This window comes from Engystomops pustulosus, chromosome 6 (assembly GCF_040894005.1).
Source record: "Engystomops pustulosus chromosome 6, aEngPut4.maternal, whole genome shotgun sequence".
In the NCBI taxonomy this organism is placed as follows: Eukaryota; Metazoa; Chordata; class Amphibia; order Anura; family Leptodactylidae; genus Engystomops; species Engystomops pustulosus.
The window spans coordinates 26,034,596-26,167,050 of NC_092416.1; the positions used below are offsets into that span (position 1 = coordinate 26,034,596).

The 132,455-nt window shown below is 44.5% G+C and overlaps 2 protein-coding genes and 1 long non-coding RNA gene across 5 annotated transcripts in view; 1 reads left to right on the forward strand and 2 right to left on the reverse strand.

Moving 5' to 3' along the window:
• The window catches only part of LOC140134688 (group IIE secretory phospholipase A2-like), a 15,127-nt gene extending 4,018 nt beyond the window's left edge, over positions 1-11,109 (reverse strand). Inside the window, exons 1-2 of one of the 2 annotated variants that reach the window (XM_072155173.1) lie at positions 10,975-11,109; positions 291-385 (exon numbers count right to left, since the gene is read on the reverse strand). The gene's annotated coding sequence lies outside the window, so the exon portion shown is untranslated. The remainder of the gene's footprint in view (positions 1-290; positions 386-10,974) is intronic. The other variant, XM_072155172.1, reaches the window with a different exon arrangement.
• A 28,210-nt stretch (positions 11,110-39,319) lies between these two features.
• LOC140065612 (group IID secretory phospholipase A2-like) lies at positions 39,320-72,627 on the reverse strand. 2 transcript variants are annotated; one of them, XM_072113196.1, is made up of 6 exons: positions 72,570-72,627; positions 66,746-66,825; positions 45,123-45,202; positions 42,936-43,086; positions 41,359-41,465; positions 39,320-39,991 (listed from the first exon to the last, which is right to left on the reverse strand). In XM_072113196.1, exons 3-6 carry the CDS (start codon positions 45,154-45,156, stop codon positions 39,834-39,836), a joined length of 450 nt encoding a protein of 149 aa, XP_071969297.1. In that variant the 5' UTR covers positions 45,157-45,202; positions 66,746-66,825; positions 72,570-72,627; the 3' UTR covers positions 39,320-39,833. The 2 variants fall into 2 exon arrangements, with proteins under 2 accessions (XP_071969297.1, XP_071969298.1); XM_072113197.1 differs by lacking the exons at positions 66,746-66,825; positions 72,570-72,627 and having other exon boundaries at positions 45,123-45,254.
• A 6,941-nt stretch (positions 72,628-79,568) lies between these two features.
• On the forward strand, positions 79,569-81,263 carry LOC140065613 (uncharacterized). The gene is made up of 5 exons (XR_011847984.1): positions 79,569-79,621; positions 79,822-79,875; positions 80,089-80,124; positions 80,241-80,974; positions 81,085-81,263. It is a non-coding gene; the product is annotated as an uncharacterized lncRNA (long non-coding RNA).
• Positions 81,264-132,455: the final 51,192 nt, after the last annotated feature.

Genomic DNA, 132,455 nt, shown 5'->3' on the forward strand with positions numbered 1-132,455 from the left:
AGGAAGGGGATACATGGTGGCACAATCCCTTAGCATATTCTGTGGTGTTGGTGAGCCATACTATTCAGTTAAGCAGGTAAAGGGTTAAAATGTGTTTTTGTGTGATAACTTTCTGTCAAGTTTTCCCGCTTTTCTCCTGACAGGAATTGTTATGAAAATAATGCAGCGAGCTGATTCGCTGCAGGTAAGGCCAGCTGTTCATTGGTGAACAGCTGGGTCAATGGAATAGTTGTAACCAGGTAAAGAAATGTTGGCGGTCAGCTGATTGGCAGCTGGCCGCATCTACTTACAAATAAAAGGGGGCTGTCAGCAAGGTCCTGGTGTCAGAATTTTCAAGAAGAAGCCGTGTCAGCGCCTCATCAGGATGGATGATCTAATTCGTGACCTGATGATGAAGAAAGCATCTGAAGCCGGCGGAGAAGAATGGCTGCGGAGCTGTCTACAAATGGCGTTACCTGCATCAGGAAGAGAGCTTGAACCGGGGGAGCTGTCGGACCCTGAAGAAATTGAAGTGGAGATGCCGGATGGAAGGCGCCGAGTGGAGGCGCATACTGAGGAGTCAGCCGGGGCATCGCGCGGTGCCCGCACAGCGGAGGAGCTGGTTACCGTGCCGGAACTTCCGGCGAAGAGGAGCAGGAAGACCAGGTGTGCTTATACCCCGCCTCCGGATGTCGGAAGGAAGAGGTCCGCCACCGCAAAAGAGTCCGGGCGGTCTCAGAAGAAGGCAAGTGGCGCACAAGCCGGGAGCCGTTCAGCAGTGGCTGAGGGGGAGGAGCCTGCCGAAAGGAGGGATCTGCTGGCACCGTCAGTGAGTGGTCGGCAGGGGGCGGTCTCTCCCTATGGGATTGAGACGGCACCGCTGTACCACCAACGTAGGGCACAGCATTCTGCTGTGCCGCAGCAGGAGCAGGGGGACGATGTGAGAAGTGTGGATGTCCCGACGAACCAGCAGCCGGTGGTGAGAAGACGGTCCGTTTCCTCCGGTCCTGGCCAGGAGGCTTCATCGGGTGGTGAGATACCTTCAGCAAATGACTTTGAAATGTTTAATTCTTTTTTAAGATTTATGCGTAGTCAGAATTCTTCTGTCTGTAGCTAATGTTTGGGCACAGGGTCAGTCTGTCACTTCTGTATCTGCTGTATTGCCTAACATTGATAATGGTTCTGGTGTGGTGGAAACAGCGCTGAAAGAACCCATCTTATGTGAAATGACTCCTTTAGGTTTCCATTTGCCAGCCTCTGTTAAAGAGCGCATCTGGAAGAAGGAGTTTATCGATATTATGTCGCTGTTGCCATCTGCCAAGGATCATGTTAAGCACGAGAAAAAAGATGATAAACTAGATGATGACAGGAGGCGTACTGTGTCCAAATCGATTTTTAATTGGCTACAGGGTTTTTGCATATACTCAGCCGTGCTCACTGAAAAGTTTCCTGAAGCTGCGATGGGACTATTTCAGCATCAGGAAATTATACTAGATGCGTACCGTAATTTTGGCGGTATGGCATGGTTTAATTATGACGAAACTTTCAGACAAAAGTTGGCTGTGTACCCATCAGTCCGTTGGGGTGTTAAAGATGTGGGTATATGGATTAATTTAATGTTGCCACAGAGAGCGGTTCCTGTAAAGCAGGCGTCATCCAGTCAAACCTCTATGAGAAAGGGTGTCTGCTTTGCTTTTAACCCCTTAACGCTCTGCGCCGTAGCTCTACGGCGCAGAGGTATAAGGGATGTATGAAGAGGGCTCACGGGCTGAGTCCTCTTCATACAGAGGTGGGGGTTTTTGCATTTTGCACAAAACCCCCACCGCTAATAACCGCGGTCGGTGCCTGCACCGATCGCGGCTATTAACCCCCTAAACGCCGCCGGCAAAGTCGCCGGCGGCGTTTAAAAGACGGCGGCGCGCGGGCGCCGCCATCTTTTTTTCGATCGCCACGCCCCCGAACGTCATCGGGGGGCGGCGATCGGTTGCCATGGTAGCCTCGTGTCTTCTTTTGACACGAGGCTATCTGGCAGCTGCATATTCGTTACAATGAGCCAGTGGCTCATTGTAATGAATGTGCTGCAAAAATGCCATATATTGCAATACTGTAGTATTGCAGTATATGGTAGCAGCGATCTGACTATCTAGGGTTAATGTACCCTAGATGGTCTAAAAGATAGTGAAAAAAAAAAGAAAAAAAAAAGTTTAAAAAATAAAAAAAATCAATAAAATATTAAAAGTTCAAATCACCCCCCTTTCCCTAGAACGGATATAAAACATAACAAACAGTAAAAATCACAAACATATTAGGTATCGCCGCGTCCCAAAATGCCCGATCTATCAAAATATAAAAACGGTTACGGCCGGCGGTGACCTCCGAGGCGGGAAATGGCGCCCAAATGTCCGAAATGCGACTTTTACACCTTTTTACATAACATAAAAAATGAAATAAAAAATGATCAAAATGTCGCACAGACCTCAAAATGGTAGCAATGAAAACGTCGCCTCATTTCGCAAAAAATGACCCCTCACACATCTCCGTGCGCCAAAGTATGAAAAAGTTATTAGCGTCAGAAGATGGCAAAAAAAAATTTTTCTTTTTTGTACACATTCGTTTAATTTTTGAAAATGTATTAAAACACAATAAAACCTGTATAAATTTGGTATCACCGCGATCGCACCGAACCAAAGAATAAAGTAGGCATGTTATTTGGAGCGAAGAGTGAAAGTCGTAAAAACTGAGCCCACAAGAACGTGACGCACGTGCGGTTTTTTTTCAATTTTTCCACATTTGGAATTTTTTTTCAGCTTCGCAGTACACGGCATGTTAAAATAAATAACATTGCGGGAAAGTAAAATTCGTTACGCACAAAATAAGCCCTCACACAGGTCTGTACACGGAAAAATGAAAAAGTTAGGGATTTTTGAAGTTGGAGAGCGAGAAATGAGGCGAAAAACCCTCCGTCCTTAAGGGGTTAATGAATCATCTTGTAAGTGGCTGACAAACTGTAGATATAAACACGAGTGCGCATTCTGTGCAGGTACTCATCCTGTCTCTAGATGCTATAAAAGAAATAATCAAACACAGCAACAGCAATTGTCAATCAAGGAACAGCTTTCCAAAAGCATGGACGCCGGTGAATCTGGAAAAAATGCTTCCATGGTTAAAAATGTACCCAAATCAATTGAAAGCTAGTTTTTTGATTGACGGGTTTTCAGAAGGTTTTTATGTTCCTGAATTCACCGGCCAAGGGTGTAGTTTAGTTAAGAATTTGAGATCAATAGATTTGCATAGGGATGTGGTAGCGGAGAAAATTAGGAAAGAACTAGAATTGGGAAGGATTGCAGGACCCTTTAAAGCACCCCCATTTAAAAATTTTAGGTTGTCTCCTTTGGGGATTGTCCCAAAGAAAGAGCCAGGCGATTTTAGAATGATTCACCATTTGTCGTATCCTGAAAAAGGATCATTAAATCATCAGATTGACAAAGATTTGTCATCAGTGGTGTATGCGTCCTTTGAGGATGCTGTAGCTATTTTGAGGAAGCAAGGCCGCGGAGCGCTGCTAGCAAAGGCAGATATTAAATCAGCGTTTAGACTACTGCCTGTTCACCCTTGCGGTTTTAATTCTTTAGGTTTTCAATTTGACAATGAATACTACTTTGACATGTGTCTCCCAATGGGGTTCTCAATGTCCTGCAATTATTTTGAGGACTTCTCATCCTTCCTACAATGGACGGTTGAACAGGAGGTCGGCATGGGTGATGTTTTGCATTATCTAGACGATTTTCTGTTCATCGGTCCCAAAGATTCGTCAGTATGTGCTCATTTACTGAGAAGTTTTCAAGTTTTAATGCGAGAATTTGGTGTGCCAATTGCAGAAGAAAAAACTGTTTGGCCATGTTATGAGTTAGAGTTTTTAGGTATTGTGATTGACACTGTAAATATGGAATTTAGATTGCCAGTTGTTAAGTTAGATAAGATTAGATCTTTGTTGGTTTTGTTTTTGTCTAGGAAGAAAGTTTTGTTGCAAGAATTGCAGTCATTGTTAGGCCTATTGAATTTTGCCACTAGGGTGATTCCTATGGGTAGAGTTTTTAATAGCCGTCTTTACTTTGCTACAAGAGGGGTAAAGTCCCCGAGAGCTCATATTAGGTTAGCACAATCCTTAAAGGAGGATCTGTCTATGTGGTTGGAATTTCTGTCTAAATTTAATGGTAGGAGCTGTTGGCAGGAGGATTTTGAAGTGTCCACAGCTATAAATCTGTTTACAGATGCAGCAGGAGGTGTAGGCTATGGTGCCTTTTGGAATGGTAGGTGGTCTGCTGAGAAATGGCCAGACAGTTGGGTTGAGAATAAGTTGGTTAAAAATATTGTGTTGTTAGAATTGTTTCCAGTGGTTGTATCAATTGTTATATGGGGTGGTTATTTCGCGAATAAGAGAATAATGTTACATACGGATAATCAAGGTGTTGTTTTTGCAATAAATACTCTGTCTTCTAAGTGTGATATGGTGGTCAAGCTGTTGAGGCACTTGGTTCTTTGCTGTTTAAAGCATAATATTTGGCTAAAAGCGAGATATGTTCAAGGTGCTTCTAATGTGATAGCAGATTCTTTATCTCGATTACAGTTTCAGAGATTCCATCAGCTGGTTCCAGAGGCAGAAGCAGAAGGAGTTCCTTGTCCTCCCCACCTTTGGAACATTATTTGGGACTGATGGTTCAAAAAATTAGAAGTTCGTTAGCTCCGAGTACATGGGCTGGTTATTCAGCTGCATGGGGAGAATGGACAGCATTTTGTGATTCTGTTAATGTTGATTGTTTTCAGAATGAGTTGTCATTGGGTCTTTTATTCGTATGTGATTTAATGCAAAATAGTGCAAGCTATGCCTCCATTGTTAAGAAGCTGGCAGGTATTGCTTTTTTCTTCAAGCTAGCGGGTAGGTCGCCCCCTACGGATTATTTTCCGGTTAAGCAGATGCTGAAGGGTCATAGGAAGGTAGGGAGTTTGAGGGATATTAGGCGTCCGATCTCAATTGATTTGCTTTCCAAGATTATTCGGACATTACCTAGTGTTTGCTTTGATGAATTTGAGTCGTGGCTTTTTAGGGTGGGTTTTATTCTAGCTTTCTTTGCAGCCCTGAGGGTTAGCGAGCTGGTATGCAAGAGCAAAAAGGCTTGTTCTGGTATTTTGTTTGAGGACGTGTTCTTGGAGCAGAGTTCTGTGGCCATTTTATTAAGGAGATGTAAGACTGACCAATTGGGGAGGGGAAAATGGATTTATCTATCAAGACTAGGTGATGATTTTTTATGTCCCATTTTTAATTTACGAAGATGGCTCGGCTTGAGGCCAAAGGTAGATGGCCCATTATTGGTACATGGTAATTTATCTCATGTGACGGTTTTTCAATTTAACGCTGTTTTGAAAAAGTGTTTAAGTCAGTTGGGTTTGGATAATTTGAAAATTTCCTCTCACTCTTTTCGGATTGGAGCAGCGACAGAGGCTGCGCGTTTAGGTTTAAGTGATGCTGTAATACGAAGGATTGGCAGATGGGAATCGGGCCGTTTCAAATTGTATGTAAGGCCTAACTTATTGCTTGTGAATTAATTATTTTGTTTTTTAGGTTCCCCTTTAGTGATTTGGATTCTTGGCCACTCGTTTATTTTTTGGGCAAAGAAAAGAGCCGGAAGTCGTTGTTACACCGAGAATTTGAACTTCGATCCGGAGCATGTAAATGTTTTTTGGTTTGGGTTCAGGGGAATGAAATGGAAAAAGGTAATAGAGGAAGTAAAAAGTTTAGTTAGGATTTGGCCTACCCCCAATGCTTTAATTTTGCACGTGGGTGGGAATGATATCGGGAAGGTGAGAACGCTGGAGTTCTTATGGGAATTAAAGAAAGATTTAGCAATTCTCAAATGTATCCTTCCTGACACAGTGCTAATTTTCTCTGAAATCATCCCACGCCTTTTATGGCGGGGGGAATGGGATTTTATGGACAAGATTAGGAAAAGAATTAATAGGAGGATGCAAAAATATTTACCTTGTATAGGGGGGTTTTCTTATAGGCATGTGGACCTAGAAGGTTTTGTTGAAGGTTTGTATAGATCTGATTCGGTGCATTTATCGGAGGTGGGGTTGGATATATTCAATTTAGGTTTGCAGAATGCGTTAGAGCATTGGCTGCGGTGCTATGGGGGGGGCCTTGCCTAGTTCGGCTAGGCCTTGTGGGGGTTTGTCTCCCAGCTCAGGCTGGGGAGAATTAGTTTTACATTTTATATATTTAGTTATGTGTTTGAATTATTCTGTTTTATTATGAATAAAATTTGATGTTTAATTTAAATATTTATCTCATTTTGGTTACCCCATAATAAAGCATTGCGGCCTTTTTATTCCACATAATCATTTGTCTGGTGTCTTTTGTTTACAGTTTTGGTTATTAAGTTTTATTTATTGCGGGAATGGGATTTGTGCTACCATGCAGATCACTGAGGGGCAGAGCAGTGATAGACGTGTCATACAGCAGTGTCACCATTCACAAGTGTCATACAGCAGTGCCACCATACAGTAGTATCATACAGCAGTGTCACCATACAGCAGTATCATACAGCAGTGTCACCATACACTAGTATCATACAGCAGTGTCACCATACACTAGTGTCATACAGCAGTGTCACCATACACTAGTATCATACAGAAGTGTCACCATACAGTAGTATCATACAGCAGTGTCACCATACACTAGTGTCATACAGCAGTGTCACCATACAGTAGTGTCATACAGCAGTGTCACCATACACTAGTATCATACAGCAGTGTCACCATACAGCAGTATCATACAGCAGTGTCACCATACACTAGTATCATACAGCAGTGTCACCATACACTAGTATCATACAGAAGTGTCACCATACAGTAGTATCATACAGCAGTGTCACCATACACTAGTGTCATACAGCAGTGTCACCATACAGTAGTGTCATACAGCAGTGTCACCATACACTAGTATCATACAGCAGTGTCACCATACAGCAGTATCATACAGCAGTGTCACCATACACTAGTATCATACAGCAGTGTCACCATACACTAGTATCATACAGAAGTGTCACCATACAGTAGTATCATACAGCAGTGTCACCATACACTAGTGTCATACAGCAGTGTCACCATACAGTAGTGTCATACAGCAGTGTCACCATACACTAGTATCATACAGCAGTGTCACCATACACTAGTGTCATACAGCAGTGTCACCGTACAGTAGTATCATACAGCAGTGTCACCATACACTAGTGTCATACAGCAGTGTCACCATACAGTAGTGTCATACAGCAGTGTCACCGTACAGTAGTATCATACAGCAGTGTCACCATACACTAGTGTCATACAGCAGTGTCACCATACACTAGTGTCATACAGCAGTGTCACCATACAGTAGTGTCATACAGCAGTGTCATCATACAGTAGTGTCATACAGCAGTGTCACCATACACTAGTATCATACAGCAGTGTCACCATACAGTAGTGTCATACAGCAGTGTCACCATACACTAGTATCATACACCAGTATCACCATACACTAGTGTCATACAGCAGTGTCACCATACAGTAGTATCATACAGCAGTGTCACCATAGAGCAGTATCATACAGCAGTGTCACCATACACTAGTGTCATACAGCAGTGTCACCATACACTAGTATCATACAGCAGTGTCACCGTACACTAGTGTCATACAGCAGTGTCACCATACAGTAGTATCATACAGCAGTGTCACCATACAGTAGTGTCATACAGCAGTGTCACAATACATTAGTGTCATACAGCAGTGTCACCATACACTAGTATCATACAGCAGTGTCACCGTACAGTAGTGTCATACAGCAGTATCACCGTACAGTAGTGTCATACAGCAGTGTCACCATACACTAGTATCATACAGTAGTATCATACAGCAGTGTCACCATACAGCAGTGTCACCATACAGTAGTGTCATACAGCAGTGTCACCATACACTAGTGTCATACAGCAGTGTCACCATACAGTAGTGTCATACAGCAGTGTCACCATACAGTAGTATTAACCAAAGCAGGGCCACCATATAATCAAACATGGCTAAGAGTTTATATTGAAATGTATATGTTTTTGATTATATGTAATTTTTAATGCTTTTCTACTAAACAAAGAAGACACATTTTAATCTATCTTGGATGCTGGAAATGCTTTTTTTCTACAATATAATGGACATTCCCTTAGCCAGCGGGTTAATATCCTCGCATCCACCTGATACGGAACAAGCTCGATTGGACTATTACTCAAGATGAAAAACTGCTATGCGCCCTGGCTGTTTGTCTTGTGTGCATTATAGTAGTTATATTTTGTACACAGGGGGCAGTATTATAGTAGTCATATTCCTGTACATAAGAGGCAGTATTATAGTAGTTATATCCTTGTACATAGGGGGCAGTATTATAGTAGTTATATTCCTGTACATAGGGGGCAGTATTATAGTAGTTATATTTTGTACACAGGGGGCAGTATTATAGTAGTTATATTCTTGTACATAGGGGCAGTATTATAGTAGTTATATTCTTGTACATAGGGGGCAGTATTATAGTAGTTATATTCTTGGCCATAGGGGGCAGTTTTATAGTAGTTATAACCTTGTAGATAGGGGGCAGTATTATACTAGTTATATTCTTGTACATAGGGGACAGTATTATAGTAGTTGTTATATTCTTGTACATAGGGGCCAGTATTATAGTAGTTATATTCTTGTACATAGGGGGCAATATCATAGTAGTTATATTCCTGTACATAGGGGGCAGTATTATAGTAGTTGTATTCCTGTACATAGGGGACAGTATTATAGTAGTTATATTCCTGTACATAGGGGGCAGTATTATAGTAGTTATATTCCTGTACATAGGGGCAGTATTATAGTAGTTATATTCTTGTACATAGGGGGCAGTATTATAGTAGTTATATTCTTGGACATAGGGGGCAGTTTTATAGTAGTTATAGCCTTGTAGATAGGGGGCAGTATTATACTAGTTATATTCTTGTACATAGGGGGCAGTATCATAGTAGTTATATTCCTGTACATAGGGGGCAGTATTATAGTAGTTATATTCTTGTACATAGGGGGCAGTATCATAGTAGTTATATTCCTGTACATAGGGGGCAGTATTATAGTAGTTGTATTCCTGTACATAGGGGACAGTATTATAGTAGTTATATTCTTGTACATAGGGGGCAGTATTATAGTAGTTATATTCTTGTACATAGGGGGCAGTATTATAGTAGTTATATTCCTGTACATAGGTAGCAGTATTATAGTAGTTATATTCCTGTACATAGGGGGCAGTATTATGATAGCTATATTCTTGTACATAGGTAGCAGTATTATAGTAGTTATATTCCTGTACATAGGGCGCAGTAATATAGTAGTTATATTCTTGTACATAGGGGGCAGTATTATAGTAGTTATATTCTTGTACATAGGGGCAGTATTATAGTAGTTATATTCTTGTACATAGGGGCAGTATTATAGTAGTTATAGTCTTGTACATAGGGGGCAGTATTATAGTAGTTATATTCTTGTACATAGGGGGCAGTATTATAGTAGTTATATTCTTGTACATAGGGAGCAGTATTATAGTAGTTATATTCTTTAACATAGGGGGCAGTATTATAGTAGTTATATTCTTGTACATAGGGGGCAGTATTATAGTAGTTATATTCTTGTACATAGGGGGCAGTATTATAGTAGTTATATTCTTGTACATAGGGGCAGTATTATAGTAGTTATAGTCTTGTACATAGGGGGCAGTATTATAGTAGTTATATTCTTGTACATAGGGGGCAGTATTATAGTAGTTATATTCTTGTACATAGGGAGCAGTATTATAGTAGTTATATTCTTTAACATAGGGGGCAGTGTTATAGTAGTTATATTCTTGTACATAGGGGGCAGTATTATAGTAGTTATATTCTTGTACATAGGGGGCAGTATTATAGTAGTTATATTCTTGAACATAGGGGGCAGTATTATAGTAGTTATATTCTTGTACATAGGGGCAGTATTATAGTAGTTATATTCTTGTACATAGGGAGCAGTATTATAGTAGTTATAGTCTTGTACATAGGGGCAGTATTATAGTAGTTATATTCCTGTTCATAGGGGGCAGTATAATAGTAGTTATATTCTTGTACATAGGGGGCAGTATTATAGTAGTTATATTCTTGTACATAGGGGCAGTATTATAGTAGTTATATTCTTGTACATAGGGAGCAGTATTATAGTAGTTATATTCTTGTACATAGGGGGCAGTATTATAGTAGTTATATTCTTGTACATAGGGGGCAGTATTATAGTAGTTATATTCTTGTACATAGGGGCAGTATTATAGTAGTTATATTCTTGTACATAGGGGCAGTATTATAGTAGTTATATTCTTGTACATAGGGAGCAGTATTATAGTAATTATATTCTTGTACATAGTCGGTAGTATTATAGTAATTATATTCTTGTACATAGGGGCAGTATTATAGTAGTTATATTCTTGCACATAGAGGGCAGTATTATAGTAGTTATATTCTTGTACATAGGGGGCAGTATTATAGTAGTTATATTCCTGTACATAGGGGGCAGTATTATAGTAGTTATATTCTTGTACATAGGGAGCAGTATTATAGTAATTATATTCTTGTACATAGGAGGCAGTATTATAGTAGTTATATTCTTGTACATGAGGGGGCAGTATTATAGTAGTTATATTCCTGTACATAGGGGGCAGTATTATAGTAGTTATATTCTTGTACATAGGGAGCAGTATTATAGTAATTATATTCTTGTACATAGGGGCAGTATTATAGTAGTTATATTCTTGTACATAGGGGGCAGTGTTATAGTAGTTATATACTTCTATATAGGAGCAGTACAGCATTATAATATTTATATTTAGTCATCAAGAGATGTATCAGAAAATAAGATTACCAGTGCTGTGAAGTTCTGGCTGTGGAGCAGTAAAGTTGTGAAGTTCTGGCTGTGGTGCTGTAACATATGTCAGGATCCTCTGTCCATTCAGTCTGGAGGAATCTTCTGCCAGTGGGGATTAGATCTACTACTAGATGTATTTGTACCTGTAAAGGGTAAATATTCTCCTCCCTCTGGACTCTGGGCCAAGTTATCAGTTTCCAGGTGGGAGGAGCAGCTCAAAATGTCACAACTTCTTTTTGCAGTTAGAAATCTCAGAATAAACAATATAACATTGTGCTGTTCACCCAAAATACACTACACTACAGTACGTAACGAAGACACAGACAAGTATTCGCCATTTTCATGTACCTTTATTTTATACCCTTTCATGTTACTGGGTGGCACAATCCATAAAATTAGAGGTGACAGATCTGATTTGTACTCATAATAACATATTGATCACATCTTTGACTTATCGTATGAATTTGGTTAAAGTTCCTCTCTTTTTGGAGCTAAACTGGACACAAACACAGACCATCTGGATCCTCATTTACAAGAATAACAGAACCGTTTCCTAGAATCCTTGGGCTACATCTATTCTCAATGTCAACTATTGTATTTCTAATTGAGTATCGGACCCCCATATCCCAGACTTCAGTGGTCCCCATTTGTTACATACAATAATGTGATGTGTGTGGAATGGATTACACAGGCCAGAATACAGGTGGTCCCGTACTTAAGGACACCCAACTTACAGATGACCCCTAGTTAAAGATCCCTCTGCCACCTCTGACCTCTGGTGACCTCTCTGGATGTTACTATAGTCCCAGGCTGCAATGATCAGCTGTAAGGTGTCTGTAATGAAGATTTATTGATAATCCTTGCTCCCATTACAGCAAAAAATGTTTAAACTCCAATTGTCACTGGGGCCAAAATTTTTTTTGTCTGGATCTACAATTATAAAACACACAGTTTCGACTTGCATACAAATTCAAGTTAAGAACAAACCTATGGACCCTATCTTGTACGTAACCCGGGGACTGCCTGTATCCTGAACAATTCTTTTTATTCAGTGGAGAAGATGATAAGTTCATGTAAAGTACAAAAGAGACAAAACGGAGTCTATAGATTAGATTGTGAGCCCCATTGGGTACAGGGACTGATTTCGGAAGCTCTGTGCAGCGCTGTGTAATCTGTGTGCGCTATATACATAATGGAATTATTACTATATCATATTCTAGCTTCTTTTAATGTTACAATCTAATCATTACTCCTCTCTTTTTATCATCTTTCCACAAGCTTTACAGATGTTCCATAACTACCTGCCCTGATTATCCCATCTACACAAAACTACAAGAAAACGAGTTCTTATATATTGTGACATAACCGGTATCCATCCAGATGACCCTTCTTCCCTAATCTTGGTTCCCATCCACACAGCCAAGCGAAAAGCAGTAATCCACAGGAGAGGGTCTAACTTGCTGATCGGTGGGGGTCTCTGTGATGAGATGAGAACGAGGGGTACAATGGGGTCCCAGGTACCTCACTTGGACCCCTCTTCGCTATGGCCGCGCATGACCGTTCTGATCCATTCCTCTCTATGGAGCTGGCGGTGACCGCCGAGTACGGTACTCTGCAATTTCTGTCAGCTCCATCCTGTGGATAAGGCCTAACTTGTTTCATAGGAAAACCCCTTTAAGAAACGTTTGATTTATATAAACACATTCCCTTACATAATATCCTTGGGATAAATCCTTTATCTACAGTGACGTTCCACAGTAAATGCAATCAGTTAAATTCTGCTATCTGCAATTTGTACACCGATACAAGTAATAGGGGGCATGGACACAATGTACCCCCACCTGATCAAACGGATTGGGGCACATTTACTAAGGGTCCGCCGACTGCATTTCCGTCGGGTTTCCCGCCTATTTTCGATTTGCGCCGCATTTAACTTTCATGCGGCACGAATCGGGGGGCGTGGCCGTTGGACAACCCGACTGATTCGGACTGAGCGCGGGATTTAAGATTCAAATTGTGTTGCAAGACAATGCACTCACATACACCGTGAAGAAGATGGTGAACTCCGGGCGGACCTGAGCGGGGAAGCGACACATGCAGGATATCGGGCGCACAATCTTAGTGAATCGCGCCGGGCTTCATCCTCGTCGGACAGTCCAGATCGGGGATCACGACAGGACCGGGTAAGTAAATGTGCCCCATTGTTTCCAAAATCTAAACACCACAAAAAAGAGGAAACAAAAACCAAAATGTAGAATGCATAAAATAATTAAAACAAATCCATTAAAAATAAACCTGTATATACCTGTGTATGTGTCCCTTGTCCTCTCTTATTCCTCTGGGTAATGGGTAATACTTGTTCGGAAGCAAATACGACCATTAGTTGACCTTTTCCATGTATATTTTCTTTTTAAATGGATTTGTTTTAGTTGATCTAATAAATTGTTATTTTATGCTTTCTATATTTTGGTTTTTGTTCCCTCTTTTTTGTGGTGTTATCCACAATATGTTCATTTTAAAAAGAAATGCAAACGCATCGCTTCAGTGTAGCCTTAAAATGTACATTTACTATTCCACAAAATCTATTTCACTGGTGGGCCCAAGGTCCCCTGGTCTGACCCGGCTTCCAAGGAAAAAGGATCTGGAATAGAAGAGGAAACACGGTTATGGATCTGCTGCAGATTCTTATGAAATGCTCTTACATATTGGGGCACATTTACTCACCCGGTCCATTCGCAATCCAGCGGCGGGTTTTCCGATGCTGATTCGGGTCTTCCGGCAATCCACTAAGGTAGTGCGCCCGATGTCCACCAGGTGTCGCTGCTGCGCTGAAGTCTGCCGGAGTTTGCTGGAGTTCACCATCCTATCCTGGGTGCAGGTAAGTGCGTGTCAAGCGACACATTTTTTTAAAAAAAATTCTGCAGTTTTTCAGAATCCGTCCGGTTTTCCGACGGCCACGCACCCCGAATTCCATCGCTTGCATGCCGGCGCCGATGCGCCACAATCTGATCGCGTGCGCCAAAAACCTGGGGCAATTCACCGCAAATCGGTAATTTTCGGAGAAACCCGACGAAAAAAAGCGATTCGGGCCCTTAGTAAATGACCACCATTGGCCCAGACTTTGCCCCTGCCCTGGCAAACTGCACCTAGAAAAGACTTTCTTTGATAAATATAGGGCAGTGTGTCATATTCCAATGCATAGTCTGAAATTGTTGAGGGAATCACTAGCCCCAGATCGTATAGAGAAGCCACTGGGAAAGGCTTTTTTGTCTCAGAAGAAGCTTAGAAGATGCCGTATGGGCATGTTTTTTGTGCAACTGTTTCTTGCACGTTATTCTGTTACTTAATTAAATGTTTTTGCTGTAAAATAAATGCTGTGACCTACCCACATCAAGTACGGTGTAGTGTCCATTAATGGTTGGTTATGGTGGGTTTTTAACAAGTCCCGTGTCAAAGCTTATTTCTGGGTCCCTACAGTCATATAAACCCGTGAGAGGTGCAGGTGCTGCCGTAGCTTTTTGAATAGTTTTTTTTTAGAGTCCCATTTAATCTTTCTACTTCCCACTACTTTGCGGATGTTATGGTGTGTGGGATGCTTGTCCAAAGCCGAAAGCATGAAGTATTTCCTGTAATATTTCGGGAGTAAAATAAGTTCCTTGAGCACTTTCAGTTGTTTCCGGAACTCCAAATCATGAGACTAGCGCTGCCAGGAATTTCTTTGCCACTATTTTTGCATTATCTTTAGGTCAAGACTCTTGACACCCTGAAAGGAGATCTACACACCAGGACAAGCTCATATCTGCCTACCTTTGGATAAAATCAATTTACAGACTCTAAAATGAGTGTAATGGATTAGGATTACACCAGTGGTCACATTAAGTTCTTAAACTGTTATGGCAGGCACAGACAATGCAACCCTGCACATCACTAGCAGCAACATTGTTAAAGGGAACCTGTCATCAGAAGTTGACCTAATAAACCACTACCAGTATGTTGTCAAGCAGTTGAGCAGCTTTTAGATTATGTTTCTTTCATGGACTAGCTTTGAAGTGAGATGTAAGTTAGATGTATAAAGTCAGGGAGGTGGAGAGTTAAACACTGAAGTCAAGCTCTCCCTGCCTCTGAACACCTCTTCCCATGCGATTGACATCATTCACTGGACTTCAATAGATGTGATCAATGATGTCCCTGGACACAGGACCATCAATTACAGTAAAGGGGGCATTCTATGGCAGGGAAAGCTGGGGTTCAGTCTTAAATTCTCTGCCTCCTAAAATTTATAAAACCGATTTACATCTCACTTCAATGTTGATTTTCTGGATGATGCCACCACACCCGGCCATGAAAGAAACACCATCTAGAAGCTGCTCAGCTGCTGGACAACAGACTGGTAGTGGTTTATTAGGCCAATTTCTGATGACGGGTTCCCTTTAAATCCTGGAGCCACTTATCCCCTATTAACCAGACTTACCGTTGGTTCTTTAGATTGATTGGTTGGGCCATGTGATAGGGCACACATCATGTAATACACTACCCCAGGAAAACATAGCTCTGCATCTATGGCATATAAACCTCCCTGATTCTTCCCAGCCTTTCTTCTCTCCCATTCCTCTTCCAACTGTTTAGGAGATTGCTCCTGTAACTTTTCAGCAAGGTCCGAAGCCACCTCCCCTTCATATGGCATGTACGTCCCCACAGATGGCCATGTGAATGAACTCTAAGGTAGTTACAGCGTATCCTGTGTTCGATTTCCCATCGAGGTATTACCTAGATGCATCCACATAGAACATAAGATCAGCTTTAGGTATTGGTATTTCTGTTACATTATCAAGTTGCTTTGTCCCAATTTTCATTAACTCAAAACACTCACGAGCCTCATGTATAATATAATATACCTGTAATTGTATAATATAATAATAACAATGTATAATCTTGCTCAAATGGATCTGATTTTGGGAGCAAGGTAGCTGGATAAAGAATGATAGATCTAACATAAAGGGGTTGTCCAAGAGTAAAAACAATAGCGAGGTGACCAGGGATGGGTTACATAAAAAAATAAAAATGTACTTACCTCATCTGTGCTTATGCTTTTGCAGCTTTCAGAAGCTGTCAGAGCGGTGCTTTAGTTCCCTGTAAACAAACACAGCATGGAGGAAGCGCGGCGTACAACACACCGGGAGCGCCGGATGAGGTAAGTACTAGTTAATTTATCATCCAAAACAGCGCCTTTATGATTATTTTTTGTATACAGCCATCTCATGTTTTTTTATATAAGCCCTCCTCACTCCCTATGGATTCATAAGATACAGCCCCCCTCACTCCCTATGGATTCATTAGATACAGCCCCCCCCCCCCCACCTTAACTCCCTATGGATTCATTAGATACAGCCCCCCTCACTCCCAATGGATTCATTAGATACAGCCCCCTCACTCCCAATGGATTCATTAGATACAGCCCCCCTCACTCCCAATGGATTCATTAGATACAGCCCCCCTCACTCCCAATGGATTCATTAGCTACAGCCTCCCTTACTCCCTATGGATTCATTAGATACAGCCCCCCCCCACCTTAACTCCCTATGGATTCATTAGATACAGCCCCCCTCACTCCCAATGGATTCATTAGATACAGCCCCCTCACTCCCTATGGATTCATTAGATACAGCCCCCCTCACTCCCAATGGATTCATTAGATACAGCCCCCCTCACTCCCAATGGATTCATTAGCTACAGCCTCCCTCACTCCCTATGGATTCATTAGATACAGCCCCCCTCACTCCCAATGGATTTATTAGATACAGCCCCCCTCACTCCCAATGGATTCATTAGATACAGTCCCCCTCACTCCCTATGGATTCATTAGATACAGTCCCCCTCACACTCATGGATTTCTACTGTACAGCCTTATGTGCCCCCCCAGCAGCTCTGGGCTTCGGCACTTGCCCGGTATACCCAGTGCTGGCGCCGGCCCTGCCTGAGGTAATCTGGTCCAGCACAATTGTCTCCCATAGAAGGTAAATTCCTGTAACACCTGGTTTTCCTCATCCACAGTTACTGAAAAGAAAGCATTTGCCAAATGGATGACAGTAAAATACTCCGGAGGTATGTGGAGGAGGTATGTGGGTTTGGCACTATCGGAGTGTCAATAATCATCAACAAGTTGATTTCCCTAATTCATGTACCATCCTACATGGCTCCGTTTTTGTTTCCTTACCAGAAAATGTGGTGTATTATATTGGTCAGTCTCTCATGACCTGAGGTATCCTCTATCTTCTCTGATCTACCATATTGTTTCCTTTTCCCAGGCTCTGCCCCAGGTTTCAATCTAATTTCTGCCGAAGTCCCCTGGAGAAGGCCTACGTCACCTTTTACCCAGAACTCAGGAGGAACTTTTGCAGACACTTGACTCTTGTGGTCACTATCTCCCATCAAACTTCCCTCCACAAGTGGGTGAATCATAACACTTAGTATCTCCAGGGTAGACTCAAGAAGAGGCCCTGTTACCGACATGCCATTTTTCATAAATCTAATAATAATTGACAGACTTTCTAATTTGGATTAAACTACACTCTGTATAGGCTAACGAGCTATAGGCTAATGAGCTAACGGGCTATAGATAACGAGTTGTATCTCAGTTCGAGGATGTTCTCTTGCCTGGTGGTAAATTCTACACCACAAGCATGTGTACACGAAGAACCACAAGAACAAACCAATTACAATTGCACCTTACTCTCCATACATTACACCCCCTTCCTCCTTCACAGTGGCTTGATATTTTTCACGTCCGTGGTTCAGTAATTTTTACGGATGCCTCACAAAACGATTGCTTACTTTTGGTGTTTTCAGCTTTGATAGGTATTTAACAGGGGTTTGCGGCGGGATAGGCGGACCTGAGCGAGAAGCAACGGTGAACTCCGTCGGACAGGTAAGTAAATGAGCCCCATTGGCTTGTATCTTCACTGATCCGTAGTCCGTGGGAAAAAAAATAAGAAACACTTCCTATAATTTTTTTACTGAGGCGGATCTAATAGAAGTCCATGGATCCGCAAAAAAGTAGATGCAACATCCGTTTTCTTTCCACTGATGAGGCTGAAAAACCAGCTGTCATGTTTTCAAAGCAATCTTCACACCGTACACAACCAGCGCTGTGAATAAGCCCCTCTGTGGCCGCTGTCAATACATGCGCTGCTGCCGGCGATTCTCACAGGTCCCTGACTGACAGCGGAGTGAAGGGGGTGTATCGCCCCCCCCCCCCTAATGAATACGGCCGACTGCTAGGGAACTTGTACGACGATCCGACCTCTTATTTGATAAGAGTTCGGATCGTTTAAAACTAAATATAAAAACACAAATTTTTATAAAAATTTAATAAATATAAAGGGGCTGGGGACAGGATGAGGGGGAGCTAATTTGTTGGGGGTGACAGGTCCTCTTTAAATTATATACAGAACCACATATACCGCCCCCCTTTATTTAAAATCTTCCCCCTATAGATAAAACCTCCCACTTTAATTATATACAGTATCCTATAACAGCCCTTCCCATAAATGCCCCCTTTTATTTACCCCCCCCCAATTAAGCTACTGTATATACAGTAATCCATCAGTAATTCATCCCCCCTTAAAAAGTCCCCTCCAATCCCAGTTCAGTTAAATATAGTCCTCATTCTAATACTGTATAGCAATTATAGAATTATACATAGCTATGGGATTTGTAAAGAGGTACTCCTTGAGGTTGTTGATCACCTTTTGCATTGCACAGCAGGTTGCTAGAGCAAGAAGGTTCAACAGTTGATGTGCAATGTACCCCACCAAAGAGCCGACAGTGAATGGGGCAATTAGGTGGTTAATATTGGAGAATCTGTATTTAGGGGGTCAATCCCTGATCGGAGGCAGAAGGTAAGCCCTGGTGTTAACGACAGGCCAGGTATGTGTAATGGCCCGGTGGATGGGTCATTAAAACCCAGCTTAGTTCTAATCGACTTTCTGGCTAACAGAGTGTGCGGCTCTATGTGCTTCTTATGGGAGTCACTGGACACCATCCTTTATTTCTTATCCTATACCACCATCTAGTGTCATTATGTGGTATTGCATCTGCCATATGCTACACCTGACCTATCATTTCCCGGAATACGGTGTTGTGCCCCATGTTTCTCTATCCCCTCCTCCTCGCCCCAGCGCTGACGTATGAACGCCGCGCTATGTTACGGCGGGCCCACATTAGTGTGAATTTAGCCTTAGGGTGGTGCCACAAGTGGCGTTTTGAACCTGTTTTTAGGCTGTTTTTAAGCAGTCCATTTTTTGACCATTTTCCAATTATCTTAATCGTTTTCAAAAAAACGCATGAGTTTTTTAATGGACTGCTTAAAAATGGCCTAAAAACGAGTTCAAAACGCCACGTGTGCCGCCACCCTAAGATATAGGAATATAAAATAGTTTCCCTCTGTCTGGTTTGTTTTCAGCGTCCTTCATTACTTCAACAGTGGTTAAAACTGATTTAAACGTGTTTAAAGTATAATTCTCCTGATATTCTATATCAGAGAAAGAAAGAAGGAGACACATAAAAATCCTGGTTAGAAGCGAAACCTCGCATCTTCTTATGGTGGGAGGATCTGGAAATGTCTCTACTAGCTGAACCTTGAACCACAGCATAAAGGCGCGAGCCTCAGCCCTCCGAGTATTATCCACAGAAGCTGAACAAGAAGCACAAATGTTAGAAACACTTTCATCAGGTAACGGCTGTTCACACTTTCTACATAATCTACAGTATGTCTGCTCTTTAACTTCTTTTCTGCTCTCTGAGAAACATCAGAAGGATGGACAGACGAGGACATCTAGTGGAGACAGAAGACACAATAAAAGTATACATAATAGCCGAAATAAAAGTTACACAGATGGTTCACCAATGAAGAAGAAGCCAACCCCAGACAAGGAGGAGAACAACTGCCTAGCAAGTGGGACAAGCCAAAGAGATTGAAGCTTTCAGTATTATAGTAGCTATATTCTTGTACATAGGGGGCAGTATTATAGTTGTTATATTCTTGTACATAGGGGGCAGTATTATAGTAGTTATATTCCTGTACATAGGGGGCAGTATTATAGTAGTTATATTCTTGTACATAGGAGGCAGTATTATAGTAGTTATATTCTTGTACATTAGGGGGCAGTATTATAGTAGTTATATTCTTGTACATAGGGGGCAGTATTACAGTAGTTATATTCTTGTACATAGGGGCAGTATTATAGTAGTTATATTCCTGTACATAGGGGACGGTATTATAGTAGTTATATTCTTGTACATAGGGGGCAGTATTATAGTAGTTATATTCTTGTACATAGGGGGCAGTATTATAGTAGTTATATTCTTGTACATAGGGGGCAGTATTATAGTAGTTATATTCCTGTACATAGGGGGCAGTATTACAGTAGTTATATTCTTGTACATAGGGGCAGTATTATAGTAGTTATATTCCTGTACATAGGGGACGGTATTATAGTAGTTATATTCTTGTACATAGGGGGCAGTATTATAGTAGTTATATTCTTGTACATAGGGGGCAGTATTATAGTAGTTATATTCTTGTACATAGGGGGCAGTATTATAGTAGTTATATTCTTGTACATAGGGGACAGTATTATAGTAGTTATAATCTTGTACATAGGGGGCAGTATTATACTAGTTATATTCTTGTACATAGGGGGCAGTATTATAGTAGTTATATTCTTGTACATAGGGGGCAGTATTATAGTAGTTATATTCTTGTACATAGGGGCAGTATTATAGTAGTTATATTCTTGTACATAGGGGGCAGTATTATAGTAGTTATATTCCTGTACATAGGGGGCAGTATTATAGTAGTTATATTCCTGTACATAGGGGGCAGTATTATAGTAGTTATATTCTTGTACATAGGGGGCAGTATTATAGTAGTTATATTCTTGTACATAGGGGCAGTATTATGGTAGTTATATTCTTGTACATAGGGGGCAGAATTATACTAGCTATATTCTTGTACATAGGGAGCAGTAGTATAGTAGTTATATTCTTGTACATAGGGGCAGTATTATAGTAGTTATATTCTTGTACATAGGGGCAGTATTATAGTAGTTATATTCTTGTACATAGGGACAGTATTATGGTAGTTATATTCCTGGTTATAGGGGGCAGTATTATAGTAGTTATATTCTTATACATAGGAGGCAGTATTATAGTAGTTATACATAGAAAAAGGAAAAACAAAATTCTGGTAACGGCTCACCCTTTTGTTGTAGTTGGTTGTAGTGGAGATTCAAGGCCAGGTGCACGGTAAAATCCCTTTCACTGTTCCGGTAATCCACAGTGGTGTATCATAGGAATCAAAAAAAGAAGTGGAAAATCGGGAAACCGGCACTCATGAAAAAAGTCCAAGGGTAAGCGACTCTTTAAAAACATGTGGAAGCATTTATTTAGAAAAATATTTTAAAACACTGCTGAATAGCATGGAAAAACATGGACACAGCAATAGACAGTGTGACACGGAAAAAAAGGGGGGGGGATAGCAGAGGTATTCAGCAGTGTTTTAAAATATTTTTCTAAATAAATGCTTCCACATGTTTTTAAAGAGTCGCTTACCCTTGGACTTTTTTCATGAGTGCCGGTTTCCCGATTTTCCTCTTCTTTTTTTGATTATTATAGTAGTTATATTCTTGTACATAGGGGCAGTATTATGGTAGTTATATTCTTGTACATAGGGGCAGTATTATAGTAGTTATATTCTTGTACATAGGGGGCAGTATTATATTAGTTATATTCTTGTACATAGGGGGCAGTATTATAGTATTTACATTCCTGTACATAGGGGGCAGTATTATAGTAGTTATATGCCTGTACATAGGGGGCAGTATTATAGTAGCTATATTCTTGTACATAGGATGCAGTATTATAGTAGTTATATTCTTGTACATAGGGGGCAGTATTATAGTAGTTATATTCTTGTACATAGCGGACAGTATTATAGTAGTTATATTCTTGTACATAGGGGGCAGTTTTATAGTAGTTATATTCTTGCACATAGGGGGCAGTATTATAGTAGTTATATTCTTGTACATAGCGGGCAGCATTATAGTAGTTATATACTTATACATAGGGGGCAGTATTATAGTAGGTATATTCTTGTACATAGGGGGCAGTATTATAGTAGTTATATTCTTGTACATAGGGGGCAGTATTATAGTAGTTATATACTTGTACATAGGGGGCAGTATTATAGTAGTTATATACTTGTACATTGGGGGCATTATTAAAGTAGTTATATTCTTGTACATACGGACAGTGTTATGGTAGTTATATTCCTGGTTATAGGGGGCAGTATTATAGTAGTTATATTCCTGTACATAGGGGGCAGTATTATAGTAGTTATAATTATTATACATAGGAACAGTATTATGGTAGTTATATTCTTGTACATAGGGGGCAGAATTATACTAGCTATATTCTTGTACATAGGGGGCAGTATTATAGTATTTACATTCCTGTACATAGGGGGCAGTGTTATAGTAGTTATATTCTTGTACATAGGGGGCAGTATTATAGTAGTTATATTCTTGTACATAGGGGGCAGTATTATAGTAGTTATATACTTGTACATAGGGGGCAGTATTATAGTAGTTATATACTTGTACATTGGGGGCATTATTAAAGTAGTTATATTCTTGTACATACGGACAGTGTTATGGTAGTTATATTCCTGGTTATAGGGGGCAGTATTATAGTAGTTATATTCCTGTACATAGGGGGCAGTATTATAGTAGTTATATTCTTGTACATAGAAACAGTATTATGGTAGTTATATTCTTGTACATAGGGGGCAGAATTATACTAGCTATATTCTTGTACATAGGGGGCAGTATTATAGTATTTACATTCCTGTACATAGGGGGCAGTGTTATAGTAGTTATATTCTTGTACATAGGGGGCAGTATTATAGTAGTTATATTCTTGTACATAGGGGGCAGTATTATAGTAGTTATATTCTTGTACATAGGGGCAGTATTATAGTAGTTATATTCTTGTACATAGGGGGCAGTATTATAGCAGTTATATTCTTGTACATAGGGGGCAGTATTATAGTAGTTATATTCTTGTACATAGGGGGCAGTCTTATAGTAGTTATATTCTTGTACATAGGGAGCAGTAGTATAGTAGTTATATTCTTGTACATAGGGGGCAGTATTATAGTAGTTATATTCCTGTACATAGGGGCAGTATTATAGTAGTTATATTCTTGTACATAGGGGGCAGTATTATAGTAGGTATATTCTTGTACATAGGGGTAGTATTATAGTAGTTATATTCTTGTACATAGGGGGCAGTATTATAGTAGTTATATTCTTGTACATAGGGGGCAGTGTTATTGTAGTTATATTCTTGTACATAGGGGGCAGTGTTATTGTAGTTATATTCTTGTACATAGGGGGCAGTATTATAGTAGTTATATTCTTGTACATAGGGGGCAGTATTATAGTAGTTATATTCTTGGACATAGGGGGCAGTATTATAGTAGTTATATTCTTGTACATAGGGGGCAGTATTATAGTAGTTATATTCTTGTACATAGGGGGCAGTATTATAGTAGTTATATTCTTGTACATAGGGGGCAGTATTATAGTAGTTATATTCCTGTACATAGGGGACAGTATTATAGTAGTTATATTCCTGTACATAGGGGACAGTATTATAGTAGTTATATTCTTGTACATAGGGGGCAGTATTATAGTAGTTATATTCCTGTACATAGGGGGCAGTATTATAGTAGTTATATTCTTGTACATAGGGGCAGTATTATAGTAGTTATATTCTTGTACATAGGGGGCAGTATTATAGTAGTTATATTCTTGTACATAGGGGGCAGTATTATAGTAGTTATATTCCTGTACATAGGGGCAGTATTATAGTAGTTATAATTTTGTACATAGGGGGCAGTATTATAGTAGTTATATTCTTGTACATAGGGGGCAGTATTATAGTAGTTATATTCTTGTACATAGGGGCAGTATTATAGTAGTTATATTCTTGTACATAGGGGGCAGTATTATAGTAGTTATATTCTTGTACATAGGGGGCAATATTATAGTAGTTATATTCTTGTACATAGGGGACAGTGTTATTGTAGTTATATTCTTGTACATAGGGGGCAGTATTATAGTAGTTATATTCTTGTACATAGGGGGCAGTATTATAGTAGTTATATTCTTGTACATAGGGGCAGTATTATAGTAGTTATATTCTTGTACATAGGGGGCAGTATTATAGTAGTTATATTCTTGTACATAGGGGGCAATATTATAGTAGTTATATTCTTGTACATAGGGGGCAGTATTATAGTAGTTATATTCTTGTACATAGGGGACAGTGTTATTGTAGTTATATTCTTGTACATAGGGGGCAGTATTATAGTAGTTATAATTTTGTACATAGGGGCAGTATTATTGTAGCTATATTCTTGTACATAGGGGCAGTATATTTTTGTAAGGTTTTAGGTTCTAGAATTAGCTTTGGATAGATAATATATTCAGGATGGAAATTGTTGAAGATAAAACATGTTCTGGATTTGGGAGCTTTGTACTTATCAAAACTGCTGTTTCAATCTTACTTGTTAGTCTTATACTCTTAGTCCCCTTTAACACAACTGAATATGGTGGCTGTACAATTGCTGTACGAATGGCAGGTAGCATACAGCTGCCAAAGGAGCATGCTTTATCTTTTGTCTTAAGAATGGCCTAACAGCAAGGGGAAGGGGGGGCTGCACTTACCCAGCCAAAAGTATACCTTGGTCCATGCCCGGAGGTGTAAGGAGCCTTAGGGTACAAGTCTGACTCTCTGATATCACTATTCCAAGGATATAAAACAAAGTTTATTACACATATGCTAGATGCTGGAACTACCAACTCTTTTTCAGAGCAAAATCACCAAAAATAGCTATTCTTAGGAAGACACAAATTGCTAGGATTTGGTAAACTTCAGATAGAGGGAGGGTGGAGTAGGGTGGAATATTTCCTGACTAGGTGCGGGGCAGAGGTGTAACTTAAGACTTTTAGGCCCCAGTGAAAATTTTTGCTTCCCAAAGCAGCTTCTGTCACCGCCTGCGCTGTAATATTTAGCAGCTTATATGACCCATTGATGCGGCTCCAGCTTCCAGGTCACAGGACTATCGGGCCCCTCTACTCCACAACATGAGGAAATTGGTCAGTCTGTTAGTGTGTCCAGTATAAGGCACACACATTGTGTCACTGTGCCCATAAACCACTGCACACAGATGGCAGACCTGTAGCACAGGCACCATTGCTTTAACCACAGCTAAAAATATGATCACCCTGGACACCACTTCCAGATAAGTAATATTTGTGGTTGTCAGCAGTGCAGTAAAAAAATCTGTCCAATCTAAAGTGTGAAGCAATGCTATATGCAGTGTTAGGATCAGAAAAGGGTTGGAGGTGGACTCTCCCATTACACCGACCTTATACTTTCTTCCGAAAGTTCATAAGGACGCCAAAGTACCTCCTGGCCACCCGATAGTATCAGGTTGTGGCGGCCTATGTGAACCCATCTTCCGGTTCATCCATTTCTATTTACGGCCATGCGTAGAGGAACTGCCTTCCTATATCCGCGACTCCACTGACGTACTGAAACGCTTGGAGGGTGTTGTAATGGAATCGGACATGTTTTTAGTGTCCTGTGATGTGGAGGCACTATAGACCTGCATTATTCATGATCTGGACATTGAGTCGGAAAAGTTCTTTTTGGGTACTCATGATCTGGATGAGGATTTAGTAAAATTTCTCCTCACACTGATGAGGTTTATTCTGGATCATAACTTCTTCCTATTCAAGGAGAGATTCTATATACAGACGAGGGGGATGGTCATGGCGGCCGTATGCGAATCTCTTCCTTGGTTTCTGGGAAAGAAATGAGGTCCAGGAAGCCATGGACAGGACGTCCGGACAAGTCATCTCCTGGATGCGTTTTATAGACGATATTCTGTTCATATGGCAAGGATCTTGCCGTAGATCTTGACCAATTTCTGGATGACCTGAATTCCAATAACTTGAATATCAGGTTAACCAACAACATTAGCCAAGAACACTTGGAATTCTTGGACATTCAGATTGATGCTGGACATAATGGCCAATTGAGTACATCCATTTTTCGAAAGGAAACCTCAGTGAATGCTTTATTGCATGCCAGGTCCTTTCATCCGGCTCACACAATACGTTCCATCCCCACAGGTCAGTTCCTGAGAGCAAGACGCATTTGTGATACCCAATCAAATTTTGAAGATGAATCAACGATCCTTAAATCCCGTTTCAAGCAAAGGGGCTACCGTGATTCGGATATACAGAAAGGATATTTACGGGCCAAGTCATCTGATCGTAGATCTTTACTCACCCAAAAACCAAGACGTGGAAAAGAGAATAAGGTAAGAATTATAACACCTTATAATTCCCAATGGAAGGAAATGAGCATGATCTTCGAAAGGTTTTGGCCCATTCTTCAGTAGACCCCGAGATCAGAAAACATATTACCAACACACCTCAGGTGGTTTCGAAACGGGCAGAAACCATTGGTAACATGCTGGTGAGGAGCCATTATGCACCCCCCAAGCCCAAAAATTACATCTTTGGTTCAAAGGGCCCTGATTGGGGTTCCTTTCCCTGTGGACATTGCAAAGTATGCCCTCAGAATGTGAAAACCAAGACATTCCAGGATTCTGAGGGCCGCTGTGATTTTAGTATTGTGCACTTTATAAATTGCAGCTCCACTGGTGTAATTTACATCGCTTGTTGCCCCTGCGGATTGAAGTATGTGGGCATGACTACACAAGAACTAAGGGTTCGCATTCAGGAACATATGAAGGATATAAGAGCGGCAGCGGTTAAAACCGATCCCCAGACACTTTTTGGAAAACCACGACTGCAGGTGGCGTGACCTGCGGGTGTATGGTATTGATAAAATCATTGTTGGAGGACGTGGAGGCAATATCTTCAAGAAACTGGAGAGGATCGAATTAAAATGGATCGTTAAGCTAGCAACAACATCTCCCCAAGGATTAAATGAGAAACTCTCTTTTTCCCCATTCATCTAATTATAGCTCCTGGCCGATTATTTTAAACAAAGGTTAATAATATTTGTTTTTATATTCTGTTCTTGCGGCTTGCGGCTTGGTTTTATCCTGGGGCCATGCTTTGGTGGATGTGTAGTTTTCATTTAGGGCGGTCCATCTGTAGGGGTGGACATAGTTTCCACATATTTGCGATTGGAAGTGGGATTAATTGGAAAAATATTTAATATTGATTGGAATACATTTGGTTTATATGGTTTGAGCGTATTCTCACGTGCATCGCTTTCCTCTCTTGGGGTGTCATCCTCTTTTACATTTCAGATGTTCTTGTTAATATAACATGCACATCATATTATTCATATGCCCTTATGGCATCTGGGCAGCCCTATTTCCTATACAGGTTTACATTTCACATTTTGTGACACGTTTTGGAATTTGTAAAATGTGGTGTTTGCACTTATTTCACTTTCTGTACTGTGTTAGGTCTTAGACTTGCACAATGTGCAGGTCACTAATTTTGGCCATTAGGTCACCATTACAGATGAGCGAGCACTAAAATGCTCGGGTACTCGTTATTCGAGACGAACTTTTCCCGATGCTCGAGTGCTCGTTTCGAGTAACGAGCCCCATTGAAGTCAATGGGAGACTCGAGCATTTTTCAAGGGGACCAAGGCTCTGCACAGGGAAGCTTGGCCAAACACCTGGGAACCTCAGAAAAGGATGGAAACACCACGGAAATGGACAGGAAACAGCAGGGGCAGCATGCATGGATGCCTCTGAGGCTGCTTAATCGCACCATTATGCCAAAATTATGGGCAACAGCATGGCCATGACAGAGTGACAGAATGAAGCTAGATAGCATCTAAAACATCCAATAATTGACCCTGACACTATAGGGGACGGCATGCAGAGGCAGCGGCAGCAGCGGCAGCCTAGAGAGTGGCATGGCGACATACCCTAAATGGACTCAGGCTTCCAACCAATGGGTGGCAGAGAGGAACCAAAGGAGGTGAGCAAGAAGCGCTCAAATAATATCGGTACATGATAAAAGTTTGCCAGTATATTTTGTGGATTACACAGCAGGGTGGCGACAAAGTTAACAAGTTTGATGTGGAAGCCATGAAAACAACCCAAAATTCTGCCTGACACAGCTCGTTTGATAAGGGGACCATGTATGGAGGCAGTGAACTAGTAGTAGATTAAAGGTGCTGCAGTTAAAACTATGTTAGTTGGATCTTGGCATGGAGCTGGCGCTCCGCTGCCAGGCGAGCTTTCGCCAATCCAAGCCCCTGTCTCTAGGCTACTCCCCAAACAGCACTTCTAAGAACCTTTTGTATAAGATCAAGTGTAGTAGCGTTCTTATAAGTTTAGGATATGGCGGGTGAGGGGAATGTAAACAGATGCGCAAGAAGCGCTGAAATAATATCCGTAAATGGTAAAAGTTTGCCAGTGTATTTTGTGGATAACACAGCAGGGTGGCGACAAAGTTAACAACTTTGATGTGGAATCCATGAAAACAACCCAAATTTCGGCCTGACACACCTCGTTTGATAAAGGGACGATGTATGGAGGCAGCTATATGGACGACTTTTGGAGGTAGCAATGGAGACAACGTGTGGAGGCTGCTATGGAGACAATTCAATTTGGATAGTGCCTGTATGTGGCAGTCCAAAAAAGTTTTCAAACCAGAGGAGCAGGTAGGTGGCCCTCCATAAAAATGGAATAGATTGAGTGCCTGTATGTGGCAGTCCAAAAAAGTTTTCAAACCAGAGGAGGAGGTAGGTGGCCCTCCATAAAAATGGAATAGATTGAGTGCCTGTATGTGGCAGTCCAAAAAAGTTTTCAAACCAGAGGAGCAGGTAGGTGGCCCTCCATAAAAATGGAATAGATTGAGTGCCTGTATGTGGCAGTCCAAAAAAGTTTTCAAACCAGAGGAGGAGGTAGGTGGCCCTCCATAAAAATGGAATAGATTGAGTGCCTGTATGTGGCAGTCCAAAAAAGTTTTCAAACCAGAGGAGCAGGTAGGTGGCCCTCCATAAAAATGGAATAGATTGAGTGCCTGTATGTGGCAGTCCAAAAAAGTTTTCAAACCAGAGGAGGAGGTAGGTGGCCCTCCATAAAAATGGAATAGATTGAGTGCCTGTATGTGGCAGTCCAAAAAAGTTTTCAAACCAGAGGAGCAGGTAGGTGGCCCTCCAGAAAAATGGAATAGATTGAGTGCCTGTATGTGGCACTCCCAAAAATTGTTTAAAACAGAGGACCGGGTCGGTGGCCCTCCATAAAAATTAAATGCATAAAGTACTATAGCTAGAGCCAGTGGGCCCTGTCAAAAAATAGCCAGTTTCCTCTGCTTTACTGTACAAAGAGGAGGAGAAGGAGGAAAATGAGGAGGAGGAGGAGTGGATAAATTATTCAGGTTGAGCTTCCTTCACCTGGTGGAGATTGGAAATTAGGAGAAATCCAGGCTTTATTCATCTTGATAAGCGTCAGCCTGTCAGCGCTGTCAGTCGACAGGCGTGTACGCTTATCGGTGATGATGCCACCAGCTGCACTGAAAACCCGCTCGGACAAGACGCTAGCGGCAGGGCAGGCAAGAACCTCCAAGGCGTACAGCACCAGTTCGTGCCACATGTCCAGCTTTGAAACCCAGTAGTTGTAGGGAGCTATGTGATCATTTAGGACGATGGTATGGTCAGCTACGTACTCCCTCACCATCTTTCTGTAAAGATCAGCCCTACTCTGCCGAGACTGGGGACAGGTGACAGTGTCTTGCTGGGGTGACATAAAGCTGGCAAAAGCCTTGTAAAGCGTACCCTTGCCAGTGCTGGACAAGCTGCCTGCTCGCCTACTCTCCCTCGCTACTTGTCCCGCAGAACTACGCACTCTGCCGCTAGCGCTGTCAGAAGGGAAATACTGTTTCAGCTTGTGCACCAGGGCCTGCTGGTATTCATGCATTCTCACACTCCTTTCCTCTCCAGGGATGAGAGTGGAAAGATTTTGCTTGTACCGTGGGTCCAGGAGAGTGAACACCCAGTAATCGGTGCTGGAATAAATTCTTTGAACGCGAGGGTCACGGGATAGGCAGCCTAGCATGAAATCTGCCATATGCGCCAGAGTACCAACGCGTAAGAATTCACTCCCCTCACTGGCCTGACTGTCCATTTCCTCCTCCTCCAACTCCTCCAACTCCTCTTCTTCTGCCCATACACGCTTAACAGTGAAGGACTCAACAATGGTCCCCTCTTGTGTCTCGCCAACATTCTCCTCCTCTTCCTCCTCATCCTCCTCCACCTCCTCCGATATGCGCTGAGAAACAGACCTAAGGGTGCTTTGGCTATCAACAAGGGAATCTTCTTCCCCCGTCTCTTGTGACGAGCGCAAAGCTTCCGACTTCATGCTGACCAGAGAGTTTTTCAACAGGCCAAGCAGCGGGATGGTGAGGCTGATGATGGCGGCATCGCCACTGACCATCTGTGTTGACTCCTCAAAGTTACTCAGCACCTGACAGATATCAGACATCCACGTCCACTCCTCATTGTAGACTTGAGGAAGCTGACTGACCTGACTACCAGTTCTGGTGGAAGTTGACATCTGGCAGTCTACAATCGCTCGGCGCTGCTGGTAAACTCTGGATAACATGGTCAGTGTTGAATTCCACCTCGTGGGCACGTCGCACAACAGTTGGTGAGCGGGCAGTTGGAGGCGGCGCTGCGCTGCCCTGAGAGTGGCAGCATCTGTGCTGGACTTCCTGAAATGCGCACAGATGCGGCGCACCTTCGTGAGCAAATCAGACAGATTGGGGTATGTCTTGAGGAAACGCTGAACTATCAGATTTAACACATGGGCCAGGCATGGCACATGTGTCAGTCTGCCGAGTTGCAGAGCTGCCACCAGGTTACGGCCGTTGTCACACACAACCATGCCTGGCTTCAGGTTCAGCGGTGCCAGCCACAGATCAGTCTGCGCCGTGATGCCCTGTAATAGTTCTTGGGCGGTGTGCCTTTTATCGCCTAGGCTCAGCAGTTTCAGCACCGCCTGCTGTCGCTTAGCGACGGCACTGCTGCTGTGCCTAGAGCTACCGACTGATGGCGCCATGCCCACGGATGGTCGTTCGGAGGAGGAGGTGGAGGAGGGGTGGGAGGAGGAGGAGGCATAGTAGGCCTGAAACACCTGGACCGAGGTAGGCCCCGCAATCCTCGGCGTCGGCAGTATATGACCAGCCGCAGGGTCAGACTCGGTCCCAGCCTCCACCAAGTTAACCCAATGTGCCGTCAGCGATATATAGTGGCCCTGCCCGGCAGCACTCGTCCACGTGTCCGTGGTCAGGTGGACCTTGTCAGAAACGGCGTTGGTCAGGGCACGGATTATGTTGTCTGACACGTGCTGGTGCAGGGCTGGGACGGCACATCGGGAAAAGTAGTGGCGGCTGGGGACCGAATACCGAGGGGCGGCCGCCGCCATGAGGCTGCGAAAGGCCTCGGTCTCTACTAGCCTATAGGGCAGCATCTCCAGGCTTAGCAATCTGGAGATGTGCACATTAAGGGCTTGGGCGTGCGGGTGGGTTGCACTATATTTGCGTTTCCGCTCCAGCGTCTGGGGTATGGAGAGCTGAACGCTGGTGGATGCTGTGGAGGATCGTGGAGGCGACGATGGGGTTTTTGTGGCAGGGTCCTGGGCAGGGGGCTGACTATCAGCTGACACAGGGGAAGGAGCAGTGGTGTGCACGGCCGGAGGTGAACACGCTTGTTGCCACTGAGTGGGGTGTTTAGCACTCATATGCCTGCGCATACTGGTGGTAGTTAAGCTAGTAGTGGTGGAACCCCTGCTGATCCTGGTTTGGCAAATGTGGCACACCACAGTCCGTCGGTCATCCGGTGTTTCCTTAAAGAACCTCCAGACTTCTGAAAATCTAGCCCTCGCCGCAGGAGCCCTCGCCACGGGAGCTTCACTAGTTGACACATTTGGCGCTGATGCACCAGCTCTGGCCCTGCCTCTCCGTCTGGCCCCACCACTGCCTCTTCCAACCTGTTCTGGTCGAGGACTCTCCTCCGTCTCAGAAGCACTGTGTTCACCCGGCCTCTCAACCCAGCTTGGGTCTGTCACCTCATCATCCTCCGATCCCTCAGTCTGCTCCCCCCTCGGACTTCCTGCCCTGACAACAACTTCCCCACTGTCTGACAACCGTGTCTCCTCATCGTCGGACACCTCTTTACACACTTCTTCCAGTACGTCAACAAGGTCATCATCACCCACAGACTGCGACTGGTGGAAAACCTGGGCATCGGAAAATTGCTCATCAGCAACCGGACAAGTGGTTTGTGACTGTGGGAAGGGTCCAGAAAACAGTTCCTCAGAGTATGCCGGTTCAAATGGCAAATTTTGCTGGGAGGGGGCAGACTGGGGGGGAGGAGGCTGAGGTGCAGGAGCTGGAGGAGTGCCGATTTCGGTGACATGGGTGGACTGCGTGGAAGACTGACTGGTGGACAAATTGCTCGAAGCATTGTCGGCAATCCACGACATCACCTGTTCGCACTGTTCTGGCCTCAACAGTGCTCTACCACGAGTCCCAGTAACTTCAGACATGAACCTAGGGAGTGTAGCTCTGCGGCGTTCCCCTGCTCCCTCATAAGCAGGTGGTGTCTCACCCCGCCCAGGACCACGGCCTCTGACCCCTGCAGTAGTTGGACGCCCACGTCCCCGCCCTCGTCCTCTACCCCTAGCCCTCGGGTTAAACATTTTGAAAATGAGAGTTATAACTTTAATTTTTTTTTTAACTTTTTTTTGTGTTTTTTTTTTTGTGTGTGTTTTTTAGTTTTTAAAACCAAACGATGCTATCCTATTGCTATGGCTATTTTCTAGCCAAGTATGAAAGCACACTACTATGCCAGATGAGATGACGCTGAGTTATGAAAAAAATAAACGTAAAATACAAAAGGAAATGGCAGACTGTGCCTAATTGAAATACAACCCCGGGCCCTAATAAATTTTCCCACTTCGGTCTTTGCGATGGATATGTGCGTCACTAAGCGCAAAACACAGTGGTCACAAGTCTCACTACAAATTACTCACAATTTGCTAGTAGATGCACTGCAGCAACTACAGCCACCAGCAGATCAACCAGAAATCAAATATATATAACGCTACTGTAGGCGTAAGTAAGACGTTTGGATTCTCCTATGGCTATTTTCTAGCCAAGTATTAAAGCACACTGCTATGCCAGATGAGATGACGCTGAGTTATGAAAAAAATAAACGTAAAATAAAAAAGGAAATGGCAGACTGTGCCTAATTGAAATACAACCCCGGGCCCTAATAAATTTTCCCACTTCGGTCTTTGCGATGGATATGTGCGTCACTAAGCGCAAAACACAGTGGTCGCAAGTCTCACTACAAATTGCTCACAATTTCCTAGTAGATGCACTGCAGCAACTACAGCCACCAGCAGATCAACCAGAAATCAAATATATATAACGCAACTGTAGGCATAAGTAAGACATTTGGATTCTCCTATGGCTATTTTCTAGCCAAGTATGAAAGCACACTACTATGCAAGATGAGATGACGCTGAGTTATGAAAAAAATAAACGTAAAATACAAAAGGAAATGGCAGACTGTGCCTAATTGAAATCAAACCCCCTAATAAATTGTCCCACTTTGGTGTTTGAGGTGGATATGTGTGTCACTAAAAGCTAAACACAACGGTAGCAAGTCCCCCTGCTAATTCCTCACAATATGGTACTAGCTGCACTACTAGTGCCAGCAAGCCCAGCCACAAGCAAATAAAAAAAAAAAGTATAACGTTATTGTAGCCCTAAGAAGGGCTGTTGGGTTCTTGTAGAATCACTCCTGCCTAACAGTAAGCTAATAGAACACCCTAACGCTTTCCCTGACCAGCAGCAGCTCTCTCCCTAGCGGCATCCAGACAGAGAATGATCCGAGCAGCGCGGGCAGCGGCTAGTCTATCCCAGGGTCACCTGATCTGGCCAGCCAACCACTGCTATCTACGTGTAAGGGTACCACGTCATGCTGGGTGGAGTGCAGAGTCTCCTGGCTTGTGATTGGCTCTGTTTCTGGCCGCCAAAAAGCAAAACGGCAGGAGCTGCCATTTTCTCGAGCGGGCGAAATACTCGTCCGAGCAACGAGCAGTTACGAGTACGCTAATGCTCGATCGAGCATCAAGCTCGGACGAGTATGTTCGCTCATCTCTAGTCACCATCAATCTTGTATCAGCACTTAAGCACTTTTTTTTCCATTTTTTTCCCGAAGGTCTTCCATTCGGGCTATCTGTCTTAATAATATTATAAAACCTCATATCCCCCTTATGCACTATTGCACTTCAAACATACGTATGCCCATTTATAGTGCACAGCCTTTGGTACTTTCTGCACTTTTTGCACTCAGCACTTTTATCCCCTTTGGGAGCTGCATCTTACGAGACCATTTTTTAGTCTCCACATTTAGACCTCTTATCCCTTAATGCACTTTATAAGCATTTACACAAGTGCACTTTATATTTCAAACCATTTTGCACTTTAGGCACTGTAGCACTTCCTTATACCTTTCTATTTAATATATTTCTTCACATCTTTAATGTATAATTATGTATAGTTTAACCTTTTGCATCCTGATTTTTAGGCTACGCTGTTTCAGGCCAAGGGATAACCAACCTATCTCTACTTTTTATTCAGTTCATGATTTGTGTCCTGCTTCTGATACTTACCTGTACTCACCTGTACACTTGTCCATTAATCTTCGGACTTGCCCACACTCTGCCCATACCCAAGATGGCGAGGTGGTGCGCATCGCTCCGGCGCATGCGCCTAGTTCAGAGGCGGCACCGGACTTCCGGTTCACGGTGACGCGCACATGTGCGCGTGTAGCGTCTTCCGGAACCCGGTCCCTCCTCCGTCTGGGTGTGTGCTGACCACGGCGATGCGCCAACATATACACCTGCCGTTCATATTCTAATCAGGTATGTCACAACCCCATTGGTCCCATGTTAACATCTGACCCTCAATGTTGGGTTTATATGCCGGGCAGCTGCCGCTCCACAGCACACCCCCTGGAGGAAGCGACGGCGAAACGTGCGTCGGGGTGCTGTGGCGGTAGTCATTACCTACAGGCTGGCAATTTTGGTACTATGCAACACCCGGGTGGGTAATGTGCTGGATTACAACCAAAATTGAGTATACCGTATCTTTATCTATTTATGTGCATTTGGTAATGCTCGTTATGTATTTGGATATTGCTGACTATCGCCGCGCTCTTGTTCCTGTGGATTTTATTCTATGTTTTTAATGTTTTTTGGATGGCCATTTTGATTAATAAAGTGTGCATTATATATTAATATCTGAAGTGGTTATGTGTATTACTGGTTAGAGTATACTGTGGTCCTATATATCTTTATTGGTATTATATAGTCAATTATAGTCCTTGTTATAAGTCACTAAGTAACGCAGGATTCTTAACAAGGGGTCATCCTGTGCTGTGTTGGAGGATCGTTATTGCAGCTACTTAGACACCATGCTATGAGATATTACAGGTCTAAATGAGTCTTTCCTCCTTGGGCCTCTTGCCCACGGGCGAGTGCTGTGCTGAAAAACACTCTGAAGTGTTGACACTTGACCTGTAAGTATAAATGGTTTAAATTACCACAGCCCAAGTCGTAGTTTTCCTTTAAGGCCATATGTGTATCTGGAAATTTCTGCAGGAAACCTTCGGATGGTGTTACCTCTAGAAATATTCTATGTCCACTTTACAGTTGAGCTGTAATGATCCAGAGTACTATTAATACTGCTACAAATCATTGTGGTTAACCCCTGTGGTGTAAGCGAATAAGGCCTGATCACCCCTCGTTTCCGATTTATAAAAGCAAGGGAACCCAGTGTTTTAAGGTATCAATGCCCTATACGTACAAAGTGGGATTCTACCACCCCCTCATGGCTGCTGTCGGTATTACACAGTATTTTACTGCTTAGACGTTTAATTGTACTATTACTGCTTGACTAGTTAAGGAAGGTGCCCTGGGACTGGAGGTTGGGGTAGTTTCCGGGTAATTAACTTTATATTGGGCTGTTGGCACTTTAATGTTATGGGGGGCGGGCTTGTTTTGGGGCTGGCCGACTTGCTAGCTGGGAGTCCAGCTGGCATACAGCGGCCGAGCACGAGGAGACCAATAAAAAATCAAGTGCCTTAAGCCTTTGGCATTGTTTGTGTGGAGATAATAAAGCTGTGACCTTTTTACACCCAGCAAGAGTTGTGATCTGTTTTATTCATAAGTTGGTTTATAAGGGGGTTTATCTCGGCATTAAGGTGCCCATGTGTTTTGCTTAAAGGTAGTTCATGCCTTCAGTCCATATCATCTGGTTGAAGGAGGGCTTTACTATTGACTGTCCAACCAGAACTCCAGATTTTCTTGGTGAGCTGGATCATTAGGCTCCTGAACATCTAGGTCCCCTTAGATGTAATTTGCTAGTGGTTCATGTGAATTTGGGAGATAAGTCCTGCAAAGGAAAATTTGTTAAATAATTATTAGAAGTCGCTGCTGCTCATGGATTGGCATGGGAGTTGCAAGGCTTTTTTTGTAACCACTTATTTTGGTTTGGCCCATCTTGAATATTTGCTACTGAGGTAGTCTGTTTAACTGCCCCTTAAAAAGATGTGTACAACTGGGTAGGACTATCCTACTTAACTACATGAGGGGTCCATAATGGAGCAAGGTTCTGTCTGTAACCCAAGATTGTTCTAAAGATATGCTCCTTAACATTCAGCTATGCCTCTTATCTCTTTCCTACAGTAAAACAATAGACACTTTTACTATCCTATGTAATGGCCCGCTGGACTGGTCATTACTAAAAGTAAGCTTCTTTTAGCCTCCTGATCGTGGGAGAGGGTCTGGCCGGCCTTTTTATGCTGATCTAATTCTAAAGGGGATCCTTTTACTATGTTGCAGTCGCCTCCTCTTCTTACATCTCCTCGCTGACCCTGACGGGAGTGGATGAGGCCTGTTTACCTGGACCAAGCCACTAGGCCGCTCTACAAACCAGTCACTCCTGGAATCCTGCTGCCCCCATCTGGCATGTGAAGCTCTCTTGTCCAATACAGGGGTCTTTTTTGGGGGATGAAATGTAGTTTGTAATACTGTAGTACATGTTTGGGTTTTATAATGATGTACTTTTATCAACACTTTATATGCAGTATATTTTATGTAGTGCAGGTATATAGGGTGCAGTCACATGTTAGTGCCACAATCAAAGCGCCCCGGGCCGTGCTACGGTAGATCACATATGCGTTTCTATGCAATCGCATGTGATCGATAACCAGCACCTGGTGTCTTGGGAGCCCGGAGCCTGCTACAGGAGGGGAGAGAGCGGGCATGATGGGCTGGACTGGGAGGGGTTTGGAATGAGTTGGGTGGAAATGATTGGTGGGTGGAGAATAACAAGATAGGTGATAGGGGGCTTTGAAGTGTTGGGGGAGGAGCTTATAGTTTATTAATGGCTGTTAGGAAGCCGCATTCTGGCCAAAAATAATAGCTCAGCTATCAGCTATTATACTGTTATTTTTATATTGTCATGTTTCAATAAATTTTTTTCTGTATCTTACAGATTGTATTTCAAGATTTAATAATTTTAAATTATTCACCTTTTCATCGATAATGTCTTTGTGTCTTACATAGTTAGGTGAATGGTCAGGGTATTGGTATTCTGTCTTTTCTCAGGCCCGAACTCATTGATTGCCTGGTCATGGATTTAGACAATACAAGACACTGGGTGCTGGTTGAGGATTGTATATGTCTGCATTTAAAATAATATTCGATAGGCCATGCCGCACCCCCCACGCGCTTTGATTCTTTTTCTAAGCAGAATTAAAGCGATAACGTGTGACAGCACCCTTATACTGACAGGCATCCCATTAGGGGTGTCAATGGGTGACAAAAGGGACTCACTCCCTCTGCACCCACTTAGACAGCACAGAAGTGCCCTGAACCACTGCAAAAGCCTGATATGGCCGTCTTTAACAGCTTAGATAAAAATCTATCTATAAGCGTAAAAGGGTTTACAGGTCTATGTAATACCCCTCTTACAGGAATGGTCACTCTCTTACCTGATGGTTGTTCAGTTCCATACAATGTTTCGCTCCCTATTGTCAGAGAACCACATGATAATGACCATACACAGAACCTTCTAGAAATCATTTCGATCCTGCAGTCACAACTAGAGCTGTGCAACGCCCCTGCCAATGTGGAGTGTTGAGAATGAGGTACTTTATTTGTATCTCCCCAGCAGGTGAGCCTGCGCAACCCGTCTCAGGGAGACTGCAGTCAGTATTAGGCCTCAGTAGTGTTAGACCCTGCCTGTATAGCAAGAGTTAAGGTATGTAATGATTATTATCCAATTGTATTTCAACCTGTGAACTGGAGTGTGATTGGAGAGTGAGCCACCACCTGAACAGGGTCTAATAAAACCCCTGGACAGGAAGGGGCAAGCCCTCTTTCCAGCCAGTTCTCTTACCAGAGAGTGCTCTTAGGTTCCAGATCCTGAGACAGGAGCACATCTCTTTGGCCCAGCTCTCAATATAGAGCACAGACTGTCAGTGACCAGAGAGATAGTGTGACACACCTCCAGTGCCACACACAGAAGACCCAGGACAAAGTTGCAGCTTCCATACCTGGACACAGCTACCTCCCAGCCTACAACTACTACCAGGCTGGTGAATCTACTCCTGGGGATCCCTCTCCATGACCACTCCAGTAATCCAGCATCTGCAACAATCCAGCATCTATAACCAGATTGTTTGGCTTGTTGCCTGCATTTGTTTGAATAAAGAACCGTGAGTTGTTGCCGTCTGTTCCCTGAAAACAGCGGTATTTCCAACACGGGCTTCCCATCCATTACCCAGGGACATATCTTACAGACATTAAAGGGGTTGCCCCAGGGAGAACCAGTACATCAGCCTCTTTCTCTACATTTTTCTTGCACACACCACCTGCTGGAGATCTGCCAGGCTGTATGGTCCCCATACCAAGCACCTTGACATCAGCATGCCCAGGCCACAACCGCCAGCCACTCCGGTATTCTGGGCCCCGGCTGCCTCCAGGCCCCAAGAAAAGGCTAGGCCCCGGTGGGGGATGTTGCAGCTGTAACCACAAATATAGAAGCAAATTATTACTTTTATTTAGAAAAAAAAATTGCACAAATCTATATTGTGGATTCATTTATTTAATATGCGGTGATCATTTCCAGTGATATAAGAAAATACATAGTAGCGTGTGACCCACTAACATCAGAGAGATAAAAGTTTGCACAGGAAAGTGTGATGGAGCACTCAAAGCAGACTTGTCTATTTAAGTAACACGGTAATTTTTTTTAACATGAAACTGCAGAAATAAATGGGATATATATGGAATCAATAATTTTTTTATTCTCGGCCCCAGATGGTGCGAGAAAAGACAGAACTTGTACTTACCTCTCTCCGGGGCTCCAGTCCAGTGCAGCTCCTCCTGTCACCGCTCTCTTCTGTAGGTATACAGAAAGCTTTAAGTGCACCCACTACATCCATATACAGGCCGCAGCCTCAGGGTATATACACACAGAGGGAAGAACTGCCCCGGACCAGAGAGGAGGAGAGAGATAATACAGGCCACATGTCCCTAATGATTAGATATTGATCATATAGGTGTTGCCAAAATCAAAGTCAATAGAATCAATACAATCCATACAATCCTTGTTGTACAGAGTGGGTTGTTAGGATCCATGTTGTCACAGCTCGCATGGTGGCTCGTTCCCCCGACAATTGAGCCTCAAAATATTATAGCTGTTACTTTTGGAAAAATAGTTGTCGAACTGGTCGAAGCAGAGGGAAGCCCTCTGGTCACACAGGCAGGTCAGTCTTGCGCACCCATTCAGATCAGTGTCATCTGTGTCGGAGACAATAGTGATTATTATACAAATATCTCATCACAGTGCTGCAGAGCTGACAATCTATTACACTGCTAATAACATTGAGCGGAGAGAGAGTCAGGATGGTGGTTCAATCACATAAGACCAGTGGCACACGTGGCGTTTTGAACCAGTTTTTCGGACGGTTTTTAAGCAGCCGTTAAAAATTGCATGTGTTAAAAGCCTCATGCGTTTTTGAAAAACGCATCTGTTTTTGACACGTTTTAATTAAGGTAATTGGTAAAACCGGTCAAAAACGGATGTATGCGTTTTTTTATGCATGCGTTTTTTAACGGACTGCTTAAAAATGGCCCAAAAACGGGTTCAAAACGCCACGTGTGCCGCAGGCCTAAGGGTGATGTCAGATGTGGTGCAAACGCAGACAAAGCTGCACTCACCAGGGCGGGCCGCAGCCCTATTGCATCGGCGTTTCTATGGAAACGCCTGCGATCGGGAATGAGCCGCCTGTGTTTTGCGTTAATTTAATGCAAAACACCGGCGGCTCGTTCCCGATCGCAGGCGTTTCCATAGTTCCCGGTGGGTGCGGCTTTGTCAGTGGCACGTGTGGCATCAGCCTAAGGCCCCTTCCACACTAGCGAGTGTGATGCGATGAACTCGCATCACACTCGCAACGCAAGCTGCCGGGAACGCACGGCCCGAACGCTGCACCGCGGGAGTGAACTGACATGCTGAGTTCACTCCCGCGGTGCAGCGTTCGGGCCGTGCGTTCCCGGCAGCTTGCGTTGCGAGTGTGATGCGAGTTCATCGCATCACACTCGCTAGTGTGGAAGGGGCCTTAGGCTGCGTTCACATTGCGTTTTGTAACACAATGCAGAGGCTGCTTTGAGGAGATTTACCTACTTGCATTGCATTAACAGTATGTTAACATAAACACAATGTTAATACACAGCAATTAGGTAAATCAACTCCAAACAGCTTCTGCATTGTATTTTAAAATGTAAATGCCACATGTGAACGCAGCATGAAAATGTAAGAGCTTCCTGGTTCTTGAATAAAATTCTAGACCTTCTGTGAAAACTGAGGCTGGTGGCATATGTGGCGTTTTGAACCCGCTTTTGGGCCGTTTTTAAGCAGTCTGTTAAAAAATGCATCCGTTTTTTGAAAACGCATCCGTTTTTGTCCGGACAAAAAAGGAAAAAACTGATGCGTTTTTTCAACGGACTGCTTATAAACGGGTTCAAAACGCCACGTGTGCCACCACCCTGACACGACCTAGGCAGCATAGTCAGGACTCTCTGATTTGCCTCCTGTATTGTTTACTACGGAGACTGACTGTAAGTTCTGTGCTACAGGTTGTATGTTGGGAGGTAGAGATCAGTATTACCGCATACAACGGTTCCCAAAGATATGGAGAATTTATAAGTCTGCGTAATAGGAAAGCATCCCCTCTGGCGCAATTCTTCGTAACAGCAGTCTTGTCTATGACAGCACCTGTAAGTAACGATAAATATCACTGACACAACCAAATAATGAATCCAGGTCTATCGTGTGTGATACTGTCTACGGAGCTGGAGCATCTAGGCGTAAATAATGCTGAGTCTAATCTGATGTGATAACGTGAACATGTAGGCCCACATTTATTAAAGCGTTTGCGCCAGTCTGACTTTGTAATAAAAAGAATGTGCCAAACGCTTGCGCATATATTAATAAAGTATTTGCACCAGTTTTGCGCCGCGCTTCAAACTTCTGCACATAAAGGGGATGTTCCGGTGCTCAAGCGCCACATTTATTACTGCTAAACGACAAAAGTGTGTTGCACGCTTTGTGGCTCATTTACTAAGGGTCCGTGGAGCGCATTTTCGTCGGGTTTCCCGTCGATTTCCGTATTGCGCCGGGTTTCCCGTCGATTTTGGCGCATCGGTGCCAGCTTGCACGCAACACACATCGTGGAGCGAGCCGTCGGACAACATGACGGATTTAACATTTAGAAATGTGTCGCAAGACACGCACTTACAAGTACCTGGAAGAAGCAGGTGAACTCCGGCGGACCTCAGCGCAGAAGCGAGGGATGCAGGAACTAGGACGCACGAGCTTCGTGAATCGCTGCACAGCCGAAACCTCGTCGAACAACGCACCACGGGATTGCGACACGACCGGGTAAGTAAATCTGCCCCTTTATGTTAAAGGTGCACCAACAAAAAAGTTGGTGCTCACTTCCCGAGCAGTGCAGGGGGCGCCGGATTAATGAAAGGCAAACTGCACATATTACAGTCAGCTGGAAGGTACAAGCAAGTTTTTGGTGGACTAATTTAACTTAAACATCTTTTGGTGTTGAACAAGCTGAGGTTTGGATGTGACTGCCTCAAGGGTGTCATAATGGTAAAGGCAGCCAGGGTTGGGCGCGGTGGTGAAGTGCAGGAGAGAGGATCTTCAGTAGGGTCATTGCTGCTTTTAAAGTCTTCTGGCCCTGCTACAATGGCAAACCAGAGCGTGCTGTTGCGAACCAGTTGCTGTATGTCATGCAGGTGCGGATTGGTGGATATTGGTGAATCCCACCCCTCACTCTTTACCTGACTCCTCTTCTGATAGTACTAAATAGTACGGCGTGGGAGAATAGAAATGCCTCATGAGCTAAGCCCTCTCCGTATTAGTTTGGTGTTTGCTGCATATTGCAGGAAACACCCACCGGTAACACCCGCAATCTTTAACAGCACAATAAATGCAAAAAAAAGTGGTCTGAGCATGCTATTCAGGGCAAGGCAAAAAGTCCTCCAAATTTAGTAAAAAGAAAAGATAGCATCACTACAAGGATATAAAATGATCAAGTGGATTATTCCATGTTAGCAGATACGTTTCGGCTCTAAGGTTGAGCCCTTCTCTTGGAACAAGGCTCAACTATAGAGCCGATACGTTAAGTCTATCTATAGCTATGAAGCGGACCCCATCAGAGATGAGACTCACCTGTCAATAGCGTCTAATGGCACTCCCTTCTTTCCTAACCCACAATGGCAGCCATAGAAGGCATAGGCGACAGCCGATCTCTTCGTCATTTGATTTATCATCTCGGTAAATTGTAGTGTTGTAGCTTGTGCTCCAACCACCATCACTAGACCTGGAAAGAGACATCGGGTCAGACCTACATGAGTCAGGAGGACACATATCACATAAGGAACCCAGGAAAGCTGGGAGACTACTATTGACAAGGCTGCATCAGTAGTGGTTGCCTCCCAAAAATAATTAGTAAACAAAAGACATTAATTTGAGGGCTTCTTTCTTAAAGGAGAAAATTTACTTAGAATTATAATACGCGGGCGGTTCAATAAGGCCCCGTGTTTGACAACAGAGGGTGTTCCTGAGGGAAGTTGGCGTTGTCATTGTGTGCTGCCATATAGCAAACGATGGCAAAACAAAATTGAGACTTATTGATTGGTTAGTTTGGATTTGGCAGCCATTTGAGTAAGACGTGTAAGATGGAAATAGTGCAGAATCGTAATTCGCTTTTTGTTTTTGGATGGGAAAAAATGCGAGGAGATAAAACCAAAGTTGGGTGCTGTTTATGGGGACACTTCGCCATCTATGACCACAGTTAGATATTGGTTCAACTAATTTAAACGTGGGCGAACATCCGTTTTTGATTAGGAGTGGCCAGGAGGCCCGGCAGACGTGGTTACGAGGAAATCATTCAAAAAGTCCACGACATGATACTCGCTGATCAATCAACGAAAGTGCACAAAGTAGCAGAGGCCGTAGGTGTGTCGACCGGAACGGCAATCAATATTTTACATGATAAGTTGGGGACGAAAAAAAATTGTCAGCCCGATGGGTGCCGCGATTACTCACGGTGGACAACAAGCGGATGCGGCTGTTAACTTTGGAGATGTTTGGAGCAATTTAAACGAGATCCGAAGGAGTTTTTGCGTCGAGTTGTCACCGTTGATAAAACCTGGATTCATCATTACACACCAGAAACTAAGCAACAATCAAAACAATGGATTTCTCCTGGTGAATCTGCTCCAAAGAAAGCGAAGATGGCGTCATCCTCATAGATTTTTAGAAAAAGGAAGAATGATCACTGGACAACACTACGGTGGACCGCTAAGACAAAAAATTGAAGGAGACACAGCAGCACCTGGCAAAAAAGTAGGTGCTGCTTCACCAAGATAACGCACCATCACATTCATCCGGAGATGTCGCCGCCAAACTGCATGAATTGCGTTATGAACTGCAATGGCCCCAAACCCCCCAAAAATGATTTACCATATTCTGACTCCCATAACTTTTTCAAATTTAGGAGTACAGAGTTGGCTAAGGTGTCATTTTTTTCTGGGAAGAGCTGACGGTTTATTTTGGGGACTGTGTGACCTTAAGATCACTTTTTATTATATTTTTATGTGTTGTAAAAACGGCAAAAAAGTGTCGATTCGGACATTTGAGCGCATTTTTCCGTTACGGGGTTCACCGCCGGGAATAACCATGTTTCTATCTTTATAGATTGGACATTTTAAGACGTGGTGATTCCTAACATGTTGTGTTTTTTAATTTCACATTTTTAAAAATTATTTATTGTTTTATATGTGTGAGGGGCTTTTGAGATATTTTTATGAATTTTATTTTTAATGATTATACATTTTTTTATTTTTAGTGTTTTTTTTAATTTTTGCTGTTGCATTGTGGGGTGCTGGGAGGAGAGGGAGCCCCGTCACACTGAAGGTACATCGGTCCCACGGTCGCAGCATTGACTGCTGGATGGAAGGGGTTAACAGACGGATCAGAACGGAGTTCCGATCCAGACTGTTAGAGCAAGGTCCCGGCGGTGACAGTTCCTGCCTGCACGGGGGGCTCGTACAGTCCTTAGGTTAATCTGATGATGATAATTATATTCTCCGTATTGGAATGATATGACTTAGGCAAATATACTGACGTGCTGTGCGTCTCTAGAGATCCGATATACTAAGACTATAGGGATGACATGAAAATCTCTCCAGGACATTATAAATAAAGTTTTTTGACATTTTGGGTCAGACACATTTATTGCCCTTAGCAACCAATCCCAATGCAGCTTCCATAACTCATGAGCGCTAACTGCTCACTGTCCGCCAAGTGTTTTATTCAATAAACTTTATTTATAGTGTCCTAGACTGTACTTACAGGTCCCCAGGAGGGTGAGCAGGGAGGACGCCATATTTTATCAATCACAGCAACCAGAAGGAGACTGTAGGATCCGATATCTGGTGTAATAAAGAGAGAAACCCGGAGAATGCAGATCACTGAGGGGCAGAGCAGTGATAGACGTATCATACAATAGTGTCATACAGCAGCGTCACCATACAGTAGTATCATACAGCAGCATCACCATACACTAGTGTCATACAGCAGTGTCACCATACACTAGTGTCATACAGCAGTGCCACCATACACTAGTGTCATACAGCACTGTCACCATACACTAGTATCACCATACAGTAGTGTCATACAGCAGTGTCACCATACACTAGTATCATACAGCAGTGTCACCATACACTAGTATCATACAGCAGTGTCACCATACAATACTGTCATACAGCAGTGTCACCATACACTAGTGTCATACAGCAGTGTCACCATACACTAGTATCATACAGCAGTGTCACCAAACACTAGTGTCACCATACAGTAGTATCATACAGCAGTGTCACCATACAGTAGTGTCATACAGCAGTGTCACCATACACTAGTATCATACAGCAGTGTCACCATACACTAGTGTCATACAGCAGTGTCACCATACAGTAGTGTCATACAGCAGTGTCACCATACACTAGTATCATAGAGCAGTATCACCATACACTAGTGTCATACAGCAGTGTCACCATACACTAGTATCATAGAGCAGTATCACCATACACTAGTGTCATACAGCAGTGTCACCATACAGTAGTATCATACAGCAGTATCACCATACAGTAGTATCATACAGCAGTGTCACCATACAGTAGTATCATACAGCAGTGTCACCATACACTAGTGTCATACAGCACTGTCACCATACACTAGTATCACCATACAGTAGTGTCATACAGCAGTGTCACCATACACTAGTATCATACAGCAGTGTCACCATACACTAGTATCATACAGCAGTGTCACCATACACTAGTGTCATACAGCAGTGTCACCATACACTAGTGTCATACAGCAGTGTCACCATACACTAGTATCATACAGCAGTGTCACCAAACACTAGTGTCACCATACAGTAGTATCATACAGCAGTGTCACCATACAGTAGTGTCATACAGCAGTGTCACCATACACTAGTATCATACAGCAGTGTCACCATACACTAGTGTCATACAGCAGTGTCACCATACAGTAGTGTCATACAGCAGTGTCACCATACACTAGTATCATAGAGCAGTATCACCATACACTAGTGTCATACAGCAGTGTCACCATACAGTAGTATCATACAGCAGTATCACCATACACTAGTGTCATACAGCAGTGTCACCATACACTAGTGTCATACAGCACTGTCACCATACACTAGTATCACCATACAGTAGTGTCATACAGCAGTGTCACCATACACTAGTATCATACAGCAGTGTCACCATACACTAGTATCATACAGCAGTGTCACCATACAATACTGTCATACAGCAGTGTCACCATACACTAGTGTCATACAGCAGTGTCACCATACACTAGTATCATACAGCAGTGTCACCAAACACTAGTGTCACCATAAAGTAGTATCATACAGCAGTGTCACCATACAGTAGTGTCATACAGCAGTGTCACCATACACTAGTATCATACAGCAGTGTCACCATACACTAGTGTCATACAGCAGTGTCACCATACAGTAGTGTCATACAGCAGTGTCACCATACACTAGTATCATAGAGCAGTATCACCATACACTAGTGTCATACAGCAGTGTCACCATACACTAGTATCATAGAGCAGTATCACCATACACTAGTGTCATACAGCAGTGTCACCATACAGTAGTATCATACAGCAGTATCACCATACAGTAGTATCATACAGCAGTGTCACCATACAGTAGTATCATACAGCAGTGTCACCATACACTAGTGTCATACAGCACTGTCACCATACACTAGTATCACCATACAGTAGTGTCATACAGCAGTGTCACCATACACTAGTATCATACAGCAGTGTCACCATACACTAGTGTCATACAGCAGTGTCACCATACACTAGTGTCATACAGCAGTGTCACCATACACTAGTATCATACAGCAGTGTCACCAAACACTAGTGTCACCATACAGTAGTATCATACAGCAGTGTCACCATACAGTAGTGTCATACAGCAGTGTCACCATACACTAGTATCATACAGCAGTGTCACCATACACTAGTGTCATACAGCAGTGTCACCATACAGTAGTGTCATACAGCAGTGTCACCATACACTAGTATCATAGAGCAGTATCACCATACACTAGTGTCATACAGCAGTGTCACCATACAGTAGTATCATACAGCAGTATCACCATACAGTAGTATCATACAGCAGTGTCACCATACACTAGTGTCATACAGCAGTGTCACCATACAGTAGTATCATACAGCAGTGTCACCCTACAGTAGTATCATACAGCAGTGTCACCATACACTAGTGTCATACAGCAGTGTCACCATACACAAGTGTCATACAGCAGTATCACCATACACTAGTGTCATACAGCAGTGTCACCATACAGTAGTATCATACAGCAGTATCACCATACAGTAGTATCATACAGCAGTGTCACCATACACTAGTGTCATACAGCAGTGTCACCATACACAAGTGTCATACAGCAGTATCACCATACACTAGTGTCATACAGCAGTGTCACCATACAGTAGTATCATACAGCAGTATCACCATACAGTAGTATCATACAGCAGTGTCACCATACACTAGTGTCATACAGCAGTGTCACCATTCACTAGTGTCATACAGCAGTGTCACCATACACTAGTGTCATACAGCTGTGCCACCATACACTAGTGTCATACAGCACTGTCACCATACAGTAGTATCATACAGCAGTATCACCATACAGTAGTATCATACAGCAGTGTCACCATACACTAGTGTCATACAGCAGTGTCACCATACACTAGTGTCATACAGCAGTGTCACCATACAATACTATCATACAGCAGTGTCACCATACACTAGTGTCATACAGCAGTGTCACCATACACTAGTATCATACAGCAGTGTTACCATACAGTAGTATCATACAGCAGTGTCACCATACACTAGTGTTATACAGCAGTGTCACCATACAGTAGTATCATACAGCAGTGTCACCATACACTAGTGTCATACAGCAGTATCACCATACACTAGTATCATACAGCAGTATCACCATACACTAGTGTCATACAGCAGTATCACCATACAGTAGTATCATACAGCAGTGCCACCATACACTAGTGTCTTATAGAGCAGTTTCACCATACAATAGTATCATACAGAAGTGTCACCATACACTAGTGTCATACAGCAGTATCACCATACACTAGTATCATACAGCAGTGTCATCATACAATAGTATCATACAGCAGTGTCACCATACACTAGTATCATACACCAGTATCACCATACACTAGTGTCATACAGCAGTATCACCATACACTAGTATCATACAGCAGTGTCACCATACAGTAGTATCATACAGCAGTGTCATCATACAATAGTATCATACAGCAGTGTCACCATACACTAGTATCATACACCAGTATCACCATACACTAGTGTCATACAGCAGTATCACCATACACTAGTGTCATACAGCAGTGTCACCATACAGCAGTGTCACCATACACTAGTGTCATACAGCAGTGTCACCATACACTAGTATCATACAGCAGTGTCACCATACGGTAGTGTCATACGGCAGTGTCACCATACAGTAGTGTCATACAGCAGTGTCACCATACACTAGTATCATACAGCCGGGTCACCATACACTAGTGTCATACAGCAGTGTCACCATACAGCAGTGTCACCATACAGAAGTGTCACCATACAGAAGTGTCATACAGCAGTGTCACCATACACTAGTGTCGTACAGCAGTATCACCATACAATAGTGTCATACAGCAGTGTCACCATACACTAGTATCATACAGCAGTGTCACCATACACTAGTGTCATACAGCAGTGTCACCATACAGTAGTGTCATACAGCAGTATCACCATACACTAGTATCATACAGCAGTGTCACCATACACTAGTGTCATACAGCAGTATCACCATACACTAGGGTCATACAGCAGTATCACCATACACTAGTGTCATACAGCAGTATCACTATGCACTAGTGTCATACAGCAGTATCACCATACAGTAGTGTCATACAGCAGTGTCACCATACACTAGTATCATACAGCAGTGTCACCATACACTAGTGTCATACAGCAGTATCACCATACAGAAGTGTCATACCGCAGTGTCACCATACACTAGTGTCATACAGCAGTGTCACCATACAGTAGAATCATACAGCAGTGTCACCATACAGTAGTATCATACAGCAGTATCACCATACACTAGTGTCATACAGCAGTGTCACCATACAATAGTGTCATACAGCAGTGTCACCATACAGTAGTATCATACGGCAGTGTCACCATACAATAGTGTCATACAGCAGTGTCACCATACAGTAGTGTCATACAGCATTATCACCATAGAGTAGTGTCATACAGCAGTATCACCATACACTAGTGTCATACAGCAGTGTTACCATACACTATTATCATACAGCAGTGTCACCATACAGTAGTATCATACAGCAGGGTCACCATACAGTAGTGTCATACAGCAGTGTCACCCTACACTAGTATCATACAGCAGTGTCATTATACACTAGTGTCATATAGCAGTGTCACCATACAGTAGTGTCATACAGTAGTGTCACCATACAGTGGTGTCATACAGCAGTGTCACCATACAGTAGTATCATACAGCAGCGTCACCATACACTAGTGTCATACAGTAGTGTCATACAGTAGTGTCACCATACACTAGTGTCGTACAGCAGTGTCACCAAACAGTAGTATCATACAGCAGGGTCACCATACAGTAGTGTCATACAGTAGTGTCACTATACACTAGTATCATACAGCAGTGTCACCATACAGTAGTGTCATACAGCAGTGTCACCATACAGTAGTATCATACAGTAGTGTCACCATACACTAGTATCATACAGCAGTGTCACCATACAGTAGTGTCATACAGCAGTGTCACCATACAGTAGTGTCACCATACACTAGTGTCATACAGCAGTGTCACCATACAATAGTATCATACAGCAGTTTTGCCATACAATAGTGTCATACAGCAGTGTCACTATACAGCAGTGTCACCATGCAATAGTATCATACAGCAGCGTCACCATACAGTAGTGTCATACAGCAGCGTCACCATACAGTAGTGTCATACAGCAGTGTCACCATACACTAGTATCATACAGCAGTGTCACCATACAGTAGTGTCATACAGCAGTGTCACCATACAATAGTGTCATACAGCAGTGTCACCATACAATAGTATCATACAGCAGTGTTGCCATACAATAGTGTCATACAGCAGTGTCACTATACAGCAGTGTCATACAGCAGTAACACCATACAATAGTGGCATACAGCAGTGTCACCATACACTAGTATCATACAGCAGTGTCACCATACACTAGTGTCATACAGCAGTGTCACCATACAATAGTGTCATACAGCAGTGTCACCATACAATAGTGTCATACAGCAGTGTCACCATACAGCGGTGTTACCATACACTATTGTCATACAGCAGTGTCACCATACAGCAGTGTTACTATACAATAGTATCATACAGCAGTGTCACCATACAGCAGTGTCACCATACAGCAGTGTTACCATACACTATTGTCATACAGCAGTGTCACCATACAGCAGTGTTACCATACACTATTGTCATACAGCAGTGTCACCATACAGCAGTGTTACCATACACTATTGTCATACAGCAGTGTCACCATACAGCAGTGTTACCATACAATAGTGTCATACAGCAGTGTCACCATACAGCAGTGTTACTATACAATAGTGTCATACAGCAGTGTCACCATACAGCAGTGTCACCATACAGCAGTGTTACCGTACACTATTGTCATACAGCAGTGTCACCATACAGCAGTGTTACCATACATTATTGTCATACAGCAGTGTCACCATACAGCAGTGTTACCATACACTATTGTCATACAGCAGTGTCACCATACAGCAGTGTCACCATACACTAGTGTCATACAGCAGTGTCACCATACAGTATTATCATACAGCAGTGTCACCATACAGTAGTATCATACAGCAGTGTCACCATACACTAGTGTCACACAGCAGTGTCACCATACACTAGTGTCATACAACAGTATCACCATACAGTAGTGTCATACAGCAGTATCACCATACAGTAGTATCATACAGCAGTGTCACCATACACTAGTGTCATACAGCATTATCACCATACACTAGTGTCATACAGCAGTGTCACCATACAGTAGTATCATACAGCAGTATCACCATACAGTAGTATCATACAGCAGTGTCACCATACACTAGTGTCATACAGCAGTGTCACCATTCACTAGTGTCATACAGCAGTGTCACCATACAGCAGTATCATACAGCAGTGTCACCATTCACTAGTATCATACAGCAGTGTCACCATAGAGCAGTATCATACAGCAGTATCACCATACAGTAGTATCATACAGCAGTGTCACCATACAGTAGTATCATACAGCAGTGTCACCATACACTAGTATCATACAGCAGTGTCACCATACACTAGTGTTATACAGCAGTGTCACCATACAGTAGTATCATACAGCAGTGTCACCATACAGTAGTGTCATACAGCAGTGTCACCATACACTAGTGTCATACAGCAGTGTCACCATACAGTAGTATCATACAGCAGTGTCACCATACACTAGTATCATACAGCAGTGTCACCATACAGCAGTGTCACCATACCTCCCAACTTCTTTGCTGGAGAATGAGAGACAAAAGGTGCAGTGTGCTGTGAAATAATTTTGTTCCCCTTGCACCATCCCTTATCACACCCCTTTGTATTCCACACAGTATTTATTGGCCTCTGTGGCACACCCACACTTTCATATGCCACCGTACCACTTTAAAATATTAGAGCAGTTATGCTTTAGTATATTTTGGGTAATATTATGGAAATTAAATTCTTGTACATAGTGTGCAGTATTATAGCAGTTACAGGCAGTCCCCGGGTTACATACAAGATAGGGTCTGTAGGTTTGTGCTTAAGTTGAGTTTGTTTGTAAGTCGGAACTGTATATTTTATTATTGTAATCCCAGCCAGGACTTTTTTGGTCTTTGTGACAATTGGATTTTAAAAATGTTGGGTTGTCATAAGAATCAGGATTAACACTAAAGCTTCATTACAGACGCCTGTGATAACTGTTATAGCTGATTATTGTAGCCTAAGGCTAAAGTACAATAAATTACCAACATCCAGATGTCCGTTTGTAACTAGGGGTCGTATGTAAGTCGTTTGTTCTTAAGTAGGGGATATTTTTGTACATAGGGGGCAGTATTATAGTAGTTATATTCTTGTACATAGGGGGCAGTATTATAGTAGTTATATTCTTGTACATAGGGGGCAGTATTATAGTAGTTATGTTCTTGTACATAGGGGGCAGCATTATAGTAGTTATATTCTTGTACATAGGGGCAGTATTATAGTAGTTATATTCCTGTACATAGGGGGCAGTATTATAGTAGATATATTCCTGTACACAGGGGGCAGTATTATAGTAGTTATATTCTTGTACATAGGGGGCAGTATTATAGTAGTTATATTCTTGTACATAGGGGTCAGCATTACAGTAGTTATATTCTTTTACATAGGGGGCAGTATTATAGTAGTTATATTTTTGTACATAGGGGGCAATATTATAGTAGTTATATTCCTGTACATAGGGGGCGGTATTATAGTAGTTATATTCCTGTACATAGGGGGCGGTATTATAGTAGTTATATTTCTGTACATAGGGGGCAGTATTATAGTAGTTATATTCTTGTACATAGCGGCAGTATTATAGTAGTTATATTCCTGTACATAAGGGGCAGTATTATAGTAGTTATATTCCTGTACATAGGGGGCGGTATTATAGTAGTTATATTTCTGTACATAGGGGACAGTATTATAGTAGTTATATTCATGTACATAGGGGGCAGTATTGTAGTAGTTATATTCTTGTACAAAGGGGGCAGTATTATAGTAGTTATATTCCTGTACATAAGGGGCAGTATTATAGTAGTTATATTCCTGTACATAAGGGGCAGTATTATAGTAGGTATATTCCTGTACATTGGGGGCAGTATTATAGTAGGTATAGTCTTGTACATAGGGGGCAGTATTATAGTAGTTATATTCTTGTACATAGGGGACAGTATTATAGTAGTTATATTCTTGTACATAGGAGCAGTATTATAGTAGTTATATTCTTGTACATAGGGGGCAGTATTATAGTAGTTATATTCTTGTACATAGGGGACAGCATTACAGTAGTTATATTCTTTTACATAGGGGGCAGTATTATAGTAGTTATATTCTTGTACATAGGGGCAGTATTATAGTAGTTATATTCTTGTACATAGGGGGCAGTATTATAGTAGTTTTATTCTTGTACATAGGGGGCAGTATTATAGTAGTTATATTCTTGTACATAGGGGGCAGTATTATAGTAGTTATATTCTTGTACATAGGGGGCAGTATTATAGTAGTTATATTCTTGTACATAGGGGCAGTATTATAGTAGTTATATTCTTGTACATAGGGGGCAGTATTATAGTAGTTATATTCTTGTACATAGGGGGCAGTATTATAGTAGTTATATTCTTGTACATAGGGGGCAGTATTATAGTAGTTATATTCTTGTACATAGGGGGCAGTATTATAGTAGTTATATTCTCGTACATAGGGGGCAGTATTATAGTAGTTATATTCCTGTACATAGGGGGCAGTATTATAGTAGTTATATTCTTGTACATAGGGGGCAGTATTATAGTAGTTATATTCTTGTACATCGGGGGCAGTATTATAGTAGTTATATTCTTGTACATAGGGGGCAGTATTATAGTAGTTATATTCCTGTACATAGGGGGGCAGTATTATAGTAGTTATATTCTTGTACATAGGGTGCAGTATTATAGTAGTTATATTCTTGTACATAGGGGGCAGTATTATAGTAGTTATATTCTTGTACATAAGAGGCAGTATTATAGTAGTTATATTCCTGTACATAGGGGCAGTATTATAGTAGTTATATTCCTGTACATAGGGGGCAGTAATATAGTAGTTATATTCTTGTACACAGGGAGCAGTATTATAGTAGTTATATTCTTGTACATAGGGGGCAGTATTATAATAGTTATATTACTGTACATAGGGGCAGTATTATAGTAGTTATATTCCTGTACATAGGGGGCAGTATTATATTAGTTATATTCCTGTACATAGGGGCAGTATTATAGTAGTTATATTCTTGTACATAGGGGGTAGTATTATAGTAGTTATATTCCTGTACATAGGGGCAGTATTATAGCAGTTATGTTCTTGTACATAGGGGGCAGTATTTTAGTAGTTATATTTCTGTACATAGGGGCAGTATTATAGTAGTTATATTCTTGTACATAGGGGGCAGTATTATAGTAGTTATATTCTTGTACATAGGGGGCAGTATTATAGTAGTTATATTCCTGTACATAGGAGCAGTATTATAGTAGTTATATTCTTGTACATAGGGGGCAGTATTATAGTAGTTATATTCCTGTACATAGGGGGCAGTATTATAGTAGTTATATTCTTGTACATAGGGGGCAATTTTTATTAGTAAAAAACAAACAAAATACATTTTACATTCTTATCAGAATTTACAAGAAATCATTCATCAAAATTCCATTTATAATAACTTAAAGGGGTATTCTCATCAGGGCATTTACATTTAATTAAATTCATTTGCCATATGTAAACGTTTCTTCAATTGGATGTTATTTAAAAAAATGTTCCTGTGTGAAGATAATTTCTCATAAATGTAGTTATTCTGTCCCTTAGAAACGAGATACTTTCCTCGGATACGACCACGTCATACTCTGGCAGCGGTGGCCAGACATGCAGTATTGAGTCCTGCCAAACCACCAGGATTCAGCGATCATTACCACAGGACGGCTGTGCGACATGTAGTAACTCCTGGACATTTTATATACAATAACCTTTTGTTTCTTTGTGCAATCCCTCCAGCAGACGTGGCCGTATCCGAGGAAGCTATCTCGTTTCTAAGGGACGACATGGTTACATTTATGAGAAATTATCTTCACACAGGAACATTTTTTTTAATAACATCCAATTGAAGAAATGTTTATATATGTCAGATTTATCAAACTGAATGTAAGTGCCCAGATGAGAATACCCCTTTAAATGTCCATCACTGGTTTAAGGGAAAAAAAAAAAAAAAAAAAAATCAGAAATAAACAGAATTACATGATGCATCAGTATAGACTTATGTTCCTCCATAACTTCCTATTCCCTTCTCTTTTCCCAATCTCCATGGATCGGATCCATCTAAGCTCAGACATGATGAGTGTGACTGCGGTCATGTGCTGGAAGGTCTCGCTGTGGATGGAGACTCGGGTCCTGTTGTGCCAGTGATAATACTTAATGATGGTTATAATGAGGTACATGGTCCCCCGGTCAATGTCCATTATATGTGGTGCTACCCCATAGATAATCTCTGGGTATCTGAGAGACTGCAGACGTGGTATATTCAGCCTGCGGGACACCTCCTGCCATATCCGCCTCCCTCCCTGGCACTCGGTGGTAAAGTGCTCCATGGTCTCCTCTTGTTGACATCCTAAGGGGCACAAACGGTCAGAAAGACTCAGGAATTTTAAATTTCCTCTAACAAAAAGCTTCCCATGCAGAGACAACCAGGCGATGTCAAAGAATTTGGCTGGAAGCCTCGGTCCATTAAGGAGCTTCAGGCTCTCCTGCAGGGTGGCCGTTGTGCAGTCCCTCAGAGCTGGCTGTAACGAATAAAAGGTCCTACAGACACTGGTATAGAGGTCCTTCCTGGTCTTACTCTCCAATAATGTTTTGTCTAGCCTCCACTTTTTCATGCACCTGAGACCATACTCCAGGTACTGGGGGAGGAAGCCAGGAGTCCATCGGCCCCTCTTGAGACTGCCGTCTCGCACCCAAGACTCTGCAAAAGGCAATATCCAGTCCCTGACACTACTTACCCACAGGAGACCATTGTTTGAGTCCAGGCAACCAAAATTAACTTTCAGAAACATGGAGTCAAAGAAAACCCTTGGATTTAACATATCCAGTCCACCCTCTCTCCTCTGTAGGTAGGTGATCCCTCTTTTTACTGGGTTCAACCTGTTTCCCCATAAAAGTTGGAAGAACAGGCTAAAGAGCCGAGCGGAGAAACATTCTGGCAAAGGAAAGACGACAGAGACGTAGAGGAAGACGGGGACCAGGTAAGTCTTCAGCAGAGTAACCCTTTCTCTATAGGTCAGCCTCCAGTTCTTCCATCGCTGAACCTTTACATTTCCGGCTTCCAACTTCTCTTCCCAATTTAGCTTGGCATTATCTTCCCTCCCAAATTTCACCCCAAGGATTTTAATATGGGTGGAGGCCTTGGCGAATTGTGGCAGATCAAAGCCAGGAGCAGTATCCAATGTCCAGAAAGCTTGACTCTTCTCTAGGTTGACCAGAGACCCGGAGGCCTCTGAGTAACTTCTGATGGCTGCAGACAACATCTCCACCTCATGAGGTTCAGATATCACCACAGTCACATCATCCGCGTAGGCGACTACCTTCAAAGGCAAGCAATGGGGGACCGGCACCCCCTGAAAATCACACCGCTGCAGTGATCGCAGAAACAAGTCTATAGCAAACACATACAGCAGTGGACTCAGGGGGCAGCCCTGTCTCACCCCTGCCTCTACTTCAAAAGTGTCCCCCAGCCAACCATTGATCAGAGGAAAGCTCTTCGCCTCTCTGTACAAAGTTCTCAGCCAATCTATAAATTGTCCTGGAATACCGTACTTTGACAAAGTGGCCCATAGATAATCGTGATCAACCCTGTCAAAGGCTTTAGCCTGGTCCAGACCTACAACATATCTCCCACACCTCAGAGCTTTACATCTCTCAAACATCTCCCTTATCGAGATGACTGCTCCAGAGATGTTCCGCCCTCTTACTGTGCCGTACTGAGAGCCTGCCAACAGTGCCGGGGACAAACAGACTAATCTAGAAAACAGAATCTTTGCCAGAATCTTCCGGTCGACATTCAAGAGGGCGATCGGCCTCCAGTTCTTGATGTCACTCGGCTCCTTACCTTTAGACAGCAGAATAAGGGAGGACACTCTCATGGATGGAGGCATCAGGTGATTCTCTAGACAGTTAGTAAACACATCCACAAGGATTGGGGCTAAGAGGTCTCTAAACTTCTTATAAAATTCACATGTTATTCCATCAGGACCTGGTGCCTTCTTCAGATGTAACTTATCAATGGCCTCTTTAACCTCCTCCTCTGTTATTCCTGCTGTCAAAGGAGAAAAGTCCAAATCTCTAGTGTCAGGGCCTGGAGTTGCCTCCAAGAATTGAGCCAGTCTCTCTTTATCCAAAACCTTTTCCTGAAATAACTCAGCATAGTAGGATCTCACCACCCCCAGGATACCCTCCCGAGATTCCTGTAAAACTCCCTGGGAGTCAGTGAGACCTGTGATCGATTTCTTGGCCACACGTTCCCGGCAATTTTCATAAGGATCGGGAACACCCAGTTTTCCGTAATCTCTTTCTATTACCAGGGACGTGTAGCGGCTGTACTGATACTGCTTTATTTCAGACTTCAGTCGGTCAATTTTATGTTTGTCCCCCCCTCCCGCCGAATACAGCGACTCCAATTCTCTCCGCAGCTTGAGATACTGGCTGTACTTACTCTTACCCTTCTTCACTGACAGTCTCTTCAAGAGGGACCTGATCTCCTCCTTGACGTTCTCCCACCAGTCAGATATGTTATCATAGAATTCCTGTCTCTGGAGCTGGTCCTGAAAAAGGGAGTGGATACAATTCTGGACATATACATCATCCAGGACGTTGGAATTAAGCCTCCATAACCCCCGACCAATATCTGAGCGGTTAGAGGCTCCCATACTAAACAATAAGGCCAGGTGATCAGAATATGGGACAACTCTCTCGCTCATCCCACTTAGATTCTCTGAGGGACTGACAAAAGCCATATCAATCCTGCTGTGTCTGTCAGAACAGGAGTAGGTGTACTGAGGTGTCCTACCATCCAGGGTGAATACATCACATAGATCGGCCTGTGATATGATGCTCTTTAGGACTTTGTAGTCTCTGACCACTGCTCTGCCCGAGGACCTGCCACCTGATGTCATGGTAACATTGAAATCACCCGCCATTATCACAGGGATAGAGGTAAAAAGATATTGTTTCACCTCATTGAACAGCTGGATTCTCTCTGTCACTGTCTGTGGGCCATAGATGTTGATCAGCCGGAGCCGCCTACCATGGATGGTCACCTCTAGCACCAGGCACCTCCCCATAGCGACCTCCGTCAGCCTGTGCACCGTCACGTCTGTGGTGTTAAACAGTATGGCGACCCCGGCGTATGGCTCCACAGCCAGTGACCAGTAAGAAGGACCAGACCGCCACTCACGCTCAGCCTCACGGAGATGCCCCAAGGTGGTCAGACGGGTCTCCTGCAGGAAGATGACATCAGCGTCCAGATATCTTAGGTGGTCATATACAGCGTGTCTAGTCCTTCTTACTTTAACGCTGTTAACATTGCTAGAGGCAACTTTTAGAGAGAACCCAGCCATTACAATGATAAAGAGCAGAGCAGTGACCCCCATCATCATGTGTCAGAGTCATCCTCCCCCTGTCTACCACCTGTCTCCATGTCTGACTCCACAGCGGTATCTTCAGGAGGGGGCTTCTTTTTAGTTGGGGGGTCCCCTATGTCCACCTCACACTCATTGTCAATACGTTCCAGCTCTCGCTCATAATCCCCATCTGACTCTGACAGAGCATCTAACCGGTTGCCAAGGACCATGACCCCAGTATCACCACTGGACTTCCTCCTGGTCTTAGGTTCCGCACTATACTCCTCAGGCTTACGGGAGGATTTATCTTTTTTCTTTCTTTTTTTCTTCTTTACCTCCTCATAATCACCAGGTGCTACAGAGGTGGCTGCCTGAGGCTGCTCCTGGGTGACAACCTCCATACTCCCCTGATTGCTGTCTGACCGCTGAGGTTCTTGAGCAGTTTTACTTGAGCCCTGCTGTACTTCCCGCCTAGTCAGAATTTGTCCTGACAGCATGGCCTCCTCCTCTAAGGCATCTGCCTCCTGGACTATCTCATCATCTGAGAAGTCTCTGGCGATGTTATGCCAGGCCTCCGGGCAATCCTTGTGTGGGTGGCCCATCTCACCGCACAGATTACACTTGACCTTCTCACAGGTGGCACTGAGATGGCCGACCTCCCCGCACAGGTTACATTTTACCAATGTACATATTTTAGCCACATGCCCGATCTTACCACATCTGAAGCACTTCCGTGGTTGCCGTGGGTAGAAACAGACGCCTTTCTCTCTACCAATGAAGAAGGAGTTAGGGAGGTGTAGGGTGATGTTGTTAAATTGCCTCAGTTTTACTAGAACCTTCCACCCTCCAGTCCAGATACCGTCGGCGTCTCTATTCTTGGTGAGGTCTGACACAAGATCACAATGGCGCCTGAGCCACACCAGAATATCCTGAGGAGGAACTGACTCGTTCCAGAAGATGATATTCACCACTACAGTACCTGGCCTGGATATGGGGACAAACGTGAATTTACACCAGCCATCCTTGTCCCTGAACCGGGGGAATTTATCCCAGAACCTGTCCAGACTAGACATGAGCTTGAAGCTGACATCATAGCCCTGTCTGTCTGGAAGGTTTATGACCGCCAGGATGTCATCTGGGGAGAACCCCATTTGGCCGCACAGGAGATCTCGGACCACAAACCTCCTATCCGGGAGATCTTCCTTAGCGCCTCTGATCTTAAAGCGCACCACGTTCCTCCTCTTAAAAGCCTGCCCTGAGTATTGTGCGCCAGAGGTGAAGGAGGGAGCGCCGCGGCTCCAGGCGTTTTTAGGGGGCTCCTGATGGGGCTCACTCTGGGTATTGGGGGGAGGGTCTGAAGTAGAGGGACCTGACTCATCTTGGGGGCTCGATGTTAAAGGGGGGAAGTCACACACATCATCCTGTACAACCCCCTGCCCCCCATCCACCGGTGGCTGCACCTCCCAGATAGACTGAGGGTCCCCTCCATCCCCCAACCCCTCAGCCACATCAATACGTCCAGCAATGTCCACAGTCTCTGTCACTACAGCACAATTCTGGGTCACCGCATCACCATGACGCATGGATGGAAGTCCACTGTCTTGCTGCACAGTCTCTGCTGGGATTTGTGGTACTACAGCATTTTTATTCAGGCCTGCTGCGGGGATCTGCGGCTGCTCTTGTGTCTGTCCCTTCTGGAATGAGAAACTTGCAGGTTTCAATACTTGGGGTGACACTTTGTGGGGTGCATCAAGTTCTGCTTGTGCTGCAGGGGCCCGGGGTCCAGGGTTACAGCTCTGCTTCTGCTGGGCAAAGCGCTCCCTGTTCTTGTAGGACTCGGCCAGGGGTCCCAACCTCTCCAGAACACAGTCCATGTCCCTGACCACCACCGCCAGTTCCTTACTTAGCGCCTGCAGCTTACTATTGTACAGGGCGCTGCTCTCTGGGTGCGCGGTCCTCAGGCTATCTGCATCTGCAGCATCTGCTTGTGGTGACTTAGCTCCCCCATCCTCCTTACCAGTGCCGGGATCTCCTCCGCCATCTGCAGCTCAGGCGCTCGGGTGGTCTCCTTCAGCTGCCGTGCTGGTTGCTGTAGTCCTCCAGGCTGCCTGGGTGTAACCATCTCCTGCCTTGGCTTCTCAGGTTTGCTGCCTGTAATGGCCGGGCCTGAGACTGAGGCTGGATCACTCTGTGCAGAGACACTCTGCTGCTTTGCTGCTGACCTGGTGCGGCCTGTGCAGGCCATGCTGGACACAACCTCTCTCTGCTGCAGGTTTTCTTGCAGGGTTTGTCTTTCCAGGGATCTTCTCCGCTGTCTGGGTGCAGGAGTGGGGGGCTGTGCACCTGCTGCCTGACCTGTACTCAGCTGCTTCATTATCAGTGCTCCTCCATGCTGCCCGGGCTGGGATCTGGCTTCACTTTCATTCACTTTCCTTTCTTCTTTCTTCATAACATTAACGTCACTCACAAACTGACTGCTGCTCTGCTGGCGGCTCACTCTGGGATTTACATCCCCATCAGAAGTAGTAAGGGAGATTTCTCCCGGTGTAGGCCTGGAAGCCTGGGCCTTGCTTGGGGAAGTTCCCCACCCAGGGTGGCCCCGCCCTGGGCTGTCTCCAGGCATCAGGAGACTCAGGAGCACAGCTCACACACAACCTCCCAGCAAGGGGGCAGTGTTATAGTAGTTATATTCTTGTACATAGGGGGCAGTATTATAGTAGTTATATTCTTGTACATAGGGGGCAGTATTATAGTAGTTATATTCTTGTACATAGGGGGCAGTATTATAGTAGTTATATTCTTGTACATAGGGGGCAGTATTATGGTAGTTATATTCTTGTACATAGGGGGCAGTATAATAGTAGTTATATTCTTGTACATAGGGGGCAGTATTATAGTAGTTATATTCTTGTACATAGGGGGCAGTATTATGGTAGTTATATTCTTGTACATAGGGGGCAGTATAATAGTAGTTATATTCTTGTACATAGGGGGCAGTATTATAGTAGTTATATTCTTGTACATAGGGGGCAGTATTATAGTAGTTATATTCTTTTACATAGGGGGCAGTATTATAGTAGTTATATTCTTGTACATAGGGGGCAGCATTATGGTAGTTATATTCTTGTACATAGGGGGCAGTATAATAGTAGTTATATTCTTGTACATAGGGGGCAGTATTATAGTAGTTATATTCTTGTACATAGGGGGCAGTATTATAGTAGTTATTATTCTTGTACATAGGGGCAGTATTATAGTAGTTATATTCTTGTACATAGGGGGCAGTATTTTAGTAGTTATATTCTTGTACATAGGGGGCAGTATTATAGTAGTTATATTCTTGTACATAGGGGGCAGTATTATAGTAGTTATATTCTTGTACATAGGAGGCAGTATTATAGTAGTTATATTCCTGTACATAGGGGGCAGTATTATAGTAGTTATATTCTTGTACATAGGGGGCAGTATTATAGTAGTTATATTCTTGTACATAGGGGCAGTATTATAGTAGTTATATTCCTGTACATAGGGGGCAGTATTATAGTAGTTATATTCCTGTACATATGGGGCAGTATTATAGTAGTTCTATTCTTGTACATAGGGGGCAGTATTATAGTAGTTATATTCTTGTACATAGGGGGCAGTATTATAGTAGTTATATTCTTGTACATAGGGGGCAGTATTATAGTAGTTATATTCCTGTACATAGGGGAACTTTTATAGTAGTTATATTTTGATTAACATGACTTAAGTTGTGTTAACTTATTTAGTTATCACAGAAAGGAGGTGGTGCCATGTTTTACCTATCACCGCAGACTGACTTGTTTTTTTTTGTTAAGTAAGCTTTTTTAACCAATGCCATATCTTAAGATGCTTTATGAAATTATTAGTTATTTATATCGTTCTACGGTAACACAACATTCAAATCGAGTTTAATTCCTTAGGCATAATCAAAGTTAATTAGCATCAACAATAAACAATTAATTACTCAATCATTAAAGACCTGTGAGACTTTCATAAGATGCGCATGGACTGAAACTTGAAACACAATGGGGGTCATTTACTAAGGGCCCGAATCATGTTTTTCCGGGTTTTTGGTGTACACAATCAGATTGTGGCACATCGGCGCCGGCATGCATGCACCGGAAATCGGGGGCGTGGCCATCAGAAAACCCGACGGATTTGGAAAAACCGCTGTATTTTTTTTAAAAAAAGTGTCGCTTGACACGCACTTACCTGCACCCAGCAACGGATCGTGAACTCCGACGGACTTCAGTGCAGCAGCGACACCTGGTGGACATCGGGCGCACTACCTTAGTGAATAGCCGGAAGACCCGAATTTTCCACAGAGAACGCGCCGCTGGATCGCGAATGGACCGGGTAAGTAAATCTGCCCCAATGTGTGGTAACTAGCATTATGTTACTTCTTTGTTGAAAATGACCTCTAATTCCCGTGTGAAGCAGATATGGAGATCCTGAAATATTCCTCCGGGGCTCTGCCCTATAGCACCTATAGTGGGACATTATGGATTACATTGTGGGCTGGAGGTCAGTTGTCCAAGAACAACTTTTGTATCCGTCCTTCTAACCAGACTCATTGTTAGGGTCCAGTTGTCCGGTATTTTAGAGCTGATCATAATGGAAGGTGCTAAGTGTCCGGACACAAGGAGATAAGAAATCAGGAGAAAGTCACCAAGACCCAGAGGGAACAATAGGGTTAGCAGATGATGAAACAATGGAGGGAAAGGAAACTCAAATACAGAACGTGTGTTATAATGGAGCCCAGACAATAGAACATTTTCTCCTCTCCATCTTCTATTTCTTCTATGTCTTTTCTATCAGTCGATGAGTGGTTCACACCCACCTGTGCTGTATTATAGCAGTATTATAGTATTGTATGTAGGAGGTAGTATTTAACTAAGGTTTTAGGTTCTAGAGTTAGCTGTGAATTATTAGATAATATTTTCAGGATAAACATGAAGTTACAATATGTAATATACTGGAGAATATTCTGGTTGGATTAGGGGTGATGGGTGCAGGAGTAGTTCTCTCTTAAAGGAAATCTACCATTAGGATCATGGATTATAAACCAAATACACTTACATGCTGGTGGGTGCCCCCTTTATTGGATCTGCTCTTCTTTTAACTTCTTATGCCTTTAATTTTTAAGAAAATATGCCTTAAAAATTATGTAAATGAGACTGAGGGGCTCCAGGTTCTATTAACTTTTATGGAGCGTGGAGCCCCTCAGGCTCATTTTGAAGCCATTTTTTGTAAAAACTAAACCATAAAAAGCTTAAAGAAGAGCAGATCCTGACAAAGGGGGCACACACAAGCATATAGATGTACTTGGTTTATAATCCATTATCCTGATGGTAGATGTCCTTTAAGTCCTGGTGACTGCTGTCACATTTGTTAGATTCATTCTCTTGCATAATTTTTTGGTTACAGTGAAGGGCCACTCTCTCTGATCCCAGAATTCCAAGGATATAAAACTCTAAGGTTTATTAGATCATTTTAATTACAGAGTCGGATCGAACCAATTTACGTTAAAATCTTAATTGTTGCCAGAGCAGTCACCGAGGTGGTTTTCCACCATTGGCTATTGTTAGTGTGTCCATCACGCAGACGCTCTGCCAGTGTTCCCACAGAGCTCTGGGAAAGTTTTTTGGAGAGGGGAAAGGTGCTAATGCATGATTTTTTTTTTGCGTTTCCGTTTTTAACTCTTCTCCTTCCACAAGCCGTAACTCATAGATTTTTTTTAAATTTATAAAGCTTTATGTTGGCTTTTTATACGTGAGACAAATTTTATTTTCTAGCAGCACCATTTAGTATTTTGTGCCATGTACTTGGCTGAAAAACAGAATTGCAACATATTCTATAGAGCTGTGCAAGATGTCATTGGGGAGACGTATCTTTATTTCTTCTAGTTAAATTGTCTCATTTTTGCGACTTTTCACCACGACTTTTGCTGTCGTTTTTCAAGTACACCATGCTCTGCACCTTGCGCCTTATGTATCTTTATTTTCCCGATGTTCCATGGGACTTTTGTCTTATGTATGACTTTTTTTTGCTTATTTTTGAGACTTTTTATGCGCAAATCTGCCCCTGGTGCAAAGTAAGGATTTTTTTCATGGACCCTGTTTTAAAATGATCCCATTGTGCCCATTGTTTTTGTGATCTGTGGGGCTCTCATCAGTGAGTATGTGTTACGGCCACCATCATGATATCATGAAATAGACTTTATCAATACCTTTATATGAAATAGATTCCCCTGCCGCATCTTATCAGACCTCCCTGGTTCAATGTTTTAGTTGCTGCCTCTCATTAGTTTGCGGCGGGCTCTGGTGAAGACTTGGGTGCCACTTAGACTCGGGTCCCAGGTGTCGGCTAGTACCATCTCCCATGGTGATCCAGTGGTTCCACACATCCCATATACTGTGAGCGCGGAGCCTGCTGCAGGTGGGCAGAGAGAGGGCATGACCGTCTGGGCTGGGAAGGAGCCATATGTTGTGGGTGGAATTATTGGGGGGTGGAGAATGCAAGTCAGGCGATAGGAGGTTGTCAGAAGAGGGGGTGGAGCTATGAAGTTTTATAAGTGGTAGTCAGGAAGGGCATGCCTCATTCTAGCTATAAAAAATTTTGTCCCGCCCTCCCTCCCATTAGTTTTGTTTTGTACAGGGTGCACGTTTGTGCGTTGTGAGAGTTGGGATACAAGTAGCATTAGTATTTATTTGTTAGGTATGGGATAGTCAGGATAGTCAGGATGCATATTGCAAGGTGGCGGGCTCTTGGCAACAGCCAATTGGAAGGTAAAGCTGTGGTTATACTATGTAGCCACTATAATTCAAAGATGGTGGTTTGATTAAAACAAGATATGTTTTACCCGGGGTTTAACCGGGAGGAAGATATTGGGGGTAATTTACTAAGGGCCCGATTCGCGTTTTCCCGACGTGTTACCCGAATATTTCCGATTTGCGCCGATTGTACCTGAATTGCCCCGGGATTTTGGCGCATGCGATCGGATTGTGGCGCATCGGCGCTGGCATGCATGCGACGGAAATCGGGGGGCGTAGCTGAGCGAAAACCCGACGGATTCTGAAAAACCGCCGCATTTAAGAAAAAAAATGTGTTGCGAAAATTACACTTACCTTCACCAGGTATAGGCCGGTGAATTTCAGGGCATTCCAGCGGACTTCAGCGCAGCAGCGCCACCTGGTGGACGGCGGAGGAACTACCTTAGTGAATCTTGGCCGGACCCGAATCCAGCGCAGAGAATGCGCCGCTGGATCGCGAACGGACCGGGTAAGTAAATCTGCCCCATTGTTTACTGTCTCCAATGGTTGGTCTAGGGCCACATCTTCGTTCGCCACTCAGCCAGGAGGTTGGCGGCGAGTGGAGCTGGGGGTGTGGTCCTCGTGCGCTGAGCGTGCAATTTTGGTTATATGGAGACTGGTTTATCGGAGAGGTTGTTACAATTAAGAATGACAGGATAATTTGCGGTTGTTGCCAAGAGCTCTGCTATCAGAAAATATATTGTTAATATTAAATAATGTAAATTTTATCTTTCAGATTGTATTTCAAGAACATTAATAAAGCTGTGACCATTCACCTTTCCAACAAAAAATTTGTCTTTGTATTTTATTAGTTAGGTGGGTGGTTAAGCTAAGGGATATGTGGTTGTTTCCTGTGTCCAGAGCTCAGCCATGGACTAGTCATGACAAGTTATCTAAACAAAATTGCAACCTCCTGCCCCAACTATTCCCGAAACGTGTTGTCTGATTTAGTAACGTAATAAATACTAAACTTGATTTACCATTGAGCAGCGAGTCTGTGTATTCCAGGATTTCCTGCAATCATTATCCCATCCAGCTCCAGGTTGTATTCCAGGACACGCTGTGGCTCATAACGGAGAAATTCAATAGTGTAACTCACATTCATTTTTATTTTTATTTCATGACTTAGGGGGTCCCCTACTTAAGAACACCCGACTTACAGACGACCCCTAGTTACAAACGGACCTCTGGATGTTGGCTATACCTCCCAACTTTTGGACTAGAGAAAGAGGGACAAAAGCCCCTCCCACTTTTCTAAACCACGCCCATTGTCCCACCCACAAGCATAGTATAATATCGACCTTGACGTTCCCCACATAGTACAGTGCCCCTTACTTTGCCCCCCCCCCATGGACCCGTTTAATACCCCCTAATGAAAATCTGCAACATATAAAACCCCTCTTTAATTTTATCCTTCCTTTATATTTGGTTTTCCACTTTTATTTATCTCCCCAAACTTACACATAATCCTATCTGTACTCCTACCCCCACCTCTCCTCATATGGTGTGGTCCCTGTTCTCTATCCTCCTCCTGTAGCCTCCTGTCCTCCATCCTCCTCCTGTGATCCCCATGTCCTCCATCCTCCTCCTGTCCTCCAGCCTCCTCCTCCGACCTCACCCTCCAGTTTCCCCCTCCAGAATTCTCCTGTCCTCTGACCTCCTTCTGTCCCCCAGCCTACTCAAGCATCCTCCTGTCCTCCAGCCTCCTCCTCCTGTCCCACGGCCTCCTCCTGTCCTCTAGCCACTTCCAGCCTCTTCTGTCCTCCAGCAGCACCCAGCAGCCCCCCCTGTCCTCCAGCAGCACCCAGCAGCCTCCCCCTGTCCTTCAGCAGTCTCCCCCTGTCCTCCAGCAGCACCCAGCAGCCTCCCCCTGTCCTCCAGCAGCACCCAGCAGCCTTCTCCTGTCCTCCCGCAGCCTCGTCCTGTAGCTTCCAGCCCCCCTGTCCTCCTCCTGTAGCTTCCAGCCCCCCCTGTCCTCCTCCTGTAGCTTCCAGCCCCCCTGTCCTCCTCCTGTAGCCTCCAGCCCCCCTGTCCTCCTCCTGTAGCCTCCAGCCCCCCTGTCCTCCTCCTGCAGCCTCCAGCCCCCCCTGTCCTCTTCCTGCAGCCTCCAGCCCCCCCCCCGGTCCTCCTCCTGTAGCCTCCAGCCCCCCTGTCCTCCTCCTGTAGCCTCCAGCCCCCCCTGTCCTCTTCCTGCAGCCTCCAGCCCCCCCCCCCCGGTCCTCCTCCTGTAGCCACCAGCCCCCCTGTCCTCCTCCTGTAGCCTCCAGCCCCCCCTGTCCTCCTCCTGTAGCCTCCAGCCCCCCCTGTCCTCCTCCTGTAGCCTCCAGCCCCCCTGTCCTCCTCCTGTAGCCTCCAGCCCCTCTGTCCTCCTCTAGTAGCCTCCAGTCCCTCTGTCCTCCTCCTGTAGCCTACAGCCCCCCTGTCCTCCTCCTGTAGCCTCCAGCCCCTCTGTCCTCCTCTAGTAGCCTCCAGTCCCTGTCCTCCTCCTGTAGCCTACAGCCCTCCTGTCCTCCTCCTGTAGCCTACAGCCCCTCTGTCCTCCTCCTTTAGCCTACAGCCCCTCTGTCCTCCTCCTGTAGCCTACAGACCCTCTGTCCTCCTCCTGTAGCCTACAGCCCCTCTGTCCTCCTCCTGTAGCCTACAGCCCCTCTGTCCTCCTCCTGTAGCCTACAGCCCCTCTGTCCTCCTCCTGTAGCCTACAGCCCCTCTGTCCTCCTCCTGTAGCCTCCACCCCCCCCTTGTCCTCCTCCTGTAGCCTACAGCCCCTCTGTCCTCCTCCTGTAACCTCCAGCCCCCTGTCCTCCTCCTGTAGCCTCCAGTCCCCCCTGTCCTTCTCCTGTAACCTCCAGCCCCCTGTCCTCCTCCTGTAGCCTCCAGCCCCTCTGTCCTCCTCCTGTAGCCTCCAGTCCCTCTGCCCTCCTCCTGTAGCCTCCAGCCCCCCTGTCCTCCTCCTGTAGCCTCCAGCCCCCCCTGTCCTCCTCCTGTAGCCTCCAGCCCCCCCTGTCCTCCTCCTGTACCCTCTAGCCCCTCTCTCCTCCTCTAGTAGCCTCCAGTCCCTGTCCTCCTCCTGTAGCCTACAGCCCCTCTGTCCTCCTCCTGTAGCCTCCAGCCCCCCCTGTCCTCCTCCTGTAGCCTCCAGCCCCTCTGTCCTTCTACTGTAGCCTCCAGCCCCTCTGTCCTCCTCCTGTAGCCTCCAGCCCCCTGTCCTCCTCCTGTAGCCTCCAGCTCCTCCTGTAGCCTCCAGCCCCCCTGTCCTCCTCCTGTAGTCTCCAGCCCCCCTGTCCTCCTCCTGTAGCCTCCAGCCCCTCTGTCCTCCTCTAGTAGCCTCCAGTCCCTCTGTCCTCCTCCTGTAGCCTACAGCCCCCCTGTCCTCCTCCTGTAGCCTCCAGCCCCTCTGTCCTCCTCTAGTAGCCTCCAGTCCCTGTCCTCCTCCTGTAGCCTACAGCCCTCCTGTCCTCCTCCTGTAGCCTACAGCCCCTCTGTCCTCCTCCTTTAGCCTACAGCCCCTCTGTCCTCCTCCTGTAGCCTACAGACCCTCTGTCCTCCTCCTGTAGCCTACAGCCCCTCTGTCCTCCTCCTGTAGCCTACAGCCCCTCTGTCCTCCTCCTGTAGCCTACAGCCCCTCTGTCCTCCTCCTGTAGCCTCCAGCCCCCCCCTGTCCTCCTCCTGTAGCCTCCAGTCCCCCCTGTCCTTCTCCTGTAACCTCCAGCCCCCTGTCCTCCTCCTGTAGCCTCCAGCCCCTCTGTCCTCCTCCTGTAGCCTCCAGTCCCTCTGCCCTCCTCCTGTAGCCTCCAGCCCCCCTGTCCTCCTCCTGTAGCCTCCAGCCCCCCCTGTCCTCCTCCTGTACCCTCTAGCCCCTCTGTCCTCCTCTAGTAGCCTCCAGTCCCTGTCCTCCTCCTGTAGCCTACAGCCCCCCCTGTCCTCCTCCTGTAGCCTCCAGCCCCTCTGTCCTCCTCCTGTAGCCTCCAGCCCCCTGTCCTCCTCCTGTAGCCTCCAGCTCCTCCTGTAGCCTCCAGCCCCCCTGTCCTCCTCCTGTAGCCTCCAGCCCCCCTTGTCCTCCTCCTGTAGCCTCCAGCCCCCCCTGTCCTCCTCCTGTAGCCTCCAGCCCCCCCTGTCCTCCTCCTGTAGCCTCCAGCCCCTCTGTCCTCCTCCTGTAGCCCCCAGGCCCCCCTGTCCTCCTCCTTTAGCCTCCAGGCCCCCCTGTCCTCCTCCTGTAGCCTCCAGGCCCCCCTGTCCTCCTCCTGTAGCCTCTAGGCCCCCCTGTCCTCCTCCTGTAGCCTCCAGCACCTCTGTCCTCCTCCTGTAGCCTCCAGCCCCCCTGTCCTCTTCCTGTAGCCTCCAGCCCCCCTTGTCCTCCTCCTGTAGCCTCCAGCCCCCCCCCCTGTAGCCTCCAGCCCCCCCCTGTCCTCCTCCTGTAGCCTCCAGCACCTCTGTCCTCCTCCTGTAGCCTCCAGGCCCCCCTGTCCTCCTCCTGTAGCCTCCAGCCCCCCCTGTCCTCCTCCTGTAGCCTCCAGCCCCCCCCTGTCCTCCTCCTGTAGCCTCCAGCCCCTCTGTCCTCCTCCTGTAGCCTCCAGCCCCTCTGTCCTCCTCCTGTAGCCTCCAGCCCCCCTTGTCCTCCTTCTGTAGCCTCCAGCCCCCCCTGTCCTCCTCCTGTAGCCTCCAGCCCCCCCCTGTCCTCCTCCTGTAGCCTCCAGCCCCTCTGTCCTCCTCCTGTAGCCTCCAGGCCCCCCTGTCCTCCTCCTGTAGCCTCCAGGCCCCCCTGTCCTCCTCCTGTAGCCTCCAGGCCCCCCTGTCCTCCTCCTGTAGCCTCTAGGCCCCCCTGTCCTCCTCCTGTAGCCTCCAGCACCTCTGTCCTCCTCCTGTAGCCTCCAGGCCCCCCTGTCCTCCTTCTGTAGCCTCTAGCCCCCCCTGTCCTCCTCCTGTAGCCTCCAGCCCCCCCTGTCCTCCTCCTGTAGCCTCCAGCCCCCCCTGTCCTCCTCCTGTAGCCTCCAGCCCCTCTGTCCTCCTCCTGTAGCCCCCAGGCCCCCCTGTCCTCCTCCTGTAGCCTCCAGGCCCCCCTGTCCTCCTCCTGTAGCCTCCAGGCCCCCCTGTCCTCCTCCTGTAGCCTCTAGGCCCCCCTGTCCTCCTCCTGTAGCCTCCAGCCCCCCTGTCCTCCTCCTGTAGCCTCCAGCCCCCCTTGTCCTCCTCCTGTAGCCTCCAGCCCCCCCTGTCCTCCTCCTGTAGCCTCCAGCCCCCCCTGTCCTCCTCCTGTAGCCTCCAGCCCCTCTGTCCTCCTCCTGTAGCCCCCAGGCCCCCCTGTCCTCCTCCTGTAGCCTCCAGGCCCCCCTGTCCTCCTCCTGTAGCCTCCAGGCCCCCCTGTCCTCCTCCTGTAGCCTCTAGGCCCCCCTGTCCTCCTCCTGTAGCCTCCAGCACCTCTGTCCTCCTCCTGTAGCCTCCAGCCCCCCTGTCCTCTTCCTGTAGCCTCCAGCCCCCCTTGTCCTCCTCCTGTAGCCTCCAGCCCCCCCCCTGTAGCCTCCAGCCCCCCCCCTGTCCTCCTCCTGTAGCCTCCAGCCCCTCTGTCCTCCTCCTGTAGCCTCCAGGCCCCCCTGTCCTCCTCCTGTAGCCTCCAGGCCCCCCTGTCCTCCTCCTGTAGCCTCCAGGCCCCCCTGTCCTCCTCCTGTAGCATCTAGGCCCCCCTGTCCTCCTCCTGTAGCCTCCAGCACCTCTGTCCTCCTCCTGTAGCCTCCAGGCCCCCCTGTCCTCCTCCTGTAGCCTCTAGCCCCCCCTGTCCTCCTCCTGTAGCCTCCAGCACCTCTGTCCTCCTCCTGTAGCCTCCAGCCCCTCTGTCCTCCTCCTGTAGCCTCCAGCCCCTCTGTCCTCCTCCTGTAGCCTCCAGCCCCCCTTGTCCTCCTTCTGTAGCCTCCAGCCCCCCCTGTCCTCCTCCTGTAGCCTCCAGCCCCCCCCCCTGTCCTCCTCCTGTAGCCTCCAGCCCCTCTGTCCTCCTCCTGTAGCCTCCAGGCCCCCCTGTCCTCCTCCTGTAGCCTCCAGGCCCCCCTGTCCTCCTCCTGTAGCCTCCAGGCCCCCCTGTCCTCCTCCTGTAGCCTCTAGGCCCCCCTGTCCTCCTCCTGTAGCCTCCAGCACCTCTGTCCTCCTCCTGTAGCCTCCAGGCCCCCCTGTCCTCCTTCTGTAGCCTCTAGCCCCCCCTGTCCTCCTCCTGTAGCCTCCAGCACCTCTGTCCTCCTCCTGTAGCCTCCAGCCCCTCTGTCCTCCTCCTGTAGCCTCCAGCCCCTCTGTCCTCCTCCTGTAGCCTCCAGCCCCTCTGTCCTCCTCTAGTAGCCTCCAGTCCCTCTGTCCTCCTCCTGTAGCCTACAGCCCCCCTGTCCTCCTCCTGTAGCCTCCAGCCCCTCTGTCCTCCTCTAGTAGCCTCCAGTCCCTGTCCTCCTCCTGTAGCCTACAGCCCCTCTGTCCTCCTCCTGTAGCCTACAGCCCCTCTGTCCTCCTCCTGTAGCCTACAGACCCTCTGTCCTCCTCCTGTAGCCTACAGCCCCTCTGTCCTCCTCCTGTAGCCTACAGCCCCTCTGTCCTCCTCCTGTAGCCTACAGCCCCTCTGTCCTCCTCCTGTAGCCTACAGCCCCCCCCTGTCCTCCTCCTGTAGCCTCCAGCCCCCCCTGTCCTCCTCCTGTAGCCTCCAGTCCCCCCTGTCCTTCTCCTGTAACCTCCAGCCCCCTGTCCTCCTCCTGTAGCCTCCAGCCCCCACCCCCCCCTGTCCTCTATCCTCCTCCTGGCTCCTCTCCCTGTGCCCCCCCTGTCCCCTCAGTCTCTTACCTGCACTCATTCCATCTTCTCCCGGGCTGGAGTCTGAATGACTCGCGGAGGGGGCGTGGCCAGCAGGGGGCGGAGCTACCTCCTCACATGATTGGTGCAGACATCATGTGAGGAGGTAGCAGAGGCTGGTCCCGCCTCCTCCCGGCCCCCATGCCTTGGCTGCTCTGCAGCTCTAAACTACGGGGTCTGGAGGAGGCGGGACAAAGCGTGAAAAGTGGGCGGGGCCAGGGACATTGTCTCCTCCCTCCGTGGCAGCGTGACAGAGCCCAAAAAACGGGACTGTCACGCTGAAAGCGGGATGGTTGGGAGGGGCAATTTACTACACTTTAGCCTTAGGCCGTGGTCACACATACCGCTAGGTCCTCGGCCCGAACGCACATGCGTTTCTAGGGAAACGATGCAATTGATAAACCGATCGCATGCGTTTCTCTGGAAATGCATGTGCGTTCCAGCCGAGGATTGCCCCCTGTGCGCTAGCGTCGTGTGATGACCATAGCTCCCAACCGTCCCGATTTTGACGGGACTTTCCCGTTTTTCGTACCCCTGCCCCGCGTCACGGGCAGCTATGATATTGTCACGGATTCTCCCCCCAGGTCCCGCTGTGTCCCGGCGCTGTGTCCCCGCATAGTAAATACTTTGAAAGTCTGAACTCACAGTACAGAATGGCTTCTACAGACATCGGGAGGGAATCCTTTTCAGAGAAGTGTCGGGCTTAGCGCAGAGCAAGGACCACGTCATCAGCTTCAGATCTGTCCATATATGGTCACTGCATCTCCTAGGCTTCCCCAGAGCAGACATCGGGAGGGAATCCTTTTCAGAGAAGTGTCGGGCTTAGCGGAGAGAGCAGGGACCAAGTCATCAGCTTCAGATCTCTATCTGTCCATATATGGTCTCCAGGGCTTCCCCAGACACAAGCTCTTTATATAATTAAATTAAATAAAGTTTTGGCCAGGCTGAGATTCGAACCTGGGACCCTCTGCACCATAGACAGGAGCCTAACTAACTGAGCTATAAGCCCAGTGATACAGAGCTGAGGATTTCTGGTAACTAAGACATGTTATCTGCCAGTGTTACATTGTGATACAGACTAATGCACTGATATATAGAGAGGGATCTTCTCAGGGATTATTATTGTAATTATTGAGACTATTATTATTATTATTATAAATTTTATTATTATGGAGATGATTATTAATAATGGTAAAAATAATAATAATCATCTCAATAATAATAATAATAATAATAGTCTCAATAATTACAATAATCTGAGAAGATCCCTCCCTATATACCAAGGCAGTATATAGTCATAGTTCTTAGTTACCAAAATTCTCCACTTGTTAATCACTGAGGTTATAGCTCAGTGGGTTGAGGCGCTGTGTTATTATTGTACATGGACACTGCAGGTTCTGGGTTCAAATCCCAATGAGGATAATATTTTTTTTTTTTTTTTTTAAATTATGATTTTTATTATTTTTAATATGGCTAAAATTTGGGGCGTGGCCAGGGAGTGATTGGGGGTGTGGCTTAGGGGGTTCGCCGTGGCACACTACGCGTGCCGCCATTTTGTCCCTCTTTCCTTTTCCCAAATGTTGGGAGGTATGGATGACTGCGGCCTTAGGCTACAATAATCAGCTATAACAGTTATCACAGGTGTCTGTAATGAAGCTTCATTATTAATCCTGGTTCTTATGACAATGCAACATTTTTAGAGAGACCAAAAAAGATTTGGGGGGGTTACAATTCTAAAATATACAGTTCCGACTATGAAACAAATTCAACTTAAGAACAAACCTGCAGAACCTAACTTGTACATAACCCGGGGACTGCCTGTAATTGTATTGCGCTGTGTGTTTTTCTTGAATGTTTTTCTAGTAATAAAGTCTGTTCTAAGTCTGTTTCTATAGCTGGGGAAATTACTGCGGATATGCAGTCAGAATCTTCTCTCTGTGTACAGTAATCATTTCTATAGGTCCATACAGACACAGAACTAATAAGCAGAATGGGGCTTATTTACTAAGGGTCCGCGGCTGCACTTTTGTTTTCCAGATTTGCGCCGCTGTGACAATTATTTAACTGGGGATTGTGTCGCACGCTATCAGATTGTGTGTGGTGCAGCTGCGCTGACTTTCATGCGACTGGAATCGTGGGGCGGGCCTTCGGATGATCCGAATGATTGGGACTTTCAAATTGTGTCACAAGACAATGCACTTACATGCACCAGGAAGAAGAAGGTGAACTCCGGCGGACCTGAGCGGGGAAGCCACACATGCAGGATATCGTGCACCCCAGTGAATCGCGGCACAAGGCATTCATTATACACGGACAATGCACTTTCGGGGAACGGGTCAGGACAGGTAAGTAAATGTGCCCCGATGTATATCACAAAACACTATAGATCAGGGGTGGTGGATCTACGGCACTGGTGGCTCTCAGGGCCTTAGCACAGAATTCACCAGACAGGAGTCAAGGTCTTGTTCTATCGATGCTGAGAGCAGCAAAGCTCAACACAGAAAAGTATGTGACCCCCACGAGGACTCCAGCAATGTGAATTCATTCCTATTTATTCTATATACTTACTGGAGAGACTCCTCGCACATCCCGGCCTCCATCACCTCCTGCCCTAAAGAGTTATAATAAGCCTAAAGAAGACAGATTAGACAATACTTCATAGTAAAGATGTTGCTAAAAGTGAGGAGAGATATCTGTGCCTATTCTGATGAGCGGAAATCGATATCGAAAAAGAAAGTAAAAATAGATGACATCAGCGTTTTTCCTCTCGCTCGGTTCTGTCCCTTTACATAAAGATGGCGGAGATGTCAGTGATAGTAACTAATAGTAATTGTCCTTTACTCTTCTATGTATCTGTTACTATAACCTGCTCTTTGTTTCTATGTCTTTCACTTATCATCAGTTTATTCTTCTAGTTCTTGGCTTTTTCTGTTATTATTATATTTATTATAAGGAAAAGAAAGGAATTACAGAAGAAATGACATAACTATGTAATAATCCTCCTCCCGTTATACAGAGACTTTATGTACAATCCCCAAAACCACAGAATCTGTTATTATTACCAATAGTGATAGAACCAGGGATATTATTTCCATAATGTTGTGCCAAACGAAACACTGTAAATAAAGTTTATTGAAAATATAATGTGATGGAATGTTGTGCTGTTGGCCCCTCCCCTCATATCAACCTGCTTTTTGATAGGCTGCCTTACCATTCTAGAAAAGCTTCTGCTGCTTATGATGTCATGGAATTTTGTGCTGTTGACTCCTCCCTCCCAAATTATGACATCACGCGGGTATATAAGGAGATGCGGAACTTAGAAGCCTCTGAGGGTTTGCTGTAGGTGTTGGAGGTAAGTCCGCTGTGTCTTATTTGCTCATGTTATGTCCTTCATTCTCTTCTATCATGTCTCCTCCTCTTCAGTAATGGACACTTCTTTCCTTCTCCTCTGTTGTAGAGTTGGTGTTGGTGAGTTAGAGAGTGAGATTGCGGTAAGTTCATCTTTTCTGTAAATGTACAATGTCTTCCTGCAGCCACCACTAGGGGGAGCTCTCTGTATACAGCTGCCACTGTGTATAATAATAGCTGTATAAGTCTGTATGTAGTGAGCGCCCCCTAGTGGTGGCTGACAGATGTATATTGGGAAATATATCTGGTAAAACCTTTCAGAGTTTTGTTTGGGAGACCTATATATTACTGATAACTATGGAGAATGGGAGGAAAGTGTATAAGTGACTGTGTTCTTATTATAAAGTGTATTATGAGGCCACATTGGTAACTTTTCATGAAACTTTTACTGAACTGTTACTTTTCTATTCCTGTACATTATGTGGTTTTCCAGGCAGAGTTGTCATAGTGTAGATGGGGACATTATTATGTGCATTATCCCTGAGCTGTTCATGTAGTGAAGCTGCTGCTGTAGGGATCAGGCAGGAGTAGGGACCATGGTTACATGTTATATCCTGGGGATGGGCCCTATGATGTATGTACCTGGGGCCCGGGGATGGGCAGCGCTTCTTATCTCACTGCTATCTGCTCCATAGAGAACAATAGTAAACTATTCCCATAACTTCCCATAACCTGTGAGACAGCAGGAGGCAGATGACCCCCCTATAGGATCCCCTATACATGATGCCTCTGGTTGGGATGTGACTGGGCCTTGTATTCCAGGATAGATCTGGGGGGCACTTACATGTGGGGTATTGGTAGCATTGAGGTGATACTGAGGGTGTTGGGTGCTGTAGGGGTCCTCTATGGTTGTTATATATCGTGGACCTGAAAGTCAGAAATAGTAAAGAGGACACTGAGAGGGGACTAAAGATATGATGGAAAATAAAATGGTAAAGATAAGTATTATAGAGGGAATCTGGAAGTCTTCAGATCTTAGGGTGAGATTTTGGGTACAGGTTGATGATGTCCATCATGTCTCCATCTGTAGGGATCGCAGAGGATGTTCTGGGCACTTACTATCTCTTTTATCTTATAGAATGGATGACTACGAGGTGATGGAGGAGACGGAGGTGGAGGAGATGGCGATGGAGGATTATTATAACAACGTGGAGGTGGAGGAGATGGAGAGTGATGAGGAGGAGGATAACATCGGAGAGGAAGATATAGAAGAGACAGGAGTAGAGGTGATTTACATCTGGCCGGAAGAGAGTGATGAAGAGGAGGGTTACATCGGAGAGGATGAGGAGGAGGTGGAAGAGACAGAGGTGGAGGCGATTTACATCAGGCAGGAGGAGAGTGATGAAGAGGAGGGTAACAACGAGGAGGAGGAGGAGGAGATGGAGATGTAAGTAAATCAGTCCAATCATTTATATTTTGAGATAAGTCACTGATTTAATTATTTAACTTAGGGGCTTTATACACATGAAGGCAGATGCTATGGGTAACGGCTCCACCTTCAATTTACTCCATTATGGAGAGGAAAGACCAATCTATAATATGCAGCTTATAATCTCCTGACCTCCATGATCCCCAGCGTCACCATCATACATGGGGCATCCATAGCGGAAAGACCCCAATACCCATCCCAGTGTAACACAGGACATAGAGGAGCAATGGCTTGTACACAATCGGATTGGTTGTATCTATGGGAATACATAGTGATGTTACATTGTATCTTGTCTATGACTGAGAATCTCCTGCCCTGTATATATCATGTATCTCATCATATCCCCTACAGGTGGTGGCAGCGCGTGGCCATGTCTGACCAGCCAGTACGGTAATTACATTACACTATTATTCTGTAGAAGATTCGGGGTCCAAGGGGTTAATTCTTTGGATACTTTATAGATTATATGAATTCATATAGTGGGAACCAGTCATTTAGCATTGGGGAGATGAGGGGTATTTGGCAAACATCAGATATACAGTATATATGGGACACAAGGTATAATAAGAAGATATTTTGGTTATATTTGTTACTGGCATATAGTGGACATGAGTGGCAAATGGAGGACATGAAGGGTAGATGGGGGACATAAGGGGCAAAAGGGGCATATGGGGGACATGAGGGGTATATCGGGAACAAGTGTAGGGCAGTTACAGTAACCAGCGCTGTATTTTCTATTTTAGGATAAGAACAGTGATGAAGCTGACACCGTTCAGACTTGATACCATGTAAGTTTATTATCTCACTAACTTTATTAAATCTTATAAATTGCAATTTTCTGTGTCACACAGTGAATTATTGTGGTTCATCCCTTTCTGTTATATGAACGAATAAAAAATTCTGATTTATTAACAGCGAAATATTTTTTTGTTTTATATCATATAGCGAGGAGGAGGAGGAGCCACAGGAAGAGGCGGAGGAGCCACAGGAGGTGGAGGAGGAGCTGCAGGAAGAGGAGGAGGAGCCACAGGAGGTGGAGGAAGTGGCTGTTGAGGTGGAGGAAGAAGAAATAGTGATTGCAAGAAGGTGATTACAGAGTTCAGATATTATACACTGATTATATACGGACTATGGGCCACATTTATCACTTTTTTCTGTTGTTTTTGCGCCTTTTCGTTTAGGCGCACCGTTTTTGCGCCATTTTTGCGATTAAACGTCAAATTAGCCGCGCAGCTAAAATAACCACCTTTCCCTCATCTATCGTTCAATTCCAGATGTTTTGCTGCGCCTAATGATATTCATCACGTGCGACTTTTGCATTTAGGCGCAAAAAACGGGCGCAAAAACACTCCAGCCCGAAGGTGGCGTTAACTGAGAAGAAAGCACTGAGCCCCTTTGCAGAAGAGCTCATTTCTAGCAGCAGAGCTCAGCCAGACACTGGAACATATAATAGATACATTAGATACATTGCAGACACTAGTACATATAATAGATACATTAGATACACTGCAGACACTGGAACATATAATAGATACATTAGATACATTACAGACAGGAGCTGCAGACTATTTACAGATCATCACCTTCTATTTACAATACATTCTGCAAAACCCTGAGCTCACAGCAAGAGCAAGAGAAGTTTGCACAAGTTTGCAGAATGTTGCAGATACTACATACAAGTGTCCCCCATGTAATTCTGCACAGGATCACCAGTATCTGAGGGGGATACTGTGCAGAATTACAGGGGTGCAGCAGGAGACCAGCACTGGGGGATCCCCTCCAGGAGAAGCCCCTGCTGAGGAGATCACTGGGTGCAGGGTGTCACACACCTGGGTGCTGCTGTGAGTGTTATCTTCATTCTGGGCTGTGGGAGAAGCAGAGAGGAGCTTGTAGCAGGATGACATGTAAGTGCCCGAATCTAACATTGCGCCTAAACTGCGCCAAAATTGCGCCTAAACTGTGTTAAAGTAAAGTGATTAATAAGAGGCAGAAAATATACTTATCACAGATGGTTGTAGCTTGTGATAATTCTGGCAAAACAGTGCGGCTGAATTTAGGCGCAACTACTACACTTAGGCGCACAAAAGTGTTAAATGTGGCCCTATATACTGTATATATACTTAGTAATAATTGATCTCCATATTTTCTGTTATAGACCTTTAGGGCAGGAGGTGATGGAGGCCGGGGCCAGCGAGGAGTCTCTCCAGTAAGGATATATATATAATAAGTCAGACTGTATTTATATTGCTACAGTGAACCTGGGGGGTCACATACTTTTTGCGTTGAGCTCTGCTGCTCTCAGTATCCACAGAACATGAACCAGAAAATATCAATGTATAGAAAGATTCTGGGGTCCGTCCTCCACCCGTGACATGGAGATGATTTATCTACTTATTTTTCCTTTAGGCCGAGACGCAGGTGGTGGAGACCTAAGTGTCTGCAGAGAAGCAGCAGGAAGAGGTAAGTGATACTTCAGTTTCTCTCTATGTATAGTGATCTGTAGGGGGCGCTCTCTGTATATGGATGGAGCGCAAATGTATATACAAAGAGCCCCAATGTGTTTCAGTGCTCTTCTTGGGCAGGATAGGAGGGGGGTACATGTTCTAGTACCAGGGTCTCCTCTATATTTCCCATGCAGTGAAGTTATTAATGTGAATTATTATCTTTCTGCAGCAGAAGCAGCAGTGGAGCAGAGAGAAGACCTTCAAGGTAAGTACATGACTTTGTAAAGTCCTCTTTACTCCTCCCCTATGAGACCAGATAGAGATTATGGTAGAGGGTCTCCACGTCAGGTCTCATCAGTCTCTTGGTCTTGTCTCCTGCAGGTTCCTCAGATTCCTCCTGTGTTGTATCAGTATAGACACCGTGGAATAGAAGACACACCAAAAATTTGCCACTTTCATCAGGTAATCTTATAATTCTTAAGTCCACCAACCCACATAGGAGCAATACTGGGCCAAAACACAGATCTGAAGAGACTGGACTAGCAAAACCTTCAACTACAAATAACAATGAAGCCATATTACATGTCCCCACAATGAGAACTTCCTCTTTGGGTGTCTTGCTCCTCTATTCTCATTACTGATGATCTCTTCTCCGGATCTTTCTAGACCCCTGGGCATTAGGTCTTTTACATTTTCATGAACTGTTTATCCTCCACCAAGTCAGTCTTATCCTGGGATAGTATTTCTCCTTCATGTTAGTAGTGACTTGTCACATCTCTGGATGGTGAATTCCTGAGCTCACAGAGGTCTCGGCTCTTCTCTAAACTGAATATCTTTTCAGTGACTTGAGACTCTAAATTCCAATGTGCCCCCTTTCTGCTGACATCATTTTGATGACTTTCATCCTGACATTACACAGGCCGGCATGTCCCGAGTGATCCGCAACAGCAATGGGACCCGGAAGAGGAGAAATGTTCTGCTCCACTCTGCCAACACTTGACCTTGGGGGTAGACTTTCAACTTAAGATACTGGAAGAGGACAAGTCCCCTGCCCTGTCTTTTGCAACAGCCGACCAGATGCTGCTCCACTCAATGAGACATCACCTGGATCCATGGTAAGGCTCCTCCATGTTATGCTGCTCCTTTCCCATTTGGAAGGCTCCCAGCAATGTAAAGATGATGGTTACTCACCAGTAACAATGTTACCTGGTCTTGTCTCCTGCAGGTTCCACCCAATGCCTCCAGTGCTGCTGCCATCTCTGGTCCCACTATCCTGGAGGAAGGCAGGAACAGCGTCATTTCCTTCTCTATGGAGAGATTGCATGGACCTAGACCCGGGACAGATGTGTCATCCTGATCTCCATTCAGAGATATTTATACTGCATGATGTGAAATAAAGAATAAAGCACTAAAATAACATGAAGGAGTTTGTCAGTCCTTTACACTACATTTAGAGACCCCCAAACGTGGTGGACAGTTGCTTCAAGTTGCGTCTGTATCACATCCAGTGTCTTTAGTTGCAGACCCTGAAATATAAAGGTCTAGAATAAATGAGAATGACCCCCTAGTATAGACCAAGACCATCCCTGTCTAACATACCCTCAATTAATTGATATATATATATATATATATATAGCCCCCTCTGATTTACTTATATATATAAAGCCCCTGTATAAAAATTACTGTCTGGCTCCAGGGGTAGTGGACCCACTGGAGCACCATGGAAGATGGCGTAAACCAACTCCTAGAAGCGGAGTCTAAGTGCCACCCGGTTTTCACCAGAGCCGCCGCAAAGCGGGTTGGACTTGCTGTGGCGTGATACCACCAGGTCCCTTCACGGGCACAACTTTGTCCGCGGTGGAGGCCAGTGCAAACTACAAAGTCGTAAAGCAGAATCGTAGTCGGGGACAGGCAGCAGGTCTGGACAGGCAGCACAGGATCGTAGTCAGTAGCAGAGCAGAGGGTCAGGGCTGGCAGCAGAGGAACGGAGCCAAGGTCACAATGGGAAATCACCATAAATGCATCAGGAGCTTTCTCTAAGGCACAAGGCATGAAGATCCGGTGAGGCATAAGGGAAGAGACTGGCTATTTATTGGCTTTCCAGGTGGCCAGCGCCAAGTAGCGGCATGCTGGCCCTTTAAATCTCGAGAATCTGGCGCGCATGAAAGGGATGGGCAAAGTGGACAGTTGCCCAGGGCTCCATCACAATCACTGCATTCTCTCTGCAGGAAGCAGAGGAGGAATCACCTGTGGATCGGAGGATGGAGATCTCTCTGCTGCACCTTAATAGGCAGAAAGAAGCTCCAGTGATCAGAAGCTGCATTCATCCGCCTCCTCGTCCCTTCCCAGGCTCCTCCTGCACTGGAAGTTGTGTAAGGAAATTGTGGCTACCGCTGCATCCCCTTCTACTGCTGCCGAACTTCATTAAATGTGTACAAAGGAAAATATATTTATCTGCAGTGTGTGTGTTATGCTAATATGTGTGCTATATGTTCACATGTGTTGTATATGTGCACTGTGTAGTGCCATGTGTACTGTATACATTTACTGTATATGGACGATGTGTTCGTCCTTAAGGATGTTTCTGCTGCCTGCATCCTTTGAGCAGCCATCGTTGCTTAGACAATGGTACCTGGGTCATAGAAAGGAGGATGTCACATCCAGCAGCGCCCTGGAGCAGAACAGGAGCATGGAGGAGGCTGCAGGGAGCACAGGAAGGTGAGTATAATTGTTTATTTTTATTTTATTTTGTACTGCGGGCTATCTATATATATGGAGGGGACATGTGCTGTGCTTGGGAAGGGTCTATGTACATAAATGGAGGGGACATGTGCTGGGGAAGGGGACATGTGCTGGGGAAGGTGACATGTGCTGGGGAAGGGGGCTATCCAACAGCTCAGAAGAGAATAATTTCCTAATTACATTGCTATTAAAATATGCAAAAGTTAACTCCTTATTGACCACCATGTCAACTTATTATGGCGCACATTAAGGGTACTTCTTCTACGGCGTCGTCCTGCTTGTGCTGGCGTTACAGTATATTTTTACGTGAAAAACAATGTCAAATTGATGTTCTTTTGTAAATATGCTCCATAGAAAGGGTTAATAGACACTCACAAGCAGGAGATTCCATTTTATTTGAAATACAAATTATAGAAATTTATAACAAGATATTCCAAAGTAGATTTAAAAGATTCATTCTCATGGGAAATCTCCATCCAGACTCATTGGATCAGGAGGCAGTTGTTTCTCTAATACTAAGCGGGTGCATAGTACATGATTGTTGTCTTCTTCTTCCCTGGTGCAAAATATAAGCAATGTGCAAAATATCCTCGTACAATTAAAGGAAAGCTACAAGCGGACATATTGAATACATGTAGTCTGACACAGGAGCGTGTAACCCGCTGAGAACGGAGGAATAAAACGATGCTTCATTTCCATATCAGTGACATTAGATATTTTATGATTCTATTCATTTGTATTTTAATGTAAAATAAGTGGAGATGTATTTGGGAGTAAGTGTCTAGATAAGCAACCAGGACAATGTTCATCTTAATCGATGCTTTAAAGTGAACTTATCACCAGGAATGTCATCTTTCCAATAGCCTATGCTGTACTGATTTTAAAAATGCCTTTGCCAGCATTCTGCCAGTCATTTCACTTATTTACAAAGTTTATTTCACATTACCTGGCTCCCTGCCAGCAGCATGTGTTGAGTCCCTAGGGAGGGGGCAGCTGCGGCCTGTGTGTGCCTGTGTCTCCTCATGCGTTCTAACACAGTCTTCCACACCAACCAGCTCCCTCCACTTCATGCTCAATCCACATGACAGGAAGTGGGGACGGAGCTGGATGAGTGTGGAGGAGACTGACACACACAGGCGGACTGCAGCTTCCACTCCGCGGGGACTCACCACACACTCCTGGAAGGGAGCCTGGTAATGTGAATAACTTATATAAACTACCGAAATGATTCAGAAAGTTGAAAAAGGAATTTTTAAAATCACCATAGCAGAGGCTATTGGAACCTGTATCCAGATAAAAAGCACATTCCTGGTGACAGCTTCGCTTTAAAATGGACTTGTCTATTTAAGTAACATGGTGAGTTTTGCAGTGAGTTTTGCATTATTTAAAACACAAAACACATGGGGGCATATTTACTTACCCAGTCCTGCGCAATCCCCGCTGTGCGTTGTCTGACGACAATGAACTTTGCCGCGATTCACAAAGATTGTGCGCCCGATATCCTGCATGTGTTCACCTTCTTCTTCCTGGTGCATGTAAGTGCATTGTCTAGCGACACGATTTTAGAGTTAAATCACGTCCGATGGCCCCTCCCGATTTCATGTCGCACGAAAGTTGCACCAAAATCCGATCGCGTGCGACACAATCCCCAGTTAAATACCTGTCATAGCGGCGCAAATCATCAAAATTTTCAAATACCAACGAAAGTGCGTTCCACTGACCCTTAGTAAATAAGCCCCACTATGTACTGCTGAGACTGACTGTAAGCTCTGTGGTACAGCAGGTTGTATGAAGAGAGGTAGAGATCAGTATTTCCCCATGTAATGGTCCCATTGATCCTGGTGAAGGTACAGCTCTGATACACAGGTTTGCTTTTTATCTTTCTCAAGACTTGATAACAGCATTTGTGTCTGTAAAAGCACATACAAAGGTTAATAAGTATCACTGACACAATGAAACAAAACTCAGCTGCAAAAAAACCCCATCACATGTGATACAGTCTACACATAAGTGTATATGTGCTGCTTACCTGCTGTATCCAATCCTTTCTTGAGAGACTGTGGAATTAGCTGCTGTATCTAAGCCTATCGTGTGTGAAAAGTTGTACTGAGCAATAGTATCTAAGCCAATGTATGTGATACATTCTGCTCTGCTACGGTCAGGGCCGGATTAAGGGTGGTGGGGGCCCTTCCAACAATGTTTTTGGAAGTATATAGCCTGCCAGCCCCCTGTAGTATAAAGCCTGCCAGCCCCCTGTAAGCATATAGCCTGCCAGCCCCCTGTAAGCATATAGCCTTCCAGCCCCCTGTAGTATATAGCCTGCCAGCCCCCTGTAGTATATAGCCTGCTGGCCCCCTGTAAGCATATAGCCTGCCAGCCCCCTGTAGTATATAGCCTGTCAGCCCCCTGTAGCATATAGCCTGCCAGCCCCCTGTAAGCATATAGCCTGCCAGCCCCTGTATTATATAGCCTGCCAGCCCCCTGTAGTATATAGCCTGTCAGCCCCATGTAGTATATAGTCTGTCAGCCCCCTGTAGTATATAGCCTGTCAGCCCCCTGTAGTATATAGCCTGCCAGCCCCCTGTAGTATATAGCCTGGCACCCCCTGTAGTATATAGCCAACCAGCCCTATGTAGTATATAGCCTGCCAGCCCCTGTAGTATATAGCCTACCAGCCCCCTGTAGTATATAGCCTGGCACCCCCTGTAGTATATAGCCTACCAGATCCCTGTAGTATATAGCCTGCCAGCCCCCTGTAGTATATAGCCTGTCAGCCCCCTGTAGTATATAGCCTGGCAGCCCCTGTAGTATATAGCCTACCAGCCCCCTGTAGTATATAGCCTTCCAGCCCCCTGTAGTATATAGCCTGCCAGCCCCCTGTAGTATAAAGCCTGCCAGCCCCCTGTAAGTATATAGCCTGCCAGCCCCCTGTAAGCATATAGCCTTCCAGCCCCCTGTAGTATATAGCCTGCCAGCCCCCTGTAGTATATAGCCTGCTGGCCCCCTGTAAGCATATAGCCTGCCAGCCCCCTGTAGTATATAGCCTGTCAGCCCCCTGTAGCATATAGCCTGCCAGCCCCCTGTAAGCATATAGCCTGCCAGCCCCTGTAGTATATAGCCTGCCAGCCCCCTGTAGTATATAGCCTGTCAGCCCCATGTAGTATATAGTCTGTCAGCCCCCTGTAGTATATAGCCTGTCAGCCCCCTGTAGTATATAGCCTGCCAGCCCCCTGTAGTGTATAGCCTGGCACCCCCTGTAGTATATAGCCAACCAGCCCTATGTAGTATATAGCCTGCCAGCCCCTGTAGTATATAGCCTACCAGCCCCCTGTAGTATATAGCCTGGCACCCCCTGTAGTATATAGCCTACCACACCCCTGTAGTATATAGCCTGCCAGCCCCCTGTAGTATATAGCCTGTCAGCCCCCTGTAGTATATAGCCTGGCAGCCCCTGTAGTATATAGCCTACCAGCCCCCTGTAGTATATAGCCTTCCAGCCCCCTGTAGCATATAGCCTGCCAGCCCCCTGTAGTATATAGCCTGGCATCCCCTGTAGTATATAGTCTACCAGACCCCTGTAGTATATAGCCTGCCAGCCCCCTGTAGCATATAGCCTGCCAGCCCCCTGTAGTATATAGCCTGGCAGCCCCTGTAGTATATAGCCTATCAGCCCCCTGTAGTATATAGCCTGTCAGCCCCCTGTAGCATATAGCCTGCCAGCCCCCTGTAAGCATATAGCCTGCCAGCCCCTGTAGTATATAGCCTGCCAGCCCCCTGTAGTATATAGCCTGTCAGCCCCATGTAGTATATAGTCTGTCAGCCCCCTGTAGTATATAGCCTGTCAGCCCCCTGTAGTATATAGCCTGCCAGCCCCCTGTAAGCATATAGCCTTCCAGCCCCCTGTAGTATATAGCCTGCCAGCCCCCTGTAGTATATAGCCTGCTGGCCCCCTGTAAGCATATAGCCTGCCAGCCCCCTGTAGTATATAGCCTGTCAGCCCCCTGTAGCATATAGCCTGCCAGCCCCCTGTAAGCATATAGCCTGCCAGCCCCTGTAGTATATAGCCTGCCAGCCCCCTGTAGTATATAGCCTGTCAGCCCCATGTAGTATATAGTCTGTCAGCCCCCTGTAGTATATAGCCTGTCAGCCCCCTGTAGTATATAGCCTGCCAGCCCCCTGTAGTGTATAGCCTGGCACCCCCTGTAGTATATAGCCAACCAGCCCTATGTAGTATATAGCCTGCCAGCCCCTGTAGTATATAGCCTACCAGCCCCCTGTAGTATATAGCCTGGCACCCCCTGTAGTATATAGCCTACCACACCCCTGTAGTATATAGCCTGCCAGCCCCCTGTAGTATATAGCCTGTCAGCCCCCTGTAGTATATAGCCTGGCAGCCCCTGTAGTATATAGCCTACCAGCCCCCTGTAGTATATAGCCTTCCAGCCCCCTGTAGCATATAGCCTGCCAGCCCCCTGTAGTATATAGCCTGGCATCCCCTGTAGTATATAGTCTACCAGACCCCTGTAGTATATAGCCTGCCAGCCCCCTGTAGCATATAGCCTGCCAGCCCCCTGTAGTATATAGCCTGGCAGCCCCTGTAGTATATAGCCTATCAGCCCCCTGTAGTATATAGCCTGTCAGCCCCCTGTAGCATATAGCCTGCCAGCCCCCTGTAAGCATATAGCCTGCCAGCCCCTGTAGTATATAGCCTGCCAGCCCCCTGTAGTATATAGCCTGTCAGCCCCATGTAGTATATAGTCTGTCAGCCCCCTGTAGTATATAGCCTGTCAGCCCCCTGTAGTATATAGCCTGCCAGCCCCCTGTAGTATATAGCCTGGCACCCCCTGTAGTATATAGCCAACCAGCCCTATGTAGTATATAGCCTGCCAGCCCCTGTAGTATATAGCCTACCAGCCCCCTGTAGTATATAGCCTGGCACCCCCTGTAGTATATAGCCTACCAGACCCCTGTAGTATATAGCCTGCCAGCCCCCTGTAGTATATAGCCTGTCAGCCCCCTGTAGTATATAGCCTGGCAGCCCCTGTAGTATATAGCCTACCAGCCCCCTGTAGTATATAGCCTTCCAGCCCCCTGTAGTATATAGCCTGCCAGCCCCCTGTAGTATATAGCCTGGCATCCCCTGTAGTATATAGTCTACCAGACCCCTGTAGTATATAGCCTGCCAGCCCCCTGTAGTATATAGCCTGTCAGCCCCCTGTAGTATATAGCCTGGCAGCCCCTGTAGTATATAGCCTACCAGCCCCCTGTAGTATATAGCCTTCCAGCCCCCTGTAGTATATAGCCTGCCAGCCCCCTGTAGTATACAGCCTGCCAGCCACCTGTATTATATAGCCTACCAGCCCCTTGTAGTATATAGTCTGGCAGCGCCCTGTAGTATATAGCCTTCCAGCCCCCTGTAGTATATAGCCTGCCAGCCCCCTGTAGTATATAGCCTGTCAGCCCCCTGTAGAATACAGCCACCAGCCCCCTGTAGAATACAGCCACCAGACCCCTGAAGTATACAGCCACCAGCCCCCTGTAGTATAAAGCCAGCCAGCCCCTGTAGTATATAGCCTGCCAGCCCCCTGTAGTATATAGCCTGCCAGCCCCCTGTAGTATATAGCCTGCCAGCCCCCTGTAGTATATAGCCTGTCAGCCCCCTGTAGTATATAGCCTGTCAGCCCCTGTAGTATATAGCCTACAGGACCCCTGTAATATATAGCCTTCCAGCCCCCTGTAGTATATAGCCTGCCAGCCCCCTGTAGTATATAGCCTTCCAGCCCCCTGTAGTATATAGCCTGCCAGCCCCCTGTAGAATATAGCCTGGCACCCCCTGTATTATATAGCCTACCAGCCCCCTGTAGTATATAGCCTGCCAGCCCCCTGTAGTATATAGCCTGTCAGCCCCCTGTAGAATACAGCCACCAGCCCCCTGTAGAATACAGCCACCAGACCCCTGAAGTATACAGCCACCAGCCCCCTGTAGTATACAGCCTGCCAGCCCCCTGTAGTATATAGCCTGCCAGCCCCCTGTAGTATATAGCCTGCCAGCCCCCTGTAGTATATAGCCTGGCACCCCTTGTATTATATAGCCTACCAGCCCCCTGTAGTATATAGCCTGCCATCCCCCTGTAGTATACAGCCTGTCAGCCCCCTGTAGAATACAGCCACCAGCCCCCTGTAGAATACAGCCACCAGACCCCTGAAGTATACAGCCACCAGCCCCCTGTAGTATAAAGCCAGCCAGCCCCCTGTAGTATATAGCCTGCCAGCCCCCTGTAGTATATAGCCTGCCAGCCCCCTGTAGTATATAGCCTGCCAGCCCCCTGTAGTATATAGCCTGTCAGCCCCCTGTAGTATATAGCCTGTCAGCCCCTGTAGTATATAGCCTACAGGACCCCTGTAATATATAGCCTTCCAGCCCCCTGTAGTATATAGCCTGCCAGCCCCCTGTAGTATATAGCCTTCCAGCCCCCTGTAGTATATAGCCTGCCAGCCCCCTGTAGAATATAGCCTGGCACCCCCTGTATTATATAGCCTACCAGCCCCCTGTAGTATATAGCCTGCCAGCCCCCTGTAGTATATTGCCTGTCAGCCCCCTGTAGAATACAGCCACCAGCCCCCTGTAGAATACAGCCACCAGACCCCTGAAGTATACAGCCACCAGCCCCCTGTAGTATACAGCCTGCCAGCCCCCTGTAGTATATAGCCTGCCAGCCCCCTGTAGTATATAGCCTGCCAGCCCCCTGTAGTATATAGCCTGGCACCCCTTGTATTATATAGCCTACCAGCCCCCTGTAGTATATAGCCTGCCATCCCCCTGTAGTATACAGCCTGTCAGCCCCCTGTAGAATACAGCCGCCAGCCCCCTGTAGAATACAGCCACCAGACCCCTGAAGTATACAGCCACCAGCTCCCTGTAGAATTTAGCTGCCGGTCCCCTGTAGAAATGGCCAAAAAATAATAAACTTCATACTTACCTCACCTTTCCTTCCTGTGGTCCCACAATGCTGCAGGATCTTCCTTGCTTTTCGGGCAGCTTCCGGCCACTGAAGATACAGCTGCCATCACTGGGGGAGATCGCCGATGCACTGTTTTGGCAGCATGTTGTGATCAGACGCCGACAGCGTGATGTCATCACTTGCCACCGACGTCCCATCACAACCTGCTGCCACCAAAACAGTGCATCAGCGGTGTCAGCTGTGTCTCACTGACATAACTTAAATCATAGACCCCTATGTGCGATGCGGGCAGCCACGGGCTGAGCTGAGTCGCTGACTGTCGGAAACTGGTGAGGGCCCCTTAAAAAAGTGAAAGTGGTGGTGGCCCCGGGGCTCGAGCCCCAGGAGCCCCTACTTTAATCCGGACCTGGCTACGGTATCTAAGATTTTGTGGGATACAGTTTTCAGCTGTAATTAAGCCCTTCCTATACAATTATGTGTGACCCTGTCTACTAAGATGCTGGGATTTTATAATATAAATTATACCCAAAGAATAAATAATATTGTACCCCGAATAAATGACATTATATGTCTTGCCCCTTGCCGAATACATGATTTATGATTCCTCTATGAATTATTTTATGCTCTCTGCTATATATTTTACCTTTATAAAACCCCTTTATTCTAATGTATCCACTGATCCTACTCATCAATGATGTTTTATATAAAGATTTAGTTAATCCTTTTTTTATACATAATGCCCCTCTATTCCATGATCATATATATAGTGCCCCTCTAATCCATAATCCTATATATAGTGCCCCTCTAATCCATCATCCTATATATAGTGCCCCTCTAATCCATCATCCTATATATAGTGCCCCTCTAATCCATCATCCTATACATAGTGCCCCTCTAATCCATGATCATATATATAGTGCCCCTCTAATCCATCATCCTATATATAGTGCCCCTCTAATCCATCATCCTATATATATAGTGCCCCTCTAATCCATCATCCTATATATAGTGCCCCTCTAATCCATCATCCTATATATAGTGCCCCTCTAATCCATCATCCTATACATAGTGCCCCTCTAATCCATCATCCTATATATAGTGCCCCTCTAATCCATCATCCTATATATAGTGCCCCTCTAATCCATCATCCTATATATAGTGCCCCTCTAATCCATCATCCTATACATAGTGCCCCTCTAATCCATCATCCTATATATAGTGCCCCTCTAATCCATCATCCTATATATAGTGCCCCTCTAATCCATCATCCTATATATAGTGCCCCTCTAATCCATCATCCTATTTATATAGTGCCCCTCTAATGCATCATCCTATACATAGTGCCCTTCTAATCCATCATCCTATATATAGTGCCCCTCTAATCCATCATCCTATACATAGTGCCCCTCTAATCCATCATCCTACATATAGTGCCCCTCTAATCCATCATCCTATATGAAGTATACATAGTGCCCCTCTGATGCATCATCCTATACATAGTGCCCCTCTAATCCATCATCCTATACATAGTGCCCCTCTAATCCATCATCCTATTTATATAGTGCCCCTCTAATGCATCATCCTATACATAGTGCCGTTCTAATCCATCATCCTATATATAATGCCCCTCTAATCCATCATCCTATACATAGTGCCCCTCTAATCCATCATCCTACATATAGTGCCCCTCTAATCCATTATCCTATATATAGTGCCCCTCTAATCCATCATCCTATAGATAGTGCCCCTCTAATCCATCATCCTATATATAGTGCCCCTCTAATCCATCATCCTATACATAGTGCCCCTCTAATCCATCATCCTATATATAGTGCCCCTCTAATCCATCATCCTACATATAGTGCCCTTCTAATCCATCATCCTATATATAGTGCCCTCTAATCCATCATCCTATATATAGTGCCCCTCTAATCCATCATCCTACATATAGTGCCCCTCTAATCCATCATCCTATATGTAGTATACATAGTGCCCCTCTGATGCATCATCCTATACATAGTGCCCCTCTAATCCATCATCCTATACATAGTGCCCCTCTAATCCATCATCCTATTTATATAGTGCCCCTCTAATGCATCATCCTATACATAGTGCCCTTCTAATCCATCATCCTATATATAGTGCCCCTCTAATCCATCATGCTATACATAGTGCCCCTCTAATCCATCATCCTACATATAGTGCCCCTCTAATCCATCATCCTATATGTAGTATACATAGTGCCCCTCTGATGCATCATCCTATACATAGTGCCCCTCTAATCCATCATCCTATACATAGTGCCCCTCTAATCCATCATCCTATTTATATAGTGCCCTTCTAATCCATCATCCTATATATAGTGCCCTCTAATCCATCATCCTATATATAGTGCCCCTCTAATCCATCATGCTATACATAGTGCCCCTCTAATCCATCATCCTACATATAGTGCCCCTCTAATCCATCATCCTATATGTAGTGCCCCTCTAATCCATCATCCTATACATAGTGCCCTTCTAATCCATCATCCTATATATAGTGCCCCTCTAATCCATCATCCTATACATAGTGCCCCTCTAATCCATCATCCTACATATAGTGCCCCTCTAATCCATCATCCTATATGAAGTATACATAGTGCCCCTCTGATGCATCATCCTATACATAGTGCCCCTCTAATCCATCATCCTATACATAGTGCCCCTCTAATCCATCATCCTATTTATATAGTGCCCCTCTAATGCATCATCCTATACATAGTGCCGTTCTAATCCATCATCCTATATATAATGCCCCTCTAATCCATCATCCTATACATAGTGCCCCTCTAATCCATCATCCTACATATAGTGCCCCTCTAATCCATTATCCTATATATAGTGCCCCTCTAATCCATCATCCTATAGATAGTGCCCCTCTAATCCATCATCCTATATATAGTGCCCCTCTAATCCATCATCCTATACATAGTGCCCCTCTAATCCATCATCCTATATATAGTGCCCCTCTAATCCATCATCCTACATATAGTGCCCTTCTAATCCATCATCCTATATATAGTGCCCTCTAATCCATCATCCTATATATAGTGCCCCTCTAATCCATCATCCTACATATAGTGCCCCTCTAATCCATCATCCTATATGTAGTATACATAGTGCCCCTCTGATGCATCATCCTATACATAGTGCCCCTCTAATCCATCATCCTATACATAGTGCCCCTCTAATCCATCATCCTATTTATATAGTGCCCCTCTAATGCATCATCCTATACATAGTGCCCTTCTAATCCATCATCCTATATATAGTGCCCCTCTAATCCATCATGCTATACATAGTGCCCCTCTAATCCATCATCCTACATATAGTGCCCCTCTAATCCATCATCCTATATGTAGTATACATAGTGCCCCTCTGATGCATCATCCTATACATAGTGCCCCTCTAATCCATCATCCTATACATAGTGCCCCTCTAATCCATCATCCTATTTATATAGTGCCCTTCTAATCCATCATCCTATATATAGTGCCCTCTAATCCATCATCCTATATATAGTGCCCCTCTAATCCATCATGCTATACATAGTGCCCCTCTAATCCATCATCCTACATATAGTGCCCCTCTAATCCATCATCCTATATGTAGTATACATAGTGCCCCTCTGATGCATCATCCTATACATAGTGCCCCTCTAATCCATCATCCTATACATAGTGCCCCTCTAATCCATCATCCTATTTATATAGTGCCCTTCTAATCCATCATCCTATATATAGTGCCCTCTAATCCATCATCCTATATATAGTGCCCCTCTGATGCATCATCCTATACATAGTGCCCCTCTAATCCATCATCCTACATATAGTACCCCTCTAATCCATCATCCTATATATAGTGCCCCTCTGATGCATCATCCTATATATAGTGCCCCTCTAATCCATCATCCTACATATAGTGCCCCTCTAATCCATCATCCTATATGTAGTATACATAGTGCCCCTCTGATGCATCATCCTATACATAGTGCCCCTCTAATCCATCATCCTATATGTAGTATACATAGTGCCCCTCTGATGCATCATCCTATACATTGTTCCACTCCATTGAATTATTAGAATTAGAATTGGTTGTCTAAGCCTTTTTTTCTTAACTGTGATTATTCTTGTGGACAAAAAGTCAGTAAAAACTTTAGATAAAGTCCACCACTGTGTCAGTGCCATCTGGGTCTTAAGGATGCAGATGCTATTGATGCTATATTGTATACTATCCATATCATTGGCCAGTGATGTCTACTGAGCCAGTGTATCCAATCCTTAATCTAGTTGAAATCTTTAGAGCTCAGACTCACCCGTCAAAGTTGGGAGACAACCATTATTAGAGATGCAATGGTTGTCACAGGAATATGATTTGTAAGCAGACGACAATGGAGGACATTTATCAGGGGCTTTGTACGCCAGTTTTTTGGATTTTTTTGCAATTAGTAGGAAACTGGAAGTAATTTAGTTTAATTCTCCCTTCACACCAAGTGGGGGTGAAGCGGCATGAACGTTGTGCAGCCGGTTGTGGAATGGGCTTTCCCTGTCCTGAATTTGCGCACTAGCTATGGGCCTCCTCGTGTATCTGTGGCACCGGAGAGGGGACTGCATCATACACCGGTGCACGGTAAATATCCCCCAATAAGGTGAGGACTTGTTTATTTAAAGAAGTTCTTAGTTCAGCCAATTCTTTTTCCCACTAATAAATTGAGATTTAGTTTGTTTATTTTGTATTTCCATATTTGGAATATCTACCAGAATTTTTTTCACTTCTCCTTCCATCTTTTATTATGGGGCAATTGTTGAAGGGGTATTCTTATCTGAGCACTGACATTTAATGTCAATGTTAACATAAAATGTACCAGTGTGAAGAAAATTTTCTATAAATGTAGCCATATGGTCCATTAGTTATGGAGGACAGATGTCCTTGGATACGACCATTGCTGTTGGAGGGATAGCTTAAGGAAACAAATTCTTTTTGCATATGAAATATTCGGTAATTATTGAATGTCCTACAGCTGCCTTATAGCAATGAACACTAAATGAAGATGTTCAGGCAAGGCACATGTCTGGCCACCGCTGCCACAATAAAGGGGGTGGTCGTATCCAAGGACAGCTATCTTGTTTCTAAGTTAAAACATGGAGAAATGTATTAACATCCAATTGAAGAAATGTATTTACATGGCAAATGATTTTTTAAAATTTTTGAATGCCCAGATGGGAATACCCCTTTTAGTATTAGACAACACTATCTACAAATGGGTTTACACCCCATCTATGACAATCATGCTTCTTTACTAATTGAACAGAATCCCTTCCCTGGCAGAGTTGTATTATTCCTCCAGGGCTCAGTTTTCGTTGATCAGTAATGGAAGCGCCAAATCTCCTGCCACAAGATACAAGAAGAAAGTCACCAAGACCCAAAGGGAACAATAGATATTTCAGACAATGAAACAATAGGCAGAGAACAGAGGGGAAGGGAAATCAAATACAGGACCTGAGTTATGATGTCAGGTCCTTCTTACTTCTATCTTCTATCTCCACAACATCAGCAGAGACGAGGTACAAGTCTAAAACATAATTAGAATAGTTATTTCCTATTTCTCCTAAGAGGCAACAATCATAATTATAATTAAGAATTTACCCCCTAAGATACTAACTGAAGAGACAGGTTAATTGGGCAGTAATTAAGAAGATACATTAAACACAAAAGGACTGTCTATATAAGGGCAGATTCACATCAACGGGGGTCATTTACTAAGGGCCCGAAACGCGTTTTTCCGACTGGTTATCCGAAAATTTCCGATTTGCGCCGATTGTACCTGAATTGCCCAAGGATTTTGGCGCACGCGATCGGATTGTGGCGCATCGGCGCTGGCATGCACGCGACGGAAATCGGGGGCGTGGCCGAACGAAAACCCGACGTATTCGGAAAAACAGCTGCATTTAATAACCGAAAATGTGTCGCTTGGGAAGCGCTTACCTTCACCTGGTCCAGCTCGGTGTATTCCGGCGCGTTCAGATGATTTTCAGCGCAGCAGCGCCACCTGGTAGAAGGCGGAGGAACTACCTTCATGAATCCCGTCCGGACCCGAATCCTGTTCAGAGAACGCGCCGCTGGATCGCGAATGGGCCGAGTAAGTAAATCTGTCCCAATGTGTTTTTCACAACAATGGGGCACATTTACTAAGGGCTGTGCGCCAGTTTTCTGTTGGGGGGACGCTGTATGTATTTTATACAACATAGTGGCAAACTATGCATTTTATACTACATGGTGGTACGCTGTATGCATTTTATGCTACATGAAGGCATGCTGTATGCATATTATACTACACGGCGGCACGCTGTATGCATTTTATACTACATGGCGGTACGCAGTATCTGTCTTGTACCACATGGCGGCACTTTGTATGCATTTTATCCTACATAGCGGTACCTGTATGCATTTTATACTACATGGCGGCACCCTGTATGCATTTTATACTACACGGCGGCACACTGTGTGCATTTTATACTACACGGCGGCATCCTTTATGCATTTTGTACTACATGGTGGCACGCTGTATGCATTGCTTTATTTTCACACCAAACCAATATGATTGATCTGGTCCTGACACTCCATGATATATTACATGTATGGGGGTGGGGGGCGTCTCTCTATTGCTCGCCTCAGGCAGCAGCCAGGTTTGATTCACCCCTGTGCACTAGGCATCGTGCAACATAAATTAGGGGGTGTTCCGGCGCTCTGTCACATTTATCATGCAAAGTCCGACAGAATTGTGTTGCACCCCGCGTGTTAAATGTGCACAAAAAAAAGTGGTGCTCTCTGTCGGAGCACTGCAGGGGGCACCAAATTCATGAAGATCGGGCACCAGAAATCCTGAATCTGGTGCCCCCTGCACTATACACAGGTAACTGCACATAGTACAGACTGCATTGTTCTTTGTAAACATGTCCAAATGATTCTGTACTGAACCCATTTGGGCTCTTGGACACATACAGATTGGTTTTCTCTTCTTGGGTGTAGTGATTTGTCACTGATACCTTACTGATCCATTCTTTTCAATGGGCTTTTTCCCACTTCAGTATTTTTCCACTGCTCAGTTGTCATTTCAGAACCTGCTCTTTTTTTGTTCACCGACAACATTGGATCAGTGGAAAAAAAAATGAAATGTGAAACAGCCCATTGAAAAGAATAGTTCAGTAAGGCATCAGTAAAATCAGGACGGCTACATAGTGTCCTATATATTATACTTGGATTTCTATGGAGAGAGGAGGGGTGAGGACCGTTTATCCCTCCTCCCTCCTGCACCCTGCTGTATGTTCGGCCAGATTACATCCCGGGTGAAAATACGTTTGTGTGCATTCACACATAGTGGCTTTTGGGCAGCCAATTTGTGCTGTTTTTTTTTTTACTTTTTTTAGAATATTTATTTATTTTGTTTATACAAAACTTTCTTTTTTTTTACATTTTTTAACACAGCAATTGCAAAGGCAATTGGCAATACCTTTACTGGGTTCAAAAAGTAATATATAGTGCAATCTAGTGTATATGACTCTGTGATTTAGCATTTCTTACTATATTTTCTCTTGCTGCTGTTTGATTCTGGCACTGGAATATATACCTGTAAATTGGAACCATATGTCTCTGCGTCAGCCGCATTTACCATCCTGGGCCTCTCCTATATTATCAACTGGTACCCATAACAGATGGGACTTCCCCAGCAGGATCATAACAGCCGTGCATCCCCCCTTCTTACATCGTCTCTATCAGCCCGGACTGGTCCAGTAGGACCTTAGACCAGGACTACTCATTTTATGGTTTATAAATCCCTAAATCTGGATTGAGGACCATCAATTACAGTGAAGGGGACTTTCTGAGGAAGAGAGAGCTTGACTTCAGTGTTAAAATCTCCACCTCCTTGACTTTATTCAACCACTTTACATCTCACTTCTCAGTAGATTTTCTGGCTGATGGCACCACACTGGGTCATGATAGAAACATCATCTGGAAGGTGTTAAGAAACATGTTGGAAACATACTGGTTGTAGATTATTAGGTCAATTTCTTCTGACAGGTTGCCTTCAAGGCCTGTAGTTTATTTTTTTCGCTGCTCCTGGAAGTGCTGCTCTTTCTCAGAAGGACCTAATTTCCACCAAAATTTCAAGTCCAGTGAACATTGCAGACGATTTAGTGCACATATTGGTCAATCCACCTTGTTGTATCTCCTGCAGGGGGCCGTTCTGAAGCACTCCAGGAGGCGCCATGAGGTCCACCGTCCACCACTGCCAGGTGGCAGGTAAACCTTCATCGCCTGGGGTAATATCCTCCTTGGAGCCTGTTACCAAGCCCCAGGCAAATCCTGAACCGGAGGCGCAGATGTTATCCATTGAGGAAGATTCCTTAGAGAAGAACGTAACCTCCCCAGCATTATTTATGCAATGTAAACATTGGGCTGCCATTCATGAATCTGGTGCCCCCTGCACTATACACAAGCAAACTACGCCAAGTGCAGTTAGCCCTGCCACAACAGCTCACCTTGTACCTGCCAGTACGATTGTGGGCATTGCTGTGGGGCATGGTCAGAAATCACAGCAGTATCCAGAAGAGAAAAGTTTCATGCATGTTCATATGCATGAGACATTTTGCTATGCATAAAACAGTCTATATAAGCATCTATGATGCTTTAGAGGTGTTACAGTAGCAGTAACATTCGCCTCGTCCCTGTCGTGGGGACTTTATTGGGCCACAGAAGATGAGGTGGCTATACCCTCCGGTAGCTGAGAGGTGATACTGGTGCCACACTAGTTCTATAGTTGACTGGGAATCAACACAGACAGGAACCTTATTGGGTACAGTAGGGGGTGTTTGGAAGGGTCTATTAAATAAACTTTCAAAGGGAAACTTTAAAAGTGTAGTCCAGTTTCAGCAAATAAGTTCTATGTTTTGCGTAAGGAAGTTATACAATTTTACACTATATTTTCTGTATGAATTTCTCAAAGATCTCTCCTTGCTTTCCATAGAAAAATTCTGTTTGCTTAAAGTGGATAGAAATCTGTCCGTGGCTCGTGCACCTGCGGGTCATTCACATGATCATGTGTAAGCATAGAAGTTTTTTCTATAGAATACAGATATAGATACAGATAGTGTATTGGAAAATTGTCTAACTTTTCCTTACACAAACAATTATTTGCTGAAAGTGGAAACCACATGCATTATTTTCTTGTATTTTTTACCCTCCACTGATGGAATTTTCCAGATAAGCCATAAGAAGGGGACCGTCAAGAGTAGGAGGTCTCCATTGTGACCCTGGAGTCTCCACTACAAGCCAGTCACTCCGGTCCCTGGGAATCCAGCTGCCTCCACACTGCGGTCAGGCCCCGGAGGGTTAACATTGTACCTCTCCCAGACCGTGGCACCTTGTTTCTGCTACTGGGAATGGCATGGGTAGTAATTTTGGTGCATGATGGGCAGTGGCACCATATGGTGAGATGTTGTAAGGAATTGTAAATTCTAATCCATGGACTGTAGGGGGAGCCAGGGAGTCAAAGGTTTAAAAAAAATCTCATTTAAGGGGGAGAAAACCCTCGGGGTTGTGTTTCAAAATGTAATGTAAATGCCACTTGTGAACGCTGCCAAAGAGATTACCAGAATATGCAAAGTCCTGGTAGACCTGTTGTCTGTCTCCTGCATACAGTGAATTATTAGTTATCCAGCCACACAGTTTTGACCTCACATTGAACCTTTTATATCATCTTTTGTACATCATTTTATTCCCCTTCATTGCTGCTACCACAATTATATGAATTCAACAATGGAAGCAAATAATTACTTTTATTTTATATTTTGTTTCCATAAAATCACCACTTTATAAATGCATATTTTTGATTAGAAGAGAAGCTAAGTGATAGATTCTTTAAAGGGAACTTATTACAAGGATGTGATTTTTAGCTGGTGACGGGTTCTAATGGCCTCTGCTTTGCTTATTTTAAAAATTCCTCAGCATTCTGACTCATTACGGTAGTGCATAATAGTTTATTTCACATTACCTGGCTCCCTGCTAGCAGCATGTGGTGAGTCCTGGGAGAGGGGCAGCTGCAGCCTGTGTGTGCCTGAGACAGTCTCCTCTCCTCCACACTTATCCAGCTCCCTCCCCACTTCCTGTAATGTGCATAGAGCAGGCAGGAGAGTAAGAATGCACGAGGTGACACAGGCTGCCGCTGCCCCTCGCCCAGGGCTCCCCACACGCTGCTGGCGGGGAAGCAGGTAATGTGAATTAAACTTATATAAAGTACTGAAATGATTCAAAAGGCTGGCAAAAGGCATTTTTAAAATCAGCATAGTATCTGCATTTGGAACCTGTCACCAGCTATGAATGACATTCCTGTTGACAGGCTCATGAAGTAGACGATAGAATTCAAAGCATTTTTAACCCCTTGCTGTACGGAGAGTGGATTCTCAGGGTCAATGTGTCCTCAGCTCTGGCATGGTGGCTTGTTTTCCCCACAATTTTTCCTAAAGATATTATAGCTTTTACTTCCGGAAAAGGTACTGTTGAATTTGTAGAAGCAGAAAGAGGCCGTCCGGTCACACTCGCAGGTCTTTCTCGCGCACCCATTTAGATCCTTGTCATCTATGCCGGAGACAATGGGGATTAATACACAAGTATCTGATCACAGTGCTGCAGAGCTGGCCATCTAGTTCTCTAATAATTACATTGAGGCAGTGTTCACATGCAGATTTTGTGTTGCGTTTAGAAACTGAAACACAGATGCATTTCCATTGACATTCTTGCGATTGGGAACAAGCTCCACTTGTTTTTTATGTAAATGGTGCAAAAATACATGGGGAGCATTTATCTTAAATCTGGAAACGTGCGCAAGACTTTTGCCTAAAAAAATCGGACATACAATGCAAATCGTTAAGTCCCTTCTAAACTATTTAGTGCACCTGCCCTGGACTGGAGTTTATTTGCCCCAAAATTTGCGAATTTATCAACCGTCCAGGTCTGGATTCTTGAGGAAAAACAAGCACAAAAGTGAAAAACTTTGAAAGACGAATGTAAAATTCACCAATTTTGCTGAAACGGCGAGCAAATAAAGAGCAAAAATACAAATACGTTTTTAAATGCCCGCCCACAGCCTTTTAGGTGTGCTTCCAACACTAAGGGGGTCATTTACTAAGGGCCCGATTCGCGTTTTTGCGACCGGTTTACCGAATTTTTCTGTTTTGCGCAGATTTTCCCTGTATTGTCCCGGGATTTCGGTGCACGCAATCGGATTGTGGCGCATTGGCGCCGGCATGCACACGACGGAAATCGGGGGGGGGCGTGGACGTCCAAAAAACCAAGTATAGGATCGTGTACTCCAGCGGACCTCGGGGAACTTCAGCGCAGCAGCGACACCTGTTGGACACCGGAGGAACTGCCTTAGTGAATCGTCGGAAGACCCGAATCCACCGCAGAGAACGCGCCGCTGGATCGCGAATGGACCGGGTAAGTAAATCCGCCCCTTAGGGTTCAGTCACATGGGGCGTTTACACTGCATTTTGAAACGCAAAGCAAGGGGCGAGGCTCAGCCCGATCCCATATTTGTAACCATTGAAGAGCATGTAATCACTAACTACAACTAGAATGTCTTGTATTCTCAATGCAAACAGAACGTGTGAATGCAGAATGAACTGCAACTTAATAAAAATAATAAAAATAAAAGAGAGTCAATAACCTTCCTTGTAGTTGAATACATTTCTAGAACTACAGTGAACACTGACATGACATAGGCCGAGTAGTCAGGACTATGTGAATTACACCCTGCATAGTGTATACTGCCGACACTGACTGTAAGCTCTGTGCTACAGGTTGTATGATAGGAGGTAAAGATCAGTATTACCACAAAGAACGGTTCCCAAAATTTTAATAAATGTATAATTTTGCTTCTTAGGCGAGCATCCCAGCCTTTCCAAGGTGTCGTAACAGCAGTCGTGGGCATGACAGCACCTGCAAGAGACAAGAAATATCACCGACACAACCAAACGAAACTCCGCACCAAAAACATCCAAAATTTCTACGGGGACCTATGAATCTTAGGCCTCATTAAAGGGGGCTGTGATCTGGTGCCAAAATTTGTGGCTATATCACGGCTCCCATCAAGTCCAGACCATCAAGTCCAGACTATGAAATTATCCCGGGTCAATCCAGAAGGAAAAAACCCTGCAAAGCCGAGGTCAATTGGCCCAAAGCAGGAAAAATTCCTTCCTGACCCCTGAGGCCGGTGACACACATGATGTTTTTGGTAAGTTTTTTTAATTTCCTTTTTGCATCCTTTTAAAACGCATCAGTTTTGGCATATTTTAAATGGGTTTATGGATAAACTTTGTGTTTTCTCCCTTGCCTTTTTTTGAAAACCGCAAGCGTAAAAACGCATGCGCTTTCAATGCGTTTAAAGACGCAACTAAAAGACGACAAAAATGCCATGTGTGTCACCGGCCTAATTAGGTGTTCAGAATTACTCCCTGGATCAACAGCAACTTTTTATAAAAATTTTTTTTTCCCCATGAATAAAACTTTCCCTTTATTTTGTCAGAATATGGTGGCGGCCCCCCAGGTTTCCATGGAGATGGGATGATTACTCCTCCTTTTGCCCGGGGAGTTACTCGGACGAGCACACGCCCGTCTGCATGAGGCCTAAGGTAGAGTTTACATGTTCCATTGAATTGTGTTTAGAAATGTAATCCAACAAAACAGGGCGGAGCTTGGCTCCATCACATATGTGATTCAACTGACATACATTTGATTGGTAACAAGCACCATGGAGGGACTGTGGTGTTTCCTACAAGCTGTCAGCTGCTACACTGTAATGAATTAATGTGGAGCACAGATTGAGGAAATCAACGATTTAAAAAAATAAAAAATAGTTAAAGAAACTCACCTACGCTTCTCTTCATCTTGATCCCAGAGCTTGTCTGCCTTAAGCTTAACCTGCCTGGATCACCTAGAAAAGTAACTTGTAATAAGCTGCACCTAGGGCAGAGACAAGATGTCTGGTGCTCCGGGCTGCTATTTAAGCTCGCCCCCCGGCACCTCCTTGGGATGGGAGAGGGAGGGGACATCATGCTTCTCATGTGACGTCACCGCCCTCTTCCAGTGTACATAATTAGCAGCCCGGACATCTTGTCCCCGCGATCCGTGCTGCTAATTCTAAGTTTCTTTTCTATATGATCCTGGCACGTCAAGACTGGCAAAGACAAGCGCCGGGATCACAATGAAGAGGATCGAGGGTGAGCATCTTTAGCTGTTTATTTATTTTTATTAAATTCTTGATTTCCTTTAATATTTTTGGCAGTTCTATATATGAGTCAAAAAAATACAATAATTTTTTTTAGAGAGGTGGTCGTTGTGTATGTCAGAATTGAGACATTCGGTGAGCCATATTTAACCCCATGTCTCCGCACCCGTTTTCTGCCTAAATATTCCATTAATTAAATTAGTTAAAGAGTAACTGTAAAGGTGTTTATTTTCCACAAATGTTGTCACAGGTGCTCCCGCGATCCATGTCGCGGATCGCTGACACACCCGTGCCCCTCTCGGTGGCGGGGTCCCCGCTGCCGCTGGTCCCTCTACCGCAGCCCCTGTCTCAGGCCTATACTCACCACCCCACGCTTCTGGTCCGGAACAGAATAGGCCGCGTGCATGACCCCGCTCTCTAGGGCGCATGCGTCGGCTCTTCAAGACTTAAAGGGCCAGCGTCCTCAGGATTGGCGTCCGGTTAATCCCGCCACCTCCCTTCCTGCCTTGCCGGATCTTCAGCCTTATTCCTGTTAAGTGAAAGCCCTCCAGTGTTGCTGTGTTTCCAGTGTTCCTCTGTGTTGCTGTGTTACCAGTGTTCCTCTGTGTTCCCGTCATCCGTTCCTGCCATCCTGTACTGTGTGCCAGTTCCTGCGTTCCTGTTCCGTGTGCCAGTTTCTTCCTGCCTGTACTATGTGCCAGCTCCTGTGTTCCTGCCGTGAGTTCCAGCGTCTCCTCCAAAGCTGTTCTCCTGCTGTCACATCAGGCTCGGACTGTAACCTGCATCTCCACTACTTTGGCTGCCACCGAAGGCCTAGTCGTACCCGTGGAACGACCTGGTGGCAGCCCCCTGCAGCAAGACCATCCTACTTTGCCGCGGGCTCTGGTGAAGACTAGGTGCCACTTAGACTCCGGTCCAGGGTGTCGGCTAGTACCATCATCTCCCGCGGTGGTCCAGAGGGTCCACAGACTCTACTTACCCTCAAACTCCGTGACAGTCACTCCATCCTGTCTGACCCTGATCTGAGACCCAGAATCGTGACAAATTAATTCTCTTGGGATGTAAAACAAGTTTGCCTGTTATCTTTGTTACCTCTATGCAGCAGTTTCTTTGCTATCCCCCTCAGACTACCTCAGAGCTGCAGTAGCTGCTTCCTCTCCCTGTGCTAATAAGCCCTGGGGCCCGTACTTTGTTTATACTCTGTTTCTCAGTTGGTTTCATGGGAGGGAAGGAGCTGCTGCTCCCTGCTCACAGAGGAGGAGGCCATGTGACAGTGTATGTAGCAGAGCTAGATGTGTACAGTATAGTGGATACAGATGTCTCCTGCACAGAATAGTGAGGTACAAGATTTCCATGTTCCCTATCAGTACCTCCACCCCAGTCTGTGATTATACAGAACTTTTCTCACCCAGGGCAATAAGAAGATTACCACCTTGCATCACCACAGAATAATTAGTAGGGACCCTATTCTGAGTAACTACAGGGGTGTAGGGAGGGGTCAAGAGAGCGTCTGTCATAAGTTTGAGAAAACAACAGAAAGGGACACATAAGTTGGGCGATAACAAGAAAAAATTGGAGGGCTACAGAAAAGAGAGCATAAGTTGGGTAGTAGTTACAAAAAGGAGGAACAGCATATTAACCCTTAGGTGACTTCAGAATGTGGTCACTTTTCTTTTTATTTTCCCTTTTGACTTCTAAAATCCATAATGTTTGTATTTTTCCATGTATGTTGCTAGTTGATTTAAAAAAAAAAAACAAGTTGTACATTTTAAGATGCCTAAAATGTATTACCATAATTAAAAATGTATTCTTCTGGTGAAGATGGAAAAAACCCCACAAATATCTGTATTATAACCATCAATGTTATTTTGATGTAAAAGGCATCTGAACCCTTCTTGAAGCTCTCTGCTGTTCCTACTGTGACCAGCGCCTGAGCTCGGCTTTTCCACACATTCACAGCTCTTACAGTAAAGAAGCCTTTGGGACTGCGACACAATCCTATCGCGTGTGACTCATTTCCCGACTTTTCGGGGATCGCGCCGGGGATTAAGTCCCAGTGTGTCTAAGTCTCTCTATAAATAGGAAGCTGTCAGAGATCACACTCACCAGTCAATATCATCTACAGGAAATCCTTTCCCTCCCAACCCGCAATGACATCCGTATTGAAATAAGGGAATAGCCGACCTCTCTGTCAAGTAACTTATCATGTCCGTAAATTTTAGAATTGCAGCTTGTGCTCCTATCACCATCACTAGACCTGGAAAGAGACAACGGAATGATAAATTACATTAGGAACCCTAGAAAGTTGGATGACAACCATTATCAGAGGTGTATCGGGAGCCATCGTGGTGGTCACCCAAGTATAATTTGTATACAGAAGACATTAAACACTATGAACGTCCTAATTGAAGATACTCCATGCAGAAAGTGGCCAACTTCTAACGGTTATAGGGTGCGCCAGATTCATGAATTGTGGCGGCCATGAATCTGGCGCCCTCTGCATGGCTCCAACAGAGTGCATCAACCTTTTTTTGGTGCACTCTGAACATGGGGTGTGCAACACACTTCTGTCGGACTTTGCATGTTAAATGTGCTGCACGGTCTGCCTGAGCACCGGAACACCCATTTCAGTGCAGAAATTTGTGTTTCATGAAGAATAGTGTAGTCGTGCCACAGAACGGCTGCTTGAGACACATATGTGGTGCAGACACTTCTTTAACCCCTTATCACCGACACTAGTTTTCAGCTAATGACCAAACTCCATTTTTCAAATCTGACATGTCTAAAGATAATTGGTTATAACTTCAGAACGCTTTAACGTATCCAGGTGATTTTGAGAATGTTTTCTCGTGACACACTGTACTTCATGTTAGTTATAAAATTTAAATGATAACTTAAATGAAGTTTCGTTCTGAAAAAAGTGAAAATTTGGCAAAAGTTTGTAAAAAATTCTTCATTTTCCAAGTTTGAAATGTTCTGCTTTCCAGACAGGAAGTAAAACTACCCAAAAAGCTTGATAATTAACATTTACGGAATGTCTGCTTTATGTTGGGTTGATATTTTATGCATCCTCTCACTTTTCTAGGATGTTATGAGGCGCAGAACTTTTCAGTGCCAATTTTCTCATTTTCATGAAAATTGCCAAAACTCACATTTTGAGGGACAACTCGGCTTCCAAGTGACTTTGAAAGGTCTAAATAATAGTAAAACCCCATAAATTACCCCACTATAGAAACTTCACCCCTCAACTTCTATTAAGTCTATTAACCCTTTAAGTGTTTCACATGGGTTAAAACAATATGGACCTGCGATTTAGAAACTATGGAATTTTTTTGGAAAATACATTCTTTAGGCCAAACTGACAGTTTCAGAATAAATTAAATGATGAAACGCACTGCAACGCTTGATGCCCAATTCCTCTGAGTGTACCGACACCCCATATGTGGTGGTAAACTGCTGTACGGGTGCACGGCCGAGTATAGAATGAATGGAGGTGCCATTCACAGCAGATTTGTATTGTCACATTGTACGACCTATACATTTTTTATTTTTTTTTGGTAATGCGAACATATGAGGCTTATTATTTACGGGATGAGATACAATGTATAGATAATTCATTTTGGGAATCTTAAACCGTCATTCTGAGCAAAAAAAAACTAAATTACATAATTCTGCTCCCGGTGTCCCTGGGAATCATTCCTTAAAGTATTTTCCCTCTCGGTCCTCATTTAGTACCTTTTTTGGCCCATAGCAACCAGGGTTTCCAGCTCTCAAAAAAACTACAATCAGCAAGATGGAGAGGCGGAGCCTGCCTCCTGTCACCTCATCACAAGCGCCTGCTGCTGACCAATCACACCAGAGCTATCTATCTATCTATCTATCTATCTATCTATCTCATATCTATCTATCTATCTATCTATCATCTATCTATCTCATATCTATCTATCTATCTATCTATCTATCTATCTATCTCATATCTATCTATCTATCTATCTATCTATCTATCTATCTATCTATCTATCTATCTATCTATCATCTATCTATCTCATATCTATCTATCTATCTATCTATCTATCTATCTCCTATCTATCTATCTATCTATCTATCTATCTATCTATCTATCTATCTATCTATCATATCTATCCAATATCTATGTATCTCCTATCTTTCTATCTATCTCATATCTATTATCTATCTATCTCATATCTATATCATATCTATCTATCTATCTATCTCATATCTGTTATCTATATATCTATCTCATATCTATATCATATCTATATATCTATGTATCCATGTCTATCTGTCTACCTACCTAAGTAACACTCCAGCACAGCACATGAGGGCAGAGCTTGCAGACTTGTAGAGAGTCTCCTGCCATTTCCTGTGTGTGTGAGGTGATGGGGGGAGGAGGGGCTGCAGTTTCTGTCTGTGTGGATTATTTGTTATACAGTACACAGGTGTAGGGGAAGCTGAGGAGAGATTTGTGTTTAGGTGTTTGGTCACTATATTAGTGAGGTCTTCTCCCTGCACATGGCTGGGGCAGTGACACATGAGGTAACAGCTGTATGCAGGGAGACATGAGGTAATCAGCTGTGTGCAGGGAGACATGAGGTAATCAGCTGTGTGCAGGGAGGGGAGGGGGGCGTGTCTCCTGCCTGTAGTCTTCTTTATGAAGACGGGATGTCCATAGTAACAGCTATCTGAGCAGTCACTGCCATCTAGGGGAAGTCTGCAGAATACAAGAGGAAGGAGCAAGATTTGGGTAACTAATCCAATTGCAAAAGGGCTTAAAATTACCTGCCCTACAACATATCAAAAGTTTTTTGAAATGACGGTTACACTTTAAGTTTATTCATGAGATTTTATTAACTATTTCAAGGGGGACACAAACAAAAACATCAATTTTTATTTGGGATTTTTAGCATTTTTTTCCCCCGCTCACCGTAACATAAAAATAATATTTTATCTTTATTCTCTGGTTCACTACGATTACGGTGATACCTCATTTATATAGTTTTTCTTATCTTTGTTCAATTTTACTGAGCAAAACCAATATTGGAGAAAATCGCATTGTTTTTACTATTAACAACTTTTCAGGGCCATAACTTCTGTATTTTTCTGTTGTCAGATCTGATTGAGGGCTTATTTTTTGTGAAAAGAGCTGTTCATTTCAGTCGTATCATATTAGGGAACGTAACTTTTTTTGATCACTTTTTATAACATTTTTTGTGATGGTGTATAATGAAAAATTGTATATTAAGGGAAGTTTTTCGAGTTTTTTTTTACGTCGTTCACCAAGCGGGTTCAATATTGATTTAGATTTATTGTACAGATTCATACGGACGCGGTGATACCAAATATGTACGTGTTTTTGTGTTTTATATACTTTATTTGTATTTCATGTGTAACTGGGGAGATTATGGGACTTTTATTTCATTTATTTATTTAATTATTATTATAAAATGATTTCATCTTTTTTTTTTCACTTTTTTACATTTTCTACTTCTTGGCTTGAACAAGCGATCAGTGTATTGCAGTGCATAGTGTAAGTAATTGAGCATGCCGCGCATGCTCAGTTACTTACAGCCGGGTCCTGCCAGGAAGGCAGAACCCGGCGGGGAGAGGAGCCGGAAGCCTCGGGTCACTCACCGGACCCGGGGTCAGCGGCAGGAGGGATCGGATCCCTCGGTAAGCACACCGGGGGGGAGGGGGGGTCCGATCCACGGGGGACACGCTTGACCGCGGTGTGTAAGGGGTTAAACACCCGGGATCAGAGTTTTTCCGATCCTGGGTGTTAGTGCTGGGTCTGGGCTGTGAGATCACAGCCCGACACCGGCACTTACAGGACCTGGTGTCCAGAAATCCGTAGAAAACCGTAGAAAGGCGTCGCGTCAGAAGAAGTACCCTTAATGACCGAAGTAAAAAGCCGATACAGCGGTCATTAAGGGGTTAATATCTGTGCAAGTATTTTGCACTAGAAAGAATGTGTTAAAGGAAACCTACCACTTCCGATGGTGGGTATAAGCTTTCTGCGCCTTCACCAAGAGACATATAAATCTATGGGGGCTGTCATCTGGCCTCAAATCATGTGACCAGATCACAGCCCCCACTACGACAATGTGAATGAGCCCTAAATTGTACATTACATTTTTACTGGAAGAGAATTCTGCTAGAAATTGTCCATGGATCTTGGTGCAATTTATGTAAAAAGCCCCACCACAGCCCACAGCCTACCCGCTTGGTGTAGGTGGAAATAAACAAGGAATTGCGACATTTTCATTGTATAGAAGCCATGATAAAGACTCACAATAAACCAGAAAACTTATTGAAACTTCAACTTATAAAGGTAAAGTGATAACATAAAGGTCTGGATGGATAGGAGCTAGGTTATTTTCTACATCCTGGTATAGAGTTTATCCCCAGCGATATATTCAGGCCTGGGGGGGTATACTTCAGGCTAAACCAGAGTATACCCGGGTATTATCTATTCTATAGAAGCTTGAAAAAAGAAAAATGTCAGCTCACCTAATGGAAAGAATCCATCATGTAACCACCGGTGCTCGGGAGAGGAGAGGGGGTAGATGAGAGCACTCATCCATCCTCCAAAGCTGCGATTTGTAGAAAAACATAGAAAAAGGTTCTCCAGCACTCCAATACAAGTAAAAATTCTCAAGTTTATTGGTTTACATTAAAAGCAGTAAAATGCTAAATTTGCATGTGTGGTACACAGACCAGTTGTACCACATATGCCATTTTGCATTTTACTGTTTTTGATGTAAACCAATAAACTTGAGAATTTTTACTTGTATTGGAGTGCTGGAGAACCTTTTTCTGTGTTTTTCTACAAATCATCTATTGTCGCCTGCTACACCGGGCCATACACGTCTTCTGTCCTCTAGTCTAGACTTTTAGGTGGTGTAAGTAGAGGAACGTGACGGCCAGTTGTGGGTGAGTGACATAGGAAAGTGGGAGGATGAAGGAATAGAGGCAGAAAGGCAGAACGAGAAGTAATGTGTATACAGAAGACACCCCGGGACATGAGTGACTAACTCTAGTAAACCCTCAGATTGCAAGATCTACAAATCCAGATTGCCTCAACATGTAGCTGAATCCATAGATAGCCGCCACCCCAACGGGAACCTGTCCCTGAAAATAACTGGCCCTGGGTCAGATCGAGCAAAAACATAAGGGGGGCATTTATCAGAAGTCTCTTAGAGCAGAACTGTTCTAGTTGCCCACAGCAACCAATCAGAGCTCAGCTTTCATTTTCCCACAGCTGTTTATAAAATGAAAACTGAGCTCTGATTGGTTTCCATGGGCAACTAGAACAGTTTTACCTCAGAAACTTGATAAATCTCCCTAGATGTCAGGTGTAATCATTTACCACTCTAGCCTGGCACATGAAAATGTGATCTATCGCCCAATAATATGTCCAGGGGTGCTGCAGGTGCCCGTCTCTGTGTAATGAAGGGCGGATGAGGAGATTCCTACATTCATCTAAGCGCTTACTTTTATATTCAGGATCTTAATTATTCCTATTAAAAGTGACATCTTAATGCACAAGAACTCAACCATTTTGATTTATTTCTCTTTGATGCAGGAAGTGCAGGCTATTCTTTCCCATCACTGTCACAGACTAATAAACTACTAGGGGGACAGAGATATTTATTGAACCAGGCCTTGTTGCCCATAGCAACATTCCACTTTCATAATCCGCAGCTTCCATAACACAGCAGCGCTAATTGCTTACTGTGGGCCAAGTGTTTTATTCAGTAAACTTTATTTATAGTGTCCTAGACTGTACTTACAGGTTCCCAGGAGGGTGAGCAGGGAGGACGCCATATTTTATCAATCACAGCAACCAGAAGGATCCGATATCTGATGTAATAAAGAGAGAAACTACAGCGGTATCAGCCATAGCAGCGATGGGGCCCACAGTGTCAGGAGGCCCCAGCATCCAACATCCACAAGGAATGAGGATGTGCACCATTATATACATATTGGGGCAGATTTACTTACCCGGTCCATTCGTGATCCAGCGGCGCGTTCTCTGCGGAGGATTCGGGTTCTGCCGGGATTCACTAAGGCAGTTCCTCCAACGTCCACCAGGTGTCGGTGCTGCAACGAAGTTCCTCGGAATGCACTGAACTTCACCAAGCCGGGCCGAGTGCAGGTAAGTGCGTGTCCAGCGACACTTTTTTTTTTTAATGCAGCGTTTTTTCCGAATCCGTCGGGTTTTCGTATGGCCACGCCCCCCGATTTCCGTCGCGTGTGCCACAATCCGTTCGCGTGCGCCAAAATCCCGGGGAAATACAGGGAAAATCGGCACAAAATGGAAAAATTTACGTAATCCGCCGGAAAAAAGCGATTCGGGCCCTCAGTAAATGAACCCCATTATGCTGCACACTGTACAACATCATGGGCCACATGATCCCCGAATGTGCATTGTCCGACTATAAAGCACTGTGCAGCAATTCACTAAGCTCCTGCCCCCGCTATCCTGCATGTGTCACTTCTCCGCTCAGGTCCCCGGAGTTCACCTTCTTCTTCCTGGTGCATGTAAGTGCATTGTCTTGCGACACAATTTGAATCTTAAATCCTGCGCTCAATCCAAATTAGTCGGATTGTCCGATGGCCACAGCCACCAATCCAATCGCGTGCAACACAATCCCAATTTGAATACCTGTCACAGCGGACAAATCCCGAAAACTTAAAAAATCCGACGAAAGTGCGATCCACGGACCCACAGTACACAGCTTAGCCGGCTGCTCAGACAAGAAATGTCAATAGAGGGGGCAGCAGGATCGGAGACTAATAGTCTCTCATCACTAGCTTCCTGCTGTCCACTACCATGTTGTCAGCAGCTACTGGGTTGAATGAATGTGTGACTTTATGGCGGTGATTTACTAAGGGCCCGAATCACGGTTTTCCAGCGGGTTACCCGAATTTTTCTGTTTTGCGCCGATTTTCCCTGAATTGCCCCGGGTTTTTGGCACACGTGATCAGATTGTGGCACATAGGCACCGGCATGCACGCGACGGAAATCCGGGGCGTGGCCGTACGGATTTGGAGAAACCGCCGCATTTAAAAAAGAAAATGTGTTGCTTGACACGCACTTACCTGCCCCTACTACTAATGAATCGCCGGAAGACCCGAATCCTCCACACAGAACGCGCCGCTGGAACGAGAATGGACCGGGTAAATCTGCCCCTATGTGTGTGTATAGAGGACTGTATAATTGTGTGTGTACTAACATGTATACATTTTTTTAAGAGGAAAAGGGCCCCAGGCAGAAGCCTTTCTCTCCTAATTATGAAACTGGGCAGAGTAGTGATAGATGTGTCATACAACAGGATCAGTCAAACGGAATTTTCCACCATACAGTAGTGTCATACAGCAGTGTCACCATAAAATAGTATCATACAGCAGTGTCACCATTCAGTAGTATCATACAGCAGTGTCACCATACAATAGTATCATACAGCAGTGTCACCATACACTAGTGTCATACAGCAGTATCACCATACAATAGTATCATACAGCAGCGTCACCATAAAATAGTATCATACAGCAGTGTCACCATACAGTAGTATCATACAACAGTGTCACCATACAATAGTGTCATACAGCAGTATCACCATAGAGCAGTGTCATACAGCAGTGTCACCATACAGTAGTGTCATACAGCAGTGTCACCATACAGTAGTACCATACAGCAGTGTCACCATACAGTAGTATCATACAGCAGTGTCATACAGCAGTGTCACCATACACTAGTGTCATACAGCAGTGTCACCATACAGTAGTATCATACAGCAGTGTCACCATACAATAGTGTCATACAGCAGTGTCACCATAAAATAGTGTCATACAGCAGTATCCCCATACAATAGTGTCATACAGCAGTGTCACCATAAAATAGTGTCATACAGCAGTATCCCCATACAGCAGTGTCATACAGCACTGTCACCATACAATAGTATCATAGAGCAGTGTCACCATACAGTAGTATCATACAGCAGTGGCACCATACAATAGTGTCATACAGCAGTGTCACCATACAGTAGTACCATACAGCAGTGTCACCATACAGTAGTATCATACAGCAGTGTCACCATACACTAGTGTCATACAGCAGTGTCACCATACAGTAGTACCATACAGCAGTGTCACCATACAGCAGTGTCACCATACACTAGTGTCATACAGCAGTGTCACCATACAGCAGTGTCACCATACAATAGTGTCATACAGCAGTGTCACCAAACAGCAGTGTCATACAGCAGTGTCACCATACAGTAATATCATACAGCAGTGTCACCATACAATAGTGTCATACAGCAGTGTCACCATACAGTAGTGTCATACAGCAGTGTCACCATACACTAGAGTCATACAGCAGTGTCACCATACACTAGTATCATACAGCAGTGTCACCATACAGTAGTGTCATACAGCAGTGTCACCATACACTAGTGTCATACAGCAGTGTCACCATACCTCCCAACTTCTGTGCTGGAGAATGAGAGACAAAAGGTGCAGTGTGCTGTGAAATGATCTTGTTCCCCTTGAACCGTCCCTTATTACACCCCTTTGAATTACTTAAAGTATTTACTGGCCTCTGTGGCACACCCACATTTTCATATGTCACCTTAACCCTTCACATATTAGAGCAGTTATGCTCTGTTTTATATTGTGTAATATTATGGAAGTTATATTCTTGTACATAGGGGGCGGTATTATAGTAGTTATATTCTTGTACATAGGGGGCAGTATTATAGTAGTTATATTCTTGTACATAGGGGATAGTATTATAGTAGTTATATTCCTGTACATAGGGGGCAGTATTATAGTAGTTATATTCTTGTACATAGGGGCAGTATTATAGTAGTTATATTCTTGTACATAGGGAGCAGTATTATAGTAGTTATATTCTTGTACATAGGGGGCAGTATTATAGTAGTTATATTCTTGTACATAGGGGGCAGTATTAAAGTAGTTATATTCTTGTACATAAGGGGCAGTATTATAGTAGTTATATTCTTGTACATAGGGGCAGTGTTATAGTAGTTATATTCTTGTACATAGGGGGCAGTATTATAGTAGTTATATTCTTGTACATAGGGGGCAGTATTATAGTAGTTATATTCTTGTACATAGGGGGCAGTATTATAGTAGTTATTTTCCTGTACATATGGGGCAGTATTATAGTAGTTATAGTCTTGTACATAGGGGGCAGTATTATAGTAGATACAGTCTTGTACATAGGGGGCAGTATTATAGTAGATAGAGTCTTGTACATAGGGGGCAGTATTATAGTAGTTATATTCTTGTACATAGGGGGCAGTATTATAGTAGTTATATTCTTGTACATAGGGGGCAGTATTATAGTAGTTATATTCTTGTACATAAGGGGCAGTATTATAGTAGTTATATTCTTGTACATAGGGGGCAGTGTTATAGTAGTTATATTCTTGTACATAGGGGGCAGTATTATAGTAGTTATATTCTTGTACATAGGGGGCAGTATTATAGTAGTTATATTCTTGTACATAGGGGGCAGTATTATAGTAGTTATTTTCCTGTACATAGGGGGCAGTATTATAGTAGTTATAGTCTTGTACATAGGGGGCAGTATTATAGTAGTTATATTCTTGTACATAGGGGGCAGTATTATAGTAGTTATATTCTTGTACATAGGGGGCAGTATTATAGTAGTTATATTCTTGTACATAGGGGGCAGTATTATAGGAGTTATAGTCTTGTACATAGGGGGCAGTATTATAGGAGTTATATTCTTGTACATAGGGGGCAGTATTATCGTAGTTATATTCTTGTACATAGGGGGCAGTATTATAGTAGTTATATTCCTGTACATAGGGGGAAGTATTATAGTAGTTATATTCTTGCACATAGGGGGCAGTATTATAGTAGTTATATTCTTGTACATAGGGGGCAGTATTATAGTAGTTATATTCTTGTACATAGGGGCAGTACTATAGTAGTTATATTCTTGTACATAGGAGGCAGTATTATAGTAGTTATATTCCTGTACAGAGGGGGCATTATTATAGTGGTTATATTCCTGTACATAGGGGGCAGTATTATAGTAGTTATATTCCTGTACATAGGGGGCAGTATTATAGTAGTTATATTCTTGTACATAGGGGGCAGTATTATAGTAGTTATATTCTTGTACATAGGGGGCAGTATTATAGTGGTTATATTCTTGTACATAGGGGGCAGTATTATAGTAGTTATATTCTTGTACATAGGGGCAGTATTATAGTAGTTATATTCTTGTACATAGGGGCAGTATTATAGTGGTTATATTCCTGTACATAGGGGGCAGTATTATAATTGTTATATTTTTGTACATAGGGGGCAGTATTATAGTAGTTATATTCCTGTACATAGGGGGCAGTATTATAGTAGTTATATTCTTGTACATAGGGACAGTATTATAGTAGTTATATTCTTGTACATAGGGAGCAGTATTATAGTAGTTATATTCTTGTACATAGGGGGCAGTATTATAGTAGTTATATTCCTGTACATAGGAGGCAGTATTATAGTAGTTATCTTCTTGTACATAGGGGGGCAGTATTATAGGAGTTATATTCTTGTACATAGGAGGCAGTATTATAGTAGTTATATTCTTGTACATAGGGGGCAGTATTATAGTAGTTATATTCCTGTACATAGGGGACAGTATTATAGTAGTTATATTCTTGTACATAGGGGACAGTATTATAGTAGTTATATTCTTGTACATAGGGGGCAGTATTATAGTAGTTATATTCTTGTACATAGGGGACAGTATTATAGTAGTTATATTCTTGTACATAGGGGGCAGTATTATAGTAGTTATATCCTTGTACATAGGGAGCAGTATTATAGTAGTTATATTCTTGTACATAGGGGGCAGTATTATAGTAGTTATATTCTTGTACATAGGGGCAGTATTATAGTAGTTATATTCCTGAACATAGGGGGCAGTATTATAGTAGTTATATTCCTGTACATAGGGGGCAGCATTATAGTAGTTATATTCCTGTACATAGGGGGCAGTATTATAGTAGTTATATTCCTGGACATAGGGGGCAGGATTATAGTAGTTATATTCTTGTACATAGGGAGCAGTATTATAGTAGTTATATTCTTGTACATAGGGGGCAGTATTATAGTAGTTATATTCTTGTACATAGGGGCAGTATTATAGTAGTTATATTCTTGTACATAGGGAGCAGTATTATAGTAGTTATATTCTTGTACATAGGGGGCAGTATTATAGTAGTTATATTCCTGTACATAGGGGCAGTATTATAGTAGTTATATTCCTGTACATAGGGGGCAGTATTATAGTAGTTATATTCCTGTACATAGGGGGCAGTATTATAGTAGTTATACTCCTGTACATAGGGGGCAGTATTATAGTACTTATATTCTTGTAAATAGTGGGAAGTATTATAGTAGTTATATTATGATTAACATGACTTAAGGTGTGTTATCACAGGAAGGAGCTGGTGCCATGTGTTACCTATCACCGCAGACTGACTTGGTTTTTATGGTAAGCCATCTACTTTAACCAATGCTATCTTTAGATGCAGTTGAAATTATTAGTTATTTATATCATTCTACGGTAACACAACATTCAAATGGAGTTTAACCCCTTAGGCTATATTCACACTGCCGTTGCCTGCCCGTATCGTACCGTGCAACGGCAGTGCACTGGGAGAGGAGGAGGAGGTGTCCTATGTCCTATCTTTTTCCCGGGTAAGGAGCGATACGGTGCCACACGTGTGCTGCACCGTACCGATCCCATAGGGCGCCGTGTGCCCATTGCCGTCTATGGAGGACGTATATCGGCCGTATTTACGTCGGCTATATATACGTCCTCCATACGGTAGTGTGAATGTAGCCTTAGGCATAACCAAAGTTAATTAGCATCAACATTAAACAATTAACAACTTAACCCCTTATCACCGACACTAGTTTTCAGCTTAATGACCAGACTTGATTTTTCAAATCTGACATGTCTCACGATAATTGGTTATAACTTTGGAACGCTTTAACGTATCCGGGTGATTTTGAGAATGTTTTCTCGTGATACATTGTACTTCATGTTAGTTACAAAATTTAAGTGATAAGTTTTGCATTTAGTTCTGAAAAAAAGTGAAAATTTGGCAAAAGTTTGTAAAAATTCTTCATTTTCCAAGTTTGAAATGTTCTGCTTTACAGACAGGAAGTAAAACTACCCAAAAAGCTTGATAATTAACATTTATGGAATGTCTGCTTTATGTTGAGATGATATTTTATGCATCCTGTCATTTTTCTAGGATGTTATGAGTCGCAGAACTTTATGTGCCATTTTTCTCATTTTCATGAAAATTGCCAAAACTCACATCTTAAGGGACCACTCAGCTTCCAAATGACTTTGAAAGGTCTAAATAATAGTAAAACCCCATAAATTACCCCATGGGTTAAAACATGGGTTAAAACAATATGGACCTGCGATTTAGAAACTTTCAAATTTTTTTGGAAAATACATTCTTTAGGCCAAAACTGACAGTTTCAGAATAAGTTAAATGATGAAACGCACTGCAACGCTTGATGCCCAATTCCTCTGAGTGTACTGATACCCCGTATGTGGGGGTAAACTGCTGTACGGGTGCACGGCCGAGTATAGAATGAATGGAGGTGCCATTCACAGCAGATTTGTATTGTCACATTGTACTACCTATACATTTTAATTTTTTTTCGTAATGCGAACATATGAGGCTTATTATTTACGGGATGATATACAATGTATAGATAATTCATTTTGGGAGTCTAAAGCTTTTTCATGAGATTTTAGTAACTATTTTGGATTTTTAGCATTTTTTTTTCCCCCCCGCTCACCGTAACGTAAAAATAATATTTTATCTTTATTCTCTGGTTCACTACGATTGCGGTGATACCTCATTTATATAGTTTTTCTCATCTTTGCTCAATTTTCCTGAGCAAAAACAATATTGGAGAAAATTGCATTGTTTTTACTATTGACAACTTTTTAGGGCCATAACTTCTGTATTTTTCTGTTGTCAGATCTGGTTGAGGGCAGAGTTGTTCTTTTCAGTCGTATCATATTAGGGAACAAACTTTTTTTGATCACTTCTTAGAACATTTTTAGTGTTTAGTGTTTAGAGTTTTTTTATACGTCGTTCACCGAGCGGGTTCAATATTGATTTAGATTTATTGTACAGATTAATACGGACGCGGTGATACCAAATATGTACGTGTTTTTGTGTTTTATATACTTTATTTGCATTTTATGTGTAACTGGGGAGATTATGGGACTGCGCATGCTCAGTTACTTACAGCCGGGTCCTGCCAGGATGCGGAACCCGGCACAGAGAGGAGCCGCCAGCCCCGGGTCACTCGTCGAAACCAGGGCCTGAGGCAGGAGGGATCGGATCCCCCGGTAAGCACGCCGGGCGGGTCTGATCCACGTGGGACACACTTGCGGCGTGAAAGGGGTTAAACACCCGGGATCGGAGTTTTTCCGATCCCGGGTGTTAGTGCCGGGTCTGGGCGTGATATCACAGCCCGACACCGGCACTTGCAGGACCCGATGTCCCGAAATCTTCTTCTGACCCGCCGCCGTAGAAAGGCGTACGCGTCAGAAGAAGTACCCTTAATGACCGCCGTAAAAAGCCGATACGGCGGTCATTAAGGGGTTAATCACTAAAGGACTGTGAGACTTTCATAACATGCACATGGATTGAAACTTGAAACACAATGGGGCTCACTTACTAAGGGTCCGCAGACTGTACTATCGTCAGAGTGTCCAACGATTTCCGATGTGCGCCGCATTTGGAAGGGCTTTTTGTCACACGCGATCGGATTTTGGCGCATCGGCGCCTGCTTTCATGTGACACAAATCAGGGGGCAGGCCGGCGGTCGTTCCGACATATTCAGACAACGCGCAGGATTTAACATTCAAAATTGTGTCGCAAGCCAAGCACTTACATGCACCGGGAAGAAGATGATGAACTCCGGCGGAACTCAGCGGGGAAGCAACACATGCAGGATATTGGACGCACAATCTAAGTGAATAGCGGCAGCTCCGAATCAACACACCTCCGGACAACGCACCTCGGGGATCGCGACGGGACGGGAAAGTAAATGAGCCCCTTTGCATGTGCAATGAGGCAAATATAACACCCAATGGGGGTCATTTACTAAGGGCCCGATTCGCGTTTCCCCGACGTGTTACCCTAATAATTCCGATTTGCAACGATTTCCCCTGTATTGCCCCGGGATTTTGGAGCACGCGATCGGATAGTGGCGCATCTGACGGATTCAGAAAAACCGCCGCATTTTTTAAAAAAAATGTGTCGCGGAGCTTGCACTTACCTTCACTCAGCCCGGCTCTGTGTATTCCAGAGCGTTTCGGGGAACTTCAGCGCAGCAGCGCCACCTGGTGGACGGCGGAGGAACTGCCTTAATAAATCCCGTCCGGACCCAAATCCAGCGCAGAGAACGCGCCGCTAGATCGCGAATGGACCGGGTAAGTAAATCTGCCCCAATGTGTGGTAACTAGCATTATGTTATTTCTTTGTTGAAAATGACCTCTAATTCCCATGTGAAGCAGATATGGAGATCCTGAAATATTCCTCCGGGGCTCTGCCCTATAGCACCTCTAGGAGGACATTATGGATTACATTGTGGGCTGGAGGTCAGTTGTCCAAGAACAACTTTTGTATCCGTCCTTCTAACCAGACTCATTGTTAGGGTCCAGTTGTCCGGTATTTTAGAGTTGATGTTGTGACACAAGGAGATAAGAAATCAGGAGAAAGTCACCAAGACCCAGAGGGAACAATAGGTTTAGCAGATGATGAAACAATGGAGGGAAAGGAAACTCAAATACAGAACATGTGTTATAATGGAGTCCAGACAACAGAACATTTTCTTCTCTCCATCTTCTATTTCTTCTATGTCTTTTCTATCAGTGGATGAGTGGGTCACACCCACCTGTGCTGTATTATAGCAGTATTATAGTAGTGTATGTAAGAGGCAGTATTTAACTAAGGTTTTAGCTTCTAGAGCTAGCTGTGAATTATTAGATAATATTTTCAGGTTAAACATGAAGTTACAATATGTAATATACTGGAGAATATTCTGGTTGGATTAGGGGTGATGGGTGCAGGAGTAGTTCTCTCTTAACTAGAGATGAGCGAGCACTAAAATGCTCGGGTACTCGTTATTCGAGACGAACTTTTCCCGATGCTCGAGTGCTCGTTTCGAGTAACGAGCCAGATTGAAGTCAATGGGAGACTCGAGCATTTTTCAAGGGGACCAAGGCTCTGCACAGGGAAGCTTGGCCAAACACCTGGGAACCTCAGAAAAGGATGGAAACACCACGGAAATGGACAGGAAACAGCAGGGGCAACATGCATGGATGCCTCTGAGGCTGCTTAATCGCACCATTATGCCAAAATTATGGGCAACAGCATGGCCATGACAGAGTGACAGAATGAAGCTAGATAGCATCTAAAACATCCAATAATTGACCCTGACACTATAGGGGACGGCATGCAGAGGCAGCGGCAGGCTAGAGAGTGGCATGGCGACATACCCTAAATGGACTCAGGCTTCAAACCAATGGGTGGCAGAGAGGAACCAAAGGAGGTGAGCAAGAAGCGCTCAAATAATATCGGTACATGATAAAAGTTTGCCAGTATATTTTGTGGATTACACAGCAGGGTGGCGACAAAGTTAACATGGAAGCCATGAAAACAACCCAAAATTCTGCCTGACACAGCTCGTTTGCTAAGGGGACGATGTATGGAGGCAGTGAACTAGTAGTAGATTAAAGGTGCTGCAGTTAAAACTATGTTAGTTGGATCTTGGCATGGAGCTGGCGCTCCGCTGCCAGGCGAGCTTTCGCCAATCCAAGCCCCTGTCTCTAGGCTACTCCCCAAACAGCACTTCTAAGAACCTTTTGTATAAGATCAAGTGTAGTAGCGTTCTTATAAGTTTAGGATATGGCGGGTGAGGGGAATGTAAACAGATGCGCAAGAAGCGCTGAAATAATATTGGTAAATGATAAAAGTTTGCCAGTATATTTTGTGGATTACACAGCAGGGTGGCGACAAAGTTAACAAGTTTGTTGTGGAAGCCATGAAAACAACCCAAAATTCTGCCTGACACAGCTCGTTTGATAAGGGGACCATGTATGCCTACAGTTCATGCCAGTCGCTGCACTGGCTGCCAGTCTCCTTTCGAATACAGTTTAAAATAATAACCCTCATCCATAAAGCTCTGTATAATGCTGCACCCCCCTACCTCTCCTCTCTTATCTCAGTCTATCGCCCAACCCGTGCTCTCAGATCCGCTAGTGATCTTAGATTAACCTCTACCCTAGTGCGGACCTCCCACTCGCGTCTCCAAGACTTCTCTAGAGCTGCACCAATTCTATGGAATGCTCTGCCCCGGACTATCAGACTAATACCTAACCTCCAAAGTTTCAAACGTGCTCTTAAAACCCATTTCTTTAGGCAAGCCTATAACACTCATTAACTGCATGAAGTTTTAACTCTTCTACTAACCCGTCCTGTGTCGTCCTCCCATCTGTTATCCAGCAACCAACAGGCACCAGACTTCTCTGCAGTCCAAATCACCCTGGACCTGGTATATAAGATGACGGCTGAGTGGTTCAAGCGACAGCAATTCCATTTATTATATTTTGTTCTATTCCCTAAGAAGAATGGCTTGACCATTAAATATTCTTTTACCTCGTGTTACCCCATCATCTTCATAAACCGTAAGCTCTGGCGAGCAGGGACCTCACTCCTGTTGTTCCATACAAATGTTGTGCTCTGTTACATTACATTTGTATTTGTTTCCTATGATTTGTAAAGCGCTACGGAATATGATGGCGCTATATAAATAAAGATTATTATTATTATTATTATGGAGGCAGTGAACTAGTAGTAGATTAAAGGTGCTGCAGTTAAAACTATGTTAGTTGGATCTTGGGATGGAGCTGGCGCTCCGCTTCCAGGCGAGCTTTCGCCAATCCAAGCCCCTGTCTCTAGGCTACTCCCCAAACAGCACTTCTAAGAACCTTTTGTATAAGATCAAGTGTAGTAGCGTTCTTATAAGTTTGGGATATGGCGGGTGAGGGGAATGTAAACAGATGCGCAAGAAGCGCATGATGCGCATGGAGCTGGCGCTCCGCTGCCAGGCGAGCTTTCGCCAATCCAAGCCCCTGTCTCTAGGCTACTCCCCAAACAGCACTTCTAAGAGAACCTTTTGTATAAGATCAAGTGTAGTAGCGTTCTAATAAGTTTAGGATATGGCGGGTGAGGGGAATGTAAACAGATGCGCAAGAAGCGCTGAAATAATATTGGTAAATGATAAAAGTTTGCCAGTATATTTTGTGGATAAGACAGCAGGGTGGCGACAAAGTTAACAACTTTGATGTGGAATCCATGAAAACAACCCAAATTTCTGCCTGACACACCTCGTTTGATAAGGGGACGATGTATGGAGGCAGCTATATGGACGACTTTTGGAGGTAGCAATGGAGACAACGTGTGGAGGCTGCTATGGAGACAATTTAATTTGGATAGTGCCTGTATGTGGCAGTCCAAAAAAGTTTTCAAACCAGAGGAGCAGGTAGGTGGCCCTCCAGAAAAATGAAATAGATTGAGTGCCTGTATGTGGCAGTCCAAAAAAGTCTTCAAACCAGAGGAGCAGGTAGGTGGCCCTCCAGAAAAATGAAATAGATTGAGTGCCTGTATGTGGCACTCCCAAAAATTGTTTAAAACAGAGGACCGGGTAGGTGGCCCTCCAGAAAAATTAAATGCATAAAGTACTATAGCTAGAGCCAGTGGGCCCTTTCAAAAAATAGCCAGTTTCCTCTGCTTTAGTGTACAAAGAGGAGGAGAAGGAGGAAAATGAGGAGGAGGAGGAGTGCATAAATTATTCAGGTTGAGCTTCCTTCACCTGGTGGAGATTGGAAATTATGAGAAATCCAGGCTTTATTCATCTTAATAAGCGTCAGCCTGTCAGCGCTGTCAGTCGACAGGCGTGTACGCTTATCGGTGATGATGCCACCAGCTGCACTGAAAACCCGCTCGGACAACACGCTAGCGGCAGGGCAGGCAAGAACCTCCAAGGCGTACAGCGCCAGTTCGTGCCACATGTCCAGCTTTGAAACCCAGTAGTTGTAGGGAGCTGTGTGATCATTTAGGACGATGGTATGGTCACCTTCGTACTCCCTCACCATCTTTCTGTAAAGATCAGCCCTACTCTGCCGAGACTGGGGACAGGTGACAGTGTCTTGCTGGGGTGACATAAAGCTGGCAAAAGCCTTGTAAAGCGTACCCTTGCCAGTGCTGGACAAGCTGCCAGCTCGCCTACTCTCCCTCGCTACTTGTCCCGCAGAACTACGCACTCTGCCGCTAGCGCTGTCAGAAGGGAAATACTGTTTCAGCTTGTGCACCAGGGCCTGCTGGTATTCATGCATTCTCACACTCCTTTCCTCTCCAGGGATGAGAGTGGAAAGATTTTGCTTGTACCGTGGGTCCAGGAGAGTGAATACCCAGTAATCGGTGCTGGAATAAATTCTTTGAACTCGAGGGTCACGGGATAGGATGCCTAGCATGAAATCTGCCATATGCGCCAGAGTCCCAACTCTCAAGAATTCACTCCCCTCACTGGCCTGACTGTCCATCTCCTCCTCCTCCAACTCCTCCAACTCCTCTTCTTCTGCCCATACACGCTGAACAGTGAAGGTCTGAGCAATGCTCCCCTCTTGTGTCTTGCCAACATTCTCCTCCTCTTCCTCCTCATCCTCCTCCACCTCCTCCGATATGCGCTGAGAAACAGACCTGAGGGTGCTTTGGCTATCAACAAGGGAATCTTCTTCCCCCGTCTCTTGTGACGAGCGCAAAGCTTCCGACTTCATGCTGATCAGAGAGTTTTTCAACAGGCCAAGCAGCGGGATGGTGAGGCTGATGATGGCGGCATCGCCACTGACCATCTGTGTTGATTCCTCAAAGTTACTCAGCACCTGGCAGATATCAGACATCCACGTCCACTCCTCATTGTAGACTTGAGGAAGCTGACTGACCTGACTACCAGTTCTGGTGGAAGTTGACATCTGGCAGTCTACAATCGCTCTGCGCTGCTGGTAAACTCTGGATAACATGGTTAATGTTGAATTCCACCTCGTGGGCACGTCGCACAACAGTCGGTGAGCGGGCAGTTGGAGGCGGCGCTGCGCTGCCCTGAGAGTGACAGCATCTGTGCTGGACTTCCTGAAATGCGCACAGATGCGACGCACCTTCGTGAGCAAATCAGACAGATTGGGGTATGTCTTGAGGAAACGCTGAACTATCAGATTTAACACATGGGCCAGGCATGGCACATGTGTCAGTCTGCCGAGTTGCAGAGCCGCCACCAGGTTACGGCCGTTGTCACACACAACCATGCCTGGCTTCAGGTTCAGCGGTGCCAGCCACAGATCAGTCTGCGCCGTGATGCCCTGTAATAGTTCTTGGGCGGTGTGCCTTTTATCGCCTAGGCTCAGCAGTTTCAGCACCGCCTGCTGTCGCTTAGCGACGGCACTGCTGCTGTGCCTAGAGCTAGCGACTGATGGCGCCATGCCCACGGATGGTAATTCGGAGGAGGAGGTGGAGGAGGGGTGGTAGGAGGAGGAGGCACAGTAGGCCTGAAAGACCTGGACCGAGGTAGGCCCCGCAATCCTCGGCGTCGGCAGTATATGACCAGCCGCAGGGTCAGACTCGGTCCCAGCCTCCACCAAGTTAACCCAATGTGCCGTCAGCGATATATAGTGGCCCTGCCCGGCAGCACTCGTCCACGTGTCCGTGGTCAGGTGGACCTTGTCAGAAACGGCGTTGGTCAGGGCACGGATGATGTTGTCTGACACGTGCTGGTGCAGGGCTGGGACGGCACATCGGGAAAAGTAGTGGCGGCTGGGGACCGAATACCGAGGGGCGGCCGCCGCCATGAGGTTGCGAAAGGCCTCGGTCTCTACTAGCCTATAGGGCAGCATCTCCAGGCTAAGCAATCTGGAGATGTGGACATTAAGGGCTTGGGCGTGCGGGTGGGTTGCACTATATTTGCGTTTCCGCTCCAGCGTCTGGGGTATGGAGAGCTGAACGCTGGTGGATGCTGTGGAGGATCGTGGAGGCGACGATGGGGTTTTTGTGCCAGGGTCCTGGGCAGGGGGCTGACTATCAGCTGACACAGGGGAAGGAGCAGTGGTGTGCACGGCCGGAGGTGAACGGGCTTGAGTGGGGTGTTTAGCATTCATATGCCTGCGCATACTGGTGGTAGTTAAGCTAGTAGTGGTGGAACCCCTGCTGATCCTGGTTTGGCAAAGGTTGCACACCACAGTCCGTCGGTCATCCGGTGTTTCCTTAAAGAACCTCCAGACTTCTGAAAATCTAGCCCTCGCCGCGGGAGCCCTCGCCACGGGAGCTTCACTACGTGACACATTTGGCGCTGATGCACCTGCTCTGGCCCTGCCTCTCCATCTGGCCCCACCACTGCCTCTTCCAACCTGTTCTGCTATAGGACTCTCCTCCGTCTCAGAAGCACTGTGTTCACCCGGCCTCTCAACCCAGCTTGGGTCTGTCACCTCATCATCCTCCGATCCCTCAGTCTGCTCCCCCCTCGGACTTCCTGCCCTGACAACAACTTCACCACTGTCTGACAACCGTGTCTCCTCATCGTCGGACACCTCTTTACACACTTCTTCCACTACGTCAAGAAGGTCATCATCACCCACAGACTGCGACTGGTGGAAAACCTGGGCATCGGAAAATTGCTCAGCAGCAACCGGACAAGTGGTTTGTGACTGTGGGAAGGGTCCAGAAAACAGTTCCTCAGAGTATGCCGGTTCAAATGCCAAATTTTCCTGGGAGGGGGCAGACTGGGGGGGAGGAGGCTGAGGTGCAGGAGCTGGAGGAGTGCCAATTTCGGTGACATGGGTGGACTGCGTGGAAGACTGACTGGTGGACAAATTGCTCGAAGCATTGTCGGCAATCCACGACATCACCTGCTCGCACTGTTCTGGCCTCAACAGTGCTCTACCACGAGTCCCAGTAACTTCAGACATGAACCTAGGGAGTGTAGCTCTGCGGCGTTCCCCTGCTCCCTCATCAGCAGGTGGTGTCTCACCCCGCCCAGGACCACGGCCTCTGACCCCTGCAGTAGTTGGACGCCCACGTCCCCGCCCTCGTCCTCTACCCCTAGCCCTCGGGTTAAACATTTTGAAAATGAAAGTTATAACTTTAATTTTTTTTTAACTTTTTTTTGTGTTTTTTAGTTTTTTTGGGGTTTTTTTGTGTTTTTTAGTTTTTAAAGCCAAACAATGCTATCCTATTGCTATGGCTATTTTCTAGCCAAGTATGAAAGCACACTACTATGCCAGATGAGATGACGCTGAGTTATGAAAAAATAAACGTAAAATAAAAAGAAACTGGCAGACTGTGCCTAATTGAAATCAAACCCCTAATAAATTTTCCCACTTCGGTCTTTGCGATGGATATGTGTGTCACTAAGAGCTAAACCCAGCGGTCGCAAGTCTCACTCCAAATTCCTGACAATTGGCTAGTAGATGCACTGCAGCAAGGACAGCCACCAGCAGATCAACCAGAAATAAAATATATATAACGCTATTGTAGGCGTAAGTAAGCCGTTTGGATTCTCCTTTGGCTATTTTCTAGCCAAGTATGAAAGCACACTAATGAGATGACACTGAGTTATGAAAAAATAAACGTAAAATAAAAAGAAACTGGCAGACTGTGCCTAATTGAAATCAAACCCCTAATAAATTTTCCCACTTCGGTCTTTGCAATGGATATGTGCGTCACTAAGAGCTAAACACAACGGTAGCAAGTCCCCCTGCAAATTCCTCACAATATGGTACTAGCTGCAAATAAAAAAAAAAAAAAAGTATAACGTTATTGTAGCCCTAAGAAGGGGTGTTGGGTTCTTGTTGAATCACTCCTGCCTAACAGTAAGCTAATAGAACACCCTAACGCTTTCCCTGACCAGCAGCAGCTCTCTCCCTAGCGGCATCCAGACACAGAATGATCCGAGCAGCGCGGGCAGCGGCTAGTCTATCCCAGGGTCACCTGATCAGGCCAGCCAACCACTGCTATCTACGTGTAAGGGTACCACGTCATGCTGGGTGGAGTGCAGAGTCTCCTGGCTTGTGATTGGCTCTGTTTCTGGCCGCCAAAAAGCAAAACGGCGGGAGCTGCCATTTTCTCGAGCGGGCGAAGTATTCGTCCGAGCACCGAGCAGTTTCGAGTACGCTAATGCTCGACCGAGCATCAAGCTCGGACGAGTATGTTCGCTCATCTCTACTCTTAACCCTTTCAGGACCTGGCCCTTTTTTGCTTTTTCATTTTCATTTTTCACTCCCCATCATCAAAAATCCATAACTTTTTTATTTTTCCATGTACAGAGCTCTGTTTGGGCTTGTTTTCTGCATAACAAATTACACTTCATAGAGATGGTATTTATTATTCCATGCCGTGTACTGGGAAGCGGGAAAAAAATTCCAAATGCAGTGAAATTGGTAAAAAAACGCATTTGTGCCGTTTTCTTGTGGGCTTGGATCTTACGGATTTCACTATGCACCCTAAATGACATGTCTACTTTATTCTTTGGGTCGGTACGATTACGGGGAAATTAAAACCTCTTGTACAAAAATTTTTGGGGGGATTTTGCCATCTTCTGGCGCTAATAACATTTTTATACTTTGGTGTACAGAGCTGTGGGTGGTGTCGTTTTTTACGAATTTTGATGACGTTTACAATGTTATCAATTTTTAGGACTGTACGACCTTGTGATCACTTTTTATAGAATTTTTTTTTTTTATGACAAAAAAAGTGCCATTTTTTGAGTTTTTAGGGTTTTTTATTATCATTTTTTTTAAACCTTTTTTTATATTTAATTTTACTATTTTTCAGACTCCCTAGGGTACTTTAACCCTAGGTTGTCTGTACGATCCGATCATATACTGCCATACTACAGTATGGCAGTATATGGGGATTTTACTCCTCATACATTACAATGTGCTGATAGCACATTGTAATGCATGGGTTAACCCGAAGTAGCCTCGGGTCTTCGTGAGACCCGAGGCTACCATGGCGTAACGGGGAGCGGCGATCCATCTTTTTGAAGCCGCCGGCAGCTTTGCCAGCGGCGACCAGTGGGAAAGCACCCGTGATCGGTGCTGGCACCGATCGCGGGTGTTACCGGTAAGCCTCTGCTGCAGTATGCAGCAAAGACTTACCGGCTATGGAGAGGGCTCAGCGTGTGAGCCCTCTCCATGCATCCACGGCCGACCCGTGACGTGCTATTACGTCACGGGTCGTGAGCGGGTTAAAGGAAATCTACCATTAGGATCATAGATTATAAACCAAATACACTTACATGCTGGTGGGTGTCCCCTTTATTAGGATATGCTCTTTTTTTAACTTTTTTTTTTAGAAAATATACTTTAAAATTCATGTAAATGAGCCGGAGGGGCTCCAGGTTCTATTAAATTCACACACAAGCATGTAAATGTACTTGGTTTATAATCCATTATCCTAATGGTATATGTCCTTTAAGTCATGGTGACGGCTGTCACATTTGTTAGATTCATTCTCTTGCATAATTTTTTGGTTACAGTGAAGGGCGACTCTCTCTGATCCTAGAATTGCAAGGATATAAAACTCTAAGGTTTATTAGATAATTTTAATTACAGAGTCGGATCGAACCAATTTACGTTAAAATCTCAATTGTTTCCATTTCCAGAGCAGTCACAGGTTGTTTTCCACCATTGGCTATTGTTAGTGTGTCCATCACGCAGACGCTCTGCCAGTGTTAACACAGAGCTCCGAGAAAGTTTTTAGAGAGGGGAAAGGTGCTAATGCATGATTGGATTTTTTTTTTTTTTGCGTTTCCGTTTTTCACTCTTCTCCTTCCACAAGCCGTAACTCATAGATATTTTTGTTTATAAAGCTTTATGTTGGCTTGTTTTATTTTCTAGCGGCACCATTTAATATTTTGTGCCATGTACTTGGAAGCTGGAAAAAAATTCCAAAGGTATCAGCAGAAAAACAGAATTGTGGCATATTCTAAAGGGTTTTATTTGTACGGCTATCAAAGTGTGGTCAAGATGACGCCTCCCTGTTATTCTTTGGATCGGAACCATCACAGAAATACCAAATTAATACAGTTTACTAATGTCTCAATACATTAAAAAAAATCAAAAACCTTGCATTAAAAAAAAAAGCCTTGCATCGCAACTGTAACTTGTTTTATACCTAAGTGCACGGAGCTGTGCAGGATGTCAGCGGGGGACACGTATCTTTTTTTTTGCTAGTTAAATTATCAAATTTTTTAAACTTTTGTCGTTTTTGCGACTTTTGCTGTCATTTTTCAAGTACACCTCCATCTGCACCTTGTGCCTAAAGTATCTTTATTTTCCAGATGTTCCATGTGACTTTTCACTTATGTATCACTTTTTTTGCAACTTTTTATGCACAAATCTGCACTTGGTCCTGGGCAGGTGCAAAGGAAGTATATTTTTTCATGGACCCTATTTTAACATGTAAATTGGAATTATTTCACATGCTTTAAATATTAAAAATTTTGCACAGCAAACAGGTTTTTTATAAATTCTTACATTTTTGCATTTACATTTTTCCAAAAAAATGATTGGTTACCTCTAAGCGTGAGGTCACACGTGGCGTTTTCATTGCGTTTTGAAATGCATTACTACAGCTGAGGAGAGGTGATTTGTCTAATTACATTACTGTCAACATTTGGGTTTACAAAACACAATGTAAATGTGTTGTTAACGCATGTGTTAACATCGTGTTTACTATGCGCTTTGTAATGTTATTAATGTAATTGGGCAAATCACCTCTCTTCAGATGTTGTAATGTGTTTTAAAACGCAGTGGAAACGCCACGTGTGACCGCACCTTTAACACTACTTGTGACCACAGCCTCATATGTCGTCATCTCCCTGGGGTGTGACTTCAGAGCTTAAAAATGCAGGACACGGCATTGGAGGCAAAATTGCAAAGAAGAGGCAAATCAGACATTTAGGTGCTTTTTTCCGGTACAGGGTTCATCACCGGGAAAAATGTATTTCAAAGGGGTTTGCCCACGAATCAAAGTTAGGTCCTATGCCCAGGATAGAGCCTAACTTCCTAATCAGTGAGGGTCTCAGTGATGAGACCTCCACAGATCACGAAAATTAGCGGTCCAAGGGAGTCCCAGGTACCTCAGTCTGATCCCTCTTCGCCCCCAGAGATTGCAGAGCTCGGCGTTTTCCGTCAGCTCCATAGAGGTGAATGGAGCAGAACAGTCATGCACGGCTGTCTGCGCCACTATCTTACGGAGCAACAAGGGGTCCGACTCAATTTCCTGGGACCCCATTGGACCCCTTGCTTTCGTGATCTGTGGGGGTCTCATCACTGAGTATGTATTACGGCCACTATCATCATATCATAAAATAGACTTTATCCATACGTTTGTATGAAATAGATTCCCTGCCTGACCTCTGTTGTTCAATGTTTTAGTTGCCGCCTCTCTTTAGTCTCTATATGTGATACCTTATATATCAGGAGTTCTGCATAAGATTCACCTAAGTCTATAAGGTCAGTTCTCTAAACTGCCACCTCCTGCCCCAACTGTGCCCGAAACCTGTTGTCTGTTTTAGCAACTTCATAAATACTAAACTCGATTTACCAATGAGCAGCGAGTCTGTGTATTCCAGGGTTTTCTGTACTCATTATCCCATCCAGCTCCACGTTGTATTCCAGGAGACGCTGCTGCTCGTTGCGGAGAAATTTAATATTCATAACTCACATTCATTTTTATTTCATGACTTACAGGCGGTTCCCAACTTAAGAACACCCGACTTATAGACGACCCCGAGTTACAAATTGACCTCTGAATGTTGGTAATTTACAGTACTTTATCCTTAGGCTACAATAATCAGCTGTAACAGTTATCACAGGCGTCTGTAATAAAGATTTATTGTTAATCCTGGTTCTTATGACAATGCAACATTTTTAAAATGCAATTTTTAGAGAGACCAAAAAAGTTTTGTTTGAGGTTTCAATTATAAAATATACAGATCCGACTTACATACAAATTCAACTTAAGAACAAACCTACAGAACCTATCCTCTGCGTTACCCGGGGACTGCCTGTAATTGTATTGGGCTGTGTGTTTTTCTTGAACGCTTTTCTAGTAATGAAGTCTGTTCTAAGTCTGTTTCTATATCTGGGGAAATTACTGGGGATATGCAGTCAGAAACTTCTCTCTATGTACAGTAATCATTTCTATAGGTCCATACAGACACAGAACTAATACACAGAATGGGGCTTATTTACTAAGGGTCCGTGGGTCACACTTTCATCTAATTTTCTGATGTTTTTCAGATTTGCGCAGCTGTGATAGGTATTGTGGGGATTGTGTCAAGCACTTCCATGCACCAGGAAGAAGGTGAACTCCTGAGACCTGAGCGGGGAAGTGACACATGCAGGATATCGGGCACATGAACTTAGTATTATCGACAGAAAATGCACTTTCGGGGAACACGTCAGGGACCCCGATGTATATCACAAAACACTATGGATCAGGGGTGGTGGATCTATGGCACTGGTGGCACTCAGGGCCTCAGCACAGAATTCACCAGACAGGAGTCAAGGTCTTGTTCTATGGACACTGAGAGCAGCAAAGCTCAACACAGAAAAGTATGTGACCCCCACGAGGACTCCAGCAATGTGAATTCAGTCCTATTTATTCTATATACTTAGTAGAGAGACTCCTCGCTCACCCCGGCCTCCATCACCTCCTGCCCTAAAGAGTTATAATAAGAAATATATATTTTATATACTGCCTAAAGAAGACAGATTAGACAATACTTCATAGTGAAGATGTTGCTGAAAGTGAGGAGAGATGTCTGTGCCTTTTCTGATGTGCGGAAATCGATATCGAAAAAGAAAGTAAAAAGAGATGACATCAGCGTTTTTCCTCCCGTTCTGTTCTGTCCCTTTACATAAAGATGGCGGAGATGTCAGTGATAGTAACTGATAGTAATTGTCCTTTACTCTTCCATGTATCTGTTACTATAACCTGCTCTTTGTTTCTATGTCTTTCATTTATCATCAGTTTATTCTTCTAGTTCTTGGCTTTTTCTGTTATTATTATATTTATCATAAGGAAAAGAAAGGAATTACAGAAGAAATGACATAACTATGTAATAATCCTCCTCCCGTTATACAGAGACTTTATGTACAATCCCCAAAACCTTCTAATCTGTTATTATTACCAATAGTGATAGAACCAGGGATATTATTTCCAAAATGTTGTGCCAAACGAAACACTGTAAATAAAGTTTATTGAAAATAGAATGTGACAAAATGTTGTGCTGCTGGCTCCTCCCCTCATATCATCCTGCTTTTTGATTGGCTGCCTTACCATTCTAGAAAAGCTTCTGCTGCTTATGATGTCATGGAATTTTG

What these genes read in the sequence shown, in the direction of transcription:
- LOC140065612 (XM_072113196.1), bottom strand. Translation starts at nt 45,156, where the DNA reads ATGGCGTCCTCCCTGCTCACCCTCCTGGGGACCT. An exon ending in GCTCACCCTCCTGGGGACCT is followed by an intron (nt 43,087 to 45,122) that starts GTAAGTACAGTC and finishes GTCTCTTTCCAG; the next exon opens with GTCTAGTGATGGTGGTTGGA. An exon ending in TTTGGGAACCGTTGTATGCG is followed by an intron (nt 39,992 to 41,358) that starts GTAATACTGATC and finishes TCTCCGACACAG; the next exon opens with ATGACACTGATCTGAATGGG.